The sequence below is a fragment of the Lemur catta genome, chromosome 6 (assembly GCF_020740605.2).
Source record: "Lemur catta isolate mLemCat1 chromosome 6, mLemCat1.pri, whole genome shotgun sequence".
NCBI classification, from domain to species: Eukaryota; Metazoa; Chordata; class Mammalia; order Primates; family Lemuridae; genus Lemur; species Lemur catta.
In genome coordinates, this window is record NC_059133.1 from 3,949,041 (window position 1) to 4,092,503 (window position 143,463).

Consider the following 143,463-nt stretch of genomic DNA (forward strand, 5'->3'; position numbering starts at 1 on the left):
GTAATAAGTAACTGCCTGTTTATCTCGTGGGGTCATTGCAAGGACCTAATAATGTCATGTTGGCAAGTCTTTGTCTACAACGCAGCAGGTAAGTGCCAGAAGTGATTAAGGGTAGGATTTAGGGATAAGAGGGTAGAGACAAGGAAATTCAGGTCTAGGATCATACCCTCAAGTCACTGAATATCTGATCCTGCAAATTTATTTTGCACATACTGTGCAACTATGTAGGCTGAAGAACCATGAAGTTTGAGATGTTACTCAACTAAAACTGACTGAGGAGGCTGGGGGTGACACAGATACTATAGGGGAGAATCTCTAAGTTATTTGGCAGAGAGCTAATCCTCTGAGTCCCCTCCCCCATGATTCTGAACATGAGAACTTGATTCCAGAATAAAGAAGCATATGCAGTGACTTTTTTTTTCTTCCTAGTTATTTTGCAGCACTATTTTAAATGAATAGACTATTTTTAGAGCAGTTTTAGCTTTGCAGAAAAATTGAGGAGAAAGTACGGAGCGTTCCCATACGCTCCCTTCCCGCGCACACCCGGTTTCCCCACTATCAACGTCTCCTGTCAGCGTGCTCCATTTGCTACAACTGGTGAGTCCATAGTTTGCATTAGGGCTCGCTCTTGGTGCTATGCACGCTTGTGGGTTTTGACAACATGTAAAGACAAGGATCCAACATTACAGTGTAAGGCGGCCCAGAGATTTTAGGGCAGTTTTGCCTTTTCCAAAATGTCATATACTTGGAATCATACTGTATGTAGACTTTTTAGATTGGTTTTCACTATGCAACATACATTTAAGGTTCTTCCTGTTTTCTTGTGGCTTGATAGCGCTTTTCTTTTTATAACTGATTAACATTCCATTGTCTAGAGGTACTATAGTTCTTCAGTCCCCAACCCCCAGGCTGCAGACTGGTACCAGTCTGTGGCCTGTTAGGGACTGGGCTACAGAGCTCCTCCTCCCTGTCCCTGGCCCAATCCGCGCCCATGGAAAAATTGTCTTCCGTGAAACTTGGCAGGGGGGGCGGGGGTGGGTGTGCACAGCAGGAGGTGAGTGGTGGGGCAGGTGAGCAAGGCTTTGTCTGTATTTATAGCCATTCCATTGAGCTCCACTCCCCTGCCCCCCCCCCGCCCACTGCCCCGTGGAAAAACTCTTCCATGAAACCAGTCCCTGGTGCCAAAAAGGTTGGGGACTGCTGTGAGCTGTTTATCAATTCACCTATTGAAGAATATCTTGTTTGATTCCAAGTTTGGGCAATTATGAATAAAGTCGCTATAGAAATCCATGTGCAGGTTATTGTGCAGACATGTCATGTAAATTCAAATGACTTTTGAATACTATTATTTTAACTTTTCTGCACTGTTTTGTTTTAGATGTGTCTTTTGTAAGCAGCATTTAACTAGAATTTTTAAAGCCAGTCTGTAGAGACATGGGTGATGAAGCAAATACAGCAAAATATTAATTGCAGGATCTAGAGTGTATGAGTATGTACTGTACAATCCTTTCAGCTCTTCTATATTTTTGAAATTTTTCATTATAAAATGTAGGGGGGGAAAGTTTAAAAACCAAACAAAAATAAAAACCCTCTGGAGTGTGCGTAAAATCATAGCAGGTCACTCAGAAGGGAGTAATGATGAAGGCCCCACACCTGGCCTTGGCTCTGCCTTCCAGCTGGGGGTAAATCACTTAGCCTCTTTCATCCTGTTTTCTCCCGGCAGGATGGGGATCACACCCAGTAGTGTCGGGGTGTTGCAAGCCCCCCCGGGTAGTTCAATAACAGTTCCTTTTCCTGCCTGGAGAACCACAGGGAACGGGCTGTGCCGGTGGTCACCAGCAGAGGGTGCACTTAAAGCAGCAAGCATCCAAAGTTTTCAAGCCCGGCCTGCCTTTAGGAATATTTTTTATAGCGATGTAAAATTCAGAGCTAAAGCAAGCCTCTCCACGTTGGGCTATGATTCCAGGCATATAAACATATTGCTGATGGCTGCAGTGGCCTCCTGGCGTTGTCTCCCTCCTGGCCTATGCCCATGGGCTCCACGTATGATCCCCACCTCCAGCTCCTCGGCAAGGATCTACTTCTCTAGCTGCATCTCCCATCAGACTTTGGGAGACCCTGGCACAGGGCCTGGCCCCACATCCAGGACTTGAAGACTGCTGAATGTTCCCTGAATGAACTGACATTACTTCCCTCCTCCTCAAAAGCCGGAGGATTAGTGATCTGTACTGGCTGTCAATCATCTCTCACTGGTGTGCTTCCCAAAGCCTGGCTCGCTCAGCCTGGGCACAAATGGGATTATCTTGGGAGGCAATGGAACTGGGTGCCTCTCTGCATGCACTCCTGTTGTGGGTTGAATTGTGTCCCCCCAAAAGTTAAGTTGTAGTCCTAACCCCTAGTATCTCAGAACCTTATTTGGAAATACGGTCATTGTAGATGTAATTAGTTAACATAAGTTAATTAGAGTGGGCCCTAATTCAATACGACCCATGTCCTTATAAAAAGGGGAAATTTGGACACAGACATGCACAGATCAGGGTGATGAAGCTATATGCCAGGGAACACCAGAGACCCTCTGCAAACCACAAGGAGCTGCAGGCGAGTCCTGGAGCAGATCCTCTCTCACAGCCTCAGAAGGAACCAACCCTGCTGCCACCTTGATCTCGGACTTCTGGCCTCCAGAACTGTGAGGAACTACAAATGTCTGTTGTTTAAGACACTCAGTTTGTAGTATTTTGTTACAGCAGCCCTGAAAAATGAATCCTCCCCTAACCCCTTTCCCTAAAGTGAGTGTTCTTGCCACCGTCACTATGGGAATAGGCAGCTCCTGCTCCGGGAATGGGGGGGCGGGTGGAAGGCCAGCTGAGAGTCCCAGGGCCCCGGACTCTGCCTAGTCCTACTGGGTGCAATCCGAGTGGTGAGGTCCCTCATTTTTCTAGTGATAAGATAAGGATAAACTCCTGCTCTACAGAGGCGTGATGAAGTGAGTTCAACGAGAGCATCTGCACGAGAGGCCTAGTGAGAGCCCGGCACATAGTAGGTGCTAATACATCCACCTTCCTGCTCTCCCCTCCATGACTTAAGCTCACAATCCATATTTCAGCTGCAGCACCTGAGACAGCTTGCCCACATCCCCCCCATCCCACACCAGCCTGAGGGCAGCAGCATTACTTCATTAACTCTGGGTTTGAACCATGTCCCCAGTTTGATCATTTGTTCAAAGACTTTGCCATTCCGGAAGCCTGTGTGGGCCAGGATCCAGAGCAGGCAGGAAAGTCTGTCTTCAAAGCCCGCCTCTCTTTGCAGCCCCCAGGTGACCTGAGCCCCCGTGGCTGCTGGGCCCATCTTTCTGAAACATTGCACACCTAGCCTGTCTCTGCCTGGCTGGTAGCTCTCCCTGAGCTCCCCTTTGCCCCTGGCCTCCTCATCCAGCCCTGCCTGCTTCTCAAGCTTTGGCCAGAGGCTCCTGCCCTCCACTTGCCTCCCAGGCCCTCTACATGTGGACCATAGCAGATCATGTTCTGGTCACTTCTCTCTTGTATACCCCAGTGCCTTTTCTTATACCTGCCAGTGAGTCCAGCCCCAATTTATCCACCTGGGAAAACCCTACTATTTCTCAGGCTCCAGCTAAACATCAGCCAGTGAGCACAGGAAGAACCAGAGTTGAGTTTAGATGGAGGGGGAAGGTGAGCTAAGCTGCTTGCATTGGAGTATCTGGTTCTATCTCAGCCAACGATAAAGTGCCAAGAACTGCCGTCACTAGTCCTGGGTACATGGCCCCTCAAGAAACCCATGTGGAGAAGGAAGGGGTAACTGGGCAGGACCCAGTCATTCCTGGGCCTTAGAGCTAGAGACCCCTACTATTGCTATACTTACTCTCCACTCTCATTGCAGAATGCCTCCCCTCCCCTCCTGTCTGGCAAATTCCAAGTTACTCAAGGCTGTGGTAGACAGTTGTCCCCTAATATGTATTCTTCCATTTTTTTATACCATTATGGAATGATTACCTTGAATGGTCACATGGTGAGCCAGCTAAGTTTCCCAGCCTCCATTCAACTAGGTGTGATCACATGACTAAATTCTGGCCTATAGGATATAAGCAGAGGTGAAATGTACAATTTCTATGCCATGTCCTTAAAGAGGAGAAGTAGCATGCCACCCACCACCCCCTCCTTTTCCCCCTTCTTCCTGGCCAGAGTGTGGCATGATGGTGGGAGCTGGCACCTTGGACCACAGGATGGGAGCTGTGTGTGGGGACGGGGAGGGCAGAGCAACAAGCTGGAGGGAACCTGGGTGACCGTATCAGCTTGGACTTTTATGAGAGCAAGAAATAAACCTCCACTTTATCGAAGCCACTGCTGTTTTGGGTCTCTGTTACCATGAGCCATTCCAGTGAAGTGGCTGAGAGCCAGACTCCCTGGGTTCAACCCCAAGCTCTGCCACTTCCTAGCAGTGTGATCTTGTCAAGTCATTTAATGTGTCTACAGCTCAGGTTCTTCAACTAGGAAACGTAAGTGGTAAAAACACCCACCACCAGCTGTCGTGAGGATCAAATTAGTTAATTCTACACGAAGTGTTAGAAACGATGCCTTGCACATAGTTAACACATGTAAGCAGTAGCTGTTACAGCAGTTGAACCTCGAGTTTAAGTAAATACACAAGACCACCTCAAATACCATCTCTCTCTAGAATGTTCCTGAACAAGCCCATGTCTGCTCCTTCCCTGTACCCACAGCACCCAGAGCTGCACTTGAGACTTCTGCTGAGCTGAGGTGAACAGAAACTAATGTGCCTTACAGAAACACAAGGGAGAGCTTTGGTAAATGTTTTGTCCACAGTAGACAATTCAAGTTGAAGGGTACTTCTGGACCAAGGAGTATACGTTTTTAAAAAATAAATGTGACTCTTTAAGGTTGCTGTACTTTATACATAAATGAGGGGAATGAGGATTTTTTTTCATTATCGACTTGTTGTATTAAATTGTGTGAAAAAATCTCCTGTGGGTTGATTTGTACAGACTTCATTCATGTATTTTTTCCTGATAAAACAAAAGGAGAAAAAAAAAGATTAGTAAATATGTGTACTTTGAAAACACTCTACTTTTTTTTTTTTAAAAAAGCCCACAAACTTTTTATTAGTGTATTATCCCCAAGATACATAGCAACTCTAATGAGCTCAAAAAAAAGATCCACCTCAACTGCTTCTCAGCAGTGAGGGTCATTTGACGATCACACTGCAGTCAGAATAGGGACTGGCACCACTGAAACTTGGGGATATCGTAAAATTAAATCTCCACGGGTATGACTGTAAAGATGCTTTGCTCATTCCATTTGATTAGTCAGAGCATCTCTTAATCCTCATTTTAAGCCCCCAGCACGGGAGGCTGAGGCAGTAGGATCGCTTAAGCCCAGGAGTCTGAGGTTGCTGTGAGCTAGGCTGATGCCACGGCACTCACTCTAGCCCGGGCAACAAAGTGAGACTCTGTCTCAAAAAAAAAAAAAAAAAAAAAAAAAAAAAGCCCCCAGCAGAGGTGAGGACAACAGATGGGCTCACCAGTAATCAGACCTCTGATTGGAGAAGATACCCCTGGGTCCCTTCTGAGTTCAAGCCAAGAGCTTGAGAAATAGAGAAGTAAATACTGTGGTTTTCAGTTGCAAGCTCCCCCATTTATCCACATTTCTTGTAGCTGGAACTCTGAACTACTCTAGGGGTCCTGTCTGTAATCCAGAGACTCAGGCTTGTTCTGGGCAGCGCTGGAGCCCCTTCCTCCGGACAGCCCTCTCTGCAGTGGTCTCAGCCTGAAGCCTCCCCCCAGAAGGCTTCCCCTTCCCGACTCCCCCAGGCCAACTGCCCCAGTGACTCAGAGCCCTTCCCTAGGGCTTCTGGTGCTCTCCATGAGCACACCCCGCTTGCGCAGCAGTGACCTGTGGGTCTGTCAACCCGTGTCTGAACCCCGGTGCCCAGGTGAGGACCGTCCCGGGAAGGGTGGCGTCTGCTCCCCAACCTTGACCCCACAGCCCCAGCTCCCCCGCCCGGCCGCCCACAAGGCACTCACTGCAAGCACTGCTCCCTGGCCAGGCTGAGGTTGCTGCTATCCAGAGCCCTGCGCAGGTCTCGCTGCTGGCGCTGCTGCTGCCGCTCAAACAGCAGGGTGGCGCGGGCCCCCTGGATCCGCCGCCGGTCCCAGTCCATGTCTCGCTGGTACTCTTCCTCCTGGAGCCTCTGGAGGGAAGAAAGGTGACTTGCCTTTCCCGAGCCAAAGACCCCCACCTCTCATTTTACAGATGGGGAAACTGAGGCTCAGAGACCAATGTCATGCAGGAAGCCCTCATTCCATGTGGTCCAGCTGTTCCCCACCCTCAGAGCAGTGGGCCATCCTCTTACTTCTGAAGAGACAGCGGGGGCTCAATTCCAACAGTGGCCCCAGCCCCAGGTACCCATGTGCAGGCCTGAGCCCTGGGTCTTCCCTCCTTGGACCCTCAGGAGGGCTCCCTCACTTGGGCAGCAGTCAGATCCCAGCTCCACGGGCACTGCGTGCTGCTCCACCGGGCTGAACTAGAACTTGCTGATACCACATCCCCAACCAGTGACAATAAGGTCACAATCCTGGGGGGAGGGACAGCCTGGCCCCTGAATTTCTGCATTTCAGCTCATTCCTCACTGCCCTCCAGGTGGCTTTACGAAAACCATGGAGCCCTAGAAGAGGAAACTGGACTAGACCAGAGGGAGGGAGTCGTGCCCACCCCCCCATGACCCCATGTGGATTACTTTATCAGTGCCCCTTCTCCCTAACGGGCAAAAAGCAGCAAGCTTGGTGGGTCAGGGGTGAAGATAAGTCCCCTCTGCCCGCTTCCTGGGGTTTTAGGGCAGAGCCTGCTCCCACCAGATGAGCAGGGGTAGAGCATCCACTGGCCCCACAGGCCTGGGTCAGCCCCTACCCAGGACTGAAAGGCAGGCTGGTGCCCAGCTGTGCCACCTGTGAGGCAGGTCACCTGGCTCCTGTTGAACCTCAGCGCCCCCACCTGTAAAGTGAGGCTGCTCGCAGGGCCTTGGGTCATCACACAAGCTGCTTGGTCATGAATACGGAATGACACAGGACACGCTCCCAGGGACTAAGAGCAAAGCAGACAGCCCAGTACTCTCTGCATGACCTCAGTGTTCCCACCTACCTCCACACACAGAAAAGGAGGTGGGAAGGGAAGAAAGGACACTGAAGGGCATGGCAGGGCAGTTATTTTTGAGGGGGAGATGTGTTGTTTTTCCTTTTGTGCTTTTGTCTTCTTAATTTCCTACAAAGATTGAAAACTAGACAAAAATGCTGCTTTCAGCATGGATGGCTGACCTTTTATGCCAGATAGCTCGGGCTGAACTGAGGAGTGAAGGACAGAGCCGCCCCTGTACCCGGATTCCAGCCTCAGCTCTTTCCACCTCGGGCTCCTTCTGGGTCCCACACCCCCTGGCTTCCTGGGCCCGAGCTCCCCTGTACTCTGCTGGCAATGAGGGCTGTTTCCTCTCCCACCCTCTGGCCAGGTGAGCAGGAGGGCCTGCTGTCCCACCTGCTCCTCACGCCCCGGCCCAGGCCACTGCCAGTTTCCCTCCTCCTCCCTGTACCCGCCAGCATGGAAGCTCACGCTGACTGTAGCACCCAGTACCCCAACCTGGCAGTCACTGAACATTCTTTGCAGGTTTGAAAACCTCTCCAAATCTCTCCTGCCAGGATTCCCAGTGATTTCGGCACACAGGAGGCCCTCTCCTGTCCCTGGCTCCTCAGCTGTCCCGCATCCTCTCCAAAGACAGAGTCCCGACTTTTCATCTTTTCACCCCCAGGAACCCTTTAGTGGCTCTGGAACCTGAGAATTCCCCTGGGGGCTTGCTAAACCACAGACTGCAGGCCCCACCCAGCCGATGCTGCTGGTCCGGAGATCCCCCCTTTGGGACCATCCACCCTCACCTGTCATCACCAATAATTCCACCCCTCTCTAGTCTCACCCCAAGTGCCACCACTCTGACCTGCCTGTTCTGCTCTCTCTAGGACCCTGATTCCAATGATTTTGCCACCCCTCTGACCACCCACTCTTCCTCCCTCCCTGTGTCCTCAGCCTAGCATCCATGGCAAGTTGTCCCTGCCTGACACCCTCAGCGACCTGAGCCTCTCACTTGGTCAGACGTGCCAGGCAAGCCCTGACCTCGATCAATCCCAACTCTCCCCTTCCAGCTGAGCGTGGCCATGGAACACCCCTGATGGCGCCTACTAGGGTCACTTCAAAGTTATGACCATGAGCCCCAGTAGGCCCTTGGCACTGTCCAGTCATCCTGCCCCCTTCCCCTGGGCTGTTCCCATTCCAGCTCTCTGAGATGACCATTTAGCACTTGGTTCTCTGTCCTAAATCTGCAGACCTGACCCCACTTAGAAGCAGACCTTGCTTCCTGTTTCACCAGGAAACAGGGGCTCCAGAGGAGAAGCTCCACAAGCTCCCACCTGCCGCCTCTTCCTGTGACTGTGCTCATGCCTCCCCTCGCTCAACCTGTGGCCTCAGATTGTGGCTCTGAGCTCCTGTCCACACCAAGCCCTCAGTTAGGCTCCAGTTCCTTGCTCTCCTGCCACCCCAGGGACGTGGCTCCAGCAAGCCTCTCCTCCGCCATCAATTTCCACTGACTGAGAAGTATGCTGTTACTTCTACAGCCAAGCATGAACAAGAGCTTTTCCTTGGCCCCACCTCCCCCAGCAGCTACCCCCCATTTCTCTGCACCCCGTACAGCAGACACCAAGGAAGTGTCGTCTGCATTTGCCACCTGCTCTTCTTTCCTGCCTGCTCTCTGTCGAGCCTGTCAGACAGGCTGTCAGCCCCATGGCTGACAGGGCCCCTGCTGACCGCCCTGGTGCTGGATCCAGTGTTCGGCCTGCAGCCTGGCAGCGGTGTTTGACCCAGGGGTTTCCCTCTCTTTCCTTCCCAAACCCTTCCCCTCACTGGGCCTCCAGGACACCACAGCTTGTGTCTGCCCCCTGCTCCGTCTTAGCCCCTTTGCTCTTTATGGATGGGTGGGTGGCGCAGGACTCAGTCCTCAGATCGCTCCACTCTGTCTACACTCACTCTCTGCTTGATCTCACTCAGGCTCACTGCTTTAAATCCTCTCTGTGGGTGACGACCCCCACATTTATGCCTCCCTCCTAGACCTTGCTCTGACCCAGGGAACATCCAGCTGCCTAACGGGCTTACTTGGAGATTGTGATGGAAAATACTACTTGTCTCCCAGTAGCCATTTTTCCTTCATCCTTAACAAAACAATCACCGGCACTTCACTGCCTGGAATAAGCACCACATTTCCCAGCTGTCTTTACAGTTGGGGGTAACCATGTGACTAAGTGTTGTCCAGTGAAATGGAAGTGGAAGTCTCCTTAGAGTGCTCTCCCCAGTCCTCCTTCCTGGTCGCTGGCACATGTATGTGATGGCTGGCACTCAAGCAGCCAGTGTGCACTAAGAGGTGCAAGCCAGGTGCCAAGGATGGCAGGACATTAGTCAATGATCACAGAGCTGCCAGGCCGGCCCTAGACTTTTTTCTTAAAGATTCAGTCTACATGCAAGAGATGAAGTTGTATAATATTTTGTTTAAGATGCTGTTATTTGTGGTTTTGTACCATGTTCAGGCAAACTTAATCCTAACAGATACAGATATCTAATGGACATTGCACACTTAACTTATCTAAAATTGTACTGTGCTTACATCCTCTACCAAACTGCCACTATCTGCCCCATCTTTGTGAATGCCAATCCCATCCTTATAGTTGCTCATACCAAAAGGCCTGGAGTCATCCTTCCCACTTCTGTTTCTTTCATATACCACACCCGACCTTTTAACCAATCCTGTCTGCTCTACTTTCAAAATAGATCCAGAATCTGATCACTCCTCAGCACCTTGCTGCCCGCACTGTGGCCCCAGCCTGCAGTCTCTTACCTCAACCACTACAACAGGCCCCGGAGATCTCTCTCCCTCCCCCCTTCCCCCACCCCCCAGAGTCTACCCTTGACACAGTGGGATCCTGTTAAATCTAAGTCAGACCTCATCATTTCTCTGTCCAAAGGCCTCCTGAGTTCCCATCTCAGTCACAGAAAAACCAAGGCCTTCCCCAGGGGCCTGCCAGGACCTGCCCCTGAACCTCCCTTGGCTCCTGCCCTCCCCTCCCTCTGCTCCAGCCCAGGGCCTTCTCTGAACAGGCACGCATGGCCCTGCCTCAAGGCCTTTGCCTTGCAGTTCACCCGTCTGGTCTGGTCGTCCTTTCCCCAGACATCTGCACGGCTGGCTCCCTCCCCTCTTCAGGTCTTTGCTTCAAGGTCACCTCTCAGCTCCCGACCACCCTCCTCATGCCCAGCACTCTCCATCCCCTTTACCCAGTCTTCCAGCCCTTCTTACTCAGCACCCCTCACCCGAGGCCACACCTAGGATATGTGATTATTAATATCTGACTCTTGTCATCTGCTCCCCACTGGAATGAAAACTCCTTGAGGGCCGCTCCTAGGGCAGAGTACAACAGCTGCTGTAACTAGATCTGTGCCTGGAAGGCAGGGGCAGCACAGAGGCCGGGTCTCTGGGTTCTGTTAGGAGGGGCGGGACAGGCACCAGCTTCTCCTGGACTTGCTGTTTCTGAACCAGGCGGATCTGCTCAAGCTGCTCCTGGGTCATTCCCTTCCAGCGGTCGGGGACCACACGGTGGGGCCCGAAGGAGCTGGCTGCCTGCTGTGGGTTCTCGGAGAGCAGGTCCCCGTGCAGGAGGCTGGAGATCTCAGCCAGGTTGTCCTCCTGTTCTTGCTTTTTTTCTTGGTTTTTCCTTTCCGCTGACTCCATGGCCTAAGCAGGGGAACACATTAAGGAAGATACTCTGAGTGACTCCAGGGGATTCTGGAGAAAATCTGCAGCTAATTTCACTGGGGCCCTTGGGGGAAGGATGTGCTAAAGGCAGCCGGAGACTGGGGGTGGGGTTAGACTTGTCAAGCACGGATGTAGGAGTATTCTTGGACCCCTGGCTGCCTGAGCACTGCAGGGTGGGGGGCCAGGCTGAGGGGATCACTACCTGTTGAGTGTGTGCATAAGAGCCTGGGTCTTTGTCCCAACGTGCCAAAGCAGGGAGCTGCTTCCCTGGGCTAGTGACTCTGGGTGTCTTGTTTTGCCCTTTGGTCCTTGCCATCGCTGGCAGTTTGCCCTCCTCATTCCTCCCCCTGCGGTTGAAAAGCAACATTCTCTTGTCTCCAGTCCAGCCTCTCCAGGATTTTTGATTGCATACCCTCATTAGTAGAACATTTTCGAGCTTGTGCCTCCAATATATATAGTTCACAATGTGGTACGACTATACCATATATAGAACATGTGCTTTACCAATTACACACAAACACAGGAATCAAAAGTGATGAGGCTAAACATAAATGTGTTGCAAAGATCTAATGTTTTCTTCTGTGGATCATCTTGCACGGCCAGCCTTCCTTGGAGACTACAGTTCTAGGTGACAAGCTAATCTGATAAACGAATCCAGGCCAAGCCCCTGCCCACCCAGGAAATATAGTTGCATTTGGAAAAAAAAACCTTGAGGGGTGGGGTATAATTTCCAAAAGGAATAGAGAACTTAAGGCAACTTTAGCATCAGGTTGGAGGGGAAGAGACTGTGTTGGAGGAAGTGGGCCAGAGTTTAGAGACAGGAGGCAGCTGTTGGGGGACACCAAAGTCTGAGCTAAGCAGCAGCAACAGCATCATCATCATCGTCATCATCACTACTCCCATTAATGAGTGGCTGTGTACCTCTTCTTGGCAAAGAGGAACTTGGAGTGGTGGTAAAGAACTGCAACCAGTGTCAGGCATCAGAGCAGTGCTGGGGGTATCAGTCTAGGTAGATGTTACTGTCCTCATGTTACAGAAGAAGAAACTGAGGTTTAGAAAGGTGAGGTGACCTCCCCAGCTTGCGTGGCTCCTAGATTCAGAACTAAGGATGGGGACTGGGTCTTATCATCTCGTAACTGGGCAGCTCCTGTTGGGCTCTGTCAGGGTTAGTGGTGTGTCGAGTGAGCAGGCTGAGACTGGGATCCCAGGGAGCCCCACGACACTGCCGTGTGCCTGTCCTCCCCTCCAGACACTGAGCTGGGGGTACATATACCTGGTTCTTGTTGAATTCTTTCACAGCTGCACAAACTGCCTTTTTGGTAGCACTTTCCAGCTTCTGTAGGTGCCTGGCTGTTTCATCAAACTGCAGCCTTGTCTCTGTGTAGAGGTCCTCTGAAAGGAGGCAAGATGCAATCAGACCGACTTGCCCACCAGGAGCGCCTTCCCCGGCGAGCAGAGCCCCCTGCGGTGTGGTTGCTCTGCCTTCACCTCTCACCATGTCCTCAGCCAGGAGAACAAGGGCAGGAACGATGACCACAGGACCTGCCTCCCAAGGGTACAGGGAGCCTTGGATAAGCAAATTCAAGCTCCTAGATGGGTGCCTGGCACTCAGTGAGTGCTGGCGGTCAGTAGTGTGGGTTGGTGATGTCTGCTGTGGTCCCAGGATGGGCTGAGGTGCGCTCCTTGCTATCCCTGTTCTGTCAGGAGGCAGCTACAGCCTTATAGCGGGCAAGGAATGGGGAAGCCCAGAAAAAGGAGCTGTGAAAACCAGACAGACCTCCACGGAAGAAGGGATGCCAGGTAACAGATATTTGTAGTGTGGCAATAGGACTTTGCCAGCCCAATAGGGGAAGATAGAGGAGGAGGAGTCGGAGTCATTAAAGTGGAAGGTCCAAACAGCAAAATGTAAAGATCTGGAGTCAAACAGAGCTGGTTCACATTCCCAGCCCAGACATGTCCTAGCTCTGTTAACCTCAACTATTACTTAACCTCTCTGAGCCTCCATGTCCTTATGGAGGCAGGACAACACCTGCTTGGCAGGGTTGTTACATTTTTAAAAAAGGCATTGATGAGAAGTTTCTTCATTCCCAGGGAAAGAAGAGCTATGAGGAAAAAAATGAAAGAAAAAAAATAAAGAAGATAAAAAAAGGGAAAACAAAAAGAGGGGGGGAGAAGAAAAAAGGAAGTTTCTTTATTGATATTTGTGCCCTGTGGGTCTCCTCATTACCTCCAAAAACAAAGACAAAACTCTTTAGCCTACAATTTCTGGCCTCTGTGTGCCATCAGCTTCACCTCTCATCCTTCATTTGTTCATTCATTCATTCAACAAACAGCCATGAGCCACCCACTTTGCTGGGAATGCAGTACATAATGGTGAATAAAACATAAAAGGTTTTTTGCCTTCCTGGAACTTGCTGTCTAGATGAGATAACAGGAAACACATGAACCCCAAAATAAATGTGTTAATCCAAACTGTGATAGTGTCATAGAAGAAAGGATGGGAGACTGAGAGAGAAAATGCTGGGGACACCTGACTTAGGTAGTTGGGGGGAAGAGCAGGATGTTCCTGCACTTGCACTGACTTTGACATGTATATCGGCCACTAAGAGCAATTAGAAGGATTTGTGAGTCTGGATTCAGGGAAGAGGACAGGCTGGACATATACACTTGGGAAATGATGGCCTGCAGGTGGTATTTAAAGCCTGAGACTAGATGAGATCACCCAGGGATGAGTTTAACTGAGAGAGGAGAGCCCAGAGAGCACTGGTACACAACATCTAGAAGTTCAGAAGATGGGGAGAAACCAACAAACGACTGGGCAGGAAGAGAACCAGCATGAGAGTGGTGTCCTGGAAGACAAATCACATGAGTATTTCAAGGAGGAAGAGGTGATCAACTGTCTCATGTTGCTGATAGGTCCAGATGGAGATCAAAAACTGACCTTGGAGGGGGCTGGGGAGGTTGGCCAGGGTGGTTCCAGTGGAGGGAGGAGGGCAGAAGCCTGGTAGGGGTGGTTTAGAGAGAATGGGAGATGATGATTTGGGGAGATGTCACTCATGGAGAGTAGAGTGGGAGAAGAGGAGGCTGGGAGGAGGATGAGCTGATCAAGGAGACTGCAAATTAGCAAGCAGAGAGGAGGAGCTCAAGGGGACAGAGTGCCTTGCTCTGTCTCAGCTCCCTGTTTTGTCTTTATCGCATCCCGTCACTCGCTGATATGCCCCCTGAGAGCAGGGATGTTGTGGTCTTTACTGCTGTGTCTTCCTGGCACAGGAGGTGGGCAGGAGGCTCAAATGCTGCTGAGAGTACGTGCGGGAAGAACTGGTAGAGCAGAATACCAACAGCTTTAGTGAAAGTAGGGTTGATTGGGTCTTCTGCAGGTCCCTCACAGAGAGAGGCCGTTTCATGCCTCAGAGCCTTTGCCCAAGAGGTTCCCTGGGGAGTCCTGGTGAGGATGTGTGACCACCATGCCTGTGACTACGCCCCCAGAGCACGCTGCAGGAACTTCTACCACAGCATGCAGGAGAGTCGGAGGGGCCTACATATTTCCCATTCATCTTCCCAGCAGACTGTGAACACACTGAGGGCAGGGACCCATTCACGGTTACCTCTGTGCTCCAGCACCCAGCTCGGGCCCTGACACAGACACATGTTCAGAAAGTGTTTCCTGAATGACTGACATGGGACTGGAGGTGTTTCCCTCTTGGGGTGCAGGCTCTGACTTCTTTCCCCATATGGCCAAAGCAGCATCTGGCTAGGCACATTAGGACTTAAAAACAAATCTATAAAAATTAGAGGTTGGTTTGCTGAAGAGAGCATTGAGACCAATTTGACTCTTTGTTTCATTACCTGCACATTTTTGGACAGCACGGGCATTCCTCCATTCCCTTTGTTGTTGAAAGGACCACTCTCTGTTTTGCTCCTCTTGGAATTTCTTCCTCTCATAGAAGTTTAAATCTTCTCCCATGAATTTCTGCATTCCTGATACTGTATTCCGAATATCATTATCTGACTGTCGGGCTGGAATATCTTTCTTAAGGGCTAGGGGGTCAGACAGATCAAATTCACGGCGAGTTTCTGGCTTCTGAAAGTTCTGTCGGAAATCATTGATAGCTCTACAGAGATTTTTCTTATCTTTCCTTTCCCGGTCTTCTAACATGACCATGATTTTGTCATTATGCCTCATTTCAGCAGCTGGAAGAGACATAAGCTTAAGATTCAGACAAAAAAATAAACTTGAATCCACTTTAAAAACTAATTTTTAGTGATTGTAAGAGTCATACAAATCTCCAGAAAAGTCACATAACCATTAAAGGGTCAGTATCCAGAATATACAAAGAGTGCCTACAAATTCATTAAAAAAACCCAACCAAAAAATGGGCAAAGGATAGGAGTAGGCAAATCACTGTAAACAAAACTGAATGATCAATAACTTGTGAAAGGGTGATCAACCTTACAAGATGGGAAACATTCAATGAATTTGAGGCAAAATATTTACAATGCTAACCATAGCACATACTAGTAAGGATGTGGAGAAACAAGATCTCTCACTTACTGCTTGTGGGAACATAACTAGGTACGCTTACAAGAAAGCAATTTGGAAATGTCCCGTAAAACTGAAAACATGCCTACCTGTGACCCACCAGCTTCACCTGTAGGCCACTCTCACATGTATGCTAGGGACATAATGCAGGGACAGTCATCTTGGCAGTGTTTGCAAGGATAAAAAAACTGGGAAAAAAATCTAAACCACCATCATTAAGGGAATGGGTAAAGAAATTATGGTTAATTCATATAACAAAATGCCATAAAACAATTAAAATGAATATTCTCTATATGTAGATCACTAATTAATTTCAAAAATAAAACTGAATGAAAAACATATGTTGCAAAAGGATCTATTCAATAGGATTTTTGTTGTGACAAGGGGTCTGTTCAGTGTCTGTGGCGAATGTAACTTGCTCTCACTCTGTAAACCTATCTTTCTCTCCTCAGTGAACCTTGTTTCATGGTTACCTTGCTTTTGGTGTCTGTCATTCTTCAGCCAAGATCCCACCAAGAACTGAGAACAGACAAGATTACTGACCCCTAGCCCTGACACTTTAACTTCTGTGACTCTTTTCCATGAAGTTTGTTTGCTTCCAAACTTTCTGGCCTTCCTTATCAGTCTTCTTCCATTTCTTAAATATTGGAGAGCCTCAGTGTTTCTCCCTGAACTTTCCGTGTTTTTTTTTTTTTTTTTTTTTTTGAGACAGAGTCTTGCTCTGTTGCCTGGGCTAGAGTACCATGGCGGCAGCCTAGCTCACAGCAACCTCAAACTCCTGGGCTCAAGCAGTCCTTCTGCCTCAGCCTCCCATGTAGCTGGGACTACAGGCATGCACCACCATGCTTGGCTAATTTTTTCTATATATTTTTAGTTGTCCAGCTAATTTCTTTCTATTTTTAGTAGAGACGGGGTCTCATTCTTGCTCAGGCTGGTTTTTGGTCTTGAACTCCTGACCTTGAGCAATCCTCCTGCCACAGCCTCCCAGAGTGCTAGGATTACAGGTGTGAGCCACAACACCTGGACTGAACTTTCTCTTTTCACACTTATTCTTAGCCTTTTTTTGGCATCATGGAACTCCTGGAGAATGTGATAAAATTCAGGAATCTTCTGAGGGGAGGGCATGTTGCATATAATTTTAGGATTACATGGACATCCTGAAATAACTAGTAGACCCCCTGGGGGTCCTTACTCTTCAGGTTAAGAACCACTTTTCCATGGCTTTAATTACCGTCTATGGTGCTTGATGACTCTCAAATCTTTTCTGTTTAGCCTGGATCTCTCTCTTGATCTCCAGACCCACATATCCAACTGCTTACTGTATTCCTTCACCTGAATGTCAAACAGGAACCTCAAACTCATCATGTCCCCACTGAGCTCATCTCTCCCCCTCCTCCCAATAGTCTTGCATCCTATGGTTTCCATTTTGGTGAGTGACATGATCATCCAACCAATTGCCCAACTTATAAAGAAATAAAGGCATCAATCCAGACCAAGAAAAAAAAAAAGGATCTATTCAATAGGATACCATTTATGCAAGTTTTAAAAACACACAAAAATAATTTGTTGTTATGGATACATATGTAAATAGTATAAGTATAAAATGTTTGGGAATGATAAATACTCCTGAGGAGGAAGGAAAAGAAAAACTATGAGGTAAGGGAGAGCTTTAGCTATACATATAACACAATTCTCAAAAAGCACTATTAAGGTATCTGAATCCAGTTTGGCAACATGTTAACATCTATAATAGTCTGGTGGTAGGTACATTATGTGTCTGTCACATCGCTTTTGTAAGTTTGAATTACTTTATAACTAAAAATAAAAAAGGTAAAAATTTTGGAAAATACAAAACAGTACAAAGGAGAAAATAAACTTCACTCATAATTCTATCACTCCACTATCACCACTGCTAACATTTTGATGTATTTCCTTTCTTCTTCTAAGCATATTTTAGAAACTTAATTGATAGCCTATTATATTTATAATTTTGTATCCTTTTTTTTTTCTATTTTAAAAATCTTTATGGTGCTTTAAAAAACTGAAATCAACAGTTATTGAAATTGTTGGACATGATAGGGGAAATAAATTCTATCTTGAAATTTTGATATAAGACCTAGAATACCATTATTTGAATCATGTCTGTCTCTTCAAGGGTGTGAGCTTGGGCATGATTGTCATCTGGTGTAAACAGCTGTCCTCCAAGCAGGCCTTGAACTTTTTTGGGGGGGACCGGGGAGAGAGAGAGAGAGAGAGAGAGAGAGAGTGTGTGTGTGTGTGTGTGTGTGTGTGTGTGTGTGTTTAAGGCTTTTCCTATCCAGTTTTTTAAGAAAACAGAGAAAAACATACATGTATCCTAAAAATATATTTCCTGCCATCTACATTAGAATTCACTACCTGTTTTTCTTTTAAGAGAAAAAGAATTAGCGCATTAAGTTAATCGAGCACAAGAAATTTTAAAAGGAGGAAGAGCGTGAAAATGATCATTTTTTACATAAAGACAGGAGTCTAAAGGCACACAGCCCTATACCAACAGATAAGCATTCAGGAAATACTCACCAAAGGTTTCATGTCTAGCTTTTTCAGTTGCTTCTTTTATCTTCTGGTCATGAACCTGAAGATTCCAGGCTTCTATGTCTCCCTGGGAATGTGAAACCAGGGGAGAAGGGTTAGAGCCAGATAATTTTGTTCAATAGATAACAATCTACTTACCGTTTTGGATTTGCTCCACTGTAAAAGGGTTGTCTTAGGTACATATATATCAGGACTTTCATACGTGGACGCTTTTGTTTATACTCTTTGGCTCTCAACTTTACCCTGCCTTTCCTCCCCCTTTCTCTTAGTTAACAAATACTCATCCTCAAAATATTCCTTAGGCATCACCTCCTCTGGGAGGCCTTCTCTGATTCTCTCCCCCAGCCCTCAGCCCCAGTCTGTGCTCATGTGGCACCCCAGTGCTCCCCTCACTCACAGCACTGATTCCACTGCATTTTAATACTATTTTAATATAATGTGCATTTTAATGTAACTTTAATATTTTAATGTCTGCCTCCTCCACTGGGCCATGAGGTCTGTAAGGTCAGGGGCTGCCTTATTTCTCATCTCGACCTGGCTCAGGCTTGGCACAAAATAGCAATTCCACGGGCACTTGTCAAATGAATGAACAGGAAAGAACTCCTGGTAATGCAGAAAATCTGGTGCAGAGGGAGGAGAACCACAATCTAATCTCTGTTTCCCCACTAACTCCAGACAAGCTGCCCTCCTCTCTGGGCCCCCATGTGCCCATCTGTCAAGTGAGAGGGCACCTCGTTTGGCCTGTTAAGGTCTCTCCCACCTTGGGCAAAGTCAATACGCCGAACTGTTCCTTCCCCGACCCCCACGCCCTCACCCTGGCGAGCTCGTAGCTGTGCGTGGGTCAAAAGTTCGCCTCCTCGCTCCCCGCCGCCCGCCTCCGCCCCTCCACACTCGCTCCCGCCCCTTCGCGTTCGGACCCTGGGCCTCACTCACCCCAATGATCCGGTTCCTGGCGTTGAAGACCCGTTCCTGCCTGCACAGCTCCGCGTGTCTCCTTTTGGCCAGTCTGGCGGCCCGCTTCAGGTCCTCGGGCAGCGCCACCTCCATGGCTCTGGGAACCGACGGGAAATTCTACGGGGTTTTCAGAACATGCAAGATAAGAAGAAAAGACAACAGAAAAAAAGCAGGCTGTGTCCTAGAAGAGGCTGGCTCCCTCGGAGGTTGGGCGGGTGGGACAGGCGTCTGCACCGCGGCTTTCGGTCGGGCTTTGCCGGCGCCGCCACAGCTGCAGAGATCCTGCCACCTCGGAAACGCCAACAACTCCCGTTGCCAAGGAACCGCGCCGCGCTCGCCGCGGGCTCGCTCTTGTCTCGCGAGACTTGGCGAGGCCCTTCCCGCGCTTTTTCTCGCCGGCGTGTGAGGACGCTGCTGAGGCGCCGAAGGCGCAGCCATGGGCCGCTTGGAGCTGCTGTTCGTGGAGAACTTCAAGTCGTGGCGGGGCCGCCAGGTCATCGGCCCCTTCAGGAGGTTCACCTGCATCATCGGCCCCAACGGTTCTGGTAACTGGGCACCTCGGGGCGAGACCGGAAAGCCTCCACCCGCCGCGGGCGGCCGGGGCGGCACTTTGCCTGAGGGGACGTGAGGGGGACCACGCGGCCTGGACTGCGGGCGGCTGCTGCGGGTGCCAGCCCGGCCTTCTCGTGTCCCGGGCCGGGACCCCGGCCCTCGCCCCGCACCCCACGTCGGACCCCCGGCCCTCGCCCCGCACCCCACGTCGGACCCCCGGCCCTCGGCCCGCACCCCACGTCGGACCCCCGGCCCTCGCCCCAAACCCCACGTCGGACCCCCCGGCCCTCGCCCCGCACCCCACGGCGGACCCCCGGCCCTCGCCCCGCACCCCACGTCGGACCCCCGGCCCTCGCCCCGCACCCCACGGCGGACCCCCGGCCCTCGGCCCGCACCCCACGTCGGACCCCCGGCCCTCGCCCCAAACCCCACGTCGGACCCCCGGCCCTCGCCCCGCACCCCACGTCGGACCCCCGGCCCTCGCCCCGCACCCCACGTCGGACCCCCGGCCCTCGCCCCGCACCCCACGTCGGACCCAGCCCTCGCCCCGCACCCCACGTCGGACCCAGCCCTCGCCCCGGCCCTCGCCCCCACCCCTGGGTGCCCACCGTCGTCCTCCACCCGGGCCTTCTGTCCCGGGCCTGCACCCCGGCCCTCGGCCCGCACCCCACCTCAGCCCCAGCCCAGCTTCTGCGCTGGGCCGTCTCCCTGCCCTCGCTCCTCCTGCTCTGGGGGCTTCCTCCATGGCTCCGAGCCCTCGTCGCTCCTCTCCGTCCCCTCCGCTTCTCAAGATTAGCGGAAGTCGTTGGTTCTGAGGAGCCTGGACAGCATTTGGATCCAGGGAAGCTTTGACCCAGGAATATAGCGATAATGGCCCTGTTTATTGAGCTTTACTGAGTTCCTGGCACCACTCTTTTTGTTTAACCCTAATGGACGGGTACCCCCCCCCTTTTATAGTCGAGGAAACGGAGGCCCAGAGAGGCCAGGTGACTTGCCGAGGTCACCCAGGGCGTGGGGGCCTGGACTCGAGGCCGGCCTGGCGGGCGCGCTCCACGCCGGCTGGCACCTCGCGAGGAGCAGGGCCCCGCAGGCGGGTAGGGCCCGGGGCGGCACTTACCTCCCGGCCTCTTCTGGTTCTCTCAGCTCAGACACCCTTTCTTAGCTCCGAAACCAGATTCGAGCTGAAAGTTAACTGGTGCCTCAGTAAACTAATTTATTTGACAGATAAGAATAGAACAGTTAAATGTATGCTGTTCTGGCACAGCAAGTCTGGAGTATATTTATTGTGATGTGAAATTTTTGTTGCCTTATAAAAGTAGCTGCTGTTTCATATTTTCTTTTGCATTTAGTACATGTAAAAGAATACCTGAGCTTAGAAAAATTGACATATGTGAAGGTTTCCTTGCCTTTTGTGTGTAATGTATTTTCTGATTCACACTTCACCAAAAAGACATTGAAAAGATGATGAAATACTCTTGCATTCTTACCCTAACTAACCTTCTTCACTCGTTTATCAGGAGGTCACTGGGCCCATCATTAGTCAATTTTCACCTTTTAACTTATGATTATGTGAAGGGTTGCTCAATTATATTTTATAAATCCAATAGTGGGATGCTTAGAATGAGTATCTACACAAAGTCTTGAACTTCAGTCAGCCTAAACTACATGCCCGTTACCATTCAAATCAGGTTAAATTGATGTTTGAACGTTTTTAAACTAGTGCCAAATGTGTAAAAAATAATCTTATTCTTTTTCTTAATTTAAAAATACGTATTGTGGGCCAGGTGCAGGGGTTCAGCCTGTAATCCTAGCACTCTGGGAGGCCAAGGTGGGAGGATTGCTTGCAGTCAGGAGTTTGAGACCAGCCTGAGCAAGAGTGAGACTCTGTGTCTCTACTAAAAATAGAAAAATTAGGTGGGCATTATGGCACATACCTGTAGTCCCAGCTACTTGGGAGGCTGAGGCAGGAGGATCACTTGAGACTAGGAGTTTAAGGTTGCTGTGAGCTACGATGGCGCCACTGCACTCACTCTACCTGGGGTGACAGAGTGAGACCTTGTCTCAAAAAAAAAAAATTGTGATTTAAAATGTATCTTAAAGTTTGTCTCAGAAGGAACACTATACAAACAAACATAACTTAAGGTTATTGTGAAAATACCTTTACAAATTCCTCTTGCCCCTCCCTGGGTCCACATGCCCTGGAAGCTCCACACCCCTCTTGAGAATGATTGGTCACCTAGAAACTATGCCTGTAGCATTAATTATTTAAGCTTTGCCTTATATACCATCTCTCCATAACAAAAATTTCTGGCTTGTTACTGGATTTTGTTTAGGATTTTGTTTAGGCTGTTCACATTTTCTTTGTTATGTGAAGTTCCAAACTCAATACTTATCCATGACTAATTTAATGGGTGATATTTCATTTATATTCTTTTCAACTCTTGTTAGTAGACCTTTTTTTAATCTCACAGAATTACTGGCACATTCAAATAGATTTTGTTAAGCCAATTGATCATTTCCTGTTAAATACTATAATTTAGTTGTTTTTTTTGTTTGTTTGTTTTGTTTTGTTTTTGTTTAAATCTCACTGCAGCCTCAGACTCCTGGGCTAAGGCAATCCTCCTGCCTCAGCCTCTCGAGTAGCTGGGACTAGAGGCATGTGCCACTATACCCAGAAAATTTAAAAAAAAAATTTTTTTTTTTTTTTTTTAGATATGGGATCTCACTGTGTTGCCCAGGTTGGTCTAAAATTCCTGGCCTCAAGCAATCCTCCTGCCTCAGCCTCCCAAAGTGCTGGAATTACAAGCATGAGCCACAATGCCCGGCCTAGTCATTCTTTTTTATAATAATTTCCTATTGTCACCACCTGCCAAAACTTTACATGTTCTCATTTGTTTGTTTTTAGTAGATCTAATTTTGTTTTTTGTTGGTAGAGGAAAAATTTCAGTTTTAATCTTAGCTGTCATGTTTTCTATTGTTAAATTCAGCAAATAGTTGTTCCATATATAGTGCTATGAACAGAATAAGATACACAGAATAAGATAGCTTCTGTTCCAGAGGTACAGGGAGTGTAAGAAAATAACACACTAATTGAAATAGAAGGCCAAATAACACTTTATGAAACTTAAAACAATGAAAATAAAACATGATTTGTGGAGGTATGACTGGAAGAGGTATAGATCAGGAAAGGTTTTCTAAAGGAGATGGCTACTAGCTACCAGAGTACGTGGCTACTCTGGGCTTAAAGAGTAGAATTTTTTTCCAGGGATTTGTGGAAGTCTATTTACGGGACAACTAACAGTCCAAATTAGCCAGAATGTAGAGCATATCTAGGGAAGCAGTGGGCTGTAAGGCTGGCGAGTTTGTATTTAACTTTCTGGGGAAAAAAAAGACTTTGAAAGATTTTTAGTAGGGAAGCGTGCCTGAGTCTAAGGCCATCCTCTCCACTTGTACTTTGGATCTTGTCCTCTCCTCGAGTCTTTGCTTTTGTTAACTATCATCTTTCTCTTTTGAATTACCACTTTCTCCCTTATTGGATAATTTTCATTGGCATAAATACATGCCTTATGAACAGTAATTTTTAAAAAATATTACAACTTGTGAAAAAGGAGTATAGTGTGATGTTAATTGTAGAATTTAGTGATAAATATGTGAGTGTTTACTATAAAATTCTTTCAACTTTTCTGTATGTTTGAAAATTTTATGATAAAATGCTTGTGGGGAAAAAAATCCCTTGAACCTCATTGTCTCCTCAGGCTGTTAGCTCATTTTTCTTATCAGTAGTACAGCTATACTTGTTGAAACAGTTGTCTATAGTTCCTTTCTCTTCTCAGCTCTCTTGACTCAGTTCTAAACCCCAAACTCCACTGAAATAGTGCTTATTAAGGTCACCGACAGCCTAATTTTATAAAAGTCAGTGGTCAATTCTGTGTCCTTATCCTGTATGGCCTTTTAGTAGCATTTTATTCACTTAAAAACAATTGAGGCCCACTATTTACCATGTGCTGTTCTAGGTAGTTTGGGATTCATCAGTGAAAAAAACATAAAAATCCCTGTCCTAACTGAGCTTATGTTCACGTGCAAGGAGACAGACAACAAACTAAATATGAAAAGTATATAGAATATTTGGTCTGGCGCGGTGGCTCACGCCTGTAATCCTAGCACTCTGGGAGGCCGAGGAAGGAGGATGGCTCGAGGTCAGGAGTTTGAGACCAGCCTGAGCGAGAGCGAGACCCCATCTCTACTAAACATAGAAAGAAATTAGCTGGACAACTAAAAATATATAGAAAAAATTAGCCGGGCATGGTGGCACATGCCTGTAGTCCCAGCTACTCGGGAGGCTGAGGCAGGAGGATCACATGAGCCCAGGAGTTTGAGGTTGCTATAAGCTAGGCTGATGCCACGGCAGTCACTCTAGCCCGGGCAACAAAGTGAGACTCTGTCTCAAAAAAAAAAAAGAAAGAAAGAAAAGTATATAGAATATTAGAAAGTAATAAGTTTTTTCCTAATGTTTAATTATTATGGGTACATAATAGTTGTATGTCTTTATAGGGTACATGTGATGTTGTGATACAGGCATACAATGTAAATTAATCAAATCAGGGTAATTGGGGTATCCATCACCTTACACATTTAACATTTCTTTGTGTAGGAACATTCCAGTTCCACTCTTTTAGTTATTTTAAAGTATACCCTAAATTATTGTTGATTATATTGATACTTTGTTGTAAGAAAGTAGTAAGTTTTAAGGAGAAAAATAGAAACCAGGAAGGGAAATAAGAAATACCGGGGGTGTTAAAGAAGTTGGTCAAGGAAAAGGTGGCAAGGTAGATCACGTTTCATCTCTCCCTCTTTGAAACACTTTGCTCTCTGGATTTTCTTGATTCTATATTCTTTTTCTCACTTCACTAGCCACCCCTCAATTATAGGCTGTTTCTCCCTCAGATCTCCTGTGTTAGAGTGCCCCCAGGAATATGTCCTCTGTCTTTTTTCTGTGTTCTTTCCCCAGATAATGTTATCCAGTCCCACAGTTTCAAATACCACCTTTATGCTGGTGAATTTCAAAATTATATCTCCAGTGCAGTCCATTCTTCTGTGCACCAGATTAATATCCAGCTGTGTAGATTGTCATTTCTAATAGACATCTAAAACTTAACAGTAAAAAAAAGAAGAAAAAAAAAAGGTTATTGATTTCCTGTCCCCTTCCCTTCTCTAAAAAATAAACCTTTTCTTCCTAGATACCATTTACTCATTGACTCAAACCAGAAGCCTAAGAGTAATTCCTATTTCCTATTCTTAACTTATATACCCCACTACCCTCATCCAGTTGTCTATAAATCCTATGAGTCTACCTCTGGAATATATCCTGAGTCTAAGTGCTTTTTGCCATTTTCCACTGCTGTAACGTAGTTGAAGCAGTGAGATCTCTCATTTTGATTATTGCCATAACCTCCTAACTGGTATCTCTGCTTCCATTCTTATCTTTTTCTAATCTTTTCTCACAGCAGCCAGAGTGAGTGTTAAAAAAAAATGTAAATCTGTAAGTCAAAGCACTCCCCAGTTTAAAACTCTCCAGTGGCTTCTCCTTGCACTTAGGATAAAAATCCATATTTCTTACCATGATCCACAAAGCTGTTTATGATCTGGTCCCCTGTATATTTCTCTCCTCTAGTATTCTCTTCCTCCACATTTACTATGTTTGGGTCAGTCAGTATTGCTTTTTCTTACCTTCCTCACATAGGCCAAACTCATTTCCATTTCAGAGTCATCATAGAATGCTTTTCTTTCAGGGTTTCCTGTTGCTACTGTCTTGATGAATTCTCCTTCATCCTTGATAAATAATCCCAATCACAGTCAATACATTATGAATCATGTCATTTCTACCTCCTTAATAACCCTGTCCTCCCTATTCCCACTGCTACCATTTTATTTCAGACTCATTTTTTCTTGGATCGATGCACTAACCTTTTAGCTGAATTCCCAACCTCCAGTTTTACCCTGCTTTAAATCTGTGTGTCATTCCTACCAGAATAATCTTTATTTGTTTCTGCAAAAAAGAAGTTGCATTTTATTTTCTTGATAGACGAGGAAAAGACATTTGACAAAATTCAATATCCATTTCTGTCAGTGGGGTTTTCTTTGAATGGTATGATTTTCAAGTGATTTTTTTTTCCTGTATTTTCTCAATTCTCTGCATTGAATGTTTTACTCTTTTCTAATCAGGAGAAATGTTATTTAAAAAAAATTTTAGATAATCCATAATATTAATAGCTGCTGAATTTTTTAAAAAATAATATTTTATTATAAAAGCATTAATATAGCATTGTAAAAATTAGGAATAAAATGAGAATAAAAATGAAAACACATTCCCACAATTCAGAGATTATTCCTCTAATACCTTGGGGTGTATCCATACAGATTTTTTTCTACACAAACTTTTTTTTTTTTTTTTTTTTTTTTGAGACAGAGTCTCACTCTGTTGCCTGGGCTAGAGTGCTGTGGCGTCAGCCTAGCTCACAGCAATCTCAAACTCCTGGGCTCAAGCAATCCTACTGCCTCAGCCTCCCAAGTAGCTGGGACTACAGGCATGCGCCACCATGCCCGGCTAATTTTTTCTATATATTTTTAGTTGTCCAGCTAATTTCTTTCTACTTTTAGTAGACATGGGGTCTCGCTCTTGCTCAGGCTGGTCTCGAATTCCTGAGCTCAAATGATCCTCCCACCTCGGCCTCCCAGAGTGCTAGGATTACAGGCATGAGCCACCACACCCAGCTTATGCAAACTTTTTAAAAATGAAAGCGACATCATACTATACCTACTGTTTTCTAACTTACCAGGCAAACTTTTTCAGTAAATGTTCATTTCATCTGCTGCACAGCTCAAATTCATATTTCCTCAACTGACTTCAAAATGTTCTCTGACCAAACCATTTGCCAACTCAGAACCACATAGTGCATGTGATTGTTACATCCCCTTAAATCTCTTAGTTTAGACCTGGCACAGTGGTTCATGCCTGTAATCCCAACACTTTGGGAGAATAAGGTGGGAGGATCACTTGAGGCCAGGAGTTCAAGATTATCCTGGGCAACATAGCAAGACCCCATCTCTACAAAAAATAGTAATAGAAAAATTAGCCAGGAGTGGTGGTGTGTGCCTGTAGTCCCGGTTGCTTGGGAGACTGAGGTAGGAGGATTGCTTAGGCCTAGGAGTTTGAGGTTACAATGAGCTGTGATTGTGCCACTGCACTCCAGCCTGTCTCTTAAAAAAATAAATAAATAAATAACCTCTTAGTTTAACACTTTTTATTTGTAACACTGACTTGAAAAAATTAGAAACATTTCCTACAGAATGTTTAGATTTGTCTGATTGCTTCCTTATGGTCATTTGGTTTGTTCTTCTACTCCCTCTATTTTTGTCAACTGGATGCTATATGTAAAGAGCTGATAGATTCAAATTAAACATTTTTGGCTAGACTCCATCACAGGTGATAATTGTGTACTTCACATTGCATTATATCACTTAATATGTGGTTGTTTTACCATTAGTGATGCTAAGATTGACCTCTAGTTTAGGATGGTGACAGTGAGCTCACCATTGTATGGTTAATTTTTTCCTCTTCTAACTAGAAAGTCCCGTGTTACTTTGGCGTTATACAGATGTTCTGTATTGACCATTTACCTGATGGTTTTAATACCAATGGTCTTGCTTGAATCAGCATTTCATTTAGGTTTGCAAAATCAGATTTTTCTAATTCTGTCAGGGTTTGTACATTCAATGGATGGTAATCCCCTGTAAAAAAGAGCTTTCCTTTGTTAATTAGGTTTTTTTTTTGTTTGTTTTTTTGTTTTTTGCTTAACCTAGAATACAGTTGACACTAGAAAAACAGGATAAATGCTTCCTTCTTTTCTTGTAATTAATATTTTCAAAGAAAAGAGTTTTAATAGCTGCCTCAAATGGTGAAAATTAGTTTTTTCTTTTTTTGTTGTTAGTATTGTTACGGACTCCTGGATTTCCATTGATACAGTATGTTTTAACCCACCAAAATCATTCTTTTTGATGCTCAGATTGTCATAATTTCAGTCACTGGGAGCTCCTTCAAGTTGCCTCCTGTGTCCTTTGGTCATGACCTCATTAATATTGTCTAGCTTCCTTGCTTTCTGACATATGATGTCCTAGTTCCCAGGCTCATCTTCCGTGTTCCCTGTCTCAGACTTGGAATTAGCTAGGTCTCCAAAGACTTCTGGTTCCTTTTGGTAGGAAAAGTAATAGAGATCACCATCTGGGAAATAGAGATAATCATTACATTTGGTAACATTAGTTCTGGACCATTTCACTGGAAAGGGCTAGAAGCTACATGAAGTACTTTTTTAGATTTTTTTTTTTTTTTGACACAGGGTCTCACTCTGTTGTCCTGGGTAGGGTGCAGTGGTGTCATAGCTTACTACAACCTCAAACACCTGGGCTTAAGTGACCCTCCTGCCTTGGCTTCCTGAATAGGTGAGACTACAGGTCTGTGCCACCATGCCTAGCTAATTTTTCTATTTTTTGTAGAGACTGGGTCTCACTATGTTGCTCAGGCTGGTTTCAAACTCCTGGTCTCAAGCAATCCTCCAGCCTTGGCCTCCCAAAGTGCTAGGATTAGAGGCATGAGCTACTGTGCCCAGCCTGTTCTTTTTTTAATTAACAGCTTTATTGAGATATAATTTATATTAAAAATACATCCTTTTAAAGTGCACAATTCATTGGTTTTTAGTATATTCACAAAGTTGTGCAACCATCATCATCATCTAATTCCAGAACATTTCCGTCACCCCAGAAGAAACCTTGTATCCATTAACAATCACTCATTATCTCCCTTCTACCTAGCTCCTGGCAACTACTAATCTATTTTCTATCTCTATGGATTTGCCTATTCTGGACATTTCATATAAATGGATTCAGTCAATATGGCCTTTTGTGTCTGGCTCCTTTCACTTGGCATAATGTTTTCAAGGTTCATCCATGTTGTAGCTTGCATTAGTACTTATTTACTTTCTATTGCCAAATAATATTCCACTGTATAGGTATACCACATTTTGTTTATCCATTCATCAGTTTATAGGCATTTGGGTTGTTGCCACTTTGTAGTCTGTTATGCTGCCTAAATATTTGTATATGAATTTTTGTGTGGACATATGTTTACATTTCTCTTGGGTGTATATACCTGGAGTGGAATTGTTGGATCATATGGTAACTCTACGTTTAACATTTTGAGGAACTTCCAAACTGTTTTCTAAAGTGGCTGCACCATTTTACATTCCCACTGGCAATGAATAAGGGTTCCAATTTTTCCACATCCTTACCAGTACTTGTTACTGTCTTGTCTTTTTAATTTTAGCCATCCTAGTCAATGTGAAGTGATTTTGATTTGCATTTCCCTAATAATTAATGATTTTGAGCATCTTTTTATGTTACAGTAATTTTTTAAACTACCAATACCAATAATATAAACCATAAAACTACTAAAGGAAATTTGAAATTTCTGTGTACTACTTTTTGGTCCTTAGAATGCATCCCACTAAGAATACGCAGAATTCTATGATCTGAAGTCCCTTGAAATAAATCATTTCTCAATATGACTATGGTACCAATTTAATATTCAGTTAAGTTCACTTGTTTCTGTTGTTTTCATATATGGAATTTTTAAAATTTAGCTTGTAAAAAAAATTGGTAATGCATGTACATATTTCAAAAATTTAAACTCTATATAGAAAATTGTACACAGAAAAACCTTGCCTCTACCTCTGCTCCCTGTAGCACTAAGGATCCTAGCAGGAAACAGGTGGCACTCTGAAATTAGGACAATTTGAGGAAGGTTTCTTTACAAAGGGGCTAATTATAAAGGTAGGGGAGAGCTGTAGAGGAATTACAAGGAATAGAGGAATCTGGCCCAGGGGTGGTGGCTCACGCCTGTAATCCTAGTACTCTGGGAGGCCAAGACGGGAGGATCCCTTGAGGTCAGGAGTTGGAGACCACCAGCCTGAACAAGACTGAGACCCTGTCTCTACTAAAAGTAGGAAAAAAAATTAGCCAGGCAACTAAAAATAGAAAAAATTAGCCAGGCATGGTGGCTCGTGCCTATAGTCCTAGGTATTTGGGAGGCTGAGGCAGGAAGATTGCTTGAGCCCAGGAATTTGAGGTTGCTGTGAGCTAGGCTGACACCATGGCACTCTAGCCTGGGCAACAGAGAGAGACTCTGTCTCAAAAAAAAAAAAATAGAGGAATCAGCCGTGGAGTTATCACCACCCGGAGGCCCAGAGAGGAAAGAACCCAGAAGGAATTTTGAAAGGGCGATAATCTTCCATCAAAGGGCACAGCCAGCCAGAGGCCACCTCACAGGGAGACAAGTGGGAAATAAATACCCAGACCTCACTCTTTTCCCTTTCTCCAACGTCCTGCCAGGGCTTTGTGTGCATTTTATCTTAAAACTTATGGTATATTTTAATTTCCTGCTTTTAGTGGAAAGAGCATAGGTTTTGGAATCAGACATATCACTCCAAGACACATGAGTTTTTGACTTTGAGCCTCTGCTTCTTTTATTTGAAAATGCAAATTAAAAACTTATCTCATAGGATTGTTTTAAAGACAAAATAACAGATGCAGGGTGTCTAGCACAAAATGGGGTTCAATAAAAGTTGAGCACATTCCCCACTGTGAGCACCTTGGAGGAATCAGGAGACAAAATTACAACAAATATAGTTTAAAGATCTAATTTATTTTTATTTACAATTCTAGAGTCAGGCAACACCTCATTCTATAAAATAGAATGAGTGTTCCACTGGGCAGTACAGACTGGTTGGTTTTTATAAGGTGGGAACAAGGAAACAACAATAAAAGTGGATTGGTTAACATCATGTTACTATAGGTTACTTTTCTCATAAAGGTTACAGAGGTGGAGACTTCCTTATTAGGCTGACTCAGGTAGACTGGGTTCTTTTCTAATTAGTTGCTGTGAATCTCCTGTTTTCAGGAAAAACTGGTCTGTTTGGGGATTTACCTGCTTCCTTACGGTTTGAGTTTGATTATGTGGCACTTAGCATGAGTGACTCCATTTGGTTTGGTCTGGTCTGCTGGGGTTTAGTGATAAAGGCTAGTCCAAACTATTGCCTCCCATAAATTTTGTCTAACGAGGTAAAATCCTACATCTTATTTGTCCTTTTTGTCCCAGTGCTTAGTAAAGTGCCTGATAAATAAGTGTTCAGAAAGTGTTTGTAGAATGAATGAATGAATTTGCGGGGAGAAGAGATTGAAGTTTGAAAAGTAAGGAAGACTTGAGCCAGTAGCGGGATGATAAAGGAGAGCAATGAGAGAGATCTGTAGAGTTCAATCAAAAGGGACTTTGAAAATGATAGTTTAATTTTTATATCTTTAAATACTTAGTCCATGTTTAGCAAGTGATGATAGCCTAAAAGATGACTCTTCTGGAATCATTATTTTCCAAATTATTGTTTTAAATTATTTACAGCAGAGGTCCCCAGTCTGACCATTACAAAACTTGGTTCGTTCATTCTTTCATTTTTTTTCGGCAGGTGGTTGTTAAACTAACACTAGCTGGCAGGTAGGCATTTAGTAAGTGTTTCTTGACCATACTGTTTGAAGTTGCCTCTCCTAGTTACTCTGTTTCATTACCCAGTTTATCTTCTCATGATACTTATTACGATATGTAGTTGTCTTTTTTATTATCTGACACTCTTGATAAAATAATAACCTTAGGCAGAGACAATATTAATTGAACGAATGAGTTTGGTGGAAAAGTATTTATTTTAGGCAGATTTTAAGTAAGGATTGACCAAAAAGACATTCTATTTAGCTGTTAGTTAATAATTACTTCAATTACTGAATTGAATTACTTAATAACTTAATTCAATGAATGTTTATTTTGTCCTATATGCACTGTCTTACAATAGCCTTCAATGTGTGGATTATCAATTAACCCAGAAAAGCCACATTTCATACCTATTAGTTAACTGAGACTCAGCTAAATAAATTTGCAGCATCTTAACCATTTTTGGTTCTTTTTAGAAAGATCCTAAGCCATATTATTATAGTGGCTGACAGTATTCATTTTTCTTTGTTGATTTTACTTTCCCCATAAAATTTAAATTATTAATACTTGTAGATGTGGGGGAAGGGATGTGAAAAAGGAAAAAAAAATTAAATGGAAATGGTAGTAGCTACATTGACACTGCACGTTGGAAATTGTCTTAGAGCAAATTATGGGCTCATGGTTGGATAACAAATTTACCACTGGGGTTGGGAATCCACACTGCTACCCCTAGGTTCAATGATTTGCTGGAAGGACTCACAGGACTCAGCATATAGTTGTATTCAAGACTATTATACAGTAAAAAGATAAAAAGCAAACCTCAGCAAAGGAAAAAGGCACCTGGGGTGAAGTCTTAGGAAACCCGGCACAGGATTCTAAGAGTCTTTCCCCATTGGAGTCACACAGTGTTTAAATTCCTCCAGCAACCAGACTGCAAGTGTGAAATATTGCCTACCAAGAAATCTTACTAAAGACTCAGTGCCTAGGGTTTTGTTTTTGTTTTTAACTGGGAGATGGTCACATAGGTACCCTCTGCCTATCATGTACCAAAATTCTGGAACCCTGGAAAGAAAGCATGTGTTCAGCATAAATCGTATTGTTTAGATAGTTTAGGCCCAGTGAACCATTCTTACCAAGGAGTGGTAGAAACCCTCCCCAAAATACAAATACAAACCCCAAGATGCCAGCCAACCTTGTAAACAGGCCTTTCAAAGAATAGGAATCTCAGGCCTGTTATATAATTTTTCTATAGCACAATCTCATACCAATTATAAATATTCTAGAAATTTTAGTCTAGCCCTTAGGAAGATCCTGGATTTTGTTAGTCTTTTTTGTTTGTTTGTTTGTTTTTATTTTTGAGTATGTGAAGGTTTGGTGCTGCAGTAATGCTTTAGGTGATGGTTTCCATATTTATAAAATGAAGGTAACTGAAATTCAGGGAAGTTAAATGATTTGCCATGGCGTGGTACCTAATAATTAATGAGAGAGAGCTGGCATTTAGGTTCATGTATTTAGATCCTTAAATTTAGACCTTTTAATGCTCTTCGATAGCTGCATAAAAGAAACAAGTAATCTACATTAAATTTCTCAGTCACATGCATTTTGAACATTGACAAAACAGGATTATTTAGACATGTGCATTGGCTATATTTCACTTCTATTGGTGGCCTGATTTCAGTTCTGGGCAAAGTGTTTTCTCATTAAGAATGGGTAATGCTTTATCTCTTTTCGTCACCAGGAAAATCCAATGTAATGGATGCACTTAGTTTTGTAATGGGAGAGAAAACAGTTAATTTAAGAGTGAAAAATATTCAAGAACTTATTCATGGTGCACATATTGGAAAACCTGTTTCTTCTTCTGCAAGTGTAAAAATTGTATACGTGGAAGAAAGTGGAGAAGAGAAAACATTTGCAAGGATTATCCGAGGTATTTTATTGTAGATAATTGCTTATGAGTCATTTGATTTTTCAAGAATTAAGATTGCCTATTTTTTTCTTTCTTTGAAGGGTGTGATTTATTATTCCATTGGCATAGTAAACTAGAGGTTCTTTTTTTTCTCTTGGATAGCAAATATCAGAACCAAGTAACAGAACCTGTTTAATTCTTCACTAAAACTCTTCCTTAAGCAGACATATTTGTTCAAATTCCCCTACTGTTAAATAACATTTTTATATCTGGACTCTTGGTTAAGATGAAGGAGGGAGCCTACCTTGAAGACAGAAAAATTATAGAAGTTCTTGAGGTTCTTCATGTTTATCAGATTTACTTAGTGATGAACTAATTGTATGCATATTTGGGGCTTGTGTAGACAGTTTTTTCTACCACCAGAAAGCAAATTGAGTGAAATGTCTGAATTTGTAATTTGTGATTTATTCATAAATTCCTTGTGTTTCCTGAATAAATGAGACCGAGAGTTGTTTATATGTATATTTCATCCTATGCTAGGATTTTACAGAGAGCCTTAGTGATAGGTGTTTTGTTTTTATTTTTTGTTATTGTTGTTGTCTTCATTCTGGTCCACTAGAACATTTCTAATGAGTAAATATTGTCTTACTAAACTCCCCCAAATTCAATGACAGATAATTTTAGAAATACTTATTATATACTTTTACTTTAATGTGTAATTTAAGTATTTCACCACTTTATCACTCAGATATGTTCATTGGCTAGTTTTTTCACTTACTTTGGATTTTTAACTCAAAAGTCTCCATCTCAGTAAGGATTCCCTCACCCACCCTATTTCAAATTGCAGTGCCAGCCAGGTGTGGTGGGAGGCTGAGGCAGTAGGATCGCTTAAGCCCAGGAGTTTGAGACTAGCCTGAACAACATAGCAAGACCCCATCTCTACAAAAATTTAAACAACTAAAAAAAATTAGCTGGGCATAATGGTGCATGTCTGTAGTCCTAACTACTTGGGAGGGTGAAGTGAGAGAATCACTTGAGCCCAGGAGTTTGAGGCTGCAGTGAGCTATGATCATGCCACTGTACTCTAGCCTGAGCAACAGAGTGAGACTCTATCTCTAAAAATAATAATAAAATAAATAAAATTGCAATGCCTGTCCCTCCTATATAGAAACTTCCATTTCTCCATCCTAGTTTGTCTTTATTCCTTAGCACTTACCACTTTCTAACATACTGTTTATTTTACTTGCATATCTCTCATTTTGTTGTCTTCCTGCCTGGGATATAATAAGCTCCTGAGATCAGAGACTTTTTGTCTCTTTTGTTCCCCGCTATAAAATAGTCCTTAGCATATTAATAGACACTCAATATTTGTTACTACACTTGATCTTAGGCAAGGAGCAATTACAGTCAATATTTGTTCACTGATTAAATGCATTTATTACCATGTATATTATTGCTAACTTGCCATTTCAATAAGAATAATAATTTTATATTTACTTATATATGACCAGTGTTCATATTTTCTATAACAATTTTTATTTTATTTTAGGGGGATGTTCAGAATTCCATTTTAATGATAACATTGTGAGTCGTTCTGCTTACACAGCAGAATTGGAAAAGATAGGCATAATCGTCAAAGCACGAAACTGTTTAGTTTTTCAGGTAAGTAGTTGTAGTCGTTTATTTGATTCATAGTTTTGAAAATACATCACTGTATTTTATATACTGGTGTGCTTTACTGTTTCTAAAAGGGAACCGTAGAGTCGATTTCAATGAAAAAACCCAAAGAAAGAACCCAGTTTTTTGAGGAAATCAGCACTTCAGGAGAGCTTATAGGAGAATATGAGGAGAAGAAAAGAAAGTTGCAGAAAGCTGAAGAGGATGCACAGTTTAATTTTAATAAGAAAAAAAATGTAGCAGCAGAGCGCAGACAAGCAAAATTAGAGAAGGAAGAGGTAAGGTGTCAAGAAGATGTAACTGTTAAGTGTTCAATATAAAACTTTCTGTTAGAATCACTAGGTATGGGCATGAAGTTACCAAGAAACTTTCTTTACTAATATAAGACAAAGCCCAATATTCATTAAAAGTAAACTTTTATATGTACGAATATTTATTGTATTTGAAAGTAAAACTAAAAATATAAAAAATATTTTTGGTGATCCACATAAAAATAGCAATAAACTCATTATATGTTGACATAAATAACATGTTTTTATGAAAAATAACTATATTTTTCAAAACAAATTAATTAGAAGAGAGACATTCTTTTACATTTTTATAATCTCCTTAATGTCTGGCTTAATAGAAGACAGACAGCTGGATCCTCATATGTTCTTCTGCATTAAATCCAATTTGTGCTATGGCCTAGCAGTTTTACCCACCATTGGCTTTTGCACCAGCAGTGCAAGTGTCAACACACTAAAAATGGCAAATAAAGTCTTAATATTACTATGAAAATAGTTATTTCCTTCAGGAACTCCCTAAAAGGGTCTTGAGGACCCTAAAGGAAGCCATAGCTGTACTACATGCAAAATTCTGTAGGATTTCTTAGTGCTCTTCATGATGCCTAGTATAGTAAGTACCTTATCTAAGGTTGATGATTGTTTGCATTTAGAATGATCTTTTTCAAATGCAAATCAGATCCTGTCTTTCCCTTGTATAAAACCTTCCAGTTCAGTGCTTCCCACTGCACTGAGAATCTAGTCTCTGATGTAGCCTACTGATCTTGCCTCTGTTTATCTCTTGAGCCTTAACTTCCTCTGCTTTGCTGCCATATTGACCTTTATTATTTATTGAACACACCAGATTTTTCTATTTCCTCTGCCTAGATAGCTGTATGCCTGATTTTTTTTTTTTTTTTTTTTTTTTGAGACAGGGTCTCACTTTGTTGCCCGGGCTAGAGTGAGTGCCGTGGCGTCAGCCTAGCTCACAGCAACCTCAAACTCCTGGGCTTAAGCGATCCTACTGCCTCAGCCTCCCGAGTAGCTGGGACTACAGGCATGCACCACCATGCCTGGCTAATTTTTTCTATGTAGATTTTAGTTGGCCAGATAATTTCTTTCTATTTTTTTAGTAGAGACGGGGTCTCACTCTTGCTCAGGCTGGTCTTGAACTCCTGACCTCAGGCAATCCACCCGCCTTGGCCTCCCAGAGTGCTAGGATTATAGGCGTGAGCCACCGCGCCCAGCCTGTATGCCTGATTTTTATGTAGTTCATACTCTCTTATTCAAGTTTTTTATAAAAAGCCATTTTCTCAGGCAGGCACTTGCTGTCCGTGCCCCCAATCTAAATTAGCATCCCCTCCCCTGTACTATCACATTATGCTATTTTGTTTCTTTTGTAGCATATATTGCTGTATGAAATTATCTTGTTTATTATTTGTTTGCTTGTTTATTCTCTGACTTCTTTTCCTCCCTCTTACCCCCATTAGAATAACTGGAGTATAAGTTTTATAAGAGTTGAGATGACCTGTCTTGTTCTCCACTATATTCGCAGCACATAAATCAAGGCCTGGAATGTAGTACACACTCAATAAATATTTAAAAAATAAATGAAAGATAGATGTGTTCCTTATTGGTGATGTCTCTCTGTGTCTTCATATTTTTGAATGTGTGTACATGTCCTTGGTTTTGTTAGTGGAAAGGAGTGACATCAGTGAAAGTCAGACTACGATTCACAATGTACTGAAATAGCTTAACAGAATTACAGAATTTTTTTTTTTTTTTTTTTTTTTGAGACAGAGTTTCGCTCTGTTGCCCGGGCTAGAGTGAGTGCCGTGGCGTCAGCCTAGCTGCCCGGCTAATTTTTTCTATATATATTTTAGTTGAACAGCTAATTTGTTTCTATTTTTAGTAGAGACGGGGTCTCGCTCTTGCTCAGGCTGGTCTTGAACTCCCAACCTCGAACGATCCACCTGCCTCGGCCTCCCAGAGTGCTAGGATTACAGGCGTGAGCCACCGCGCCCGGCCTAGAATTACAGAATTTAAACATTATAAAGACAATTAGAATAATCCAGCCAGGCGCGGTGGCTCCTGCCTGTAATCCTAGCACTCTGGGAGACTGAGGCAGGAGGATCGCTTGAGGTCAAGAGTTTGAGACCAGTCTGAGCAAGAGCGAGACCCTGTCTCTACTAAAAATAGAAAAAATTACCTGGGCATCATGGTATGTGCCTGTGGTCCCAGCTACTCAGCAGGCGGAGGCAGGAGAATCACTTGAGCCCAGGAGTTTCAGGTTGCTGTGAGCTAGGCTGATGCCATGGCACTCTAGCCCAGGTGACAGAGCAAAACTCTGTCTCAAAAAAAAAAAAAAAAAAAGAATCCAACTTCCTAATTATATTTTACAACATCTTGGCAGATGGCTACCTGTTACTTGGAATACTTCCGATATAAATTAGGAGCTCTTCTCTCAAGGCAGCCTATTCCTTTATTTCTTTATCAATAGCACAAATGTTAAGGAAAGTTTTTTTCACATATAGTTCAGAACTGTAATAGTCCTGTTCTGTCAGTAGGAAAATTACTCTCTATAGCAGGACTTTTACCTGGAATCATTAAATTTTAAGTTTCTAGGGACCTTATATGTCACATAACACTCTTCCTTCAGTTTACAAATGAGGAAACTGATGAGAAATGTTAATGGATTTGCCAGACTCATGGGTCAAGATAAAAATGGGATTAGAACCCAGGTTATTGGGTGCCACTTCGTTCTTTACCATCATACCACTAAGTGCATGAACACAAAATCATTTACTGGTATATTGGCTTATTTTAAAAGTATATCCAGAAACCCTCTCCAAATAATGCTACTTTGGGCAAGAATACTGTTTCTTAATGATATAAATAAAAATTCATTAGAGATCATTTGTTGGTACAATAGTTGGTTTATGAAAGGCCAGCTTACATATACTCCCTTTTAGCTACTGTTGAATTGTACTGTTTTACAGGCAGAACATTACCAGAGTCTCCTTGAAGAACTGAAAACAAACAAGATACAACTGCAGCTTTTCCAACTATATCATAATGAGAAAAAAATTCGTTTTCTGAGCACCAAATTAGAACATTTGAATAGGGATTTGAGTATCACGAAAGAGTCTTTTTCTCATCATGAAAGCATAGTTAAAGCCAAGAAAAAGGAACATGGAATGCTAACTAGACAACAACAACAAACAGAAAAAGAATTAAAGTGAGTTTTTAAAAATAGGTATTAACAGTTGGGTTTTATGTAGATTGATAGAGAAAAATATAAGTGGCACTTTGAAAGTTGATTTTTAAAAATAAGCTTTTTATTTTGGAATACTTTTAGATATACAGAAAAATTACTATAAATATAGTATAGAGCATTCTCATATTTCCCACACTCAGTTTCTCCTATTATTAGTATCTTAAATTAGTATGATACATTTGTCAGAATTGGTAAACCAATATTGATATGATTAACTGAAGTCCATGCTTTATTCATATTTTCTTAGTTTTTGCCTAATGTCCTTTTTCTGATCCAGAATACCATGTTAAATTTTAGTTATCTGTCTCCTTAGGCTCCTTTAGGCTGTGACAGTTTCTCAGACTTCCCTTGTTTTAGATGAGCTTGACAGTTTTGAGGAGTATTGGTCTAGCTTTTTTGTAGCGTGTCCCTCATTTGGGATTTGTCTGATAGTTTTCTCATAATTAAACTGGGGTTATGGGTTTTGGGGGGTAAGACCATAGAAATAAAATGGTCTTATGGATTTATGGATATTTTACATTTGGAATTATAACCCAATACTACATTATTTATTTTGTTGCCTAGATTGTTCCAGCTGTGGCCATTGAGAACTCTGAGTTGGCTCTGTGTCTCTGAAATATTCCATTATTGTGATTTTTGGGAAATATTTCCTTTCCTTACTTTCTGGCACTACAAGATGCTCCAGGTTCATCTTACAGGAGCCAATCCTGGCACCAGACTGCCCCAGCTTATATAAGCCTGCCCCAGGCCTATAATTGGTCATTTCTCCAGGGAGCCCTGGTTCCTTTTATTGGAGAATGGTATTAGGAACCAACATCTGGGTGCTGGGTATGCTCATTGCTACTGGGGTGTCTTTGCTTCTAGACTTCTCAGCTGATAGAACTAGGAACTATATGTATGTATGTATACTAACTCTTACATATACACATACCTATAAATACTTCCATATGTAACCATCTATCTATATTAAGCTAAACATGAGTTTATACTGATGTCTCCCTACTCTAATCCTTTACCATATGAAAGAATTATTCTCCCCTCTCTTGCTTATCTATAACCTCCCATTTCAAGTGAGAAACCTGGCTTCCACCATCTGCCATCCATTTGCTGAATTGTTCAATTCCAGTAATCATGTTTAGCAGTATCAGAATTGTTAACCCATACCCCTGTGGGAAGCAACTTTATAACTAGAGTACAGTGCTTATATACAGTTCCTTTTGTTTTTAGTCTTACAGACTCCGCTCATTTCCAAAATTATTTAGGTCAGCACATTTTCCTCTCACCCCTTCAGTAAGGTTGCTTCATATATTTGTAATAAAGTTAGATTCTTTTGCTACATTCTACATTCCATCTATGATCTGTCAGCCTCCTAAGTGATTTTTAAAAATTTGCTTACATTAAGGTTCACTCTTGGCGCTGTAGAGTTCTGTAGGTTTTGACAAATTCATAGTGTCATGTATCCACCATTACAGTATCACACAGAGTAGTTTACATGTAAAAGATGCCCCTTTTCTTCATTTATTCAACCCTCCCCTCACTTGCCTAATCTTTGGCAACCACTAATCTGCTTACAGTCTCTGAAAGTTGGTTTATTTTTTATTGTGATTTGATCAAAAGAACTTCCTTTTATATATTAAAGAAATTAGTTTCCTTTAAAGCAAACTTTTTTTCCTTTTTAGATCTCTTGAAGCCCTTTTAAATCAGAAGAGGCCTCAGTACATCAAAGCCAAAGAAAACACTTCTTACCACCTCAAGAAATTAGATGTGGCCAAGAAATCAATAAAGGACAATGAAAAACAATGTTCTAAACAGGAAGATGACATAAGAGCCCTGGAGACAGAGCTGGTTGAGTTAGATGCAGCATGGAAAAGTTTTGAAAAGCAGATTGAGGAAGAGATCTTACGTAAAGGGCGAGACATTGAACTGGAAGCCAGTCAGGTGAAAAAGTCAACATGTGGGAAGTGTTTTGTTTCTGTTGTTTCAGCTTCTCCTTTTAATTAGAAAAAAATTTAAAGGATGACCTCTCTTTCTGATATTTTAAGAGATTATCCTTATAATGTAAATTATGGGGATTTAAATGTTTTAGCCTGTACACAGAATCTAAATATAGTCTTTAGATTACGCTATTTTTCCTTTAAGGTTAGATGGCATTATAACATTTATGAGTTAATTAAAGTCCCAGAAAATACTTCAGCAAGATTGCATGGTATTATTTTATAATAAAAGTTAGGCAATTAAGTTACTATTCTTAAGATAATTTTTTCCTCATATTATAAAAACTTAACAGATATGTGTGGCTTTGAAGAGACATGATAACTTAATTGACAGGGAAATTGAGTACTTAAGATGCTTTAAGGCCGGGCGCGGTGGCTCACGCCTGTAATCCTAGCACTCTGGGAGGCCGAGGCAGGTGGATCGCTCGAGGTCAGGAGTTCGAGACCAGCCTGAGCAAGAGTGAGACCCCGTCTCTACCAAAAAAATAGAAAGAAATGATTTGGACAGCTAAAAATCTATATAGAAAAAATTAGCCGGGCATGGTGGCACATGCCTGTAGTCCCAGCTACTCGGGAGGCTGAGGCAGTAGGATCACTTAAGCCCAGGAGTTTGAGGTTGCTGTGAGCTAGGCTGATGCCACGGCACTCACTCTAGCCTGGGCGACAAAGCGAGACTCTGTCTCAAAAAAAAAAAAAAAAAAAAAAAAGATGCTTTAAAATGTTTAGTGATGAATTAGTCTCCAACTTGTTATAAAGATTTAATTATAATAAATTAATACTAGATATTCAAGCATGTAATTTAGAGGTTTCAAACATTCTATCAACTAAATTTTTATCATTTATCTTTCATCAATTTTATGATATTCCTACATCACAATATATATACCAAAATAATTGTGACTATATAAGTAGAAAAATATATCATTTTCTCTGGATTTCCCATTTTTCTTAAGATTTTTGGACAGAGACCTCATTATATAGGTTTTTTTGAATACCTTGTTGCTCTATCTAAATAGTTTTTAAAAAGGAGCCTTTCATATTATATTTACATTATTTTGTGTGGAGAAGATGGCCAATTATGATTTAATTTATATAAAGCAAGATTTTGATAAGATTAATTATGTGCTAGTACAGAATATCATACAAATAATTTCCTCTTATGCTTCTCTAAGTGAGTTAGCAATGTTTCAATACTGTTTATACAGCTTGATCGTTATAAAGAACTTAAGGAACAAGTAAGAAAGAAAGTGGGTATAATGACTCAACAACTGGAAAAACTGCAGTGGGAGCAGAAGGCAGAGGAAGAAAGACTAGCATTTGAAAAGAGGAGGCATGGAGAAGTTCAGGTACCTCTGCTTGTGCGGTAATGAATTAGAATTATTCTCAGTGAAATTTTATTTTTTCCTTCAGAATTAATTTTTCTGGATATAAATATAATTTGATTTATATCAAATGTTAACAGTTTAAACATTTCTGGACTTTCTGTTGTGCTTAGTATTTTTTAGGTGTTCTTTTATCCTTAAAATAAGGATTGACAGTGCTTTACTGAAATGAATGCTTATGTATTCAGTAAGCATTTTCTGTGTGTCTATTAATATGTAGTTATAGGCATGGTCAGAAGATACAGTCTCTGTTCTTATGTGTATTTTAATCCAGAGGAGTTAGGAGAAGGATAGATAAAGGCAAAAAAAAAAAAGGTGTCATAATAGAGGTAAATGCAAAGTCATTTGAAAACATTAAGGACATACTACTGCCCAAGAAGAGCTAATTAGTCCACATCAGGAGTAACCATCAAGACAGCATTATGTTGTCCTGCCTCAAAGTCTTGTTCTTCACTTAATGTGTGTAAATCAACAAATAACTAAATTACTTAACTTCTCTGGGCCTTCATTTCTTCATTTGTGTGATGAGGATAGGTATGTCTACCTCATAGTGACGGGCAGATTAAGATGAAAGTGAGTGTGATAATATGCCAAGCATTTAGTCTCTCCCTCTTATGCCTCATGACCTTCTTTTCTAAAGACTGGGGATTTGGGCTATAAAATTATTATGGCATATTCAGCAATAATAAAAATTATTATTATGGAGTCTATGGGCCATCCTGAAAATGGGACCTTTATTTCTACTTTATGTCTCACGACAATACTATAGAGTTATATATTTGCACTAGTGTATGAATGAAGAAAATGAAATATGTCTCTAGAAATTGGTCTGACATTTTTCAGGAATAACAACAATAATGCTGTAATATAGTGTTTATTTGTATATACTGTGTACGAAGCACTGCTGTAAATTCAGTAATCCTCAACCTTATGAGGTTTTTTTTACAGGCGTACCTTGGAGATGTTATAGGTTCTGTTCCAGACCATCACAATAAAGCAAATATAAAAATAAAGCAAGTCATGTAAATTTTTTGGTTTCCCAGTGCATGTAAAGGTTATGTTTACACTATAGTGTAGTCTGTTAAATGTGCAATAGCATCAGGTCTAAAAAAATGTACGTACCTTAATTTAAAAATACTTGCTAAAAAAATGCTCATGATCATCTGAGCCTTCAGTGAGCCATAATCTTTTTTGCTAATGGAAGATCCTGCCTTGATGTTGATGGCTGCTGGCTGATGAGGGTGGTAGTTGCTGAAGGTTGGGGTGGTTGTGACAATTTCTTAAAATAAGACAACAGTGAAGTTTGCTGCTTGAGTGACTCTTCCTTTCACAAAAGATATCTCTGTAGCATGGGATACTTTTTGATAGCGTTTTACCCATAGTAGAATGTCTTTCAGAATTGGGGTCAGTCCTCCCAAACCGTATTGCTGCTTTATCAACTAAGTCTATGGAGCATTCTGCATTCTTTATTGTCATTTCAACAGTGTTGACAGCACTTTTACCACGGGTGGGTCCGATCTCAAGAAACAACTTTCTTTGATCATCTGTAAAAAGCAACTCTTCATCCATTAAAGTTTTATTATATTACAGCAATTCAGTCACCACTTCCAGTTCTAATTCTCTTGCTGTTTCCACCACATCTGCAGTGACTTCTTCCAGTGATATCTTGAACCCCTCAGAGTCATCCAAGAGTGTTGGAATCAACTTCTTCCAAACTCCAGTAAATATTGATATTCTGACCTCCTACCATGAATCACAAATGTTTTTGATGTCATCTAGAATGGTGAATTCTTTTCAGAAGGGTTTCAATTTGCTTTGCCCAGATCCATCTGAGGAATCACTGTCTATGGCAGCTATAGCCTTATGAAATATATTTCTTAAATGATAAGACTTGAAAGTTGAAATCACTTCTTGATCCATGTGCTGCAGAATGGATACTATGTTAGTAGGCATGCAAACAACATTTATCTCCTTGAACATCTCCATCAGAACTCTTAGGTTATCAGGTACATTGTCAATGAACAGTAATATTTTGAAATGAATCTTTTTTTCTGAGCAGTAAGTCTCAACAGTGTGCTTAAACTATTCTGCATTTGCTATAAACAGATGTGCTGTCATCCAGGCTTTGTTATTCCATTTATAGAGCACAGGCAGAGTAGATTTTACATCATTCTTAAGGGCCCTAGGATTTTCAGAATGGTAAATAAGCGTTGGCTTCAACTTAAAGTCACCAGCTGCTTTAGCTTCTAACAAGAGAATCAACCTATCTTTTGAAGCCTTGAAGCCAGGTATTCTCCTCTGTAGATGGCATTTTTCCCCCCAGTATAAGGCTGTTCCATCTACACTGAAAATCTGTTGTTCAGTGTAGCCGCTTTCATCTATGTTCTTATTGAATCTTCTGGATAACTTGCTGCAGTTTCTACATCACTTTTGCTGCTTTACCTTTTTTTTTTTTTTTTTTGAGATAGGGTCTCACTATGTTGCTCAGGCTGGTCTTGAACTGACTTCAAGTGATCTTCCCATCTTGGCCTTCTGAAGTGCTGGAATTAAAGGCTTGAGCTACCACACCTGGCCTTACCTTGCACTTTGATGCTATGGAGATGGCTTCCTCCCTTAACCCTCATGCACCAACCTCTGCCAGCTTCCACCTTTTCTTCTGCAGCTTTCTCACCTCTCTCATCCTTCATAGAATTGAAGAGAATTAGGGCAGGGCCCTAAGGGAATGTTGTGGCTGGTTTGATCATCTATCCAGACCACTAAAACTTCTTCCATATCGGCAATAAGGTTGTTTTGCTTTCTTATCATTTGTGTGTTCACTGGACTAGCACTTTTAATTTCCTTCAAGAACTTTTCTTTGTATTCACAAGTTGGCTAACTAGTGCAAAAACCTGGCTTTTGGCATGCCTTCCTCACTAAGCTTAATCATTTCTAGCTTTTGATTTAAAGTGAGAAACAGTCAACTCTTCTGAACACTTAGAGGCCATTATAGGGTCATTAACTGGCCTAATTTCAATATTGTTGTGTCTCAGGCAGTAGGGTGACCTGAGGAAAGAGAGAGTTGGGGGAACAGCTGGTCAGTGGAATAGTTAGAATTCATCCAACATCTGTTGATTTAAATTTTCTGCATTATCTGGGTGCGGTTCATGGTGCCCCAGAACAATTACAAAAGTAACATCAGTGATCACTGACCACAGCAGGCATAATAATAATGAAAAAGTTTGAAATATTACAAGAATTAACCAAAATGTGACACAGAGACACAAAGTGAGCACATGCTGTTGGAAAAATAGTGCTGGTGGACTTGCTGGATGCAGGGTTGCCACAAAGCTTCAATTTGTAAAAAATGCAGTATCTGTGAAGTGCAATAAAGTGATATGCAATGAAACAAGGTATGTCTGTATTATATCCTCATCCTGTTTTTGTCTTCTTGTCTACACTCACTGCCTTTGTGATCTACAGTCACATAGCTTTAAATACCATCTGCCAATGACTCCGAAATTTGTATCTCTGGCTCAGATCTTCTAATCTCCAACCTCATATATCCAGCTGCATTTTGGACGTTGAATAGACATCTCAAACTTAAGTCCCAAACTCAGCTTCTCATCTTCCCACCCAAATATGCTCCACACGTAGTCTTTTCCATCTCAGGTGATGACAGTTCAATCTTACTGGTTTCTCAGGCCAAAAAGGTAGAGTCCATCTGACTCTTAGGAAATTCTGTTGGCTTCGCCTTCAAAATGTACCAAGAATCTGATCACTTCTCTCCATTTCTTTTGCTTCCACCCTGATCCAAGTCACCATCTTTTTGGGGATTGAGATCAATGTCGTAGCCTACTAGGGCTTCTCTGCTTCTACTCTTGACTCCTCCACACTAGTCTCAGCACAGCAGCCAAAGTGATACTGTAAGTATCGAGATCAAATCATGAAACTTGCTCTTTTTTAAATCCTCCAGTGGCTCCCTATCACACATGAAGTTTAAGTCAGAGTCCTTAAAAGGCCTACATAGACCTACCTGATCTGCTATCCCCTCCTGCCACCATTTACCTCTCAAACCTTTGTCTTTTTTTTTTTTTTTTTTGAGGCAGAATCCTGCTCTGTCACCTTGGCTAGAGTGCCATGGCATCAGCCTAGCTCACAGCAACCTCAAACTCCTGGGCTCAAGCAATCCTTCTGCCTCAGCCTCCCAAGTAGCTGGGACTACAGGCATGCACCACCGTGACCAGCTAATTTTTTCTATATATTTTTAGTTGTCCAACTAATTTCTTTTTTTTATTTTTTAATAGAGACGGGGTCTTGCTCTTGCTCAGGCTGGTTTTGAACTCCTGAGCTCAAATGATCCGCCCACCTTGGCCTCCCAGAGTGCTAGGATTACAGGCATGAGCCACCCCGCCCGGCCTCAAACCTTGTCTTATCTTTAATTTTTTTATTCATTTTTGAGATGGAGTCTTGACGTGTTGCCCAGGCTGATCTTGAACTCCTGGCCTCAGGGGATCCTCCTGCCTCATCCTCCCAAAGTGCTGGGATACAGGCGTGAGCCACCATACCAGCTTGCTTAACCTCTTTTCCTATTCTTCTTGTTCTCTGTGGTCTGGCTGTAGTGGCCTCCTGGAATGTATCAGGCATGTTTCTGCCTGAGGGCCTTTACACTGGTTATTCCTCTGCCTGGAACACATTTTTCCTTCATTTCTTCCTTTCTAACTCCCTTACTTTCTGCAAATCTTTATTCAAATGTTGCCTTCTCCTGAGGCCTAGCCTGACTACCTCATTTAATATTGTATTAATAGTCCCCATACCACTTCTGCTCTCCTTTCCCTGGCTCTATTTTTCCCATAGCATTAATTTCCTGAGATACTATTTAATTTACTTACATTTTTCTACCTTCCCCCTTTAAAATGTAAACTCCATAAGAGCAGGGATATTTGTTTTGTTTACTGATGAATCCCAGGCAACCTAGAATAGTTCTTTATCCAGAGCAGATAATAAATATTTGTTGAATTAATGTATTTCATAGATTAGGGGATCAAAGCACAAGATGATTAAGTTAACTTGGTTTAGCTAGTACTATAAGTGGAAGAACTGTGATTTGATTCCAAACACCTCATCTCCAGAATGACTCTCCTTTAACCCTTATACTGTATTGTCTCATTTTAGTCATTTTGTGATTTGGCAGATGCAAATACAAACAAATATGAAAGGCATAGTATATGATAGTTGTGTGAGTAGAAGAGAAGGCATTTTGTGCAAGGAGAAAAACAAAAGGTAGTAACATAGCAGGAATTACTTTTAAAACATTTGTATAATTATATAATTTGTATCGTAAAATTATGCACTGATGTCTGAATATACACATTGCACATTTTTGCCTCTGTGCATGCTAATTTCTTTTTGGAATAACCTATTCATCTTTATATGTTAAATTCTGTAGTTACCCATACTACAAAGCCTTCCTTGGCCTTTCTTTGTTCCCTACTCCACCTCCAAAAAAGAGCCAAAAATTAATTGCTCCTCATATAACTACCCATTGTTCTTAATCTGTATCTGTCTAAGGGCTTTTGTCAAATTGCATAAAAATTATAATTCATTGGTACAGCTTAACTAGACTGGAAGCTTCTTAAAGACAGGATTCTAATGGTGTCCATTGTAACCTTGTACTTAGGAGATGTCAATTTGTGTTGGTTGAATTGCTGTTGTCTGTTGAATACAAAAAAGAAGAAATAACATGTCAGGGTAGAGAAAGATGGAGAAGACCTGCACCCAAGCTCAGTTTTTCACAAGACTGATGACTCCCTACATAGACAAAAGAGTGTGTAACTTTACATAGGTCCCAAGATCTCTGGCACTGGGCAGTGGTTAGTTTTCCCAACAACTAGCATGATTAGCCAGCATCTCAAATCCAGAATGAGAATGGCCTGATACCAAGGTATTCTGATTATCTCATATCTCACAAGTGTCCAGTGGAGCACCCAGGCCCTGGCATACCTCCCTGTGGGATGGTGAACAGAAAGGGGACCCATGCCTTCTCTGATTGACCCTGGCCTTTTACATTTTCTCCAGTAAAATCTATTCTTCAGCCTAAGCCATATCTGAAATTTGGTCCAAACCATTACGTAGTGACCCCTAAGAGACCCATCTGGTGTATGAAAGTAATAACCATGATGGGACCCACCTGACATGACACAGGCTCTGGGACTGGCCAGAGTAAAGGCACAGAGGCAGGTGTTCCCAGGTAACTGAACTTGGTGCTTCTCCTTAACTGATTTTGTTTCTTCCTCTCTGAATGAAATTCTTAAGTGAGATAATAGAATTTAAATACGGGAACTCTAATTTCAACATGTGAGTTCCTTCAGAAAAGGAATTGTGTTTTACTCATTTTTGTAATTCTGGCATCTAGCATAGTAGATGTTTGTTCAGTGAACTTGTATGATAAGTGAGTAAAACAGGATATTGTCGTGGAATATGTTCACACTTTTCCACTTGAAAACTGTGGTATTTATTTTTCCTGGTGCTGTACACTGAAAAAGAATTATCTTTTTAGTTTCATACACACCTGTTTTTGGATCATTTAGTAATGGAGTAAGACAGATTAATTTTGCTGTACTGCACAGGATGAATTAGATAAGGGAAACGTTAAAGACATGAAACCAGTTGGAGACTACTATAGTGTTTGGATTTAATGATAAAGTGAATAGAGCAAGACTCTGAAGTCTTGCCCCCACAAGCCTATTAGTTGCCCTATAGGTTCCTATATTATTGTAACACTAACCTACTCTACTGTAATTGCTTATTTAATTGTCTTTCCCATAAGACACAGTCCTTGAGAGCAGGGATTCTCTCCTATTTACTATTATATCTTTAGTTCCTACCACATGATAGCTAGTGAATAAATATTTATTGAATGAATTAGTTTAAGGGGCAGATAAGAACTGTATAGATAATTGAAAATAATCCCCTTGGAGTTTTAAGCTACCAGAATGAAATCACAAGAAATTAAATATCTATTTAATAGCAAATGGTGGAGTCTGGATTTGAACCCTGATCTATATAACTTCAAAACTCTATGCCAGACTGCCTTTTGAAAATTAAAATTTGATCTCATAGATATTTTCATATAGTTATATTTGATATATTTCAAGTTTATGACAGTTTATGGTACTATAGTAAGTTCTAGGCATGTAATTTTGTTGGTTTGGAATTGCTGTAATTGATTTTAGGTTTCATTTTCTCTTTTAGGGAAATCTAAAACAAATAAAAGAACAAATAGAAGATCATAAAAAACGAATAGAGAAGTTGGAGGAGTATACAAAGATGTGCATGTATGTAGACTAAAAAAATTCCTTGCAGCTTTCTTATATCTCAGAGGTCTGGTATATTTCTGTACATCATATGAATGTTCCCACTATGTTATAATGTTCCCTATCCATTGTGTTTCATTTCATTGGAGAGTGCTAAAGATTATACTTAACTGAATATTAAATATTTAAAATTTGAAAATATTAATGTGTAACAGTGGTGAAATTTAAATTACTTCTGGTATTGATATTTTATAATAAAACTAATGAGTTATGTCATGAAAACTAATATAACTTAAGTATTCTACCACTAAGGATTTCTTTTTAATTGGCATTTCCTTATTATTAAATTAAGCTCATGATGATTGCTCTGGTTATGGTGATGTATCCTTTTTCAGTATTTAGAAGTGTATATGTTTCAAATCAACAAAAGAATGATCAAAATCTCTTTTGCCCATGTTTGGTGTTAGGTTTATTGTATTATATTTTTTATTCTTTAAAAATCCATAAAGCACTATTCCATTACTCTGCAGTGCCAGACCAAGATTTGTTATATCTGGAATTCCTATATTTTGGTTTTTCTTTTTTGCTGTATAATTTGTTGTTATTATGTAGGGATTGCTTGAAAGAGAAAAAACAGCAAGAAGAAACCCTAGTGGATGAAATTGAAAAAACAAAATCAAGAATGTCTGAAGTTAATGAAGAATTGAATCTTATTGGAAGTGAATTGCAGAATGCTGGAATTGATACCCATGAGGGAAAACGTCAGCAAAAGAGAGCAGAGGTTCTGGAACACCTTAAAAGACTGTACCCAAATTCTGTGGTAATTAGACTGAATAATTAATTAAAACAAAAAAGCAAAGCATTCCTGTTTAGTGAAAACAGTATCTTCTTATTTGGGATCAGAAATATTACCAATATTAGGAAGAAAAATTATTTCAGAAATTTTAAAATTTTATGTTTCTAATTTATTTGTATTTAAAATATAGCAGTAAGGCCCAGTGCAGTGGCTCAGCCTGTAATCCTAGCAGTCTGAGAGGCCAAGGCGGGAAGATCCCTTGGAGTTCAAGGTGGGAGGTCAGGAGTTCAAGACCAGCCTGAGCAAGAGTGAGACCCCGTCTCTACCTAAAATACAAAAAATTAGCTGGGTATGGTGGCACACACCTGTAGTCTCAGCTACTCAGGAGGCTGAGGCAGGAGGATCGCTTGAGCCTAGGAGTTTGAGGTTGCAGTGAGATGTGATGACACCAAGGCACTAGCCTGGGCAACAGAGTGAGACTCTGTCTCAAAAAAAAAAACAACAACAGAACAAAAACAACTCAGAAGAGAGAGAAGAACCCAGATACTCAAAGCACATTCTCAAAAAGCTTTAGCTAAGTTCTCGCTTGCCCCTGCTGTCCAGGCTCTTAGGTGATAGGAAAGTGGATAGAATAGGAAATACTTACTCCATCAACTGCTGCTCAGAGGAGATAACCATCTCAGTTCTATGGGCGAGAGAATCAAGAAAAGGTTATCCATCAGAGCAAATAAAAAGTTTGAACAGAGCTGCCCACATTAAACAAAGTAAAAAGAATCACTATGGCAGCTATAGGTACATACAATAATAAAGAGAAAACATTTAGAAGTCAAAGAATCCAATCTAGGTTACAGAACAAAATTCTTCATAAGTAAGTGTTTTGTGTTTGGACAATTGAACAAGAGCTTGGATTTATAAAACAAGATTCAAATATGAGGTAAAACAATAAAATGAAAAGGGAAATGTAGAGCTAAGAAAAATCAAGAACAAACATTACTGAATAATTAATTAGCATATAATTAATAAATAACAGACTAAGACATTTAATAAATTAGAAGTAGCAAAAAATACTAATAAATAAATTAGAAATACCAAGAAATGGGTTATATAACAGAAAATCAAATTATTGACCCAGAAGAAAGGCTTGAGATAATCACAAGTGAATGAAGGAGGAAGAGACAGAGATTTAAATAGAGCAAAGATAAATATAAAAGACAAATAAGGAAATATTACTGAGGTAGAACCCAGCAAATAGAAAAAAGAGTCCAAAGATATAAAATTAAATCTTCAGATATTCTAGGGAATCACTGATACAGGATGGTTGACATTCAGACATTTTCTAGTAAAGTTTTTTTTAACTTCAGTCTACTTCTTGACCATTCTTCAGATCTCAGCTCAAGTAACATTGGCCTGACTTCCTTTCTTAGGCCAAACTGGTCCCTGTTATGTACTCTGAGAGCACTCTGTACTTTGTCACAGTGTATCGCTCTATTTTGTACATACGTGTGATTACTGATTGTTTGTTTTTCTTCCTTAGTAGACTGAAAATTCTGTGAGGTCAGAGAGTATCTGTTTTGTTCAGTAATGTTTATCCAAGTGTCTAGCACATGGTAGATACCTGCACACAGTAGGTGCCTTATAGATTCTTGTTTAATAGATAAGGGAATTGAGGAATATTATTTAATTATTATAGTTTTGTAAAATATTTTAATACTTTGGTAAGGCTAGTCCATCTTCATTACTCTTTTCTTAAATGAAGTGTGACAGCTAAATGGACATTTCGTAATGAAACTTAGTCTATTTGAATGAGACTCTATTAAATTATGTATATAATTTTATTAAATTAGTTTTTGTCTATTCTACTTTGTTACATTAGAAAACAATGAATTATATGTTTCTCACTAATGTATTTGTTTTTCTTTCCTTTTTTGAAACATGCTAAGTTTGGAAGACTACTTGACCTGTGTCATCCTATTCATAAGAAATACCAGCTGGCTGTTACTAAGCTTTTTGGCCGGTACATGGTTGCCATTGTTGTAGCCTCTGAAAAGGTAGCAAAAGATTGTATTCGATTTCTGAAGGAGGAAAGAGCTGAACCTGAGACATTCCTTGCTCTGGATTACCTTGATGTAAGAAATTTGTAACGTTTGGTATTTAGTAACGATAAAATCTTGTCTGCTAAAATATGTCTTTATTGCCTAAAACTATGGCAGTGATTGAAAAAAGTCATAGCGTGGATGCCATTAGCCAGTCATTCAAATCACTGGTATTAAATGTATTGGCAGGCAAAGAAAAATATCAAGTGACTTCTGTCTTTCCTGATATCATATTATTTCTTCTAATTTGGCCATAATTCTAACTTGGTAACTTTGATGCCATGTTCTGGCAGTGTAACCACTCTACCTTCTAGCCAGCAATATATTTTGTTCTATAGCAAAGTATAGGAGATGAATAAGATGTATGGTCTGTTGGTGAAATGTCAACTCAGTCTTGATTGTAAATATTTGATCCAATGTGTTAGCTGTTGGTGGAGGAGGCTAAATTTTGAGCTTTGAGGTATGTATTCAGACATCTTAGAATATCTCAAGTCTAAATTCCTGAAGCAGGAACTCTGTCATATCATATCATGATTGAAATCCTTCAGTGATTTTTTTTTTTTTTTGAGACAGAGTCTCACTCTGTTGTCAGGCTAGAATCAGTGCCGTGGTGTCAGCCTAGCTCACAGCAACCTCAAACTCCTGGGCTCAAGCGATCCTTCTGCCTCAGCCTCCCGAGTAGCTGGGACTACAGGCATGCACCACCATGCCTGGCTAATTTTTTCTATATATTTTTAGTTGTCCAGCTAATTTCTTTCTATTTTTAGTAGAGACGAGGTCTTGCTGGTCTCGAACTCCTGAGCTCAAACAATCCGCCCTGTTCGGCCTCCCAGAGTGCTAGGATTACAGGCGTGAGCCACCGCGCCTGGCCATTCAGTGATTTTTAGTTATCTACTAAAGCAGTGGTCCCAGACAATTTTTCCATGGGTAGAGGCAGAGCTCAGGTGGTGATGTGAGCAATGGGGAACAGCTGTATGTACAGATGAAGCTTCACTTGCTCATCAGCTGCTCGCTCACCTTCTGCTGTGTGGCCCGGTTCCTAACAGGCCATGGACTGGTACAGGTCTGCAGCCCCAGGGTTGGTGACTGCAGTACTAAAGAAGATGTTCTGTTTGGTCCAGCAGTTAAGACCCTGAATTGTAGGCATTATGCATAGTGGTTAAGAGCACATGCTTTAGAGTTGACAGCCCTGAGTTTGAATCTCAGCCCTACTTCTAATTAGCTTTCACTAATTTGTTCTTAATTTTTCTGAGCTTCAGTTTCTTCATCTGTGAAATTGAGGAATTAGTCCTTACCTTATTGGATTTTATTGTAAGGAATCATTACATGTAAAGTACCTGGCACAGTGCCTGCAAAGAGGAGGAGCTTAGCAAATGCTAGCTGGTGTTACTAATGGTCCAAACCTACCTTTTTTACTTCTACCCTTTTGCTTATACCTTCTGTCCACTAAAACTTCTTGCCATAATTCATCTGCCTATTAAAATCCTGTTTTACTCATTCCTTACTTGAGACTTTTTTCAAGGCAAATTTTTTTTTTAAAAGATCTTAGGTGGAAGTATATCAAATATAGAGGGAATACTACTCCTTCTGAATGCCCAAATCCTTAATAGTAAGTAACTACTTTATATTGTTTCCGTATACTCAGTTTATATAAATTTATATTCCCAAGTATATATGTACATATTTTGGTGCTATATAAGGTTTTGCTTTGTTTCCTTTTACAAAGTGAAGATCTTACTTGCTGGTTTTCAGCAATACATTGCAGATATACTTTTTTGATCTATTTATAGACCCAACCTAAAAGTCATGTCTAAGAAAGTCTAAAAGCTTTCCTGATCATTTAAGCATAAAGTGGTTTCTTAAGTTCCATAGTGTTGGGCTGCTCTTTTGACACATATCTTTTGACATGTATTTTCCACTAGATTTCATGATTTTGAAAACATGGAGCACTTCTCACGGTTTTGTCTCAACTAGTTAGTGACAGAATTAAATCTGAAAATTATATCTTCTGACTTTTGAAGTTTTTGGGTTTTTAAAAAAATATTACATGATCCAATGGTGGGATAGAGTTCATTATGCTCTTGTCAAACTTTTATTATATATGAGTACATATTGTTAATCTTTTGCTGCCAGGACTATATATGTTTTGTGAGAAAGAATGTAGTGAACACTTGGTTTTTATTTTAGTGTATCTATATTAAGTATTTTTTGAACCTTTTAGATCAAGCCAATCAATGAAAGACTGAGGGAGATTAAAGGGTGTAAAATGGTGATTGATGTCATAAAGACTCAGTTTCCTCAGCTGAAGAAAGTGATTCAGTTTGTTTGTGGAAATGGCCTTGTTTGTGAGACTGTGGAAGAAGCAAGGCATATTGCATTCGGTGGACCTGAAAGACGGAAAGTAAGAAAAGAGACTTTGATTGTACTTTTGGATAAATTGAAGCAGTATTTGTAAGACTAACATATCACATATACATATTGACACACAAATTTTTATAGGCTTTTTATTTGTCCTCTTTTATAAGGAAAACCAACACAGAACCTAAGGTGGTTATGGCTGTGGTAGTTTATATAATATTCAGTTGAGTTTTTAAAAAATTAACTTCTGTAGCATTTTCGAACATCATAAATTATATTTGGGAAATTAGATTTGTAGTAATAATATCCTAAAGCAGTTAATTTTTTATTTTATATGGAACCCTGGATATAATATATGTCTTTGAATACTAGGAAGGATTTTAGATACTTACATTCTGGGTTAATTCTTCCATAGCTTAATGGATATACTAACTCTCCTACTAACTCCTTTTATATCAAGGTTTAACACATTTGAATTTATAGAAAGCACCACTGAAGTGAGAGTACTTAATATTAGTCTCTCAAGGGAATAATTTTGGTTTTAAAAATAAATAGTTTTACTCTCAGTTGAGAGTTTATATTTAGTTGAGCTATGTTAAACTCCTCAAATTATCTGACATAGTTTTTTTTTAAACTACATTTGTGATGAAGCATAACAGAGTGCTTAAGGGCATAAGTTATGAAGTAAAACCAGTGATGTTGCTTTAGTAATTATGTGACTTTAGGCAAGTTTCTAAACCTCTAATTTTAGTTTTCTCATCTAAAATTGAGGAAATAATAGTACCTATTTCATAGGGTTATGAGGATTGAATTAAGTAGTAACATGCAGAATTGCTGAGTCCAGCTCAGCACAGGGAACTCAAAACCAAGTGGCTCCTGCAGAAATGAAGACAAAGTAGCCAATTATCAGGACAAGTGGTCATGGGGGACTCGATGCTTCTAAGACCAAAGAGTCCCATCCTTGGTGCACACATTGCTTTTATTGGTACAACTCAAGAGGGAATGAGGGAACTCAAGGGCAGGAAACAGATTGCCGTTTACTCCCCAGTCTCTATATTTTGAGAATGCTCTGTTCAAAGAACATTCCCAGACCTCCTACATGACTGCAGGCACTGGAGACATGACTGTTTACTTCAGCTTCTCAGGCTGCTGACCAGATGGCTTTCCGTCAGGTCAGACTTGGCTTTCCTTCATCCATACCCGTTCAGCATCAAGGAAACAGCCAGCTCACAGTTCCTGCTCCTACACAGAATGCCTAGCAAATGGCTCTCAAAAAGTGGTTGTCATTTTATTATTTACCAGTGAACTAACACATTTAGTCTGGTATGTGCAGAATCGCGCATTATCACAGAGCAAGCTATTCTTATGAGACATAAGGATTTCCAGAGTTAAATTTATTGACTTACCAAACATGATTAACTTTTCATACATTTTGGTGCTTCTGTCAGTAATAATCTTAATACAATCACTGTCATTGATTTCAACATACTAAATTTAGGCAGATATAATAAGTGAACTATTAAGGTATATTTCTTATTTTCCTACCTAATTAACTATACTGAAATTGACTTTTGTTTTACTTTTTAAAAAATTTTTGGTAGAAATGGGGTCCTGCTTGGTTGCTCAGGCTGGTCTCAAACTTGTGGCCTCAAGCCATCCTCCTGCCTCAGTCTCCCACAGTGCAGGGATTTTAGATGTGAGCCACTGTGCCTGGCCTGCAATTGACTTTTGTATAATTGTAAAATTGATTTAGGATTTATATAGTCAATTTAAAGAAGTCACATGAAGATAAAACTTAATTCTGTTTATGGTTTCTATCTTGTTCACGGTAACATACTTTACCTCTTTAGGTTGTATATTCTTAACCATATGTCAAAATTTCGATCAGCTTTGTCTTATCTGTATCTTGACTATATCTCAGGGACATTTAAAGAATTTTCTTGGCCGAGCATGGTGGCTCACTCCTGTAATCCTAGCACGCTGGGAAGCTGAGGAGGGTGGATCGCTTGAGGTCAGGAGTTCAAGACCAGCCTGAGTAAGAGTGAGACCCTGTCTCTACTAAAAATAGAAAGAAGTTATCTGGCCAACTAAAAAGATATATATAGAAAAAAATTATCTGGGCATGGTGGCGCATGCCTGTAGTCCCAGCTATTTGGGAGGCTGAGGCAGGAGGATCGCTTGAGTCCAGGAGTTTGAGGTTGCTGTGAGCAAGGCTGTTGCCCGGGCAACAGAATGAGACTCCGTCAAAAAAAAAAAAAAAGAATTTTCTCTCTCTGGCCAGGTGCGGTGGCTCACGCCTGTAGTTGTAGCTCTCTGGGAGCCTGAGGCAGGAGGATCACTTGAGGTCAGGAGTTCAAGACCAGCCTGAACAAGAGCGAGACTCCATCTCTGCTAAAAATAGAAAAAATTAGCCGGGCGTGGTGGCGCATACCTGTAGTCCCAGCTACTTGGGAGGCTGAAGCAGGAGGATCACTTGAACCCAGGAGTTTGAGGGTGCTGTGAGCTAGGCTGACGCCATGACACTCTAGCCCGGGCAACAGAGCAAGACTGTGTCTCAGAAAAAAAAAAAGAAAGAATTTTCTCTGTGTTTTAAATTGGGTAAAACAATTGGATGGATGTTACATTTTCACAGAACAGGAATTCATTTTCTTTGCCATTGCTGCTGGTATCAGGTAAAGATCTGGTCATCTTCCAGAGAGCCACTCCAGACCTACTGAGCAAACTCATTGCCACACTAACAGCTGGGAGGAAAGAGATCCCTCCAGGGCTTTCCAAAAATAATGAGGTTGTTTGTGTCCCTTGAGGAGTAATCCAGGTCCTAAGGATGGTAGCTCAATATTATAGAAGGAGTCTAGGCTCTTGCTATAATGACTGTGGAGCCACCATACAGACCCTGGAATGCCTACCCCTGGAATTCCATTTTGTGAAAGAGAAGTAAACTTAGTTTTCTGTTAAATGAACTAATTTATTCTAACTAGTACCTCAGAGAAGATAGGGTAACAGCCTTTACCTCCTCAGGAAGCCTTCCATGGACTTACAGGCAGGGTTGGAACCCCTGAGTTTAATGCCTCCAGGTTACTCTGATTATGTTTCTACTATCTTTTCATCACTTCATTTTATAATGATATGTTTATATATTTTTCCCTACTAGCATGATTCCCTGAGGGTCAGTATCATTTCACTCATTCTAGTCCGTAGTGTAGAATGTCTCAAACACAGCCGTCATGCAGTCTTGAATGAAGGAATGAATAAAACTCCTATTTGTTGGCTTTTTAAATGTGTCATCTCACATTACATGGTTTTAGTCCTTCACAGGTGGTCTCTTGCTTTGTTTCTAATTAATTAGAAACATTTGAAAAACATTGAGAATTGATTTCATTTATTTCCTAAAGCATATGCTCACAGGACTATAAACTTGAGGCTATTTTATACCTTGACTCCATTTAAATTTTTTTCTTGGTCCCTTTTTCATATCTGTTCTGGAGAATGTGATATTTTTGGTAATGTAAAGTTATAAGGCCATTTCATAATATGCCATTGACATGTAAGTTAGATTCTTCGAAATACATATTAAATATTTCTATTCTTAGTTTTTGGTTCTCAATAATTGTATATGTTTGGAACTAGTATACAACTTATTTTGAACCTTTGTGATTGTTGCTAATCTGTTGCCTAGAAGTGCTTCGGGCCTTAGTAAAGTGGGTTTTATATTTGTGGTTTGTTTATTCGTTGATGTCCCCTCATAAACTAGGTATTTTATTAGTAAAGTTTGGTAAGTGGTGTATTTCATCTACAAATTCTCAGCTGTAAAAATTGCCACATTACGTTCTGATTTTTTATCTTTGTGTATATTTCTCTAAGGTAATATATTTTTATTTTACAGACAGTAGCTCTTGATGGAACATTATTTTTAAAATCTGGGGTGATCTCTGGAGGGTCAAGTGACTTAAAATACAAGGCTAGATGCTGGGATGAGAAAGAGTTAAAGAATCTAAGAGATAGAAGAAGTCAGCTAATCCAAGAGCTAAAGGTAAATCTATGACATAAAAGTTATAAAATACTAAGTAGAATAATTGTGTGGGGTTTTTTGGTAATAAAAGTGCCATGTGTGTAGTTAAAAAAATTCAAATAATGCAGAATGGAATAAAGTTAAAAAATAAAAATCCTTTTCTTCCCCTTCCTTACATCTCAGTGGTATTTGCTAAACAGTTTGATAGACAGCTTCTAGAAATTTTCTTTGTATAAGCAAGTATATGTATTATTTTTCCTATTTTCTTTGTTTATAATAGACTTTGGCTATAAATAGTATTTGCAACACGCTTTTTCATTCAATATCATAACATGACCTGTTTTCATTTTAGCATATAAAAAGTTACTTTTAATGAATCCTGCTTGCCTAGTAATAGAATTTATTTATTTAACCAGTCTCCTATTGAAGGACGTTTTTTTTCTGCTGTTACAAATGGTGCAGCATTAAATGTTCTTTAGAGAGGGAGAATAACATAGTGCCTAAGAGTATAAATTCTGTTGCCAAGCTGCCTGGGTTTGAATCCTGGCTCTGCGACTTACTAGTAGTATGACCTTGGGCAAATTACCTAACACCTTTATAGCTTAGTTTCCCCATCTGTAAAATGGGGATAATAAAGGCACCTTCCTTTTATGATTATAAGGATTAAATCAAATAATACAGATAAAATACTTAAAGCAATTTCTGGCATATGAAGAAATATATAAATGTTTGTTGTCTTATTATACATTTGTTTGTTATAAATATATCTCTAAGATGAATTCACCTGAAGTAGAATTTCTGGGTCTAACAATATGTGTATTTAAAATGTTGATAGATATTGCTAAATTCTCATCAAAAGAAAACCTGTAGTAGAGTGTACATATCCCTAGATTGCAAGACTGGATATTAGCAAATATATTAATCTTTGCCAGTCTTATTGGTAAAAAAGTGTAACCCAATTGTTTGATATGCATTTCTTAAATTATAACTAAGGTTGAGCATTTCCTCATGTATTTATTGGTTCTTTGTAATTAGTAACCTGGCAGACCAAGTAGAAAAAGCATCTCAATGAGAAGAACAAAATTACAAAGATAAATCATGAGGAAAATAGAGACTTAGCAGATAGACTCAGGAGACTCATGAGAGAATAATAAATTCTTGGAAGGAGGAGAAGGAACACAAAAGTGGAAAAAATCAAATAAAAAAGAAGAAAATTTCTAAGGATCAACCTTGGTTTACCAATTGAAAGGACACACATAGTTCTATGTAAGTTTGGTGAGAAAAGGCCCACAATAACATGAATCTTGTAGTTCCTAAACACCTAGGTCATAGAAGCAATGCTAAAACTACATCCCCCTTCAAGAAAAATTCTTTATAGGATTAAAAAAATTAAGCTTGTTTCAGGCTACAAAACTAGATGGGACTATAGAATAGCTACAGGGAAAAGGACTACAATCCAAGATACTATTTACCTTCTAGAAATCTGTATATAAGCAAATTCAGAGAGTATATCATTCATATACCCCATGTGACAAAATTAGAGAAAACACTTATAAACAGCACATAAATTAGAACAGACCTAATTATAATAAATGAATAGTGCTAAACTAACTCAGCAAAACTAAGGAATTGGAAATGGAGAGAGATGTAAATGTGTTCCAGTGGTCTCCTCTGTGAGGAGAGGAAATTAGAATATTCTATTCTAAAGATGATATCTTAGGGGACTGGGAGACAGAGATGGTATTATTGGCTGTTAAACTCCTCGGTTTTTGTCTTCTCCTGATCAAAGAATGAAAGCAAGAGATAGTTTTGAAGCAGCAAGCAGCAAAGTTTATTAAAGCGAGAGTTCATTCTTTTTTAATTTTATTATTTATTTATTTATTTGAGACAGAGTCTCACTCTGTTGCCCAGGCTAGAGTGAGTGCCGTGGCGTCAGCCTAGCTCACAGGAACCTCAAACTCCTGGGCTCAAGCGATCCTCTTGCCTCAGCCTCCCGAGTAGCTGGGACTACAGGCATGAGCCACCATGCCTGGCTAATTTTTTCTATATATATATTTTAGCTGTCCAGATCATTTCTTTCTATTTTTAGTAGAGATGGGGTCTTGCTCTTGCTCAGTCTGGTCTCAAACTCCTGAGCTCAAATGATCCGCCCGCCTAAGCCTCCCATAGTGCTGGGATTACAGGCGTGAGCCACCGTGCCCGGCTTGAGAGTTCATTCTTAAAGGGGTTAAGAGGTGGCACACGTCCAAGCGTACTGTGGCCCTGGGGTTTCTTTGGATTTCTAACCAGCAAGCAATAGTACACTTCAAAAGGGGTAGGGTAGGCATATGTCCCAGCTGACAGTGGCACTGGGGTCTCTTTGTCATCCCGTTTTCTCTTGTCTGAACTCTCCTTTGTGACGTCTCTTTTTCTTGACCAATGAGGAGGTTGTCGTCTTCCTGCCATTGGGCAGGGGGGAGTTTTTCACCTTACCATGGTTAGACCCAGATGTTTTGTTGTGTCCAAAGCCCACTGTGGCAGGGGGCAGAAGGGACTGTAATGTATAATGTGCCCTTTGTTGTTTCTGTTATGTTTCTTGTGATAGTTGTGGTTGCCCTTATCTTGTTACTGTTACAGTATGTTCTCTTACTCAGCATCGCATTTGTTTACATTGCTTGCTTTCGTGTATTTTCTCTGCTCACGTCTCACTTTTCCTATGCTAACATTCTGTGACACTTATGGCTACCCTAATCTTGCAGTGTCAAATATAATGTGACAAAAGAGAATGATGTAGGACTTCCCTTACTGGCCTGCAGAATACTGTGAAAAGCCATTGTAATCAAGTTGAGATAGCATCGGCATGGGAATGGACAAAGTAATGAAACAATAGGAATTCTAGAAATAGAGCCCACTATATTTGACAATTTAGTATTCAACAAAGATGATTTAGTTCAGTGGGAAAAGGACAGATTATTTAGTAAGTGGTATTGGCACATCTGGAGAAATTAATTTTGTGCTCCATCTATGACTTACATAAAAATAAATTCCAGATGGGTTAAGAACTTAAATGTACTGTAAAATAATTTTTGAATGAAGATAAAAGCTATTGTATACATTCTTAAAAGAAGTTTTAAATGAAGATCATAGGTTCTGTCCTAAAGAACTCTTTCACAAGTTGACATGAAAAAGACATGATAGAAATACCTGGGCAAAGGATAGGATCAGACAATTCACTAAGAGAAGAAATCCATATGGCTAGTAAACATTAGGAAATGCTCAATATAGAATATAGTATTTGAGGGAATACAAATTAAGATTACTTTATGCCTATCAATAAGACTTGGAAAAATATATAATGTTTATTGCTGGTAGAGATGTAAGGAAAAGAGTACTCATACATTATTTATAGAAATGTGAATTGTTATAGTTTTTGGGAAACAATATCAGCTACTAAAATAAAAATATGAACTCCTTTGACCCATCATTCTCAACCCTGGGGAGTCTATGGCATGGAAACAAAAACAATAGTACCTGAGAGTACACGTGCGGGTATGCTGTTGTAGCGTTGTTTGTGGTGGCAAAAACCTGAAAACAAAGTGAATGGCCATCATTAAGAGAATAGTTGAATAATTTTCATACAAACTCTGGGATAATATGCAACCATTAATAGGATTATTTTAGAGCTTTATTGACTGACTTCTGTGAGTGACCAAATGAGAAAAGCAAGATGCAGAAAAGCATGTTCCATGTGACTTAAATTTGTGTAAAAGCCCTGATAAAGCCAGTAGACATAGGTGAATATATATACACATATATTTGTATATCATAAGGACTTGGAGAAAAACAAAATATAGGGAGTTAATTTAGTTGAATAATAAGGTAACCAAAGGAAGAAAAGAATGGAGGAGGCAAGCAAAAAGACAAGGATGTACTGAAAGCAAGGCAGTGTGTATTGTATGATCCCATGTATGCCAATAATTCAAGTTGGGTGGAACACACCCTCTTCATTCTTCATTTTTGTTGCCAATTCTTTTGTTAGTGGTTAGTTTTCTGAAGAAGCTGTATTGCATCTTGGTTACTCCAGATGGCTACTGTACTTAATTGCTTGGTCTCCTGTCAGAAGAAGGGGAAGTAAATGGGTGTGGTTGTATGTAAAAACCAGTGAATTATTGCATATAAAAACACTTTGAAAAGTGAAAGAAAAACAAATTTTAAAAAAGTGAAAGTGCTTTTCTATTATAAAATATTCTCATATGTTTCTTTCTTTCTAGGATTTAATGAAGACACTCCGCAAGGAAACAGATTTGAAACAAATACAGACTCTAGTACAAGGAACTAATACACGACTCAAATATTCTCAAAGTGAACTAGACATGATTAAAAAGAAGCACCTTGCTGCTTTTTACCGGGTAATAAAGACTTACGTAAAACTCGATGGCAGTTAGAAACAGAATGTATTAACAGAATTTTAGGAATTACATTTGGATAGCACCATGTAATCTTTAGATACTTTACCCCATGATTGAGATTATATTCTAGTCCTTTAATTATTTTTGTGGTATTTAATCTTGTTATCCAGCTGAATTAATCTTATCTCATGGATTCCTCTTTTATTCTAAAAGACACCTATCACGTTTTTGACTTTACTATATAAAGTTAAATAAGCCATAATTAAAAAGAAAATTTTCTTTTGTTATTAGGAACAATCTCAGCTACAAAGTGAACTACTAAATATTGAGTCTCAATGTACTATGTTGAATGAAGGAATCAAAGAACGACAACAAAGAATTGAAGAATTTCAAAAAAAGATAGATAAGGTCATGAATGTTACATTTATTACTAAATGGCATATATAATTCTAGACCAGATACCAGATTTAGGGCTTCTTGAATATGTACTAAAGCAAAGGAGGTTGATGGGTAATAGTGCCCTATCAGAAACAACACATAAGCTACGTTTTATTGGTTTGCCAAATTAATTTTCTTATGTCTTTGGAGACTCACTATTGCCAGTCTCAAGAGACAGTGACCTGTGAACACTGTCTTTACAACCTCTCCTTGCCTGTTGTAAAAATTACAGCTTCTTTCTTTTCTCCCACTTCCCTTAACATCAGGAGAAAAAAAACTGTCATTCAAATTATCTTTTAAGGTTAGTTAGTCAGTAGTTATCTTTTTTTAACATCTCTTACATTTGGCTCTAGGACAATAAAGATGTGGTCATCTAGCCTCGGCTTATAAAGTGAGAGAAACTTCTGATTTAATTCATTCTAACATTGGGTATCTCTAATCCTTAGAAAGTTATTTGCTACACCACTACTTTATTAATTTCACCCATTGCTTTCATTGCATAATTTGAAAGCACATTCATGTTGCTCCTTAATTATATGTTTTCCAGGTTAAATATCCCTAATTTCTTTAATCACTTCATATTATTATGGATTTAAGACCAGCTCTGGTACCCATTCTCTGGATGCTCTGTTGTTTATTAACAGACATTATAGTATTATTCACATATAAAGAGTCTTTATTTATTTAGAATGTTGTATTTTGGTGTGTCTAAAGTAAATGCAATCCTTCCAGTTTTATATTAAACATTTCATAAAGCCAAAACACTTAATAAGGCCAGGGAAGGTAGATGGGCATAGTATATGGAGTTAAAAGAAGAGAAAGCATTGGCTCCCCAAAATACAGTAGTGCCTGGTGGGATTAGTTTTTGGCATAATCCAGGAAAATCTTGAAGGGAAAAACTTATATTTAAGCATTGTCTATATATTTCTTTAAATTACTTGTTAAACTAGTTGTTTTAAAATAACTTAAAAGGTAGAAGATGATATTTTCCAACACTTCTGTGAAGAAATTGGCGTGGAAAATATTCGTGAATTTGAGAACAAGCATGTTAAACAGCAACAAGAAATTGATCAAAAAAGGTATTTTTATTAAAAGATGTTGGTAAGCAGCTTATATATATATACAAGTAACTATTATTCCATAATTTAGTATACCTAAGGTAGTTTTTATTTCAGTTTATCAAGAAATAGCTAGTAAAAATTTATATTCTCATGAAGAGATCTAGTTTTTATTTTATAATTTTTTAAAGAGAGAAAATACAAATATGCAAAAGAGAATAGTGGCATAATTATATACACACTGGTTATTGAAAGAATAAGATACTAATTTGTTTAGTTGTCTGTAAATAGCTATATATATGAATAAAATTAATAATTTTCAAGAAATAATGTATGACCAAAAATTACCCCAAACAAGATAGAAAAATCTAAGGAGGCCAGTTACCATAGGAAAAGAAAATAAAAAAGCTTCCTATACACTTCATTCCCAAATATGCCAGGCACATATAGTTTCACAGGTGAATCATCCCAGCAAACTTTAAAGATGGCAGGTAATTTCACTGTCTAATGTTTAAACAAGTGTTCAACATTTAAACTGTTTCAGAGTGCAGAAGAGAAAGAAGAAATGAATCTTTTTCTAAAAATGAACATAATATTGATGCTGAAATCCAAAAAGATACACAATAAGAAACTATAAATAAAGCCCACCTTTAAGTAACCAAATAAAAAAAGGTTAAATACAAACCAGCAGTACGACAACAAAATAATATACCATTATCTAGTGGGCCTTACATAAGAAATATAATGATAGTTCAGTATCAGGAAATCTGTTGCTGTAATTTACCATATTAATGGTCAAAGGAGAAAATCATATGATCAACTCTAAAGATGATGAAGAAGGCACTTGACAAAATTTAACATCCATTCTTGATTGAAAATACTTAAAATGTCAATAGTTAGATACCTTTGATATGAGAAAATACATCTCATTGGAAATCAGCATTGTGCTTTCATGGAGTAACACGAAGTGTTCTAGTAATGTTAGAAACAAGAGAAGAATATTCATTATCACTACTGTTATCTAACATTCTTCCTAGAGATACTAATCAATAGAGTTAGACAAGAAAAAATATTAAGACTTGAGAGTGATGCCACCAAAATGACAGAGTAGAAGCAATCTGGCTTTAGTTTTCCCCACAGAATACCAAAAACAAATATATAGTGCTGAGATTATCACCAGCAATATCCCAGAACTCAAATACAAGGATGAGACAGTTCCTGGGGCCATAGAGAAGTGAAAAATCTTCTCACAAATGGTAAGAAAATCAAGTTTTTATATCTATGATGCCCTTTCCCCAATAGGCCAAGCACCAAGTGTGTGGGAAATTTTCCCAACTCACAGTTACTACACTGGAAGGATTGAGATCGAGGGGGATCCCACCTCCTTGGGTTCCCAAGCAGGAGACCTGTCCTTGCCTCAACCCACAGGAAGCAATCAGTGCCTGAAGGGAGAAAGATTCCTGAGGACAGCCAAAGCGGGGAGGCAGGACTAGCATCCTCAGACCAGGAAACTTCACTGTGTATCACAGCCAGAGGAGGTGCCAAATCAGAGTGGCTGGCTGTTCAGCAGCATCACATTGTAGGAGATTGGTTCCACAGGTCCCCTGGGCACAAACTCCTAGCCAGCCTTCCTGCATTGCCAGGATATCCCCCTTAGGGCCCTTCTCCATCTAGGACTGGCAATGCTCCTGTTTGCTAGAGCTGAACAAAACTGGGCTTAAGGCACCATGTAGTGCCTAAAAGGAGGCAGTGACTCAAAAAAATACATATATATTCAGCAGGTATATTGCAAAGAAATCTCTAAGGAATCCTACCCAATAAAAATAAGCCAGACAGAAGTGACTGGAATAAACAGTCCTTCAATGTGAAAACACAAATGTACATCCACAAGAACCAATAGCAAATAGGGAAACGGCCTTGTCAAACAGAGCAAAGACCAAATTTAATGAGATGGTGATAGGTGAGCTGATCAAAAATTCAAAATAGCAGTTTTAAGGAAACTCAGTGATCTCCAAACTAGTACAGAAAAACAATGCAGAAATTTGTCAGAGAAGTTTAACAAAGAGATTGAAATAATAAAAAAAAAAATCCAGCAAATCCCGAAACTGAGAAATATTATTTGTTGAACTGAAAAATTCATCAGAGGCTCTCAACAGCAGAATGGATCAAGCAGAGGAAAGAATCAATGAGCTTAAAGACAGGCTGTTGAAACTACTTAGAGGAGAAAAAAAAAGAATGAAATGTGCCTACAAGATATAGAAAAGTATCACAAAAGAGAATTGTTGGTGTTCAAGAGGGAGCTGAGCAAAAGCAATGGTTAGAAAGCTTTTTGAAAGGAATAATAACAGAAAACTTTCAAAACTTGAGAAAGACATAAATTTCCAGGTACAGGAAGGCCAGAGATCGCCAAATATATTAAACCCAAATAAAACTACCCCAAGACATGTAACAATCGGACTCACAAAGTTAATAAATACAGTAAAAATGAAAAGCAACAAATTGAAGCATACTACAAGAGAAAACCACTGAGCCACAAAGGAAGACAGGAAGAAAGGAAGAGAAGACATGCAAAATAACCAGAAAATAAGTAACAAAGTGGCAACAGTACGTCCTTACCTATCAGTGGTAACATTGAATGTAAATGGATTAAACTCTCCAATTAAAAGGCTGGGCATGGTGGCTCATGCCTGTAATCCTAGTACTTTGGGAGGCTGAAGTGGGAGGATTGTTTGAGGCCAGGAGTTCCAAAACCAGCTAGGGCAACATAGTGAGACCATCTATACAAAAAATAAGAAAAATTAGCCAATTGTGTTGGCACATTCCTATAGTCCCCAGCTACTCAGGAGGCTGAGGCAGGAGGATTGCTTCAGCCCAGGAGTTTGAAGCTGCAGTGAGCTATGATGATGCCATTGCACTCTAGCCTGGGCAACAGAGAAAGATGTGTCTCAAAAAAACAAAACAAAACAAGGATGGAAAGTGGCTGAATGGATAAAGAAATAAAACCCAACCTTATGCTGCCTATAAGAAACCCACTTCATCTATAAATACACACATTGATTGACTGAAAGAGAAGGGATGGGCCGGGCGTGGTGGCTCACGACTATAATCCTAGCACTCTGGGAGGCCGAGGCAGGTGGATCGTTTGAGCTCAGGAGTTCGAGACCAGCTTGAGCAAGAGGGAGACCTCATCTCTACTAAAAATAAAAATAAATTAGCTGGACAACTAAAAATATATGTAGAAAAAATTAGCCGGGTATGGTGGCGCATGCCTTGTAGTCCCAGCTACTCGGGAGCCTGAGGCAGTAGGATTGCTTGGGCCCAGGAGTTTGAGGTTGCTGTGACCTAGGCTGACACCACGGCACTGTAGCCTGGGCAACAGAGTGAGACTGTCTCAAAAAAAAAAAGAAGGAATGGAAAAAGATGTTCTATACTAATGAAATCCAAAAAAAGAGCAGGAGTAGCTATACATATATCAGATAAAATAGACTACAAAGACTGTAAAAAGAAACAGAGGTCACTATATGATGATAAAGGGGTCAGTCCAGCAATAGAATATGTTATAAATATCTATGCACCCAACATAGGAGCACGCAAGTATGTAAAGCAAACATTCATAAATCTAAAAGAACAGCTAGACTGCAATACCAAATAGTAGAGGACTTCAACACTCCACTCTCAGTAACAAACGTATCTAACAGAAAATCAACAAAGCATTGGAGTTAAACTACATGCTAGACCAAATGGGCCTAACATTTACAGGACATTTCACCCAAGTGCTACAGAATACCTATTCTCATCAGCACATGGAACATTCTCTAGAATAGATAATATGTTAGGCATCAACTTCTTTGAATTCAACAAATTCAAAAAAGTTGAAATCATATCAAGTTATTTGTTCTGACCACAATGAAATAAAACTAGAAATCAATAACAAGAGGAACCTTAGAAACTACGCACACACACGTGAAAATTAAACATGCTCCCAAACAATCAATGGGTCAATGAAGAAATCAAGAAGGAAATTAAAATTTCTTGAATCAATGAAAATAAAAATACAATATACCAAAATCTACAGAATACAGAAAAAGTAGGGCTAAGGGAAATTTATAGCAATAAATATCTACATCCAAAAAGTAGAGTCTGGGCATGGTGGCTTATGCCTGTAATCCAGCACTTTGAGAGGCTGAGGTGGGAGGATCACTTGAGGCCACAAGTTCAAGACCAGCCTGGGCAACATAGCAAGACTCCATCTCTATGAAAAATTTAAAAATTAGCCAGGCATGGTAGTATGCACCTGTAGTCCCAGCTACTGAGGAGGCTGAGGTGGGAGGATCGCTTGAGCCCAGGAGTTCAAGGTGGCAGTGGGCTATGATACCACTGCACTCTAGCCCAGGCAACAAAGGGAGACCTTCTCTCCAAAAAAGAAAAAAAGGACAGGCAACAAAAGCAAAAATAGAGAAGTGGGTTTGCATCAAGCTAAAAACCTTCTGTACAGCAAAGGAAACAATTAACAAATTGAAGAGACAACCCACAGAATTGAAGAAAATATTTTCAAACTATCCTTCTGTCAAGAGATTAATAACTTGAATATATAAGGAACTCAGGGAGAGGGCAGGAGAGGATAGGAGAAAACCTACCTAACGGGTACAATGAACACTGTCTGGGTGATGGGCACATTTACAAACCCTGTCTCAAGCATAACACAATTGGTACATGTAACCAAAAACATTTGTACCCCCCGTAATATTTTGAAATAATTTTTTAAAAAGGAACTCTAGCAAAAAAATCAAATTTTAATAATAGGTGAAAGATCTGAACAGACATTTCTCAACAGAAGACATACAAATGGCCAACAGGTATATGAAAAAGTGCCCAGTGTCACTAATCATCAGAGAAATGTAAATCAAAACTACAATGAGCTATCTCACCTCAGTTAAAGTGGCTTTTATCAAAATGGGAATAATAACAGATGCTGGCAAAGATGTGGAGAAAGGGGAACCCTCATACTCTGCTGTTGGGAATGTAAAGTAGTGCAGCAACTATGGAAAACAGCATGGAGGTTCCTCAAAAAACCAAAAACTACTATATGATCTAGGGATTCCACTACCAGATATGTATCTAGAAGAAAGGAACTGAACATATACAAGAGATATCTGCACTCCCATGGTTTTTGCAGCACTATTCACAATAGCCAAAATATGGATGCTCATTGGTACACATCAGTGGATGAATGGATAAAGAAATGTAATACATATACACACACACACAAGTGAATATTATTCGGCCGTAAAAACAAAATTAAATCCTGTCATTTGGAGCAACATGGATGGAACTGGAGGTTATTATGTTAAATAAGCCAAGCACAGAAACACAAATATTGTATGTTCTCATTCATATGTGGGAGCTAAGAAAGTGAATCTTGTTATGATAGAGAGTAAATTGGTGGTTTGCTAGAGGTCAAGAAGAGTAGAGGGGAGCAGAGGGGAAGAGAGGTTGATTAATGGATAAGTCCTAGTGTTAGATAAATCAGTAGAGCAACTAGTAAACAATAATCTTTTGTACATTTCAAAGTAGCTAGTAGAGAATAATTTGAATGTTTCCAGCACAAAGAAAAGATGAATGTTTAGGGTGATGCATATATATCCTAATTGCTCTGATTTGATTATTACATACTACATGAATGTTTCAAAATATCACGTGTACCCCCAAAATATGTACATCTATTATGTATCAATTTAAAAAAAGAAATGCAGTGATGTCCTCCAGTCTGAGGGGAGGCTGGGCCCTGGGGTCCCCAGTGCTTTGCCCCTCTAACTATCTGCCTGACTGGGGTGATGGACAAACAGATGACCACAGGAAGGAGAATGAAAAAAATTTGGAAAGGAGATAAATTTATCACTATTTGCAGGTTTTATGATTTATATCTAGAAAATTCTAGAGAACAAATGAAAAACTGTTAGAAACAAAAGAGAATTTAGTAATGTGGCTGGATGCAAATAGTAATATGAAAATGTTTTAAATTAAAAAATTAATTTAAAAATTAATAGCTTTTCTATATACAAACTACCAATGAGACAGTATACTGGGAGAAAATATCCCAATTATATTGAGGGGGAAGGTAAAATACCTAGACTAATAATTAGAAATAAACTTAACAATTGTGAAAGCAATGTAAAGAAGCCTTTAAACAAGAATAGAGGATACAAATAGAAATTGAACAAAAGGGAAAGGCATACTTGTTCTTTTTTAGGAAAACTCAATATTATAAAGAAGTTGGTTCTTCCTAAATTAATCTATAATTTAAATACATGTGTGGACAAGATTTTTTTTTTAACTAGATAAACTGATTCTAGAGTTCACATGCAGACCTACTCAAGAAAAGTCCGAAAAAAGTAATGAGAAGAGACTAGAGTTCCCAGATTTCAAAAATAGTGTAAACCTTAAGGTAGTGGCCCATAAATAGAGTCCAGAAATGTACTCAGGTCTGTAAGGAGAAATTTGATTATTTCATGTAGCAGAGAAAAGATATGCTTTTCAATAAATCATACTGGGATACATGTGGTAGCAACCTGGAAAAAACCTACTTTGATCCCTTTCTCATTCCTTAGACTCAAAATAATTCTAGCTGAAACAAATATTTTAATATAAAAAATGAAGGCTGGACACAATGGCTTACAACTGTAATCCTAGCACTCTGGGTGTCTGAGACAGGAGGATCATTTGAGCTCAGGAGTTCAAGACCAGCCTGAGCAAGAGTGAGACCCCATCTCTCCTAAAAATAGAAAAACTTAGCCAGTTGTGGTGGTGAGTGCCTGTAGTCCCCACTACTCGGAAGACTGAGGCAGGAGGACCTCTTGAGCCCTGAAGTTTGCAGTTGAGGTGAGCCAACATGATGCCACTGCACTCTAGCTGGGGTGACAGAGCGAGACTTTGTCTCAAAAAAGAAAAATAAAGACATGAAAATACTGGAATAAGTCATAAGATAATTATTTTTAAAATCTCAGATTAGGGAAGTCCTTTCAGTATGACATAAATCCTAGAAGCCATAAAAGAAAAGACTGACAAACTGCGAATGCATAGAAAATTTTAAAAAATTATATAGAAAGCATCAGTAAGAAAACCAAAAGACAAATGACTCTCTGGGGGAAAATGAACATACATATATAAATTTAGGAATGGGAAGAGTGGCTGCTTCTGGGAGGCTGTGAGAATGGGAAGGAGACATTTTACTTATTGCATATTCTTATACCCTTTGAATTTTAAGTAATAGGTACTTCTTGGAAAAAATAGAGAAAACTCCCCAGTGTCCAGAAATAAAAACTATCAACCTTTTGACTCACTTTTTTCATTTCATTCTCTATAATTCTTTTATACTCCATTCATTCAGCACATATTTACCAGATGCCCCTGTGAACCGGGCATCATTCTATGCCCTGAGGATATAGCAATAGAAAGAAAGATCAAGCCCCTACCTATTCTAGGTCCTTTCTATTTCCAGGTACATTTCAGGATCAGCTTTTTAATTGCTATTTTTAAAAAACTGCTAGGATTTTGATTGCAATTGCATTGAATTTATAGATCAATTTGGGAATAAGTGACATCAACACTACTGATCGATGAGCACCCTATCTCTATTTATTTAGATTGTCCTTAATTTCTCTCATTAATGGTTTTTAGCTTCAGCATACAGATTTGTGCATATTTTGTTATACTTATTCTTGAGTACTTCTTATCTTTATGCTATTGTAAGTGGAATTGTTAAATTTCAATTTAAAATGTTTTTTTGGTAGTATACTGAAATAAAATTGGTTTTTATAAACTGACCTTGTATCCTGAAACCTTGCTAAACTTATTAGTTCTGGTAGCTCTTTTGGGAATTCCTTAGGATTCTTTACCCAGATAATCATATTGTCAGTGAATAAAAAGTTTTATTTCTTCCTTTTCAATTAATATATTTTTACCTCTTTTTCTTGCTTTATTGAACTAGGTAGGACTCCAATACAGTGTTGAATAATAATGGCAAAAGCAAATATCTTGCCTTATTTCCAGTCTTAGGGGCAAAGCAGTCAGTCTTTCATGGCTAAGTATGCTATTAATTTTAGGGTGCCGTTTATCAGGTTGAGGAAGTTTCCTTCTATTCATACTTTACAGAAACTTTTTATCATGACTGAATATTCAGTTTTGCCAAATACTTTTTCTGTTATCTATTGAGATAATTGTATGATTGGGATTTATTTTTAGTTTATTAATATAGTAAATACATGTAGTAGTAATTTACACTGATTGATTTTAGAATGTTAAACTATGTTGCATACCTAGGATGAACCCAACTTGGTAATGATGTGTTATCCTTTTCATATATTTTTGGATTTGATTTATTAAAATTTTATTAAAGACTTTTACATCTATATTCATGAGGGTAATGATCTATAGTTTTCTTTTCTTGTAATGTCTTTATTACATTTTGGTATCAGGGTAATGCCAGATCCATAAAATGAGCTGGAATTGTCTCTCTTCTTTCTTGAGGGGTTTGTGTAGAATTGGCATTGTTGCTTCCCGAAATGTTTGGTAAAATTTGCCAATGAAGCCATCTGGGCCACCCACCTTTCTTTCGGGAAGGTTTTTAACTACAAGTTAAGTTTCCTTAAGAGATATAAGGCTATTCAAGGGTATCTTTTTTCTTTTTACTTTGGTAGTTTGTGTCTTTTAAAGAATTGGTGTTTTTTCTGAGATGTCAAACTTACTAGCATAACGTTATTCATAATTTTCTCTTTATCCTTTTTAAGGCTTGTAGGATCTGTACTGATACACTTTCATTCCTAATATTGGTGATTTGTCTTATTTCTTTCCTCCTTGATGTCTAGCTAGAAGTATCTCAATTTTATTGATCCTTCCTAACACCAGCTCTTGGTTTTATTGATTTTCTCTATGATTTTCTGTTTCCGTGTTATTGATTTCTGTTGTTTGTTATTTCTTTCCTTCTACTTATTTAGGTTTAATTTACTCTTCTTTTTCTAGCTTTCTTAAGATGAAAGTTTGCAGTATATATTTTAGACTTCTCTTTCCAATACAAGTATTTCAAACTATTTATTTCCCTGTAAATACTGTTTAAGCTGCATCCCTCAATTTTTGGTATGTTATATTTGCATTTTTATTCCATTCAAAATATTTTCTAATATCCCTTGTGATTTTTTTCAGACTCAGGAGCTGATTAGAAGTGTGCTATTTAATTTACCAGATATTGGCAGGAAAAGGGTGTTTCAGATATCTTTCTGTTACTGATTTTTAATTTAATTCTATTGTTGTAAGGAATATATTCTACATTATCTCAGTCTTTTCAAACTGCTTAAGGCATTTTTTTATGGCCTAGCATGTAGTCTGTCTTAGTGAATGTTCCATGCACACTTGAAATGAATGTGGATTCTACTGTTGGATGGAGAGTTCTCTAAGTGGCAGTTAGACCAGGTTGGTTGGTGTTACTCAAGTCTTCCATGTACTTACTGATTTTCTGTCTAGTTGCTCTAGCAGTCACTAAGAGAAGAGTGTTGGAAATTTCCAAGTACACTTTTGGATTTGTCAATTTCTTCATTGAGTTCTGTCAGATTTTACTTAATGTATTTTCAAACCTTGTTATTAGGTGCATACATATTTGAAATCATTATATCTTTAGATGAATTAATCCCTTTATCATCATAAAATGCCCCCCTTTTTGACTCTGTCATATTCCTTCTGAAGTCAATTTTGAACTTACATAGACTTTCTCTCTAAAGAGTTCTATCTATCACAGTGTTTATTGAGGTTCTTATAAGAATCCAACTAGAATTATAATCAAGATTGTATTGGATTGCTGGGCATGGTGGCTCATGCCTATAATCCTAGCACTCTGGGAGGCCAAGGAGGGTAGATTGTTTGAGCTCAGGAGTTCGAGACCAGCCTGAGCAAGAGCAAGACCCCATCTCTACTAAAAAAATAGAAAGAAATTAGCTGGATGACTAAAAATATATAGAAAAAATTAGCTGGGCATGGTGGTGCATGCCTGTAGTCCCAGTTACTCCGGAGGCTGAGGCAGGAGGATCGCTTGAGCCCAGGAGTTTGAGGTTGCTGTGAGCTAGGCTGACGCCATGGCACTCTAGCCTGGGCAACAGAGCAAGACTCTGTCTCAAAAATAAATAAATAAATAAAGATTGTATTGGATTGATAGATTTATTTGGGGAGAAGTAATATCTTCAAAATATTGTCAACCCATCTAAGAACACAGAATGTCTCTCCATTTATTCTAATCAACTATATCCTTTATTAGAATTTTAAAGTTTTTTTCTGTAGAGATCTATGTGTTCTTATTAATGCCTAGATATTTTATAGGTTTTTTTTCTTGTCAGTAGTATCTATTTTTATGGTATTTTTCTAGTTGGTGTCTACTGGTGTAAAAAAATGGTCTCAAATTTTAGATTGATCTAACATCTGATAACTTTGCTAAATCCTCTTATTACTTCTAGTAGCTTACCCATTGTGTATTCTAGGTATTAAATTTGAGATGTCTGTGACATCCAATTGGAGGTGTAAAATGGGTAGTTGAATATACAAGTTAGGGGTTCAAGGGAGAGGTCTAGGCTGGAGATAACAAATTTTGGGATTATGGTATACAAATGGTACTTAAAATCATGTGATTGTGTGGTGTAAGAGCACCAAGGGAAAGAATGTGGATAGAAAAGAGAAGTGATCCCACAAGATGATAGCAAGTTGAGGAGATGAGAAAGAAACATTAAAGAAGCAGCCAGTGAGGGGAGAGGAAAGCCAGAGTAATGTGGTGTCCTAGAGCCAAGAGAAGAAGTGTTTCACTCATACACAGTCTGTATGTCTGCCTCCTGCAGCAGAAATAAATCCCCTCTGGTTCTTAACTTCTCCTACAGGCAGTGTGGTCAGAGGTTAAGAGCAGGGATTCTGTTGCCCCCCTCTCTGAGTGTGTCATGCCTGGCTCTACTACATCTAAGTCGGTGGGCTTGGGCAAGTTACTTAACTCTCTGTGCCTTGGTCTCATCTGTTAAGGATAATGGTATTACTGACCTCATAGAGTTTAACAATTTAAGTGAGTTAATTCATGTAAAAGTTTTTATAACAGTGTCAGCCATATAGTAACCTCTTATTAAATATTATTTTTTATTATTATGGTTGTTTTTGTATCAGCAGTATCTATCACAATATCTGATACAGTTAGTGCTTAAAAATATTTCTTGAACAAATGATTTTGTTAGCAAGGTATGTGAGGGAGAGAGGTTAGAAAGGATGAGCTACAGTTGATATTGGAATTCTTTATGAGGAGTTTATGAAGCTGGCAAAGTAGCAAAGTGCATCAGGAAGGAACATGTTCTTAAATTCCCATATATGGTGTTTATATATGAATAGCTATTTGAAAGGACTAATAAGAAAAATGCATAAACTTAAAGAAAAAATAGGGGAGGAACCCTACAGATTATAAAAGATCTAAGAAGCATATCACCCATATGCAATATGTAGATCCTGATTCTATCAACCAGTTATTTTTTTAATGTAATGAGGAAATGTGGCAGTGATAGCAATGTGATATTAAGGAATTACCATTTTTTAGCTATAATAGTTCATGGTTTTGAATTAAAGGTCACTTCACTTTTAGAGATACATACAAAAATATTTACAGATGAAATTACAGGATGTCTGGAATTTGGTTCAAATAATCCAGTGCTGGGGAGGGGCAATGAGTGGGGTTATAGATGAAATGAGAATGACCATGAATTGATAATTATTAAAGTTGAGTGAGAGCTACATGGGGGTTCATTATAGTATTCTACTTTTATATTTGTTTGAAATTTCCCATAAGAAAACAAATTTTTTTTAAAAGCACTCTGTTTACCACTTGTTATGCTTGACTTTATTATACTAGATTAGAATTTGAAAAACAAAAAACTCGTCTTAATGTTCAACTTGAGTATAGTCGCAATCAGCTGAAGAAGAAATTAAGTAAGATCAACACGTTAAAAGAAACTATCCAGAAAGGTAGCGAAGACATTGATAACCTAAAGAAGGTAATTAGTAATGGGTGGCTGAAGTGCCTCTTCATTGAAATTGACTTCCTTCATTGAATAAACCTGTGTTGAGCTCCTGACGGGTCCTGACGGTGATAGAAGGGGTGGGGGCAGATTTAAGAAATAAAGTAAAATCAGCAGAGCTTTGTGAATTACTGAATGTTGAAGTGTGAGGGAGGGCAAGAGAGGGGTGCCACGGATGACTCTGGGTTCTAACTTGGGTGATTGGTGGATGGGAGCAGCAAGTTGAGGAGGGAAAATTCTGGACCTGTGGAGTTTAAGTTGCCTATGTGTTGTCTAGATAGCAATTTCCAGCAGGCAGTTAAAAAGTATGTAGATACTAGGAGAAGTCTAGGCTGGAGATTTAGATCCAGGAGTTGCTGGTTTATGGGATTAAATTGAAACCATATGAGAATGGTTGCAACTCCCTGGCAGGGAGGCAAGCAGTGAAGAGGAGCAGAGCAGCGATGGGACTCTGGAAGGTGGTCAGTCAGCTTAGGAGGAGAGCCAGAAGAGGTGGTATCCTAGAAACCCCGGAGTTTCAGGAAAAAGGAAGTAATGAAAGCTGTCAAAAAGGTAAAGTCTAGAAAATGTCTGATATTGCCAATTAGAGCTCATAAGAGCAAGAACACTTTCACTGGACAATGGGAATAGAAGTCAGATGGCAGTGAGCTGAGGAATTAATCCAAAATGAAGGACAAAGGTAGATAGTGATCACCAGTTTCTAAAAAGTGTAGAATGAGAGTGGGCCACAATCTATGACGGAGGTTCAAGGTTCAAGCAGCACACAGGATGAGATGTTTTCTCTTGGAATGACTGGTTTGGTTTTATTCATTATAAAATAATCTATTGACCTTATTAATATAAAAGATGGTAAATCTACAATACAAACTCTCTCTGTTCAGGCTGAAGAAAACTGTCTTCAAATTGTGGATGAACTTATGGCGAAGCAGCAGCAGCTTAAGGACATATTTGTCACTCAGAATTCCAACACTGAGAAAGTTCAAACTCAAATTGAAGAGGAACGAAAAAAACTTTTGGCTGTTGATAGGTAATCAAGAATTCATCAGTTTGAAAGACCTAGTCAGAGTTTTAAACATGTATATTATTAATTTGAAATTCATTATATGAAGTTATATTTGAATATGTATTGCTCTTGGTCCCACATCATACCTTTTAAACATCCTAATTTGAAGGAAAACCAAGAGAGGTGGTTAGCTGTTTAGAGCAAATAGTTCTTTTCAGTAGATGAAAACATGAGTCTGTATAGTGAGTACCTTACTTACCTTAATCCCCTTTGATACTGGTATCTTCCTGTTGTACAGAAATTCCCTCTAGTCTGTTTGTGCAACATAGCATAGAAGGTAAGGGGGTAGAAACTGGAGCCACACTGCTTGGTTTCATATCCCAGCTCTGCTACTTACACAGCATACCTTAATTTCCTCATCAGTAATGGAAATAGTAATAGTGTGTACCAACAGAATAGTTGTAAGGATTAAATGAGTTACTATTCATATGGCACTTAGAACAGTACCTGGCACAAGATAAGCATGTGTTTTTGCCAGATTATGATGAGGACACTTTGAATCAGCTGGTGTATACCAAAATAATGCCTGCTTTCTTGTCAAGCATCATGATTTACACAATTGTAAATGATCAGATGAAATGAGCACTTTGTTTTTGCTCAGCCTCTTGGCATTTCACAATTTTCCTCACTGTCCAAAAATCATCAGTGTTTCAAGATATAGCCAGAAAGTTCTTTATCTAAGATTTTTGAGTGGAATTTTTTTTAGTCTTGTATTTAGAGAGCCTCTTTTCCCCCTTCATATTCTTGAAAACCATATAGTTCTTAATTTCTTCTTCTTTTTTTTGGAGGAGTCGTCTTTCTAGATGTGCTTTAAAATTCCACATAATTTCCATTGGTAAAACTCCAAGGCCTCATCTTGAGGTAGAAGGCATTACATTACTGGTGGTGGCAGTAAAGAAACTTTAGATTATTAGGTGTGTAATGACTTTCCTGGCAAGACATTTCTCTTGCTAAGAGACTTTCTCTTGGTTTGAGGTTCTAAAATATAGAGCTTATATCTGAGGGATAAATGCAGCTTGAAAAATTGTACAGATTTAAAAATAAACTAGGAAAGTACTATGTCTTTGCTAGTCCTGATTAAAGCAGTAATAATGTTTATTAGTAAAAAATGCTCCCTTAGATTAACTAATTACATTCATGGTCTTTCTCAGGACTGTTAATTAAATTACAAGCATCAATAAGAGACCTCTAGAATTTATAGCATTCACAAGAAAAAATAATTCTTTTTTCATGAGTTTATAACATACATTTTTCTTCCTTAGTGCAATGTTATATAACGAATAAAATCATTTTATCATATCTGTGTATTTACAGGGAAGTGGGAAAGTTGCAAAAAGAAGTTTTAATCATTCTGACATCTCTTGAACAGAAACGATTAGAGAAGCATAACTTGCTACTTGATTGCAAAGTTCAAGACATTGAAATAATTCTTTTGTTGGGGTCACTGGATGACATCATTGAAGTAGAGGTATTCTAGCAGATTAAAAAATATGTGCAGCTATGTGGAACTTAATGCAATGCCCTTTGCTTATTCTTCCTCTTGTCTTGAAAGACATCTCCTAGTAGGGAAAAAGGACAAAATGACTGTCATCCCAGAGAACTAGGCATGTCATTCAATTCTCTTCTTGTTAATCCACATTTCTTGAGGTTCACAGAATGAACCAGTGTTTCTTACCTATATGTTAGATACCCAAGAGAAATCAGAGAATTAAAGGTGTTGGAGTGGCCAGGCGGGGGCCTCATGCCTGTAATCCTAGCACTTTGGGAGGCTGAGGTGGGAGGATTGCTTGAGATCAGGAGTTTAAGGTTGCTATGAGCTAGGCTGATGCCGCAGCACTCTAGCCCAGGTGACAAAGCAAGACTCTGTCTCAAAAAAAAAGAAAAAAAGCTGTTGGAGTTAAGAACATTTTTTGCACAATGAACCACAGGCAGTATGCAAGTCACCTGCCAGCAGGAGCAGTTCCCTGTACTCTCATAACATTTTGCATAATGTGTGGAGGGATCTTGCTCTGCACCTTCGCCAACTGTGTTGAGGTAGTTCTCAGAAGAAACACTCCCTACTGAGTATCTCCAGGTGGTGAGAGTGTGGGGCGAGGTAAGAATGGACACCCAAGAAGTCACAAGACAAAACCAAGGCCTAAAACTAATGGTTGACATTCCTTGTTGGCCTTCTTTCTTTCTTTTTCACCACACTTGTATTATACGGTACAGTTTAGATTGGTTGGAAGTACAGTTGTCCTTTGGTATCCATGGGAATTGGTTCCAGGACTTTGTGGATACCAAAATTCTCGGATGCTTAAGTCCTCACATCAAATGGCATAGTTTTGGCATATAACCTATGCACATCCTCCCACCTACAGGCATACCTTGTTTTATTGTGCTTCACCTTATTGCACTTCACAGATAGTTTATTTTTTACAAATTGAAGGTTTGTGGCAACACTTTGTCGAGAAAGTCTGTTAGTATAAATTTTCTAACAGCATATGCTCTTTTCTGTGTCCGTTTCACATTTTGGTAATTCTCACAATATTTCAAACTTTTTTATTATTATTATATCTGTTACAGTGATCTGTGATCAGTGATCTTTGATGTTACTACTGTAGTTGTTTTGGGGCAGCACATACCATGTCCATATCAGACAGCAGATTTAATCGATAAATGTTATATATGTTCACATATTTTTCAGATGGGAACTGAAGCAGAAAGTACCCAGGCAACAATTGATATCTATGAAAAAGAAGAAGCCATTGAAGTAGACTACAGCTCTCTAAGAGAGGATTTGAAGGTAATCAAAAGATTTCTGTTATGACTAACTCACAGTAATATTGACTATTTAAATACTGCAGAATCATTTTTACATGATAGAGTGTAAATTTTTAAAGTAGATTTCCTAATGGTTTTTGAAGAAATATACAAAGGAAAAACTTCTGACACCAAATATGTGGGTCCCTTCCACACCAAGCAGTTCTCTAATTATTTGAACACCAACTGGGTATCCTACAATTCACTTCAATTCTGACACTGTCTACCTGAAGTTAGCATCAGACCCCACAAGTTGAGGGCTCAGTCCCACAGACTGCCCGATCTTTAGATGCCAATAACAAGTCCAGGCCTCCTGTACTTCTGGCAAACTGGCTATAAATCAGCAGTTCCTTCTTGGATTTGATAATTTGCTAGAATGTCTCACAGAACTCAGGGGAATGCTTTATTTACATTCACCCGTTTATTATAATGGATATAACTCATCGAACAGCCAAATGGAAAAGATGCATAGGACCAGGTATGGAGAAGGGTTCATGGCCTCTCTCATACCCTCTCCAGGCATACCACTCTCCCAGTATCCCTGTATGGTCACCAACCCAGACGCTCTTCAAACCCCATTGTTTAGGGATTTTTATGAAGGCTTCTTCACAAAGCCATGAGTGATTGAATCATGGGCCATTGGTGATTGAAACTCAGATCGTCAGCCTCTCTAAGGTGGGTGCTGAAAGTTCCAGCCCTCTAATCACATGGTTTGTCCCTCTGGTGACCAGTCCCCATCTATTAAGAGCTCATTAGCATAAATGCAGGTATGATTTAAAGGGGCTTATTATGAATAACAAAGGATGTTCCTCCCACCCCTACCACTCAGGAAGTTCCAAAAGTTTTAGGAGCTCTGTGCCAGGAACAGGGACAAAAACCAAATATAAATTTATTACTATATCACAGTATCACAAAATAGCAGTAAATAGGTTGCTTTTTAAAGAGTTTATATCAGCATTTCTAACTTCTTTTTGTAGAGCACTAGTACCATGAAATGTCTAGCCAAAGAAGTGACAACCCAAATTAAGTGAGGCAAAGATCTCAATCAGTGGAGGTTTATTAAGCCAAAGTTTGAAGACGTGCCTGAGGAACCATCTGTGACCTGTGCTCTCTGAAAAGAGATTTGAGAACTCAGTTTTTAAAAGGATAGGGCATACAGAAAGAAAAAAAGGAGGAGGGGGGTGGGCAGTGAGACAAATGGTTACATTCTTGTGAGACATTAGTGTCCAGGAAATCTACATTTTACCTAAGATAAGGTGTATGCTTGAAGAGAAAAAGAGAGTGAAGGATGCATCAATTGTGCAGATGTCCCTGGGTGGAGGGAAGAGTGATTGATCTTCTCTTATCTCTGTTCAGCACCTGGGAAGATAAACTTGTAATCAACATTTGTATGGAATAGAACAGACTTTAGTTTTAGGAGTTAGACTTAGCTTGCAGGCTTTAAGTTATAATTTGCATGACCTTGTTTATGAGAGGCCAGCAAGAAGTTTCCTTAGGAATGATCTCTGGGGGCAGCCCTTGTAGATGCCTGAGGCCTTTTACCTTTCTGTGGGGATCTGGCTAATGCACAATGTTAGTAGCAGCTGTTCATGTGGAAGCGGTGTTACATGACTCAGCCTCCTGGCTTGACCTTCCCTTGTGCATAAAGAGTTGGGGGTGGGCCTGAGATTTTTATTTTCCTTTACAGAAGAAAAGTTTCTGTGGTCATCTAGTTTCTGAGAAAGTCTATTTCTTTCTGTCTTGGAGATTCACAGTGAATGTTAAAGTCTTTGAGAAGTCCTACAATAAACGAAAGTAACCAACTACTCCAGCACCCTGGATTTGCCCTGTCAGTGTCCCGATGCAGTAACCTTACCAGGCACCCTCTCCCAGAGTACTGTAGGCGATATTGTGCCAAACCCTTCACAGCTGCAGAACACAGACCTCAAATACAACTGTAATTTAATTCAGTTTAATTTATTTTGGTCCCTTTAATTGAGCAGCTCTGGCTCTATTTCTCAGTTATCCCTGTTGCCATTCATTTCCCTGTGTGTTGGCTTCATGGAAGCTGCTTCTCTCCTGAGGGCAGAATGACTGCAGCCATTCTTGGCTTTCCAGCCACGGAGAGGCTGCCTTTTATATGGTGCTGTTCTAAAGTTGAAGAAAGGTTTTTCCTGCAAAGCCCCAGCAATTGTCCCCTCATCATAGTGGCCTGAATGGGGTCACATGCTCATCATTCCTGAACCAATCTCTGCTGGGGAAGGAGGATGGTGGATTTAGCCTTAGACCAAGCAGGCCCACCCCTAAGTGCATGGGATCCATAGGAAGAATTGGATCTGCCTGGTCTAACGCACATGCTGTGTTATTATAGAGAGTTGAAAATGGAGAATGGAGGCTGAGCAGCAATATCCATTGTAAGGTTTTTTTGGATTGGCTGGCGCCAGAGAAAGAAGGACAAGCAGAGTTGAAAGGGATAAGTAAAGAGGCTTTATTGGAGCGCTCCCGGGTGAGGGTAATGAGTCCCAAGAGAGGGACCCGGGAGAGGTTCTCAGGTCCCGGGGGAGAGGGGCCTGAGAAGTCGCACTGCCCAGAAGTCTTGTGTGGGCTTATATATGTTTTAGAGCTGGGGGATGGGGGTCTTTCGGGTCCGTTATGGTTTTAGGGTGGGTATTGAGAACTAGGAGGGGCTGGTGGTATGTATGGATTTCAGGAAGCGAGACCCTTAGCAGGGTAATCCATCCAGGTGTGGCTATTCTTTAACTTAGCTGGGCCTTGCAGGCATTGTTTTCGGCAGGTCTCGTGGGCTGCTTCTTTTTTTCATTAGGGAGGGGAGAGGTGCCCGCCACCAGCCTTACATCCACTGTATATTGTAATTTCTTACGTTGTTAATATACGTTGTTAGATTTGTTGGACCCTGGTTGTATTTATGGCATCTTTTGGCAATCAGAAATCTTTTCTGTAGTCTATTTAGTGCTTTCCCCTTTCCCTTTGTATTTAGAAAGTCCTTTCCCACCTCATTACCAACTAAATATTTATAAATATTCTTTCCTGTTTATGGTTTTGTTTTCATTTACCTGTATAATTCATCTGAAATGTATTTTAGTATATGGGATGAGGTAAGAATCTATTTTTAAAAAGGCACCCAGGTTAACCAGTTTACTCAACAGCATTTTTAAAATCTCCTCCCAGTGACTTAAAATGTCGCTTTTATCCTATATTAATTAGCCCCCCTCTGGGAGGTAAAAAAAAAAAATTTCCTGGAAGAGCATGCCTACAACACATTTTCTCTTCCCTCCTCACTTGAGTTAGTTCTGTTCATCATTCAGGTTTCAGGCTCAGTGTTACCCCCTCTAGCTGGACTGGATGCCCTCCCTCTGCCCCATAGTACCTATGCTTGCCCTATTAGAGGTCTTTCCACCCCATTGTAAAAGCCAGTTTATATTTCTGACTTCCTTGTGAGCTCTTTAAAGGCAAAGACTAAATAGTTTCCATCATTGAATCTTCAGTGTAATACATAGTAGATGATCAGTATTTTTTAATGTGCCAGTGAATTAAGGTGATGTATGAACTGTTGCTTTTTAGCCAGATTAGGACTTAAGGAGTTAAAACATGTTCCGGGAGAGCAGCATCTACAACACTGGAGCCATGAAAGAGTACAGGCAACTTAGGAAGCTACAAATATTACAGCATCACTGTACCTCCAGGCTCAGTGAGGGCTTCAGGGAGGGAAGGAGTGGATGGAGAGGGAGCCACTGGGTTCCTGATGTTGAAAGGCCCTGTGTGTATGCCTTACCTTAGCAGTTTGGATGTAATGGCATGCCAATCAGTGTTGTTCTTTGCCAATAATAGGCTCTACAATCTGATAAAGAAATTGAGGCCCACCTTAGGCTCCTACTGCAGCAAATAGCATCCCAGGAAGATGTTCTGTTGAAGACAGCAGCCCCAAACCTGCGAGCACTGGAGAACTTAAAGACTGTCAAAGACAAGTTCCAAGAATCTACAGATGGTGAAATTGTTTAGTTGTTAACAAGATTATATTCATGGGTGTTTTGATTTTTTAAACACTTGACAATAGTCCCTCCTGGATTGTGCCTTTTCAAATTATATATCTTTTCCTCTGTTGTCTTATATTAACATGTACTTTTAATACTACATCACTAATTGCTCCCATTTTGAAAAGTGTTCTGCTTTAATTTAAAACATTTATTGGCTGAGCCTGGTGTCTCACACCTGTAACCCCAGAACTTTGGGAGGCTGAGGTGGGAGGATTGCTTGAGCCCAGGAGTTTGAGACCAGCCAGAGCAACATAGTGAGACCTTGTCCCTACAAAATACTTTTAAAAATTAGCCAGGTGTGACACACACCTATAATGGCAGCTACTAGGGAGACTGAGGTGGGAGGATCGCCTGAGATCATGAGTTTCAGGTTGCTGTGAGCTGTGATCACACCGCTACACTCCAGCCTGGGCAATAGAGTGAAATCCTGTCCTAAAAACAAAACAATAAAACAAGTTTATTGGTTATTTTAGAACGTATGTATATTTTCATACCAGAAAAATAGGCATACTAAATATTCTGTCAGAACTTATCATTATTATTTAGAAATTAGCCCTATTAGAAAAGGGGGCTCATCAATCCTCAGAACCATGCTCTTGGAGCTAAATTAATAGTTGAGGTATTCTGAAGGTAGATTTACTCAAGACAATCAAACTCAAAATCCAGTTTTGAAAATATTTCATGCTTTAAAGTTTGCATAAAAGAACTCCCTTAATGGTCTCCAAAATAAAGAATATTGATTCTCTTTTAGCTTTTGAGGCCAGCAGAAGAGAAGCCAGAATGTGTAGGCAAGAGTTTGAACAGGTGAAAAAAAGGAGATATGATCTTTTCAGCCAGTGTTTTGAGCACATCTCAGTCTCAATTGATCAGATCTACAAGAAGCTCTGCAGGAACAACAGTGCCCAAGTATGTATTTTTTCACCCCCAAATGCTAGCGGGAATTTTCTGTTATTGGTGGTGTGGCTTTTTTTTCCAGGTGGGAAATAAATAACCACAGCCACATTATTTAAGTGACTCACTTATGGGGCAAAGTCAGATGAAGGTTGGTTATCTAATGACCTGTGTTCTAGATCCCTTTCACTCTGCACTGGCCAGCCTGGACAAGTCTAAACCTCTCCAGGCCTGTTCCTTCATCTGAAAGTCAGTGGCTTAATTCATTTGGTTCCCAAGTTCTCTCCAGTTCTGAAACCCTGCTGTCTGGTGCTAATTTGGTTTTATAGAACCGTGGGCCTTTATGGTGAAGGAGGGACAGTGTAGGGGATGTTGGGAAGATGATTGATCTGTGAAGTTGGCCAGAGTAACAAAGGAGAGAGAAAGAACTAAAGGCAGGATTCAAATCCAGATGTGATAGTCCCTTTGCTATAATCACCCCCTTCCATTATCAGTATCCATAATTTCAGTAAAGTAAGACTGAAATAAACCCATTAACTCCTTGAGAATAAGGATTCATCCCTGTATCTATAGTACCTGGCCCATGATAGGTTCTCAGTAAATGTTTGATGAACAGACCAGTGAGTGAATTGAATGAAGACTGTTTTTTAAGACTGTGGTATGTGTTGCCAAGGTTTGAATGGCAGTCTGGTGAAAAGGCCTGATTCTCAGGTATGTTAGAATGTTTTCCTCCACCCTCTACCCAGACAACCCTATCATCTGTGCTTACATGTAGAACTAAATACATTATTTATAGGCATTGGTATTTTTCCATCAAAACTGAAGAAAACCTAACCAATAGACTATTTTGCAGTTAAACTCTGCTGCAACCCTAAGTTGAAATTTACTGCTTGCTTTTCTGATATTGCTAAATAAATGTGTTTCAGGCATTTCTTAGTCCAGAGAACCCTGAAGAACCTTACTTGGAAGGAATTAGCTATAACTGTGTGGCCCCAGGCAAACGGTTTATGCCAATGGACAATTTGTCAGGGGGAGAAAAGTGTGTGGCGGCCTTGGCCCTCCTGTTTGCTGTGCACAGGTAAGGTCGCAGCACGCTCCTCAGTGTGTATCAGGGCAGAAGCCAAGTGGACCTTCCTACAGATCTACCTGCTGTTTGTCTTTATTAACATTTAGCAAATGTGATATAAAACTATTTTCTTCAGCTAATTCATTTATGTTTTAGGCCTACAACAATTTAGACAGCAAATTTAAGAGAGAGTTCAATTTTTGACAGATTTTTATTCAATTTCTATTATCAATGGCTACTAATATTCCAGATTTATAGAAAAGAATGAAAAAAATTTGGAATTTCCAGATATGATATTGCCAAAAAACAAAAGCAACAAACCAAAAATACCCCAACTTGTATATTATTTTCCTGATTCATATTCAGAGATCTGCTGTTTAGTAAAGAATGTTAAGCAAAGTATTTCTTCTAAAAAAATAATTAACCTCCTTATTTCCACTGCTGATGGTGGCACTGTTTCTTTGTAAAATCAAGAAACAAAAAATTAACTAAAGTCAATTAACAATATAAGTCAATTAACATTTACAGCATTAGATGAAGATCTAAGGTATAGATGATACTGCCTGTTTCTATGACCAGGAATGTAAACATACAAGAGCTTGACAATTGTTTTTTCCTGGTCTCCACAAGGAAAAGGAATAGGCCACCACAGGAAAGGAAAAGAGACCATATGGCGAGGGGACTCTGGGAAAGCAGCAGGCTGCTCTGAACAAGTAATCAGAGCAGAACAGGATGGCCACTAGGTGGCACCCCTTCCATTTATTCAACAGATACCTGCTGAATACTTACTGTGTGCCAGGTGCTGTTGCAGGCACTGGGGAGATAGCTGTGGACAAAACAAAATAACTACCTCAAAGATCCTTAAGTTGAGGAACACAAATAATAAATAAGATAAATCAGTAAACTAATTCTCTAATATAGAGGATAAAACAAAAAAAAGCAGAGGATGGAGATAGTAAGTGGCAAGGAAGGGTCTGCAGTACTAAAGAGAGTCATCAGGGAAGGCCTATTTGAGCAAAGATTTGAAGGAATTAGGGGAGCAAGTCATGTGGATAGCTAAGGGAAGAATATTCTTAAACACAAGGAACAGCAGTGCAAAGGCCCTGAGGCCAGAGTGAGCTTGGCATGTATGGAGAATAGACCATGTAGCAGCGGCAGGCACAGGGCTAGGACACTGTTGTAACAATCAAGGTGAATGATGGTGAGCAGAAGGAATTTGAGCAATTTGCTAACAGAGAGATTGTGAGGTTTGAAGAAGGAGGTGGGGATGACTCCATGGGTTTTGGCCTAATAAAGTAGACTGGTAAGAGCTGCCATTAAGTGAGATGGAGAAGACCACAGAGGGAATAGGTTTGAAGGGGCAGGTGAGGAGTTTGGTTTTACGTGAGTTTGAGATGTATATTAGACACCCACATGAAATTGTTGAGTAAGCAGTTAGACATTTGAGGCAAGAGTTCAGGAGAGAGGTCAGAACTATTGATGGATGTTCAGAGATAGAAATATTGATACAAGTATGGGAAGTATGGGAGCCACCAATATTTGGATGATATTTAAAACTTGAGACCAGATGCATTCACCAAGGAACCTAAGTAGATATAATACAGCTCTGCACTTAGCCCTGAGGGCACTGCATTGTTGAAGAGTTGGAGAGATGGAGTTACCAGAAGAGGCCAGGTGCAGTGGCTCAACACCTATAATCCTGGCACTCAGGGAGGCCGAGGCGGGAGGATCACTTGAAGTCAGGAGTTTGAGACCAGCCTCTACAAGAGTGAGACCCCGTCTCTACTAAAAAATAGAAAGAAATTAGCCAGGCAATTAAAATGGAAAAAATTAGCTGGGAATGGTAGCACATGCCTATAGTCCCAGCTACTCAGGAGGCCGAGGTAGGAGGATCACTTGAGCCCAGGAGTTTGAGGTTGCTGTTAGCTAGGCTGACACCACAGCACTCTAGCTTGGAGCACTCTAGCCCAGGCGACAGAGTGAGACTCTTGTCTCAAAAAAAAAAAAAAACCAGAAGCAACTCAGAAGGAGCCGTGGGTGCAAGGGAAGTAGACCGTATCACCCCACAAGTCACAAAGTAGTGCTTCAAGGAGAAGGAAGTGACCAACCCCAAATACTCCTTACGTAGGTCACATAGGCTACACACTGATAACTGAGCACTGGATTTAAGAACATGGAGGTCATTTATTACAGACAAAAATACCCGAAAGAATGTGTTTTATTCATTCCAAATACTGTTAATCCTTTTGTCTAAGTCTTTGTAAAACAAATAGAAAATTGTAACTTACTTGATTATAATTTTTTTTCTAGTTTTCGGCCTGCGCCATTCTTTGTTTTAGATGAAGTGGATGCAGCCCTGGACAATACTAACATTGGCAAAGTAAGTTTCTTTCTGCTTTTAATTTTCAATAGAATGTTTACAATTCAAGGATCATGTTGCAGTCAGAGGCAGTTTTATCCTGAACAAACAGGGTTGTCAGACAAGCAATGAAAATTGCTGATTAAAAATCAATACTTTTGCTGGGTGTGGTGGCTCACGCCTGTAATCCTAGCCCTCTGGGAGGCCGAGGCGGGTGGATTGCTCAAGGTCAGGAGTTCAAGACCAGCCTGAGCAAGAGTGAGACCCCGTCTCTACTAAAAATAGAAACAAATTAGCTGTTCAACTAAAATATATATAGAAAAAATTAGCCGGGCATGGTGGCGCATGCCTGTAGTCCCAGCTGCTGGGGAGGCTGAGGCAGTAGGATCGCTTAAGCCCAGGAGTTTGAGGTTGCTGTGAGCTAGGCTGACGCCACGCCACTCACTCTAGCCCGGGCAACAAAGTGAGACTCTGTCTCAAAAAAAAAAAAAAAAATCAATACTTTTAAAATCTAAGCTAAATATCTAACAAGAAGATGATTTAGGGTAGTTTTCATTCAAGGTTTAGAGGACCCTCAAGAGTTGATGGGCAGTCAACACAGTGAGTCAGATGAGGGTCACTGCATTACCAACAGCATTACTACTGGCATAACTTGCTTCTCCCCAAATCTAGATACTCGGAATTAGAGGGTTGCTAATAGCAGGCCTTGTGGCAAATAGGTCTGTTTGGTCTTATGGATCAAATTAATTTCCAATAAAGTCTAAAAATTACATCTCTAAATAAAATTCAAAAGGAATTAAAGCATAAATTCTACCTTCCCAATTTTATCAAAATGTATCCAATTACTGTACTTGTACATGATGCTATTTTCAGTCTTTGAGGCAATGAAAGAACTAAGGAAACAGTTTCACTCTTGAGAGTTAAATCTTAGTCCTGAAAGATCAGTGAGTGGGTAAATATACAGAGCCCAGCCCTCAGCTCACACGGCTTGACTGTAACTAGATTGGATTTTGAAAGTAAGAATGGGGTCAGCCATGGAACATGAACCAAGGACAGAGGCAGACTGCCCGGGGGAGGGGTAGTTCTGGTACCACGGTCCTACTGCCATTTTTTGAGATGGATGAATCAGACTCTCCTGGTTCTGATTCCAGGACCATCCATCTTCCAGAAGTGACTGAGCTTTGCATTTATGGCTGCTCTGGTCATGCTGACAGATGTATCTCTCATTACTTATTTGTAAATCGGCATTCTGGTTTATATCTTGTGAGGCTGGTTAATGAGCCCACCCTGAGAGATGTTTTCAGTCTTACGGTGCTGCCCAGCAGGTTCTGCACCTCTGAAGCTGCCCTCCCTGATTTCTCGGAGTCTCAGGTGACATGCCTGAGTCAGGGGACATAGAGTAGCTACAGCCTGAGGGTACCTTCTAATGGCATCAGTGTAGTCTTTCAGCATTTCCCAAGTTGTATTCATCTAACCCAAATCTAAGGCCATTTTTAAGGTGGCACGGGATACACAAGAATATCCTATGAACTCCATACTCCCAAAACAGTCTGCCAGAGAGTTACAGTAACTGGAGGAAGAAAACGCAGAAGCAAAAGAACATCTTGATTTCTCTCTTGAATACCAGCCAGTCTGCATCAGGTGACTGGATTCGTGACCTGACTCGTTTGGGAGAAATCTCACCTTAGGAGGTTAATTTTCACACTTTGTTTCCCAGATCTTGTGGGGAGGAAATCTTTGTGGAGACATCTTTTCTCAGTTGCATTTAAGTTAGCTGTATCTTCTAGATGTGATACCTGAAATTAGGTGTTTGCATTGGTGGCATCTCCAGGTACTAGGTCTTATGTCAGGATTCCTATTAGTACCCATCCTATGTATTAAAACCTCTTAATTTCTGTTATCCTTCTGAGATTTATGTTCCTGACACTATTGTTGAATTGATGTGAGCAACTACGAAGTAGTCTCCACTCCCTTCTGTGATCAGGGTGCCCAACATTTATAATGGGCAACTCTCTGCGCGAAGTGCATGCCATACAGCTTTGCATCCCATCTCCTTCTCCTGTGACTCTCCTTAGACCAGACCTTTCTTCAGTCCTGCGTCACAGTGGCTAATAACATTACCTCTAATGCTGGAGTTCCTTCTGCAAATTCAGCCTCTCAGCCATGGGCGCTTCCTTCCTTTCTCGTCATTCACCTTGGCTAGTGACCCATTCCTCAACTGAAGCTGCCATTCCTGCTTCCAAAGCTTGTGCCCTTAGTATCTTGTGTGCAGTTGGGACCAATACACATGGAGAAGGTCCACTCCAGGCCCTCAGAGAGATCTAGGAGTTGGTAAGTATCTTGTGAGACTTGATAGTTTGAGTCTGAGTTCTTTCATTCTCAAGTTCTGAGAAGTTTGTTCACAAAGACTCATTTCTATTGAGTCTATTTTGCTTATTCTCATTTCCTTGGAATTGAGCTTTCTGAAGGATCCCAGAGTTCACCGCTACCCCGGTGACTTAATTATGGATTATGCAACATACCTAACTGCCTCATCTTTCCCATCTTCAGGCTTTGAGCTGGCAAAATAGGAAGTTGGAAACTTAAATACCAGCCCTTCTTCACCCTCAAAAAATATCTTGAGTGGTAGTTTTTGTTTTGTTATAAAGGCTGAGTGCATAGTCACATGATGGTATCTTAAGGTGAAGCTTTATTCTTTAAAATGTTCTTAAAAGTTTAATCATAGATTTAACAAAGCTCTTTTAGAATCTAAGCTATTTCCATTTCTGCAGTTGTGGTGAATTTATTGAATTACCAGAAAGGCAAGTAAGTCCTAGTCACCTAAAATGGGCAAACTCAAGAGACAATGCAAAATCACTGTCCCCAGAGCCCAAACAAGGCCTTTTCTTGCTATGAAATGTGTTTATTTCCTCCCAGGTGTCAAGTTACATCAAAGAGCAGACCCAAGAACAGTTTCAGATGATAATCATTTCCCTAAAAGAAGAGTTCTATTCCAAAGCTGATGCACTCATAGGCATCTACCCAGAGGTAAAGATAAATTCAGAGGGGGAGGGGAGTGGCCACTGTAAACTCCCCTTTAGCACCACGTCTTCCTTTTATAATTAAAAATTCCAAATGGAGTCTGAGGCTTAAATGATTTTTTAATCAAATAAGATTTAAAAGTAACTACTCGGATATTTTCCTATGATAGTACATAGAGATTTAAGATGATATATTTTCAGTGAAAGAAGCAAATGGAAAGGTACAGAACAGTGTATTCGTTTCATTTTGTAAAATAGTATGTATTAACTGACACAGAGTAAACTGTTAATATTGTATTTCATGTTTCTGTAATGTTTGAATGTTTTAAACAAAAAATAAATGCACTGTAGTAGAACAAGGAACCATTTATCTTCCAAAAATATCAGAGGAAAAAACAAAGAAATTTGCTAGAAGTTTCAAGTTGTATATAGTAAATTTTAGAATTTGAACACACCTTTAGGCCACTCAAAAATACTTACCTGAGCTAATGGAGTGGAGGAACTAATTCAAGTCATCAGTTTTTGGATAGTTTTTACTTCCTGAGGTTTCCTTTAAGCAAAAATAAAAATTTATCTTCCTGCGCCTACAGAGTGTTAGGGGACCACCTGGAAACATGCTGCAAGAGAAAGGGAAATTCTACCAGATAATACAGAAAAAAACCTGATATAAATGCAGATAATTGATACCTTTTGGGTATAACAAGGTTCCTTTTTAATGCAAATCCAGACTCAATAATGGCCCTTATTTTACTTTAATACTTTTTCCCTAATTAGGGCAACTGAATTTTTTCACTGTCTTCTCTCCATTTCAGCAAGATGAGTGCATGTTCAGCCGAGTTTTGACTCTAGATCTTTCTCCGTATCCAGACACTGAAGGCCGAGAAAGCAGCAAGAGCCATCGAGAGTCCTCTTAGGAACTGGTGTGCCCTCAGCAGCCAGCAGCCCTGTAGTGGTCAGGTGCATTACTGTTCGTTCAGTCCCCCTAACATCCCAATAGCTCCAATGTGACAGGACCAGCCACTGTGCCCTTTAAGGAAAATCACAGTTGTTTTAGCCAAAGAGACTATATAGCTCACTTCAGTTAAGGAGTATTCAGGCCCCATTCCAGTAATCTTCACTCTGGTCTTGCCTCGCACCTTTAAGTACTCTTTAAGGAAAACTGTTTTTTAAATGTACTAGTTATAGGGTGGTTAGTAAGTCGTTGAACCTGGCTTTTAAGGAAATCGTTTCAGACAAACTTTATGTTAATATTGAAAATGTCAATAAAAATATTCTAATTTCAAATGTCTCCAGTGTACCATTTTAGAAGCCAAAAAAGTTTTAATGGTGCAATTGAATTATGCCTGCTTCAATGCAATCTAAATTTTTCTGAGTATAATTTCTGTTAAGGAAATATTGAAGAATACAAGCTTTGTCAAGTAACAGCTGACTTCTCCACTTAAATACGTATGTGTAGGAAAGAAAGTTGCACACTTTTCAATAGTACTTCATTTCCATTTCAAAATGGAACAAGACAATTCTGGGGTGATCTTCTCTTTAAGATTGCTTTGGTGAAACCAAACTGTTCATCACAAAAAAGAAAGAAAAAGATGGCTTTGGGCCCAAGTGCTAACCAAGGGGCAGCCTCCTGAAGTAATGGAGTCAGTTTTGAACAGCTCATTGTTGCATTAACAACAGAATCCACTCTGTGCTTAAATTAAGTCTCAGAAAGACTTGGTTCTTGCTCTGAAGCAGCTTCCGGTACCGAGATCGAGCTGATCTCTGAACTGTAGAGCGCAGAAGCCTGTCTCTTGTCCTCCTTCTCTGTCCCGTTTTATAGAATTGGCTCCACCACCTAATCACCTGCTGCTGTCTCTGCCTTGAAATGCCTCAGCTTTAACAATGAAATGTTCCTTTAAATGCTACATGAACTCTGTTTCCCTTATCTTTTGCCTGGGCTGTTCTCATTTTTTCCATAACTGACTCAGATTGTCAGCGATCCTACCTAGTACAGTCATTTCTGTTCTGATGCGACATGTCCACATTCCTAAAAACCACCATGCAATGCAAAAGCATAAAAGCAATAAAAATCACAATGCTACAGAAATAGAGTTGGGGTACTGCACTCAAAATAGGTACAACCTAATAAAAATCACTGATTTTAGATACATTAAATGGTTAAGAAATACACAAATACTAAAATTAATATGGCACTTTATCTTGAAAAAGCCCTAAAGTCCATTTGTGGAAGTGGGTGTCAGAAGGGGTGGAGGAAGGAGGGTTGTCCGAAACACTCACACCTGCTGTGGGAGGGCGTGGCTCCTCGTGACCCAGTGGGTAGGCGACTGCAGGCTGAGCAGGCGTGAGTTTGCTGTGTTCGTCTGCAGCTCCGCGCAGCTGGGTGCAGTTTACCGCATTGCCTTAGTGCCAGGATCAGCAAACTTCTTGAAGGGCCACAGTAAATATTTCAGGCTTTGGTGAGGCAGTAAGGAGGCTCTTAAGTAGGTACTTGTATAACTATTGTAAAATATAACAACTACACTAGCTTAAGAAAGTGAACCAATAGGCCATACTTTGTCTTCCTCTGACCTAGTATCACTGGCAAAATTATATAAACAAACGCATTATGCTCAAGGTGTTTCTAATATATCACGCACACTGGAATAAACTTGCATTTTAAAACAAGCATGCAACAGAACTGACTAGATGTATACATTCATCACAGCAAGATTGCCTCAGATCCTTCAGCATGGCATTCAAAACTCTTTGCATGATGGGCTCTGACTTTCCCAGTTGATTCCACAGAACCCTCTACACTCATAATTTTTCTATACCCTGTGGCCAACTTTCAGATATCCATCCCTGATTACACTTTATAAACGTGTCTTTAAAAAAACAATTTATAATGTTGGCTTTTTTTCTTAAGGCTAGTCAAGTGAAACAGTGGGATAAAATGTTTGCTATTTAAAAAATTTAAACACATTCAAGTAATCATTTACTTGATTTCACAACTGGGTAGCAACTCCAGCTAAAAATTCGCATTAAATACATTATGGGAAGCCTCGTGATAACTAAAGAAACCTTGAGCACACAGGGTTAAAGTTAACATTTTATTTATGACCAGAGTGGCATAAAAATTTGTTTTCCATGCTTCAAAAAGGAAAAAAAAAAAGTCTGCAGCAGGTCTCTGGCTTCTCACTCCCTACACACCCCAACCTTATGTTTCTTATTAACAACTTCTCTGCACCTGTGGCAGCTGCAGTGCCATCAATAGTGAGTGTCACAGGGCTTGGCAAGAAATGTCACATCAAAATGAGCAGCCTCAAGTTGAAACCAAGCAGGGCTTGTTGTTTCCAAAGACAACCCTTCATTCATTTTAAGACCTCACTGTACCAGCATGAGAGCCCCTGCCGCAGTCACAATCAGAGAAGCCCCAGGCGCCAGCAGTGCAGCCAGGTGGCTGTTCCCACCTGGGTAAACCCTGGGATCAGTGGACGTGGTGCAAAGCCCGTCACAGGGTCTGTCTGACTCACTATGTGCAAACCCCCTTAATATGGGCAATGGGAAGAGATTTTTAAGAGATCAGCACAGAAAGTCTGGACCTTACCCCAGAGAATAAAGGCTTGGAAAGCTTGGAATTTATAATCTAAAGTTTAAAACTTGGTCTTGTGCCTTGTTTTTTCATTATCTTGTACTTTTTCTCATCAGTCACAAAGTGGACTTGCACGACATTCATCTGTGCTTTTGAAAAGGCCCGTAGACCTTCCATTTCTTTGGAATAGAAGTTACTAAAATGACATAATTCCAAAGAAGCCCTTTTGATCTCGTTCTTTTAAAAAAACACCGTTTTCACTAGTGGATTCAGTGTGGATTCGGAGTAGCCGTATGTTCTTCACTACTTAATATGTAACAAACATACCTTTAAAATGTTTTCTACAGTTAACAGATGTTCCCACATAAAAATTATAAAATGTATCTAGTTCTTATTTTCTCTTTGGCAACTACTGTTGCTTGTACAGTCTTTACTCTCCCCCTTTTATAGTAGGAAAAATACCACCTTGTCGCAAGAAAGCGGGAATACCAGGTCCATCCCTTCCCAGTGGTTCTGGTCCCTGAGGTAGCTGTCCGTCAGTCCTTAGAAAGCACACCTGCAGTGTGTAGGTGTCACCTCCTGCGCACTCAAACACCTACAGGGGGGACTCCCGCCCTGCCTCGAGGGCCACACAGCCACATGGCTCTCTGAGGGTGTGTGACGGCTTAGAGTGGAGCCCCGTGTGGAGTTCCCTGTACATTCCTTGTCGTCTGCGCACGGCACTGCGGTTACAGAGGCTGGTTTACTGGCTTTAAGGATTTCAAGACCCTCCAGCATCATCTGTTCAAATAAAAGACAGGAACGGCAAAATATTAAAATTCAGCTTAAAAAGTTATTTGTAACTGATTTCTATTTCAGAAACTACAATTACTCTTATATGCTAAACACTTCAAAGACCCCTCCATAATGGAAACAGTAGACGCTGTCTAGAAATGGCTTGTGAAGTTATAAATACCATCAGGGAACCAAGTAAATTACGACATTTGGTTCGCAAAGATGTGTGGAAACCTCAGCCCATAAACAGGATGCTGTTTTCATTCTTAGTGGACAGAGGGGGTAATGTGAACAAACGCGCAGCGGGAGCCTGCTGGAAACGCGGAGATGAAGGCTCAGAGTGTGCGTGACGGGACTGCCGAGCAGAGGGACCTGTCGGCTCCAGGCTGCAGGTGTGGCCAGCAGGACTGCAGACATGAGCCTTATCCTCTCCTACACACATGCACACAGGCCAAGCCTTCTGCACAACCAAGACCAGAGGCTTTTCCCTGACTACACATGACCTCCTAGAGAAGGCAGGGCTGCCACTGCAGGTGACGGCACCTGAGAGCTTTGCTCTCACGGGCATCGAAGGGGACACCTGCCCACCGCTCTATGGCAAAGTCTGCCAGGCAACAGGCCCTCCACCCGATACGCCAGCACCGTTCAGAGGCAGGCCACCGGGGGATAAAACCTGTGTACGCGGCCAGGCGCGGTGGTTCACGCCTACAATCCCAGCACCTTGGGAGGCTGAGGTAGGAAGATCGCCTGAGGCCAGGAGTTCAAGACTAGCCTGAGCAACACAGCAAGATACCCCTCTCTATACAATCAGCAGGGCATGGTGGCTCACACCTGTAGTCCCAGCTACCTGGGAAGCTGAGGCAGGATCGCTTGAGCCTGGGAGTTTGAGGTTGCTGTGAGCTATGATGATGCCACCACATTACAGCCTGGGCAACAGAGCAAGACCCTTATCTCAGGAAACACAAAAGAATTTTATCCAAAACACTATCAAACTTGAATTCTCCCTCTAAAAATGCACATGTCCCCCAAGCAAACTAAAGTTATACAAAATCTGAACGAGAGGACGGGGAGTCCCTCAGCTGCTCTCCCAAAAGGACCCACTCACTCTCACCTCCATCCCCGACACTGCAGCCCCTGGCTCCTCTCGCCACCAGTCGTAACTTGGGCAACAACTCACTTTGCAGGTAACCATTTAAAAACTATCTTATTTTATTTGACTAAGTTTTATTTGCATTCATTATGAATCTTTGTTATCTACAACAGATTACTTCAACAGTGCATGTTTCTTGCAGCATTGAAGGAAAACGTAGGATCACAGGACGGCTCAAACATGCCCACTGAGAAATTAATTTACATGTTAAATGAATAGGTAATTGTCAGGTTAAATGCTTCCTAGTTCTCACAAATTTTTGGTGGCTTACTATATGGATATTTAAGAGCGTTTTACTGATGTTTTCTTATATAAAGTAATAAAATGTCACTCTGGGAGGCCGAGCCAGGAGGATTGCTTGAGGTCAGGAGTTGGAGACCAGCCTGAGCAAGAGCGAGACCCCATCTCTACTAAAAATAGAAAGAAATTATCTGGACAACTAAAAATATATAGAAAAATTTAGCCGGGCATGATGGCGCATGCCTGTAATCCCAGCTACTCAGGAGGCTGAGGCAGAAGGATTGCTTGAGCCCAGGAGTTTGAGGTTGCTGTGAGCTAGGCTGACACCACGGCACTCACTCTAGCCCGGGCAACAGAGCGAGACTCTGTCTCAAAAAAAAAAAAAAGTAATAAAATAAAAACTCTTGTTATCTGAAAATCATCTATCCTAACATTTTCAGGAATGGAGTAGAGTCAGAGGACCAAGGAAGCCTCTGGTGTCTCCAGAGATTTGAAAAGCTATCACAGTCACAGACAAGGGAGAAAGAAGAATCTAAAACCTCCTCAAAAAAATAAAAAGCAACACAAATGTCTTAAGGTCTCAATATGAAGCAATCACAACTGGAAGAATGGAATGTAAGGAAAAATCCACACTTGACCTTGACGTTGAGAACACATCCTGCAACTGGCCAGGAGTCCCAGCAGCGGGCCCGTTAACCTCACACGCAAGTTGGCTCACCAGGAGAGAATACTGACACAGTTTTAATAAAGGAAGTGCTTTTGTTTTCCAACTTTTAGAATCAACTTATTGACAGACTGGAGGTCTCACTTCCTTTCTGTCCTGCAACCACGGTGACTGACACTGACAACATGAAGCTGGCAGGCTCGGTGAGAGGGTGAGGAGGGCCCATCGCAGCCAGGCTGCACGTCGGGAGGGCAGGTTTCAGTACCGTACTTAAAGTGCAGAGTGAGGAACAGTACACAGGCCTATCAAGACCTGGGAGGTGGCGGATGAGGAAAGGACAAAGGCCGCATGAGTAAGCTAGGTCACCTTTCCTAGTGCCAACAGACATGGCCTATTTAAGTAGCTTAAAGAAATATTTCCATAGTTTAAATAAATCTTAGTCAGTGATAGAGGTGGGGGAAAAAAAAAAAAAACCAAATGACTTAAAGTGGTTTCCTCGAGACTAAGGTGGCATAAATCAGGCTAGTGGTCACCTTTGCGTCACACTGGGTGCTGGGGAATGACGGGAGAGTGGCAAAGGGGCTCCCGACAACGTTCTGTTTCCCGAACTGGGTGTCAGTAGATGGATGTTTTCACTTTGTGAAAATCCACTGAGCTGACCTCCTCTTTGTACACTTTCTCGGTGTATTTTTCTTCAATAACATGCTTACTTAAATCAACACAAGTTTTCACAGGGAGTACCTCTGGGCAGTTGGAAGCGAGAGGCCAGGTTCCCTTCCAGCCTCTCTGACTCTGACTCACCGTGTGCCCCCTCCGCCCGCCCGGGCATCAGCGCGCAGCCCCGTGCCCACGACGCTGCCCACAGGGAAGGAACGCAATCCCCGTACCTGATTGTCTGAGCTTTTTTGAAACTTCAATTCCATTCTCTTCTAACTTCCTCTTTGCACAGTCCTGACATGCATTACCTGAAAGATGAAAACTTAGTAAAAAGCTTATTCATGCTAGAATCCACCTTCCAAGGACCAATTTATAAACTTGATCTTACTGAAGCCTTGGCCAAGTAATCCCTGCCACATGCCACAGATCGTCTGGGTCAAGTTAACGTTTCTTTCAAAAGGAAACAATGGTTCCAGGAGTCACATTTCAGCATAAAGCAACTGTAATAAGTATGTCCTTTCACGTGGAAACAGGGTGGAAACGGAAAGCTGAGACCAGCGGTTTTAACTCCTGCACCGAACGAACCTCATCCACCACCGACCGGAAGTGAGGCCAGCAGTCCCCACCCCACATGCGTTTTCCTGTCCGTAACAGGCCGGGCCCAACACAGCTGCATGCCAGGCCTCTGCCCGCCGACCAGAACCCCTCTTGGCCCACGGACTGAGAAAGTGGAGACATCTGGGGCCCAGTTCACAAACAAGGAAGCTGACTGAGTCCTGTTTATTTATAAACAGGCAGAATTGAGCCCAACAAGATGACCGTTCACATTTCAAATGAGTTTTAAACAGAAAATTTTGTATGAAAGCTCAGATCCTTGTAATTAAAATTTCAGAAGGGATAGGTCATTCCAAGTTCCTACACTTTGCACCAAATGGCGTAACACAAACACAACTTTGTTCCGATTCCCTTGTAACTCTTGGTTCTAGGACGGGAAGCTACTGCCGGGGCCAGAGGGCCCACGTTTGAGACGCTGTGCTTCCCAGCCGAAGGCTGATTTTTGGTCCCTTCATTGTGGCAGGGGCTGCAAAGGCGTGGCTGTCATCCTCAGTGGCTGTTTAGATACAGGCCAATTATTTAAGGTGAGAAACATACTTCTATGACTTTACAACTAGTGCCTGGAAGAGAGTGGGATCTGTAGGCTTTACCCAGTAACGTGGTGCTGTCCACTCGATCGGCATCTGAGGAAGAAAGAACAGCAGTCAGCAGGACTGAGACCTCGGTGCTCCTCCTCCTCAGGCCGCTCTGAGGCAGGGCAGCTCCAGACCCCCCGGGCGACTCCCTGCTCTCCTCGGCCACCTCCCAGGGCTGGCAGATGTGAGGACTCAGGGGACGACTGCGAGAGGCACCTGGAGCCGGCTGGCCCCAGGGAGCGATGGCTGCCCTTGCTGGCGTCAGTGGGCCTCCTCTCCCGGCAGGACAGGCACTCCCTGAATCCAAGGACAAACGTGCTTCATGACACAGACAGATTAAAAGTCTGAATGACCTTTCAGTCCTTGGGCATTTTGTCGAGTCCACTCAGCTGCCAAGGCCTGGAAGAGGGGCCTCAGCGGGGACGGGAAGCCGCTCAGCGACAGACTCCAGGAGTCTGAGCACACGCAGGGCGTATGTCAGGCCCAGGTCTCCTGGGGAGTCGTGGGTGTGGAGGAATGAGAGGGGTCAGGGGCAGAGACGAGGGGAGCCCCCTGCCTCCCTGCAGAGCCAGGCACAGGAGCCGGTGCCAGGCCGCACTGAGTGGTGCACTTGGCTCTGCTGCCGGGCAAGGACCCTGCCCCCGCTTCGAACGTCTGAGCAATAACTAGGCAAGTCGTTCACCTCTGTGAGCTTATCTCATCATCTATAAAATCAAATAAAGTCAACAATGTAAAAGTTGTAGCAGCATGTGACACCTAGCAGCTTGGCAAGAAACTGACTACTGCCCTAATTGTTTTTATTCATGGAAATCCAACTTAAATTGGCCCATTTTGCTAATTATTAGCAATTCTGAAAAGAAAGTGCCAGTGGCTAAAAAGCAACAGCAACCTGGCTGTTGGATTACCTGCGCAGTCTCCAGCCTTCCCGTTCACAGCTGGTCACAACCAGCACCTTGGTGGCGAACCTACTCTGCTGTGTGGGTGTCGCCTGGGCTTCCTGCTCCCACCGTGCAAGACCAGCACGGACCCTCCCAGCTTGCTCTCATCGGCGTTTCACAACACCCAACGCAAAGCCACTCCCTCCCTTGTGTCGACAGGACCAAGTTTAGGGACTCTCCATTATCCTGGTCCTTCCTGACAGATGGACAATTCCCAGAAGGGCCGAGGAGTATTACTAGACAGTGCTGCGCTCAGCAGAATAGGGAAAATAGGTTATTTGAAAAAAAAAAAAGTCTTCATAAAAACCATTTGTGTTTTTGAAGTTTTAACTTTCAAAGTATTGTGACAGGATAAAGGTATGAGGTAGCTACATTTTTCAGGGGTTACACATCCCAACCGATAAAGCCAGCCCAGTAGTTTTCTTTGTTGGTCAAGATATCCTGAAACATGACTAAATGTGTCTCACAGTAACATGTGCACAGCTGTAAACTTTCAAAGTTACTTTAAACTTTATGTACAGACTGTCACTCTCACACCAGTCATCCCAATCTTCTAATTTTAAATTATCCAGAGGCATTTTTTTTAAATAGCTGGAAGACTGGTGAATTTTATGGTATATGAATTATAGCATCAAAAAAAAAAGGAAAACCACCGGAAGCAGCCTGTGAGTTTTGTACTTTCGTACTGGAGAAGCGCAGTACCTGGACTTCGCTGTTTGCAGATCTGAGTGGCAAGTTCTTGCACGTATCCCGGAAAATAGTCAAAACAGTCCCCATAGGATACGACTTTGATTCCGTGTAAAAGCATATCCGCTTGATGCTTAAAGAAATGGTCTTCGTCTTCCTTGAGCACAACCATGTAGTGCTCTAAATCCACCTTGTTCGGCACCGAGTAAAGGAAGAGAGCTTGGAATATCTGATCTCGAAGGGTCTCTCCGCAGCCCATGAACAGGAAGGACTTCGTGCGGTACAGGTTCTGGAGCACTTCCTGAGAGAAAGCCAGCGAGGAAATCAGGACGCTTGCTGGAGAGACAGCAAGAGCTCATGACTAGCCATCAAGTCACATGCGTGTGCTGCGCCGTCACGGCTCCCCAACGGGCCTTCCCCGGGGCCACACTGGGGACACAGTGCGGACACTGTGTACTCTCCACGTGGCACTCAGGTCACCCCAAAGCAGGGATCTGTGGCAACAAAGGCCAAAGCTGGGCTGAGCCCACCTCTCGGCAAGGACAGGGCACCTGTCCCTACCTGAGCCAAGACAACTGGCCTGTGCCCAGAGTCAGTGACCAGGTGAGCAGACCTCACAGTAAGGACAGTGACCCCTACTCACCAGCACAGCCAACTGGCTGAAATCTTCTGCAATCATGTTCAATTTTAAATTACTAAAACATATTGATAAAATAAGGACATCAGCATTTGTCCAGTTCAGAATCATGTACACGAAATGAATGTCTGTCTTGATGGATCGTCTATGGGAACTGTTCCGGGGTGGAGGGGCAGTCAGGAGAATAGGGCTGTTGGGAATGAGGGCAAGAGAGCTGGGGAGGGAACCCAGTAACGGTGACCGAGGGGGTGGGCACAGGGAAAGCAAAGATTGTGTGGGGTCACTCAGGCACCAGTTCAGATATCCAGCATCTTAGAGAGGGTCAGTAACAGCCGAGGCGCTTCTTAAAACCAACTGTGCAACTGAAAAGCTTCTGCCCACTCACTCGTCCTGCTGACATCTCGCCCCAGCGTTACACAGGCCGGGGAGTGAGCACTGAGGGACAGAGCACCTGACCCCAAGCGCACCAGTGACTCCACAGAGACATGAGTTTCTAAGAGCGCTAACAGAAGCATTTGGAAAGTGCTGGGCAGCACAGCTTTTCCACACTTCACTCTGTCTAGGGCACCAAGAAACCTTCACAGAGAACGAAGTTTTAAAACTAAAGAGAAGAGGGAATTTCAGACAGGAAGATGCCTGGATGAACACGAACATTCGAAACTGCACAAGGCCCTACAATGTCATGCTGAAAAGTCTCGCTGTGTCCCTGGGCTAGAGAGAACCACTGAATGTCTGGGGCTGGCATGGAGAGGGTGAGATCAGATCTACGCTTTTGAAGGAATCATGAGGCTGAACACGATGGCTCACGCCTGTAATGCTAGTGGTTTGGGAGGCCGAGGCGGGAGGATCGCTTGAGCCCAGGAGTGTGAGGCTGCAGTGGGCCACGATGACGCCACGGCACTCCAGCCTGGGCAACAGAGCGAGACCTTGTCTCAAAAAAAAAAAAAAAAAAAAAAACCATAGCCTTCCTCCGACAAAGGTTCACTGAGCACCCACTCAGCGCACAGCTGTGCCCGGCTCTAGAGACACTGGGAGCACAGAGGATGTGTCCCGCCCTCAGCAGCGTGCAGAGCCCCAACCCAGACGACAGGAATGCCCAGAGCCTGGGAAACCACCCAGACTGCAGCCAAATGGCCAGTGGCCACCACAAATTCCCCAGGGGATGCAGACAATGCCTAATTGGGACGGACCGTACCATTACTTCCGCGTCTTGAGTGACATCTTTATATCCTGACGGATCCAATACCATCCCACAGGGGTCTGTGTACAAGCCATGAATATGAAGAACTCCGTATCTGATGTGTCCTCTTGCCCACTGGAGGACCTGTCAAAAATCAAGTCAAGTCAAAGGAAAAAAACCCTGTTATTTCAAACAGATAAAATAAAATATTCAAATCAGAGTCATAGTTTTTCAAACTTACTGTGGAAGAAGAGATGTTTCAATTTGTAACTACACCTTTAATACATAAGAGAAGCCAGCCAAAGAATCTGCTTGCCTGAATGTGTTACTGCAGAGATTTTTAAAAGCTGGCAATAGTTAAAGCCATCTTATGAGCCTTAAGGACACTGAAGTCATTAAGGTTCCTGAAAATGGCTATAATAAATTTTAATGATGGGAAGCATTTTCTTAAGACATAGCTAATTATTAAAGCTTCACTATGATCAGTGCTAAGAACTTAGTGAGATTTCTAAATGTTAATAAGAAATTGCATGGAATATCTTTAAAGAAAAAAATACAAGAAACTCAGCTGTTAGCACTAGTTATTCCTATCATATTATATAATAAAGAACTTCCTTTCAGCCTGAGCAAGAGCAAGACTCCGTCTCTACTTAAAAATAGAAAGAAATTAGCTGGACAACTAAAAACATATAGAAAAAATTAGCCAGGCGCACATGCCTATAGTCCCAGCTACTTTGGAGGCTGAGGCAGAAGGATCGCTTGAGCCCAGGAGTTTGAGGTTGCTGTGAGCTAGGCTGACGCTACGACACTCTAGCCCGGGCAACGGAGTGAGACTCTGTCTCAAAAAAAAAAAAAAAAAAAAACTTCCTTAAAGACAGTTATATAGAAACTACCTTCAACATCTGTGATTACAGCAAATTGTTAAGAGTTATTACTTCAGAGGAGTGGTGGGGACTTTCACTTCTAAGTTATATGCTATTTTTTACTTACTGCTTTGCTTCTTATGTATTATATTTATACTCAGAAAAAATATATCTGGGAAAAAGTGATTTTCTTTTATTTTTTTGGCTGAGTCTTCCTCTGATGCCCGGGCTAGAGTGCAGTGGCATCAGCCTAGCTCACAGCAACCTCAAGTGATCCTCCTGCCTCAGCCTCCCAGAGTGCTAGGATCCCAGCCTGAGCCACTGTGCCCGGCCTGTCTGCTGGACTCAAGGTCTCACCCTGTCGCCCAGGCCGGAGGCAGTGGCATGATCACAGCTCACTGTAACCTCAAACTTCTGCACTCAGGCAGTCCTCCTGCCTGGCCACCATCAGTCTTTAAAATATCCACACCCTTTGACCCTGAAACTCTTCTAGGAATTGATCCTGAAGAATAAGCAGGGATAGAAAAGTATAAAGATTTTCATTGCAGCATTATTTATAACTGTAAAAATATGTTAACAAAAACAGAGGAAGGGTAACAATTATAATTTATTATAATCCTATTGCCATTTAAAATCACCCTTTTAAAAACAGCTTAATGACAGGAAAATGCTCACAGTACATAATAATAAGAAAAAATTAGGATTAAAAACTTTGCATATATTACAATCCCAATTGGTTAAAGAAAAATTCATAGTGATACGACTGTGGGTGATTTTACTTTTCTTTTTTTCTTTACTGCCCGTATTTCCTACAATGACTGAAATGAACAAACACGGATGAGAAACGCTCGCAGCCCTACAGGACAGAACACAGGAAGGAGCGAGAGCAGAGCCTTGAGCAGGGCACACCCCGAGGAAGGGCCTGGCAGCCTTGTAGACCGGCGTCTTGTCTTCCCGTGGGGCACAGCACCCATGAGCTGCCAGTTCATGACCTTCCATGATTACTAATTCAGGACTGTGAAAGTGAAAGCTGCTTCTAACCGCAGCAGGGCCAACTCGCAGAGCCTTTTCCTCATACCCGCCACCCGCCCTGCGCCCCGGCCCGCACCTTGGTCTTATCCTTCAAGTCCAGAGACTCCATGGGCTTGTTCTGCTGCTGGCCGAAGAGCTCCAGCAGGTTGTCGTAGTTGGTGGTCAGCACCATGGTGCCCCTGGCCATCAGGCTGAGGATCGACTGCAGCACCAGCGGGTTCTGGATGTGCTGCTCCAGGTTGTCAAAAACCTCCATCAGGCAGTCCTGGAAGAAGTTGGGCTTGGTGTCACCGGTGCGCTGTGGAAAGGTGGAGCGAGAATTACACAACATCAGCTCTCAACGCTCAGGTGGCGTCCTCAGTGCTAGAGATACAGAAGAAAGAATGAAAAAGAAAACAAGAAAGAAAACCCAGGCTTCACAGGATTTATTAAAACTCTAGAGGAGGGCACAGGTAATGTACAAATGCGTACCAGGCGGACAGTGACAGATGCGGCAGTAAAGTAGGGCAGAGAAAGGGGACAGGCCCAGGGCACCAGGAAGGCCTCTCTGACTCGGGGACTTGCGCAGAGGCCGGAAGGAGCGCGGGCCTGTGGAGAGCGCTGAGCCGGGCAGGGCAGATGCACAGGCGCCGAGGTGCCCACGGGTCAGCGGGAGTAAGGGGAAGTGGCAGCCGCGCGGTCAGAGAGGCGACCTGACCAGATCACGTGGGGGCCTAGAAGACCACGGTAAAGACTCTGGCTTTCCTTCAGGGAAGGCTGCCAAGTCCCAGTTTTCTCTCCTTTGGTGGCATATGAAATGGTGTGTTTTCATGGCATCTTAAATTAGGTGAGTGTTCCACAAACTGCAGAGAGCCCAACAGGGCCAGGACTGAGACACGGCCTCTGGACGCAGCTCCAGTGGTCACCGGTGGGCTCGGTAAGAGCCGCCTCAGTGGAGCGATGGGGGCAAACGCCTGGCGGGGGGTTGCAGAGAAGAAAGGAAGTAGCTACAGCAGATACAACTGCCAAAGAGCTTTGCTGTGGGAGGGGCCAGAGAAATGGAGGTGGGAGCCGGGAAGACAGGGGCCGAGGGGTTTCACGCACTCCCGGTGAGACCACCCCTCGCCCAGCCTCTGCCCAGCACTCGGCCTCACCGTCATCCTGCCTGGGTGGCTGGCCACCAGAACTCATCCCCGTGCCCTCTGTCCCTGTTTATGTCGGTCATCATCGTCACAAGAAGCCCGGGACTCACACATTCCTGTCACCCCCACAGCTCTGAGCACTCTTTCTTCCAACAGTCTCCCATTCCAGAAACCCTCCCACTGCTCCCAGGGGGTCTGCCATCAGCAACCCCCCACGTAACCACCCTCTTCCGGGAATGCCCACCTTTCTCCCTCAACCGGAACCGGAGCCCGCCCAGGTGGGGGCGCTCCTCCTCCACACTCCTCGGGCTGGTGAAGGTGGGGGCTTGGTCCCGCTCTGTCGAGTCTCCCCAGCTGTACTTGTATCATACTCCATGGTGACTCACGTGTCTACTTAGATGATCCTTTCTGTACCATGCCTCTGAATTCCCCTCACTATCCTCCAGTGATCCTGTCCCGTCTCAACCACCAGCACCTATGGCTACATCCCAGACTTCATGTTACCAAGAGCTGGATCCTTTCCAGAACCTCTGGCCCAAGCCCCTCTGTCCCATCTCTAGCACCTCAGCTCCCAGGGACACCAAGCCCATCGAGGCCTGTGAGCCACCGGCCCCACTACCACTGACCACAATCACTCGTTCCTCTGATGTCCTGCCTTCTCCCGTTGAGCAGCTGAGCGTCCATAACTGATCATTCGACTGCTCCCCTGCATACCCCTCCCTCGTCCCTCGCCTTTCTCTGGCATTGTTGGAATCCCCTGATAAAACCAACTCTCTGCTTCCCCTGTGCCTGCTCCTAAACTGCTCAACACAGCAGGGAAACACAACCATGCTGACTGGCCTCGCTGTAACTCTTTCTGACGGAGGCTTTCAAAAATGTGCAAAAGTAAAGAGAAGAGTTCAATGACTTCCAAATACTCATCTCCTAGTCTAAACAGTTGGCCCTCAAGCCAGCTGTCCTCTCTTTAAATGAATGACAATGAGGACCCTCCGTGTTGCCCAGCGACCCCACTGCCCTCTTCCCCTCTTCTTCCTGTGATAGGAGTCGGCAAACTCAGTCGATGAACGGCCAGAGAGCAAACATGTTAGGCCTCGTGGGCCACAGCGTCTCTGCTGCAACAAAGCGTGCCGGCAGCCAGACAGCGCGTGAGTGAACGGCCGCGCTGTGCGCCAGGACTTCATGACACAAACAGGCAGCAGGCCAGGCGTGGGCTGGGCCATAACGTGCCAACCGCTGCCCTATGATGAGAATTGTCCCTTACTAATAGGACACCTATGTTTGCCACAGTCACCTATCTAAAAACATTTCGCAGACTGGCAAAGCTAGGTGCAGCCCTGTGTAAAACTCTGGCCAATGAGATGAAAACAGAAACATCTACATGACTTCCCCGGCAGCCCTCACAGGCACGAGCCCGCCAGCTGGAGCGCCAGGTCACTCAACGCACCTGACTTAGAGTGCGGGCTGGAAGCTGCCTGTTGAGAATGGCCCATCAGCCAAAGAGGGGCCAGTCGCCAGGACTGCCCAGCACCGTGTTCTCCCTGGGCCAGCCCCGGCTGCTACGGGAGAATTACAACCATGACCACATCGAAGCCACACAGTTTTGGGTCTGTTTTTACACAGCCTAAGCTTTCCTACCCTCCCCGATGACTAGTTCGCTCTTTCCTGCTTTCTCCTGTGAGTCCGAACCGCCCACTTTTGCTCCCTGTCCTGCCTCTCGCATGGTGACTACGCTTCTTCATGAAAAGAAACCGGCCACGAGCCTCTCCCACACTGTCGCACCTCCCAAGCATCTGGGCCCAGACACCACAGCTGACTTCGCCCTGCACCAGACCCCACCGGCGCGAGGGCATCGCTCAGGAGCCGCCTCCTGCCCAACCAGTTGCTTTTCCTCTCCGCCAGATCGCCTCCGCCTGCAAAGAAGCTGTCACCTCTCCTTATCGTAAAACATCTTCTAGGAACCACCTGTCATCTGAAGAGATGTGGCTGGCCTGCTTAAACCAAAACATACCTCAAGTATTATCCTGGACAGAGCTGGAACCCATTCTACTAAGTATCCAAGAATGGAAAAACGAGCACCGCGTGTACTCACCACCAAATTGGTATTAACTGATCGATACTTAAGTGCAGACATAGTAATAACACTCATCGGGTGTGGGGCAGATGGGTGTAGGGCGCACCGTGCACTGTCTGGGGATGGACACGCTTGAAGCTCTGACTCGGGTGGGGAGCAAGGGCAATATACATAACCTAAACACTTGTACCCCTCTAATATGCTGAAATAAAAAAAAATTTTTTTTTAAATAAAATAAATTGCTGTTGTAAAAAAATAAATAAATAAAACAGACCTAAAGGATGCCTCTTTACCTAACGACTGCAAAACCACTAAGTCCACACCCAGTGCAGCATGACAATACCCCCGAGGCAATCTACGTAGTCAGGTCCATTTAATGTGGGCTCCGCTAGGAGGCCACACTGTACCTGGCGTCACTCTGACTAAAAAGATGACATCCTGATGGCCTGGAAGATGTGTGGCCCGTCAGCCCGACTGTGCCGAGAAATGAGCACGACACAAGCTCACAGCAGCTTAACATCAGGTTCACAGTCACCCAACCTACCCAGAACCAGAAATTGTCCCCGTGAAACCAGAAGTATTTGTCTCACACTTACAGGTGACATCTTCCGGATCAGATCATGGGCAACAACCAGCAGGTCCCGGTCCTTCGTCACCTTCCTCCGAAACTCAGCGATGTCCCCAGGGTGAAGCACCTCCAGCTGCTCTGCAGCCTCAATGACAGCCTCGATGCAGCTTCTCCACGAGCAAAGGGCGGGGATTCCTGGGGCCACTGCTGCGCTGACACCCGTCCCGATGACCAAGAGCAGTTCTTGAGGCTGTTTCCGGATGAGGCTTTTTAAAAACTTTCTACTTAAAAACAGGGGAGAGAGAGAATAAAAGTCAATACATAAGTATCACAACACGAAGTCTGGAAATTTCTGTGAAGTTGAGGCCTTGTACCATACACACATACACACTTTGTCGCCTCTTTACTGGAAGATAGAGCCTATGCATCATTCTTCTTTGTATATTGATTTTACATGTTCTACCCTCATTCCTCAAAGGATTTGGGACAGCGATGTCTCACTGATCTTGAGTTGCCCACACTGTTAAACACACGTTTAAGTGATATATATTTGTGAACAAAAAGCTCAGCAATTTTAATTCCTTTGAAGCTGTAAATAGCTTGTAAATCCAAACTATGATGACAAAAGGATCCCTGCTTGCAGTGACAGATAAGAAAACTCCTGCCAAAATTCTGGTTTTCTGCACCTACCACCACCAACCCATTCTATAGTAAGAATCTCCTTATAATGGCTCATTGCACAATAGGCATAACCTGCCGTCCATTTGTAGTCAAAGAATTCTTTCCTGCGAAGCATGACACTTTTTTTTTTCTTTTTCTTTGTAGTACAGATAGGGGCTCACCGTTGCTCAGGCTGGTATTGAACTCCTGAGCTCAAGCTATCCTCCCGCCTCAGCCTCCCAGAGAGCTAAGATTAAAGGCGTGAGCCACCGTGCCCAGCTGACACTTCTAAATCTTAGATGTGGGCTGAGTGTGGTGGCTCATGCCTGTAATCCTAGCACTCTGGGAGGCCGAGGTGGGAGGGTCGCTTAGCCCAAGAGTTTGAGACCAGCCTGAGCAACAGCGAAATCCCATCTCTACTAAAAATAGAAAGAGTTAGCCAGGCATGGTGGCACACACCTGTAGTCCCAGCTACTCGGGAGGCTGAGGCAGGAGGATCGCTTGAGCCCAGGAGTTTGAGGTTGCTGTGAGTTAGGCTGATGCCATGGCACTCTAGCCCAGGTGACAGAGCGAGACTCCGTCTCGAGAAAGAGAAAGAGTATGGGAAAGGGAAAGAGAAAGAAAAAATAAATCTTAGACATGACCCCTCTAATTACTTGTTTCTTGGTTTGGAGCCCAGACTATGACTGCTTCCTTGGGCAGAAAACTGCCCTTTGGAATGTTCCTTATGTTGAAGCAAAGGGTGGTAAATGGCCCTTGAAATTCCCTCCCGACTCAGTGTTTTTACTTCACTTTCACCTTTGTGGGTACTAAATAACACGCACACAGACTCACGATAGATGCTATATGAAGTCAATAAACCCGCATGAAGGTACAGTTGACTTCACTTACCTTGATTTTTGTTCACTTCTATTTGCTGTCTTTTCTACTGAATCCATCTGTGAATCCTAAAGAGAAAAATTAGTCAGAAGTGATTTCTATTTCCCAAATAAAATTTCGTTTATTAGTATCCTGGAAGAGCGTCAAGGATGGAATTAAAATTGAAGGTCTTAGATCTTTATTTAAATTAGAATACCCGAAAAATGCCATACATGAATAGCATACGTCCAGAGTATTTCCTATGCCACCATTCCTAATCTCGTGTGGCTTACCAGGCCAGTCAGATTCTCGTTGCTCTATAAGCGACAGAAAAGGAAGGAAAACTAACATGCACAGCACAGATGGTCCAGTGGGCTCCATGCTGGGGGCTGCCACGCTGTCTCTCGTCTGACAACATTCTGGAAGGGCTTCTAGTTGACACGAATGCAAATGACTGACTTATCACAGAATTGAGAAAACGTCAAGCGGCGTAACAAAGTAAAGCCAGGTAAAGCCAGGACGTGGTTTCCAGAGGAAGTAACGAGCTCCCCAGGGTGCTGAGTGCTGGGTCTGGGGTGGAGCAGGGCCCTTCCACCACCAGCACCACCTCTGAGGTGCCAGTCCTCCCCTTGCCGTAAGGAAATCCACCCTCAAGAAATCATCCAGGTAAAAAGTCAATTCTTCCCTTACAGAAAAACAGGACTAAAACCATCTAGGTCTCTATCACCAACCTATCTCCACAGTCTACGATTTTCCCAAAATCACATTTTTCCCCACTTCTAGAACTAATAGTTACTGTAGACAAGTAACTGTAGACAAGGAAAAATACAGAAAAATAAACTTTAAACAGCCTATAATCCTCCTGCCTATGAGCAATAATTGGTAACATTCATGTATTTCCCTCTAGACTTTTTAAAATTTTTCCATTATTTGAGAACATAGTTCATATCCTAATTTTCCATAATCATAATAAAAACATTTCCTTTATGTTATTAAAAACTATTCATAACTGTAAGTGTGATGCACATACATGGAATTCTATCTTACTGATCATCCTTGTGCAAGACGTTAGTATAGTGACACTCTAACAACCAGCTCGGTGCACAAAGCTTATTTGTTGTGAAATGCTTTATTTAGGAAAAATTTCCGAGAATTGCTAAGTTAAAGCATATGAGCACTGTAAAATATCTTGGCACACACTGCCAAACTGCTTTCCAGAAAAGTGGTCAGCAGAACACACAGACGCCCACTTTCTCACATCCTAACCAGCACTGACTGAAAACCACTGATTCCGTACGTGTCATTTTATCCCCCTCAATTAGAATCAGGTCACCAAAAATAATTTTCTAGGGTAAGGCAACAGGCCTAACCAGTCTATAAGCATCATGAGACTGGAGAGCTAAATGGGATCCTAGGGTCATCCCCTGAAAATGCACACAACAGTGTAAGTGCACACACACATTTTCCCCCAGGGAAAGGTGTTCAGAGCCTCCCTCAAACCCCCAAAGATGTCCATGACCATTCTCTAAATGCTAAGAAACCACAGTCGACAGGCAGAGAAAACGAGGCTCCCAGATGCCTGCAGCCTGCCGAGGGGAAAGGCTGACAGAACTAGAGCTGGGCTCAGCCCCAACCCGCACCTTCCTTCCCACCTACCCGCACAAGGTTCCTTCCCACCTTCCCATGGAGTCACTAGCAGTGTCAAAGATCAATGGTTTTTTCTTTTTTTGAGACTGAGTCTCACTGTTTTGCCTGAGCTAGAGTAAAATGGCATGATCACAGCTCACTGCAGCCTCAAACTCCTGGGCTCCAGTGATCCTGCAGTCTCACTTCCCAAAGAGCTGGCACTACAGGCTTGAGCCACTATGCCCACCCAGTTTTTGTTGTTTTTTAACCTATAGATGTTTTCTAAGAAAATTAACAAATATTGAAATATATAATTCCTCTACCATATAATATAAGCCCAGCCCCTGGCCCTGAGATTTCAATGACTGACTAAACTGTTCACCAATCCTTTGTGTTATCAACTATCAAAATATGGATTCTCACTAACTGGCCAAGTTTCGAAGGCTCAGGAATCTCTCACATGAAATGCTCTGGAAGTTCAACTGCTGAGTCAAACAGCTCAGGCTCTGACCTGTCCCCGAGGCTGCCCCAGGCTTCCCTTCCTCAGCTCCTGCAGGGCAAACTCGAGGAGCCCTTCCTGTTCAATCCCACTGGAAAAGTTATATAAGGCGTTCATCAGCTGACTAATCCAACTGCTCCCCCAGTCCTGCCCCCCAACATAAACCACATCGCTTCAAAATAGTTACCCCTTCTGCCTGTGGGAAGGAATCATTTATGTCTGCCTTCTTAAGTCTCTCAACCAGTGATTTAGGAAACCACATGCTCAAAATTGTTACCATGGTAAAGAACTTTAAAAATCTATACCTAGTTCTTTAAATTATTGTTCAACTGCTTTTGATATTCCAAATACATATGATTAAAGTTACAAATTCAAAACCTAAATATTATGTTTACACATCTGCAAAAACGTATCAACAAACTAAACTTCTGCCGGCGTACTGAATTCCAAAATTAAGTGATTTCCAAGTTTCCCAAAAGAACAAGTTATCACCATTCATAACACTTACAGAAAAAGTGAGAGCTTGTGCTCTCTGGCGGTTTGTTGCTGGTTTAGGTGCTCAAAACCTCTTTCTCAGCCTGAACTTAAAGGTACAGGGCTGGCTCCTCGGACAGTTCTTCAAACGACGGCACAGGTTCCACCCTCACCTGGCAGATGTGCCTCCAGACTTTAATACTGATGTGTCCCTTTAAGGATCAAAGGAGCCAACACGGAAGTACCCAATTATATCAAAACTCAACCCAGTAACCCTGCAAGGATGAACTGCATAGTTGCCCATATTTAGACAGTTACAGCTCATTATCCCACTACATGTTTAAAGGCATTACCTCACTTCCTGTTTTTCAGCAGCCTAAACATCAGAGCTAAACCTCACAATAACTTAGAAATTACCCCAAATCTCTCCCTTGTTTTTAAACCAAGGTCCAAGTAGATTTCCAAAGCAATCAATACCTGATGCTAGAAGTCTCCGCAGCACTGCAAGCCTCTTGTGTTCTGCTCCCAATCTCAAACACCATTCTTCTAACCCAGTCAGATTCCGAACAACAGTAACAAACCCTTTAGAGGCCTTTTAGACGCTGCATCTTTTGGTTTCCTTGGTGATTATGCCGTCATCACGGTTTGCAGGCCCAAAGCCAAATCATTGTAGCAACTCTTTTTTTTCAAAGACCTATCAGCATTTTTTGAAAGCAAAATCAGGCCCCAATGCAGATTCTTATAAGTTCCTGTCTTCTTTTATCCAAATCCATTAATAAAAGTCTTACCAGGATGTTTTCTGCTTAGAACATGAGATGATGAGTATTTTATGAAATCAGCTAGAGCGGCTAGAGACTTGCTCTTTGAATCTCCAGCATCCAGCATTAAATAAATGTTCATCGAATTGATAACACTTTTGGGGGTTTTTTTGTTTGTTTTTCTCAGTAGAGATGGGGTCTCGCTATGTTGCCCAGGCTAGTTTCAAACTCCTGGTCATTAAATAAAGTTCATCAAACTGAGTCCAGTGCAAAATATAATAAACTACAAAATGCAAACTTGTTATCTACAGCCAGCAAAACAAAGGCCGCCCAGCCCTAAGCCCATTATGGTAGAATGTTAATGACCCACCCCCAGCCCCCATCACGTCTCCTGGTATCGCCACTTTGTAGAGCCCTTTCACACACAGACTCTGGGCTTAATCATGTAATTTTCTGGCCATCAGGATATCAACAAATGGGATGCAGGTACAAGTTTGCTAAGCCCTTTGACAATGGGGCCTGTCCTCTTGGAACTCTTGCAAAGCCTCGGCCCAGCCTCCGGAGAGGACAAGCACTGCACAATGAGCAGCCAGGCACCACGCATCCCACACGGGAGCAAGGCTGCCTCGGACCACTCAGCGCCAGTGGGGCAACCAGACGACTGCAACGGCTCAAGTGATCCTGGAGAGCTCAGCCCTGGCACCGAGCTCCAGAACTGGCTGTTGCTGTCATCCGAAACCCTGGTTACCACTGCTGTTCTCCACTGCCACGAAGAGAGGTGGGAGGGGGAGAACACCAAAGTGCCAAGAAAAACGGAGTGGATCGATGCATGAAAGAACAGCCATGAAGTTCTGAGGGGAAAGGTGAAACGTGTCAAGAGCAGTAATTATTAAAAGTGGCATAACAAAAAACTTGAATTAAATTGCCTTCCATTACAAGCTACACTTTCACTTAACAAGTACAGGCCATGAATTAGAAGTGTCAAGTGGGATCCTCAAAAATATTCTTCAAAAAATCTCTTAATTTCTATAACTAGGTTATCATATGGGCTTTGAGTGGTACAAAAAAGCAAGATGAGAGCTCCAAGTTGCACAGCACCTGATTGCAATGAAGGAAGAGGGACACACAGTGGACACATCCTCAAGTATATCCTTTTTACACAGCCCGAAGGGTAGGGGATATTACATTTATTCAGCAAAGTTTCCAAATGTTGACCTTTAACTCACCTGTAGTCAATCCACAGTCATGGAAAACAATGACCCCAGAATTTGCAAAGAAAGTCAGACAAGGTTGCTGTGACTACAAAAGTTATTTATGTAAAGCCCTTAGAACAAGGCCTGGCAACACAGCAGGCCATTACTATCGATATTACTAGTACCACCGCTGCCACTGTTCCAAAAGCCACCACACAATAAATGTGCTACTGACAGAAGACAGGAATCTTGGAAATCCTACTATTAAGTTTAATCCACGCAACCAGAGTGGATCCTAAGGACTGGAATGTCCTCAGAGGAGGCCAGAATCTATCAACTGCGTTCTGACTACACCAAGGCAGGTGTGGAAGCCCAGGGAGGCTTCGAGCAAGCCCCTTCTAGCATGACCCCCCAGCCCTCAAGCACATTACAGATGAGGGCACACAGCTGTCAAAGCATGATGACACTGGTCATTATCATCATCCTTTCTCTTTCCTTTGATTTGATTCCCACAAACTTCCTTGTTCACAGCAATCTGATTTCCCAGGCAGACTTGGGGGATGGGGAAGAGCCTGGCGCAGAAACCACCCAGCAACAAGAGCACATTCTCAAGTGCATCTGGCGGCCGTATTTCTAACCACAAAGGAATCACCTGGGGTCTGGTTGATAGACATATTTCCAGTGAGTTTGATCAGCTTGACTAGGTTCACCTGAATGGGAAACAAGGCACAAATGGACAAAAAAATAAGCCTTCAGAACCACAAAGGAAAGGCTTAACCTTGAAACTGGAAGAACTCCACCCTAAGTGGCACTGGGGTCCAGGTGGAGAGAACCAGGTGGAGTCATGGAAAAGGCAGGAGACTCTCTAAACCTCAGTTTCCCAATCTGTCAAATGGGAATTTCACCACCCACAGCACTGGATGGATTGCTGCAAAGACTTTAGAGGGAGACAAATATCTGAAAGGTACTCAACAAACTGTAAAATGTTTATCTATTACCATAAGCTGCCTGGGCATCGGCACCACTTTTCCAAGGCAGTCACAAGCTACATATCGATTTAACCACAGTTCCAACAAAGCTTAATTTTAGCCATTATTACTAGCAAGGGATCTTCAGAATGAAACTGTTTTCTTCAATTTACAGAAAATACAAACCATTAATGTGAACACATGCTACTTAACCAATCACTTTTTATTCAGTTGAGATAAACTACGACGGAAAAATGTCTTATTTTGTAATGATCAAAATAAGTTAGTTGGCTTCTTGAAACCAATGCCTCCAAACAAGCTGCTTGGGTTTATATACCCAAACCAAGAAAACAGCAAAATCCACCAGGAATAAAACAGTGAAAGGTCACAGTTTATTTAGTTCAAAAGGCAATATTAAGTACTGCCAATTTTTGAGTCCTTATTAAACTCAAGGGAAAATGCTAAGCATTTTACATGCATTATCTCTTTAATCTTCTCAACAACCCCGTGAAGTGACCACTCCTATCACCTCCAGCTGGCCAACCCCAACACCAAACCCTTTCTCACAACATCAGTGCAGCCTGGAATGGCAAACAACTATACCTGATATTTCACTAGGAATTCTGTCACCCACTAAAGCATTCACTGTTTTACAGTTTGTCCATCAGATGTGACACGTCACATAACTCAAGTGTTCTACTTAACGATAAGCCAGTAATGGTAAAACACACCAAAATGAAGGCCAAAGAAAGGCACACTAAACCACCAGCATTTATCCATCCCAAGAGGATACAAAAGACATGTTCTAGAAAATAAACCTCCAATGAAACTTAAAATTACAGAATTTTAGAGCTGGAGGGATCTTAAAGGTTATGTAATACTACACACCCTAATTTTTCAGAACTGAAAATTGAGACTGAGTGGCAGCAACTTGGTCAATGGCCCCCAAGGAGTTAGGGACAAGCTATAAACTCACTCCTGACTCATGTCCTACACTCTTTCCACTATCCTGGGCACTACCTGGTCTACTATGACCCCCAAATTTTACCTTAGGCTCTCATTTCTACCTCTTAACCACCAAATCTTTATCAATAAAGCACACAGTTTGGTTGATCTACAGTTTCACTTGCCCTTTAATCCATTCACTCCCCAGAAATGCTAAGAGAAACGGCTGCCATTAGGAAGATACAGGAGGCAGCAGGAAGAAGCCTCAGGCAAAACAGCCAGCTCACAGCAGTTTTCTCTGGTGTCTCGGCTAGCTTATCACACAACTGTCCCAGTTAACTTCAGCAGGGAACAGATAAGGAGGACTAAAGGGGAGGAAGGGACAATCCCTCCACTCTAGAGGACTACTCACTCCAGGCTCCTTGGAGGAAGGAAGCAGGATGTAGAAGAGCCACACAGTCAAATTAATGCCTGGGCAAGCTACTTACTCTTTCTGAGTCTCTGTTTAATTTACTTTATCCATTAAAAAAGGAATAATATTAATACCGTATACCTCCTATGGTAATTGGAAGCATTAAATGGGATAATATTTCAAAGAACAAAGCCTGAACAGTGTGCTTCCCACTACACCCTAGGTGTGTGATGGGGTCTCCTTCCTAGACTAAAAATAAAACTAATTAAATAAAAAATAAAACAACTCTCCTGTCACACTGGTCGTATTTTCAGTGTTCAACAGCCACATGTGGTTAGTATACTGGACAGCACACACAGAACATTTTCATTACCACAGAAAGTTCTATTGTACAAACCTATCCTAGAGTCTTCCTCTCCCTCCTCGAAGTCCAGACTTCAACAAACAGAAGTCCTGTAGAATTTTCTTCCTAAATTGCTGTCTAATCCACAGCCTCTGTAATTGCCTTAAAGCTCTCACTTGTCTGACACTGAAAGCCATCTGCTTCTAGTTCCAGCCCTCTAGTCCCACACTGTCTCCAGAGGGCATTTCTTTTTTTTTTTTTTTCTTTTTTTTTTGAGACAGAGTCTCACTCTGTTGCCCAAGCTAGAGTGCCGTGGCGTCAGCCTAGCTCACAGCAACCTTAAACTCCTGGGTTCAGCAATCCTCCTGCCTCAGCCTTCCGAGTAGCTGGGACTACAGGCATGCGCCACCATGCCCGGCTAATTTTTTCTATATATTTTTTAGTTGTCCAGCTAATTTTTCTATTTTTTAGTAGAGACGAGGGTCTCTCTCTTGCTCAGGCTGGTCTCGAACTCCTGAGCTCAAACGATCCACCCGCCTCCGCAGCCTCGCAGAGTGCTAGGATTGCAGGCGTGAGCCACCTCGCTGGGCCAAGAGGGGCATTTCCGACGCATGTGAACTTGTCTCTTCTTCAACAGCTTTCCACTATTGTGAAAGATATATTTAGTCTTCAATCCCCCCCTCCCTCCTGTCACACAACTCCTAAAATCCTGGGAATCTCCAGAGTGGTATCTTTTTCTTTGCTAATGTGTTTACAGCCCCTAGGCAGCCTCAGGATGGTGACTGGCCACCAGAAAGACCCAGGCAGGATTAGAAGGCTGGGACTTTCAGCCCCACCCTTTGAGGGGGCGAGGGTGTTAAGGCTAAATTGATCACTAATGGTCAGTGCTTTAACCAATCATGCCTGTGTAATGAAGTCTCCATAAAAGAACCAAGAGGACAGGGTTCGGAGAGCTTCCAGACAGCTGAACACCAGGAGGTTCCTGGAGGGTGACCCGCCAGGGGAGGGCAAGGAAGCCCCTCGCCCCTTCCTTCCCTTCACCTGCCCTAGGCATCTCTTCATTGGTATCATCTGTAACGTGGTTCATAATAAACCAGTAAACTTGTTGCCCTGAGTTCTGTGAGCTGCTCTAGCAAATTAATCAACCCTGAGGAGGGGGCTGTGGGAACGCCTGGGCTTACCCCTGGGTGCCCCGACTTACAGCTGGGCGGTCAGAAGTTCCGGAGGCCTCCACTTGTGACTGGTGTCTGAAGGGGGAGTGGTCTTGGAGACTGAGCCCCCAACTTGTAGGGTCTGACACTGTCTCCGGCAGCGTCCAAACTGAACTGGAGGACACCCAGTTGGCGTCCACTACAGAACTGCTTGCTTGCTGCTGGGGAGAAACCCCTCCCCGCTTTGGTCCCAGAAGTCTACAGACTGTTGCTGCTGAGTGAGAGGACAGGGGAAAAGCACACAAGCATTGTCTTCCACACTCGCACATTCCTTCAGGCCCCCAGCCCAGCCTGATCTTCGCCCCTCTCGGAGACTCGGCCTGTCCTCCACCTGCCCCACTACGCTCCGTGTGGACGTTAGACACACAATCACCCTGATGAAGCTCTCCCAGGGGTGGAGAACCTGCAGCCTTGGGGACACATGTAGCCTTCTGGATCCTTGAGTTCGGCCTTTTGACTGAATCCAAATTTTACAGAACAAATCCCTTTATTAAAAGGATCTGTTCTGTGAAGATGGGATTTGGTCAAGGGGCCCCACTTGGGATGTGGAGGGCCACATGTGGCCTTCAGGCCACAGGTTTCACACCCCTGCCAAAGGCGACACAAGCCCCATGGCAAAAGGACAAAACGTCACGGAAAATGTACCCATGTCGATCCCCAGGCTCAGACAGGAAAGAGATGGAACACCAGTCTTCTGTGCCTGGGCCTTCACAAGCTTAGCTATGCTCCAGGAGGCCTCAGTCCCCACTGCCATCACCTTGGTCCAGGTCACCCCCATCTCTCACAGGGTCTCACTTCCTCCAAACAAGTCTCCCCACCACAGCCAGACTGATTGTTCAAAAGCACACGCACGAACCACCTCTCCTCTCCTCAAGTCCTGAGATGGCCTCCCAGTCCCTTAGGGTGCCAAATCGTCCACCTGGCTGCAGAAGCTGGCTTGCTCCAGTCCCGACTCAGCCGCAGGCCTTCTTTCTTGCCCCTCCAGAAACCCTGCACTATGCAAAACTCCCAGGTCCTTCCATTCTGGTCTCTACCGGGAATACTTCCTCACTCCTCCCTGCCGACCAAGTCCTACCTCCCTTCAGGGCAGCTGGACATTTCTCAGGGGAATGGCAGAAGTAGTCATTTGAGAAAGGGCCAAGGGCACAGTAAGCCTCGGAGCAAAGCTGGGTTCTCTTCGCTTAAGACTCCCTCCCACACCACCCTTGGAACGTTTTTCACCAAAGGAGACAAAACATCTCCAGCCATCCCCCGGATGAAGCGCTGCTCCAGCCAGAGCAGCCACAAGTCTCGGATTCCAGAACTGGTGTGCTTTGGCACGCCTCTCTGCCTTTTCATATGCTGTCTGTCCCCTTTGCCTGGAATGACCCTAACAAACTTCTCCGCAACTTCAACCTTCGAGAATCAGCTCACCTGTTACCTATCACCTCCTCCATCCTCCGCCCAAGAAGCCCTCCTTAACAGTTACCCCTTCCCAAGAATCCCACCTGGTCTCAGCTAGCCTACCACCAGGTAAAAACAACTACTTTTCTAATTGATCCTCCTAACTAGGCCCTGACAGCAGTCTCTTTCTCCAGTGCCAATCCTGGAACCTAGCAGGCGTTCAAAAAAATGTCAGTTCCATGAATGAAAAAATTAAGACACAGAGACAACCTGAAAGCATCCTGATGTGCCCTAACCCCTCACTCCTTACTTCTGTCTCCCTCCACCACATCAGATCACCTGTCCTCTAGACTGTCCAATGAGGCCGTGAGTCTCACCAGAGCATTAAAAGTTAAACACTGTCCCTGCTTTGGCCTCAATGCACTAGTAAACACAAAGGCACATGCATGCACTGAGATCACACCCCTCGTCTGGTTATAAAGTGGTCCTCAAACGATCTGTTACGTGCATCTGCTTCTTTTAAATTATCCTTAAGAATTCACAAACCCTGGGAATACTTCCACGGATGCCCCGCAGGTCCACGGGCCTCGAGTTCTAGAAACTCAGCCCCGAGATCAGTGCAGAGAGGGAGCTAAAGGGTCTGGGCTCCTCAGGGTGGGTGGCAGAGGCAGAAGGGGAGGCTGAGGGCGGTGCGATGGGGCCCCAGGATCTCGGTGGGGCTAAGGATACACGCACCGAGAGCTTCACGCAGGGAAGGTGGGGAGGCTTGGGACGGAGGGTCCTGAGGGAATCTTTAAGGTTTCTGGAACCAAGAGTTCTCAGGGGTCTCAACGGCCTACAGCGGCCGAGTCCAGGGTACATCTTTTAGAGCTTGGGGGTTCGAGGGTCTCGAAGGTTATCGAGGCCCAGAGGCGGCCGAGAACTCCCAGAGCGTCTGGGGGGCCAGGGCTCCCGGAGCGGCCGGGCGGGTCCTGAGGGGGTCTCGGGTCCCGAGGGAATGTTGAGAGGTGTGGGAGGAACCAAGGTGTGTCGGGGTCCTGAGGCGGCCCCCCGCGGCGGACCACGAGGGTCTCGGGGTCCCCAGGGGCTCTCGATGCAGGTCTGCCCCGACCCGCCCCCTCACCTGCGGCGCGGGCGAGACGCTGGTCCGAGATTCCGCCGCCTCCTCCTCAGCGGTCGACGACGTCGCGGGGTCTCGGCGGCCGCGCGCCCCTCACGCTGGGCGGAGCCGGAGGGGACGGGCCTCGGAGAGGGGACTGCGCGCGCACCCGGGACGGGAGCCGGAGCCGGAGCCGGAGCCCGAGCAGACGCCGCACCGCCTCCAGCCGCCGCTCCACGTTAGCCGGCCGCGGCGCCGCCGCAATGCCGTTCCCCGCGCGTCCACCCTCGCCGTGCGAAGGTTCCGCCCAGAAACCAACGGCCCCGGCGGCCGGGGGACCCGCCCCGGGAGGAAGGCGGAGCCACGGCTCGCGCCCCGCCCCGCGCCGGCCCCGCCCACAGGGGCCCCGCCCCCCGCAGTCTGCGGCGCAGGCGCAGTCGAGGGCACGGAAGGCTGCCGGGCCTCAGCAGCTGCTTGCGATCCTCAATCTGTCGTAGGCTGTCGCCGGCTCTCAGTTTACTGACCTGCGGATCCGGGCGGGCGCACGCTGCGGGACGTGGCTAGCATTTGGTGCGGTTGGAAGCGCCGCTCTGCAGCTGCGGCCTGCGCCACACTCGCGCAGTCTCCATCCTCAGCCCCAGGGAGCCCGGACCTGGGGCGGGTCTCAGTCCCCAAACTGTCCCCTCCCCAGCCCGGCTCTCTTTGCTTCCAGAGAGCGCGTCGCTCTCTGAAATTACGTACACTTGTGACTGTCTCTCTCCTTTCCCGTGAGAACCGGCACCTTGAACGTCCTGTCCCCCTCGAGGTCCCCCCGTTCCCCCGCATCAGGAAACACTCTCCCTCGGAGGCTGAGTGGGACCAGCTCAGGTTCCCATCCGGTGAGGAGGCCCTGTGACTCCTGCGTCTGTAGAACGGGGGCGATCCCAGCACCCCCTCTGAGGGTGTTGAGAGGACCCGGTGAAGCCATGCGTGGGCGGGCAGCGGGACGAGTGTCCGCTGGTGATCTTACTACGTGGGTGGTCCCTCCGCCCCTTTCTCTGCCCTTGGAAGTCTTTCCCTTCTCCAAACACGACCCAGTCGAATCAAAGGCCACTTCCTCTTCCCAGCCTCCCCCGCCCTGCCCAAGCCAGAGTTAATTATTACTTCCTCTCCCCTTAGCGCCCTTTTTTCTGCGTGATTTTAAAGTTGACTGTTAACATCTCCCCCCACCCCAGCTCACAAGGAAGCACGCATTTTGTGACAGAAGCTGGTCTTGTGAGTTTCAGCAGCTTGTGAAACTGTGGGGGCAGTGACTTGGGGGGTGGAGAAGGCAGTCGCTGAGCTCCTCTGTGGAGCCCTGCCTGGGCTCTGGGCACGTGTTCCTTTATTTAGTCCCGCAACACCCCTATGAGGAAGACGTCTTCGTTTCGCTGTTATTCCAGTTTCATAGAAGGGGAAGCTGAGGCCTAGAGAGGTCCTCCAGGCTGTTCCACGCCCCAGTCCACACATTTAACCCCTGCATGCAGCTCCCCATCCCCTGGATGTGCGATTTGAATGCAATGCATTTCAGTTCATGAGCACCTGCTCTTGTGCTGAGTGCTAGGACCCTGCACCTGTGGGAGACAGGGCCCCTGCCCTCAAGGGGTCCCCCAGGCCTCAGCAAGGACCTTGACAAATGGGAGCCTATGGGCTAGGTGCTGCAGAGGCCAGACCCACCCCCAAGGTGCAGGGGCCCCAGGTGGGGCGTCCTCTAAGGCCAAGGGCAGGGAGCCGGAGTAGTCACAACCTCCAGCCAAGTTCAGCTCATTCGAGGCACAGGCCAGAGTCTCATCCCCTCCACCCAAAACTCAGCTAAGCAACCTTGCAAAGACAAGAACAGCCCCAGGGACACCTTAGGAACGAGGGACTCCCCTTTCCCCCTATACCCAAGAGAGACCCAGCTTCTATCAGGTTGTGAAAAATTACTGAGAGACACTGCCCCCAGCCACCTTGACCAGTCTACTAGGTAAGTGGATGGACCTGGCAGGTTGGCAAGTGGCTGGTGTGTGTAGGTGTGTGGCGTGTCATTGGGCAGTGCAAGGTGTTTGTGTCCTAGCCTTCGTGCGGCCAGTGTGAGCACGTCTCATGCAGCATGTGTCAAACAAATGAGTGAATACGTGCGTGCGTGAAACAACAAGTCTTGTTCCCCAGAGCCCAGGGACCAGACCTGATCATCTCTGTAGCAAAGGTGCCCTTGGGGGCCTGCAGCAGGGCTGAGCAGTGAGGGATTAGCACATTTGGAATGCACATACTGCTTATTGAGCACCTACTATGTGCCAGGTGTGATTCTCTAAACTTCCCAGGCACGTTTCTTCACGCTCACTGCTACCCTATGCGGTAGGTATTATGAATCCTCTTTAACAGACTGAAAAACAGTCTCAGAGGACTTAAAGTAACCGGTCCAAGTTGCTTGGAATTGCTGCCGGGGGCTGTCTGGCCCCTAGAAGGGGCTTTGCACTGTTAGAAAGGAGAGAGTTGACAGATTCACAGGTGAGTGCCTGGTAGGACCCTAGGCACTATGTGACAATCCTTCCAGCCTAGAGAGGAAATTGTTGCTTTATTGCACGGAAAGACCCACATTGTATATAAATGCCCTGCACTGGTGTATAGGCCAGACATGCACATATCATGTGCCCTTGGACCACACCCCACAGAGCTAACACGCACCGTACACTGTAGACCCTCACACGGCGTGTGCCGTTACACATACATGCTATAAACATGCTAATGGAAAAGGAACTAATTAAGCCTTTTGGAGCCTCCACCCATGCCCATATCAATTTCCTACAGAAACTCCTCTGCTGCTCCTGCCTCTGGGCAGGCTGGCAGGAAGAACTGTGATGCCAGGGCTGGGGAGCAGTTGGAGGAAGCTGTAACCTCAAACTCCTGGCCTCAAGCGATCCTCCCACCTTGGCCTCCCAAAGTGCTGAGATTATGGGTATGAGCCACTGTGCCCAGCTGCATGTTCAGTTTTAAGGAGGAAGGCTGGCACCTTGGAAATTCTCTCTGGCCCTCATTCTCCACCATCAGCTCTGCCCACCCGCCAGACCTCACCAGTGCCTCAGCTCAGGCCTCCTTTCCAGTGGTCTGGAAGCTGGCACCAGGTTGCTCTGAGGTCCCCACTCACCAACCTATGTCCCCTACCCTTGCAGCCATGGTATGGCCAGGAGGACTGGCAGGGCACTGCACAAACAACCAAATATGCACTAAGCCCTCACTGTGCCGGGGCTAAGGACACCTGCCCTCATGGCTCTGACAGCGCAGTCAACTGGGAAACCGACAACAGACCCAGGTGTCAGGGCATGATGAGGCTATGAGGAAAGAGGAAGTTGTGCAAGGGACAGATGCTGCTACAAAATTAACAGGGCAAGACACAGAATGGAAAAAATTTGTAAAACATGTCTGACCAAGGACCTAATTTGGAATATGTAAAGAACTCACAGTTCAATAATAAGGTGAATAACCCAATAAAAAAACTGGGTAAAAGATTTGAACACATGCTTCTCCAAAGATATATGGATAGCAAATAGGCACAGATGCTCAATGTTATTATTCATTAGGGACATGCAACTCAAAACCACAGTGAGATGCCACTACACACCACTAGAATGACCAAGAGTGAAAAGATGTGACCATACCAAGAGCTGGCAAGGATGTGGAGGAACTGGACTTCTCACCCACTATAGACAGGAATGTAAAGTGGTATAACCACTGCACACCTATCAAAATGGCTAGAATAAAAATAGTGACAACACCAAATGCCATTGAGGATGCACAAAAACTGGATCACCCATACATTGCTAGAGGGAATGTAAAATTGTGCAGCCACTCTGGAAAATAGTTTGGCCATTTCTCTTAAAACTGAACATGCAGCTGGGCACAGTGGCTCATACCCATAATCTCAGCACTTTGGGAGGCCAAGGTGGGAGGATCGCTTGAGGCCAGGAGTTTGAGGTTACAGTGAGCTATAATCACATCACTGCACTCCAGCCTGGGTGACAGAGCAAGACCCTGTCTCTATTAAAAAAATAAAAAATAAAGAGTAAATATGAATTTAACTGTATAACCCAGCAAGTATTCTCTTGGGTATTCATTTCAGAGAAATGAAAACTGTGTTCATATAAAAACTTGTACACAAATGTTCATAGCAGCTGTGTTCCTAATAGCCCAAAACGAGAAACAACCCAAATGTCTTTCAGTGGGTGAGTGGTTCAACAAATGCCGGTAGATTTATACAATATACCACTCAGCAATACAAAGGAATGCAGTACTGATACATGAAATAGCTTGAATGAATCTCAAGGAAATTATGCTGCAGGAAGAAAAAAATAATCAATAAAGGTTACATATTATATGATTCCATTTATATAACAGGTGGGTTTTTGTTTTTCTTTTTTTTGAGATGGAGAACAGATCAATGATTGCCAGGGTTAGGGACTGTGTAGCAGGAGGGGGCCTTGTGGAGCTGGAACAGTTCTGTATCTTGATTGTGGAGGTGGTGACTCAAAGCTACATGCATGATAAAATTGCACAGAATTACACATACACACACACACAAACACATGCATGCACACACAAATGAGTGCCTGCAAAGCTGGTGAAATCTGAATAAGCTCTGTGTATTGTACCAATATGAATGTCCCAGTTTTGATACAATTATGCTGTAGTTACACAAGAGCGGAGGCTGGGTGAAGGTGCGTGGAACCTCCCAATACACTGCTTTTTCCAGCTTTCTGTGAATCTGTAATTATTTCAGAATAAAAAGTATTATTTTAAATGGTACAAACACTTTGGAAAACAGCTTGGCAGTTTCTTAAAAATTAATCATACAGCCACCATATGACCAGACATTCCACCCACAAGAAGTGAGAGCAGATGTCCATGGAGAGACCTGAGCATGAATGTTCATAGCAGCTTTATTTGTAATAGCCCCAAGCTGGAAACAAAACAGGTCAATGATGGATCACCAAGCTGTATAATGTTCATACAGTGGAATACTTCTCGGCAAGAAAAGGGGGCAAAATGTTGATGCCTGCGACAACATGATGAATCTCAAAATATTTATGCTGAAAGAAGCCAGACAAAAAAGAGAACATACTGTGTGGTTACATTTATATAAAACTGTAGAAAATGCAAACTAATCTTTAGAGACAGAATGCAGCTCAGATTACCAAGGGGCATGAGGAAAGTTTTGAGGAAGATGGATATGTTATCTCCATTGCAGTGGTGGATTCATGGGTGTCAAAACTCATCAAATGTATATTTTTGTTTGTTTTAGAGACAAGGTCTCCCTCTGTCACCCAGGCTGGAGTGCAGTGCCCTGATGATAGCTCACTGTCACCTTGAATTCCTGGGCTCAAACCATCTTCCTGCCTCAGCTTCCAAGGAGCTGGGACTACAGATGCACCACCATGCTCAGCTGGTTTTATTTTTATTTGTAGAGACAGGGTCTCGCTATATTGCCCAGGCTGGTCTCGAACTCCTGGCCTCAAGCAACCCTCCTGCCTTGGCCTCCCAAAATGTTGGGATCAAAATGTATGTTTTAAATAGGTGCATCTTACTGTACGTCAATAAAATGGAAAAACCAAGCTGGGTGAGGTGAGAGTGTGGTGAGGAACAGGTGCTATTTCAGACAGGGTGTTGATCCTGTCCAGGATTCTGCTCTGACAGCTCCTCTGTGATTGCTGTTCTTCCAGCCAGATAGGTAGCTCCCAGGTATCCTAAGCCTGGGGCTCAGGGCTCTGTTGGATGGAATTGAATGACGTACCTTTGACTGGTCTAATCTCAGAAGAAATCACCTACCTATTTGGGAGCAGCCTTCCCCATCTGCCCCTCCTTGCAAAGAAGAGATCAGGGGAGCCCAGCCCTCCTTGCCCCAGTTCTCACAGCAAGCCTAGGGTGAGTAGCTACTCAGTGAGCCATGACTGGGGCAGTGGGCAAGGTGACACAGCATCCAGTCGAGGTGGGAATCTCAGCTGTGAAGGCCCTGCCCTGCCAGCCATGGCAGAGGAATCCTTCAGACTTGGAGAAGTGAGCTAATAAAATTGTTTCTGCGGGTGTTTATAATTAGCAGTTTCTGCAAAGCCCGAGAAGGCCAGCCCAGAAGCCATAAGCTAAGCCACCAGCCTGGGCTGTTCTGCGCAGGAGAGCGGACTGGGAGAGCCAGGTGGAAGGTGGCAAAGGCTCGTTCTACCACGCTGATTCCAAACTCCCCTCTCTCCCCTGGAACTGCCCGGGAGGCGCCTGGGAGCCTCATTCTGCAAGGACCGGTCAAAGGAGGAGGTGTGTCAGTCTGCAGGAGTGCAGGGGCGGGTGGCGGGTAGAGTAGCGCTGTCACTGCCTCCGTGATGGGGATGTTCTGGTGCCCAGGAAAGGAACAAATGCCAGAAGACAGGGCTGGGGCCCCAGAGGGACTTTCCAGTGAGTTTGCCCCTTGCCTCCTTGGCTGTCCCTCTGTCCCTGCCCAGATGCTAACGGGGCCGTGTCCATCGCCTTCTCTGTCCCCCCCAGCCCTTGTCCTTTCATGATCTCAGCCAGATCCAGGGCTGTGACCTGACTACCAAGGCAAAGCTAACGGATGCAGCTGGTCTTTTAAAAACAAAACCCAAAAACAGTGTCCTTATTAGACGCAGACAGCAAAAGAAAGATCAAAGATACCGGCTCCCTGTATCCGCATCCTTGTCTCATGGGATAACGCTGAAATAAAAGGGGCCAGACCCACGGCATGAGCAGCGGGACACCCCGAGGCTGAGCTCTCCCTGCAGCTGTGCCCCAAGGGGAGGGTGAGGCAGGAGCCTCAGACCTAGCCCAAGCCCAGGGCCAAGAGAAACTGTCTCATGGCAGGCTCCCGGGAGGATGGCAGGCTCCCGCGGGGATGGGAGACGAGGGACAGGGCCTTGTGGCAGCTACTCACAAACCTGTGTTCTGGGAGGATTGCGGCGTGTTCTGCCAAGACTCAGATCAGCTGCGGGGAACCCAGCCTACGTGGCTCTGTGGAGCGACAGGGCACCCTGCCCCTCCGATATCTCCAACACTGCTGTCTGCAGCCCCTTCCTCCCCCTGAGCTCCAGGACCCGGATACCCCATTGCCCACTACTCACCTATACCCATGCTCATGTTTAACTCCCCCCAAATTCTCGATTTCCTCCAACTCAAACCACTGGTCCCCACTTTGGCTGAGGGCCCCGCCACACACAGCAGCCCTGGCCCCGAACCCAGAAGTCAGGCCGACTCCCCTCTCCCTCGTCTCCCACAGCCAATCCGTCAGCAAGTTCTTCGGTGTCCTCATCAGAATTCCCCCCACCCCCCAGGCTGACTTGGTGCCCCGCAGCTCTGCCCACCATGGTGTTTGTGTTGCCATGGGTCACGTTTGACCCACTCAGTCCTTGTCGTCCTGCTGGACTGGGAGCTCACTGAGGGCCCAGCTCTTCCCTATAGTCCAGCTTCAGGGTCCTCAGGGAAAGTCATGGAGGAACCCAGCATGCACGGCTTGGAAACAAATCCTTTCCACCAGCCCATTTTACAGATGCAGAGATGGAGAGTTGGGGGCAGGGCTCAAGCAACTCACATGTTTGCACTCAGCTCTCACCACTGTGGCCTTGACTGAAAATCAGTCCCCTGCCCTCACCCTCTAGAAAAATAATCCAAGCCCTCAATATGATATCAACTCATTCATCCATTCACCTCCTCAGTCATTCATTCTACAAACTGCTCTTAAACTCGAAATCTCGGGAAGATTTTATTAAGGGTTTTCCTGCAGTTGGCAACACACCCGGTTTCACCGTCCATCAGGGCGTGAACAGGCCAGCGGGGAAGAGGCTGCCGCCGGGGGTGGTGCTCAGCTCAGTCCTGGAGCTTGCTGGAATACACCTCAGCCCTGTCCAGGGGCGGCCCCCGGTTCACGGACGTGTAGGAAGGCTCTGAGGTCCCCAGCGACTTGGGGACAGCCTCCTGAGTGATCTGGGAGTCGTGCGTCGTTTCCCCCGTCCGAACTCCCCATGTCCCTGGCCAGCGGGATGCAGAGAGCCAGGATTAGGCGGCGGGGCAAACCCAAACCCCTAGAGGTGGTTGTGGCCTTAAGACTTAGACATTGCTTTCACAGACGTTGCCTTAGGCATTCATTCAATCCCAATCTTTCTGGGCACTCACCCTGGCCAGGCCCTGGGAATAAAGAAAATGTCACCCTCTTGAAACTCTGTGAACAGTTTATAGGTCTCACTGTGAGCTGGACAATTTGAGGCCATTGTCCTATGTCCCCAAAGAGCCAAGATTGTAGGGGGGGACAGACCACAACAGACAATGACCACACAGAATGGACAGGCACAGCCGGGAGCCGCAGGAAGGCTTCCTGGAAGAGGAGGCAGCTCGGCTGGTCCTAAAGGAGAAGTGTCGAGGGCAGAGGGAGGCGCCTGGGTGAGGTCAGCAGGTGTGAGGCAGGCAGGGCTGAGGAGCGCCTGGGGCAGCAGTGGGAAGGTCGGCGCAGCTGCAGCCAGATCAGGGTGGAGATGTTAGGAGGGACAAAGGGCAGAGCAGGCTGAATTCGGAGCACAGGGCCTCGGGTGCCAATCAGGGCGCTGCCCAAAGAAAGGCAAGGACATAACCTGTCCTGACTGCTCCCAGGTCCAGCCAGGTAGAGTCTTTTGGTAGCTAACGTCATCTATTATTTGTGTTTTATTGACTTAAATGTCAGAAGTCAACCTGATTTCCAAGTTCACAGCCCCCTCCCCGACTCCATTCCCCACCCGCCCCACCTATCTTTCCCCGCCTGGCTGGTTTCCACGTATCCACTTAATTGTACCTACTCCCAGCAACTCTTCTGTCTGCCCCTCCCACCCCTCCACCTGTCCCCATCTTCAAAGCCCCCTGGGGCCGCCTCCCTCCCACGGAGGGGCACACACCACGAGACACTGATCCTTCCTTCTGGGAGCCCGCCCTGGTGCTCCAGGCGGGAGCTGCCCTGCTGTCTGGTTTCCGAAGGCACCTATGGGTCCTCCCAAGTATTAGTGGAGTGTGTCTTCCCCTGGGCAGCCCGGCGAGCCCTGCTACGCCCACAGGAGACCTCAAGCCCTAATCTCAAGCAGACACAAACCAGAGGTGTTAGTGGAGTCAGGAGACCTGCATTCCAGTCCCAGCTCTGGGTTCTGGTCCCAGGTTGTGTGACCTTGGGCCACCCTTTCCCCCTCTGGGCCTCAGTTCCCCTATCTGTACTGCAAGTGAGTGAATTATAATGACAACAAAAGCAAATACTTGTTAGTTCCTGGGCACTTCCCTGAGGACTTCACAGAGATCATTCCTCTTAACCTTCACAACTCCAGGCGGCCAATAATATTTATTGCCTGCATTTTGCAGATGGGGAGTGAGGAATAAGAGGATAGCACGCCTCGCCCAAGGCTGCACAACTCTGGTGTCAGAGCTAAGATCAGAGTTGGCTGCCACCAGCAAGGCCCAAGTGCTGAGCCCCTCTCCCCAGCTCCACGACTTGACCTTGAAGGCCCTGCAGCCTTGAGATCTCGGGACTGTGCTCCCCTTTCACCAGACCCCGCGCCCCAGGGTGGAAGGTGGCTCCCTTGCCTTCCTGGAGCCTGTCCCTGGGTCCGGCCCTCATGGCTGGTGGGTACTCACATGAGGCTGAGGATGATGGCGCCAGCAAAGCCCAGGAGCAGGAAGAAGGGCAGGGAGCCCAGGATGGAGGTGATGACGATCATGCCTCCGCTCCTTCGGCCCGGCCAGGTGTCGATCACTGAGTGCGGGGTGACTGCAGCAGACCAAAGCCCAGTTACTCCCCAGGTGCCCGGAGCCACCCGCAACCTTCTCCCAGGGAAGAGGCGTGTCCCCCTGCCCAGGCTATCAGGAATCCAGGGATGAGCCTGGGACCCGGTTCAGTGACTCTCTCCTCCCAAGTTTTAGGCACAATTACCTTGTTTGTCCTAATCCCGATTCCCAACTTTCTTGTGTTTCTGGCCTCTTCCTCTTTTAACTGCCTTTTTGCATATTTTTATTTTTATTTCATTTTTTTGAAGACAGAGTCTCGCTTTGTTGCCCGGGCTAGAGTGCCGTGGCATCAGCCTAGCTCACAGCAACCTCAAACTCCTGGGCTCAAGCAATCCTCCTGCCTCAGCCTCCCGAGTAGCTGGGACTACAGGCATGCACCACCATGCCAGGCTAATTTTTTCTATACATTTTTAGTTGTCCGGCTAATTTCTTTCTCTTTTTAGTAGAGACGCGGGTCTTGCTCTTGCTCAGGCTGGTCTCGAACTCCTGACCTTGAGCAATCCTCCCACCTCAGCCTCCCAGAGTGCTAGAATTACAGGCGTGAGCCACCTCGCCTGGCCTCCATATTTTTAAATTATAAATGGACTCAAGTCTGCTGGTGAGATGGGTGGGAAACAGTCTAAACAAGTAAAACAAAGACAAAGCACAGGGCCCTGATCTAACAGGGCCAGGGGCACTGTGGCTCTCACTCTTCTGGGGCTGGCGTTGCCCTTCTGGAGCTACGCGAACAATTTATAGGTCCTGCTACAGCCGTCCCAGGCAGGTCTCCCAAGTCCGCATCCTGCAGATCTCTCATTGCACTCAGGGACACTGAGCCCCTGTCTAGGGACATGCAGAATCCAGGCTGAAGCCCTGCTGCCTGGGCCCAGATGCATGTTGTCACTAGACTGGCCCTTAGGTCCTCCCACAAGAGAGCTGGGCCTGGTGCTTCTGCCTGGGTTCCGCAAAGGAAGCCTGCCGGGGAGCCCCAGCAAGAACTCTTCTCCCAGCTTCTCAGATGAGGAAACTAAGGATTCGAGGGGCTCACACGGGAGTGAGGGTCAGAGGCTGGGCTTGGAGGAAGGACCCTCAGTCCCAAGGGTCCCAGGGCTGTTTCAGCAGCACCACGATTCCTGGGAATGCCACGGGAGGGGTGGGCATTCCCAGGGAGTGAGGGAGTGAGGATGGGAGGAGTCCCCCCGCCATACCCTGTCACACTCACGCTGACGCACGCCCCATGCCACACGCTCACTCTCACATGCACTCACACACTCACACACTGCCCTACCCGACCCACCAGCGTGCGACCTATCGGAAGCCGCAGGTAAAATGCTCAGCTCTGTGCCGGCCCATCCGACCAGGCAGTCTTGGGGGCCAAGCTGTGGTGGGAGGGGAGTCCTAAGTTAGGGTCTTACACAGTCAAAATTCCAAGTCCCTCACGTGGCCCCTGACATTCAGTAGACACGATTCTGTGTGCCTAAACCTCGGATCTCTGCTGAGAACCTCAGATGGTGTCCAGGAAGGGACAGGCAGGCCCCCAGCGGCTCGGGCGCCCTCCCAGCCCTTCCGTGGTCAGGAAAACCATCCAGGTGCTACGGAGAAGGGGTGGGGGTGGGGGTGTGTGGTTCTCCTGCTGCCTCCTCTGTCTTAGTCTCAGGCCTCTGCAACCATCTCACATGGTCATAGAGGTTCAAGCTATGTGCCCCTTGAGGCCACACACCAGAGGGCTGGAAAGGCCGCCCGCTGGCTTTGACTTCAGCTACACCCGCTGCCCGGCCCAAACCCCACCAAGTCCTCCACCCTGATCTGTTTCAACACCTGGCCCTCAAGGACTGAAGCGAGGAAGGAGGAAGTTCCATGTTAAACACTTGAAGGTGCCTTTTACTCATCACCCCAGCAGGCTGCCCGAGCCTGGGGAGGCATTCCTGCCATTCCCATGGTCCCGCCTGGCCCTTGAGGGTCCCTGCAGCCCCCCACCACTTACGCCACTTGGTGCGGATGGGGTCCGACCAGAGGGTCTGGTCCTGTACCAAGCCAGTGGTCATATTGACGAGGACATACTTGAACCTGGAAGGAGACGGAGCGAGCGTGATTCCATCCTTCCTGGGAGCCCCAGCCACAGGGAGGTGGGAGGTGTCAGAGGGCCTGGTGGGGGGCACAGCAGGGGACCTTCCAGGAGATGGAAAGGTAGACAGCCACTGGGTGGGCTCTGGGCAACAGGACGGTGCTGCATCTTGGCCACACATGACTCCCCGGGCCCTTCCCCAGTTTAGAGGCCACCTCCTCCGTGAAGCCCTCCAGAGTCAGCGCCCCTGTTCTAGCTGCTCCCTGTAGGAGGCCCCTCTGTTTCCTGTAGCAGATTTGCTGAGTGTTAAAGCATTTGACCTCCTGGCATTTCTGCTTTCCACTGCTCCAAGCCTGGTCCTTGGCATCTCGAAGGGAACTTTAAAAAAAAACCTGGAATAATATTCATCACCAAGCTTGCTGCCCTTGGACAAGAGCTACATTTTAAGTGCAGAAATCCCCAACCAAGTGTTACTAATCACAAAAGAAGATGGAGCAATACAGTACAAAACATCCACAGCCTGCCTGAGGTCTCATACATCGTCAGTTTAAAGTGATGGATGTTCTGAGGACTGAGAAGTTTACAGCTGCAGTTTAACACTTAAAAAATAATTACAACTCTTAATCTCTTTTATTTTTTATTTATTTATTTATTTATTTTTTTGAGACAGAGTGTCACTTTGTTGCCCGGGCTAGAGTGAGTGCCGTGGCGTTAGCCTAGCTCACAGCAACCTCAAACTCCTGGGCTTAAGTAATCCTACTGCCTCAGCCTCCCGAGTAGCTGGGACTACAGGCATGCGCCACCATACCCGGCTAATTTTTTTTTTCTATATATATTTTAGTTGGCCAGATAATTTATTTCTATTTTTAGTAGAGACGGGGTCTCACTCTTGCTCAGGCTGGTCTTGAACTCCTGACCTCGAGCGATCCACCCGCCTCGGCCTCCCAGAGTGCTAGGATTACAGGCGTGAGCCACCACACCCGGCCCTTAATCTCTTTTAAAAGAGTGTTTTGCTTAATCCTGTACTTCTCTCTATTTCAAGGTGAGAATTCCAGAGGTGGGGCTGTCCCCAAGGCAGGGTGGGCTTGTAGATGAAGTCAGAGAGGGCTGCCTCTTAGGTCCAGGAGGAGGGAGAGCTTTTGCCATGTTAAAAACAAGGTCAGAAGTAAGGGGTTGGGGAGGGAGCCGGGACCTTGTCCTGCCTGGTGGCTGAGACCCAGGGAAGGGTGAGCCCTCTGAGAGCATGGCAGGCGGGCGATGTTTGGGGCCCCAAAAGGGTCCAGGAAGCTGCAGAGACCCCACCCTAGGTATCTCCATGGTAACCGGAGCAGGTGTATCTCAAGGCTTTGGCACCAGGCACTCTGAGCCCTGTGCTTGTACAGAGAAGACGCTCCGGAAAAAATGTGTGGGAATCAATCCGGGACGTGCTGGGGTGGGGTGGGCAGCAGAAGGGCTGGAAGGAGGAAGGACAGAGCCGAGGATGAGGCTGTGGGTGGAAAGGCCTTGGGCGGGCTCTAGCTCATGCTGGGCCACAGCTTTCTCTAGGCAACCTTCCGTCTCTGGACCACACTTTCCCTCCCTGTAGATGGGAAGGCTCCCTGTAAATGGTGACCTCCACACACGAGATGGGCTCGGACCAGACGCATCCTCTGTGGGGCCCAGTGCAAAGTGAAAACGTGGGTTCCTCACAGTCGCACGCCCAGGAAGCCGCCCAGCCTGGGACCTGGGAAAGTCCCAGCACTTGAGCTCTCGAGACGCGTGGCTGCTCCCGCTTCGCCCCCACTGCCTCTTCCCCAGTCTCTCCTGCGGCCGCTCACACCCACCTGTACTCCGTGGCCGCCGACAGGGGTGGGTTGCAAAGGCCCTGGAAGTTAGGGTCCCACAGGCAGGTGGAGTTGGCACCCACCCTGACCAGGTATGCATTCAGGATCTGCGAGGCCTGGGACACGTCCCCAATGGCATCCAGGCTGGGCAGGTCACTGCAGGGGCTGAGGTCAAAGGCCGCAGCTTTGTAGGGGCCTGTCCTCCCGCCCTCTGTTTGCTGGAACGTGGTGCTCAGTGGGTTCTTGGTGCCATCCTGCACAGAGGCATTCCTGGAGCTGGCTGCAAAGGTAGTGCCAGGAGTGAGGTTTCTGGCTACTCCAGCGTCACTCACTCAGTCATTCATCAAACACCCCTGAGCATCCTCTCTGCCCCAGCTCTGTGCTGGGCACTGGGGTCACAGACACTGGGCAAGCTCAGTCTCTCAGTCTCTGTTCTCCCAGCACAGTGGGGGACATGGACAGGGATCACCTCCCTTGCTTCAGGCGCTACATCTGGCTCTCCCACTGCCACATTCCTGTAATCCCCTAGCCCAAGGGACATGTGTGCCCTCATTGCTGAAAGCCCTGGATTCTCTCTTCTGCAAAACGGGAAAGGAGGGTCATATGGTGCAGGGGAAATAACATGGAGAAGGATGGACCTATGTCGGTTCCCTGGTCTCTGCCTTACTAGATAGGTGATTTTGGACAACTCACTCCACCTCTCTGGACTCAACTTCTCTTCTGTGAAGTGGGAAAGGACTATCCCCCAGTGCCCACAGATTGGGCACAGGTAGGTGGTCACTAAACGTTTGCTGAAAGAATAAAATAATGCCCCTGAATGAGCAGTCGTAAACAACTGGTTGCTAGAAAAGTAAACGTCGTCACTGGGCTCCTTCTCTCGGGAGCCCAGTATCCCCACCAGTGAAGGGGTCAAGGGCTGGGCTGTGCAAGCAGGTCTGAGCAGGTCCGAATGCTTGCCTTTGTCTCACAAACACTGAGCTTGAACCACCCTGGGAAGCCTCAGGAAGGACTTGGGCTTGAGGACCAGAGAGCTGAGGGTTCACCCTCAAGCTCTGGAGCTCCAGTGAATATCCACCGCTCCGAGCCTAGGTTCCCTGCCCTGTAACGGGCGTTGGTAATAGCTGCCGTGTGGGCTGGGTGCACATATGAGCTCTAAGGTGTGCACAGCACCTGATATGATGTAGGTGCTCTGTGATTGGTGCTGTCATTATTTCCCCACTTGACTGGATACCCTTCTAGGGTAAAGACAGGGCTGTGGCCACAGCACCCAGTCCAAGGCTGGCCCAGAGTGGATGCCAGAGCATGTTGGTAAAGAGAATGGGATAGTTTAATTAGACTACTACAAGGACGGAACATCCGTCTACCTTCCTCCTCCCTGTGGACAGGTCAAAGCCCCTTTTGGAGCAGCCAGAGGGAAGCGGGGCCCTTACCTGAGTCGACCAGGACGTAGAGGTAGATCTCACAGGGGCCAGCGAGGGCCTCTGAGCTGTCAAACATGCAGAGAGGCTTTTCCAAGGCCACGGTGGTGAGTGTGGGGTTGTTGGTGGCAAAGGTCACGCTGGCCAGTTGGGGCTGGAGATTCACAGCTGGAGGAGGCAATGAGGACAGGAGCTGCTCCTGGCAGAACTGCCCATGCCCATGGGCACCCTCTGCCCCCCATCTGCATGCAGTTACTGAGCACCTGCTGTGAGCCAGGCTCTGGGCTTCACCCTCCCCCAGGGCCACCTCGTGAACTTGTCTCAGACACAGGCAGTGCCCCTGCCCCCCACCTGATCATCCTGGCCAGAAACCGGACAGTCGGGTCAAACCGCTGCCCTCTGCCCCTGCAGACATTCAGTCGCCAAGAACCCCGTTGCCCCTGCTAAGCGTTTCTCCACCCACTGGCCCAGCCCCCCTCTATCCCACCCTCTTCACCTGGACCCTAGTAACAGGCCCTCTCTGCTCTCCCACATGCAAATCTGTCCATGTCACTCCCCTGCTGGGGCCCTTCCATAGCCCTCACTGCCCTCTGACAGTCCAGCCTCTATGGAAAGGCAGCAAGGTCCCGAAGTTCTGGGCTTTGCCTTGGTTGGGTTTCCAGCCCCGCTCCTCCGCAGGCTCCAGGGCACCGATGGAGGGGCAGTTCCCAGGAGAGGCCATGCTGCCTCCCACCTCCATGGACTTGCCCACGCTGGTCCTCACCGGAATGTCCCTCCGTCTCCCCCAGTTCGAACATTACCGTGAGTCTGGGTCTGGTCCCTTCTCTGCTGTCCCGCAGACCCCTTTGTGTTGGTCTCTCGCAACACCCACCGCAGGGCTGTAGCCAACCGTGAGCCCGCAGAGTCCCACCAGAGGAAGCTCATTACTGTTGGCTATTACTACTATTAATAATAATATCTGGGTCCCTGCGCCAGGAATCAGGGTTCAGGTGGTGCACGCCCCAGGACACAGCTGCCTGCTCTCCCTAGGCACAGCCCCCTCCTCCCTTCTCCTCCTACCCGAGCCAAACCGCAGGCAGCCGAGGGCCAGCAGCGCCCAGAGCGGAGGCATGGCCCGGGAGGAGCCGCAGGAGCGCGGGGTCCAGCGGGCGAGCGGACACCTGGCCTCTCTCGCCTGCACCTGCCGGCCCTGGGCGCTCCTCGGCCCCACCCCCGCCCGCGCCGGCCAATCCGCGGCCTCCTCGCTGGCTATTTGCATACGGCCCCGCCCCGGGCTGCCCTGAGCCGCACGGTGCCGCTGGGCGCAAATCCGACCTGGCGGGACCTTCCCAAGCCCTCCCCAAAGAGCCTACTGTGTGTTGAGGCCAGCGTGGCGCTTTCACGGCGTCTCCCACCTAATGGGATGTTGGGGGCAAGCCACCCTCTCTTGGAGCCTCAGTTTCCAAACTGTAAAATGAGGACACCGGTTCGCACAACTATTTATGGAGCCCCTACTATGTGCCAGACATTGGGTTCTTGGGAAATGAAACGGGGTAACCAGTAAAAGTGCTATCGTGGGAAAACAAAGTCCCGGGCCTGGGAGCTGTTGGAAGACCTCCGGTGTGACCCTTTGGGTTCACGGGTGCAAGGCCAAGGCCCAGGAAGGCCGGGCAGGGCAGGGACTCACCAGGTCATACGTGGGCTCCCTGGAAACAGCGAGACTGGTGGAACCCAGGAGTCCTGCTGCCCAGCCCAGGGCTGCTTCAAAAGGGATGGAACAGGGTTTCAGCGCCTGCCTCCTGAGGGGGCCTTTGAAAATAGGAATCGGGCTCCTCACCTGGACTAGAGGGTTCCTTCCAGCCTCAGGAATCTGTGCACTCCTCCCAGTGCACCTTAAATAAATTTTACATTGAAGAAATAAAATTAAGTCAACAAGGATGGGGAAAAACCAAAATTGAAAACCAAGAGAAACTAATGAATCTGTGTATGGTACTGATGACATAACCCCATCGGCAGAAAAAGAAAAGAAAAAGCGTGCAGCTGAGTAACTGGAACTAGGCTTTCTGGCTGCGCCCCCTTGGTGGAGGATACCCCAAGGACAAAGAGACCTGCAATAGAGTCCTGGACCTCACTAGTGGGGTTATTGGCAGTAGGGAGGGAGAGCGGTTCTGGAGGGACTCCCCTAGGATTGGTGTTGCCAAGACCCAGGTTCTCCCTATAGGATGAGGGAGAGATTTGGAATGAAGGAAGAAAAACTCCGTGGTTTTGTTGTTGTTGTAGTAGTTTGAGACAGTCTCACTCTGTCACCCGGGCTAAAGTGCAGTGGTGAGACCATAGCTCACTGCTGCCTCTAATTCCTGGGCTCAAGCAACCCTCCCTCCTCAGCCTCCCGAGAAGCTGGGACTACAGGCACGTGCCACCACACCCAGCTAATTTTAAAATTTTTTGTCTTGCTATGTTGCCCAGGCTGGTCTCGGATTCCTGGCCTCAAGCAACCCTCCACCTTGGCCTCCCAAAGTGGTGGGATTACAGGAATGTGCCACTGCATCTGGAGTTTTTTTTTTTTTTTTAATTAGTTATGAAAAAAAAAACCAACATTCCACCTCTGTCTACTGAAAGGGCCTGGAAGCAGTAACAGCCCAGTTGCAAAGAGCACGGAACCACCCTGAGATGCTGAACACCAGCCTCCAAAGGCGCCAGGCCCTGGGAGAGATGGCTGACTCCAGAGCTGGGACAGGGAACGTCCAGAGGAGCCTGACATATTGTACGTCTTACTGTGCTGGAACGTGAAGAGGGGCTTGGAGGATGGTGGGAACATGTCGGAGGAGCTGGCACGGAACAGCTTGCAGTGGCTCCCCGTGGCTACATCTGGGAACATTGGAGTACCAAAAAAATAATGGAAGTATCAGCCCCTTGGGAAAAATACAAATCCATGAGTCAATATTGATACTTTTAGAGATGTTTTCAAAGAGAGGAAAGGACAATTCTTTATAAAAGAAGACCACCAACTAATAAATATCGAAGTAATTACAAAGTAAAAGTCACCATTTGACAAGTACCATGGTAATCACTGATGCATGAAAGAATCATCTCAGTGGATGCTAATGCCGTAGGGTGGGAGACTTTTAGGGAACAAGGTGTGCAGAAATGTGACGACACCAACTTAACCAAATGATAAAACTGAATGTCCCCGGTAACGGGACAAGCTGACCTCCTGTGTTTCCTGGTGTCATGGCATGGAGAAGGGCTCACTGTCATCTCTGCAGTGTCCTGCCCAAAACGTTTGACCTGAATCTAATCAACAGGACACAAGATCGAAATTGAGGGACTTTCTGCAGACCAGCTGGCCCAGTGCTCTGAAAGTGTCCATGTCGTGAAAGACAAAAGCAAAAATGAAACCAAGCAAAAGGCTGAGAACTGGTGTATAATAGAGTGAAGGACACAAAGGAGATGGAACAATTAACTCCACTGAGTGACTTTTCATTAATCCTTGGATAAAAAGAAGCAACCTGTAACAAACACTATTGTAGCTAGTTTGACAATGAGGGAAAGTTGAATTATGGAGTGTGTATTAGATAATAATATTGATTCGATGTTAAATTTCTTGGTCACGTAAAAGGAATGCATGCTGGAATAATGTGGGTGAAGTGTCACAGTTTCTGAGACTAACAAATATCTGGGATGACAAAAAAGAGAAAGCAAATGTAGCCTCGTGTTAGCAGTTGGTAGATAAATACAGGTATTCATTGTACTGTTCTTGGAATGTTTCTGCAGGTTTGAAATTTTTCACTGCAAAATCATTGGGGGGAAAAGATTCTGTGCGCTGCCACAAATGCACTGCTGCCTTCTCTGGGCCTCAGCTTTCACTCTGTAAAATGGGGAGGCAGTTTGATGGCCTCTCAGCTCTGCCACGCAGAGAGCAGGTGATCAGATCTTTATCTTCAGCACACAAAAAATGCCCCAGAGATAAAGAACTTCTGACCAGGGGTGGGGTTTTAGTCCAAGAATTTTTATAGACTGACATTTCTTGTCCAACGATTGCTGGTGAACCTGGAGTTTATCAGAGGCGAGCAGGGGTGATGTCGAAGGCTCGGCCCAGAATCCCTCGTGAGAGAGACTAGGCTCAGGAACCTGTTGTTTTCTCCAAGATGCTGTGGTTTCTTTAAAAAAAAAAAAAAAAAAAAACACTAAAATTCCTCTCATCTCTTGCTTTACCCAAATATGGAGAGCACATTCAGGGGAAAATGTTAAAACAATAATCTGTAAAGGCCCAAAAATGTTTGCACAAAAGAAAAAAAACTTTGGATTTCTAAACAAGTCTCCACTTCAAAGACCGCTGACTTTGGTTTGGCACATCCCGAAGAGGGGGAAGTGCGGGAGAAATGAGTCACTGTGGCGGATTCGCTTGGGAGAGACCAATGCTTGTGTCCTGGAGGGGAAACAGGTGAGAGGCCTAACACCTGCCAATGTCCCTGCTGCTCCACGTGGTCGTTCCAAAAAGGTTTTTGCAAAATTTTTTTTTAATTTCCCCTTTTTGGTCAGGCGACTTCCGGAGTGCTGACAGCTTCAGTCCGTTTATATATGTGGATCCATCGGACTGTCCTCCTGAACCCTGGCCTGGCAGACGTGCTCCACGGGAGGCTGAGAAGCAGGAAGTTCCGTGACATGAAAGGTTAACAAAGCCCAGCCCTTCACAGGCCTCCTCTGAATTTGAAACATGAGGAGTTCGCCGGCTGGAAATGCTTGACCCAGAAACGTGCCTGCAGGGGCCAGAGAGGCCTGATGGAGTCAGTTTCCACACTCCTTCCTTAGAAGTCGGAGAAGCAGCCGGAAATGCCCGCTGCCGCGAGCACCTGCTTCGGTGCTGCTGAACATCTGTTCCAGATGTCCTGGAAGCCAAGCTTTTCAACGCTTTGAGAGCCAGTCACTTTGAAACAACACGAAACGAAACTGAATGCAAGTGAAGAATCCCACGTCCCCACCCGGGCGCTCACCCATCTGCACCTGCTCTGTGACAGCGATGCTACGTCACTCCAAGCGGCCCCACCTCTCCTCTCCCAAGCTCCAGACCCACATTTCCAGCCGCCTGTGCTGCAGAACGTGCCCTCCTTGGTGGCCCTGGAGGGGCTCCCTCAGCCCGGCTCTGATTCTCGCTGGGCCAGTCCTGACTCTCTCCAAAGCCTCGTTATTTTTCAGTAAAATGGGGATAGGCAAGAGGGCCCCTTGCAGAGGGGAGGCATGAAGTGTGCCATGGTGTGGACATGCTCTGTGGCTGGAGTGCCGGCAGCGTCTGGGCGCCCCTCAGTCCTCAGGCCGTCACCCTCTGCCCCGGGCCCTGCCGGGCGTGTCCTGGCTCCTCCTCCCTCTCAGGCCTCCCTCACACAATCCAAACTTTCTCAACACATATTAGTTGGGTGCCTACTATGTGCTGGGCATGCAGGTCTCCCCGGTGACTCTGGAATCTGTCTCTTCCTTTTCAGTCCTGCCACCATGGCCTGGCACATTGTATCGATGTCCTGGGGAAGCTGTCATAGATACCCTGGGCTGGGCGGCTCAGACAGCAGACACCTCTGTTCTCACGGTTCCAGAGGCCACAAGTCCAAGGTCAAGGTGTCAGCAGGGTTGGTTTCTCCGATGGCCTCTCTCCTGGGAGCATAGATGCCGTCGTCTCCCTCTGTCAGCACGTGGCTTTCCCTCTGTGTTTGTATCTGTTGGATTGGGGTCCGCCCCAACGACCTCATTTCACCTTAATTACCTCTTTAAAGGCCCTGTCTCCAAATATAATCACATTCTGACATTCTAGGGGTTCGGACTTCAACAGGTGAATTTTGGGGGACACAATTCAGCCTTAACACACACATTTGGCTCTCTCGTGTCTTCATGCCTGGACTAATAACGTAATAATAACTATGGCCCCCACGCGTCGGGGACTGTGCTGGGCGTTTCACACACATTTGCACATCCAGTTTGGGAGGCAGGTAGTGTTAGTACCTCCATTTTACAGATGCAGTAACTGAGGCTCAAAGGGGTTGAGTAACTGCCCGCTAGAATGTAAGCTCCATGTGGGCAGGAGCTGTCCCTGAGCCCAGCACCAGCACAGGGCCTGGCACTGCTGTGATGGACAGGTAGACGTCCCAGTGTCCTCCAGGTAGGGAGTAGGGAGTGGGGACATGGGTTTTAAACCCAGGCCATGGGGCCCCAGCATCCACACCCGAGACCTGCCTCCTACTGGGCCCCCTTGTTCGTGTGTCACCTCTCCAGTGCATCTCCACCCAGAAGTCAGAGTGACATTTCTAAACCACAGACCTGGTTGTCACTTCCCTCATGTAAAGCCCTTTAGGGCCTCTGACTGTCCTCAGGATAGAGCCCACGCTTTTTAGCCTTGTCTCCAAGGCCCTGCATGGCCAGTCAGCTCCTGCCAACCTCTCCACCGCCCTTCTCCCCTCTCCCCTCAGCCCCTGGCACCAGCCCCGCTGAACACTGACATGTCCCCAAGCTCACTGGGCTCTCTCGTGCCCTTTGGTGGCATTGAGGATGAGGGCTTTTTTGGTGCCCCCCAATGTTGATATCAACAATCAAAGCCCTCATCCCTTTTTGCACATGCTGTATCCACTGCCTGGGATGCCCATGCTCCATGCTCCACCATGGAAGTGCCCGGTCCTCCAAGGCCCAGCCCAAATCCCTCCTCCTCCAGGAAGCCTTCCAGTACGCGACCTGTGTGGCTCTGATGACATCATGCCGGTGGCATGTCTCTTCCCTCAAACCCCAGAACAAGAGCCCCCCCCCAGGGCCGTGACAGGGTCTTCTCCATTACAGTGACCCCTGTGCCTGCACGGAGCACATGCTTATCAATGTTTGATGAATGAATGTATGAACAAATTTTTAAATTAATATGAGTAGAGGAGAAGAGGCTCTTTCAAAGTGCCAAATTCACCTTGATCACACCAGACAGATAGACTGGGAGGAGCAGTAGCGCGGCCTGGCGCAGGCTGGCACCAGGGCGGGTGGGAGGAGTGTGCACCCTGCGGACGTATCCAAGGCTGAGCCAACAGGACTGTGCTGATGGGTTGGACGTGGGGCGAGAGTGGAGAGGAATCAGGATGACCCCAAGCTCTGGCCTAGGGCCAGAAGGACGGCGTTGGGGAACTCTCAACAGAGATGAGCCAGGGAAGAGCAGGTGTGGACAGGAGTGAATCAGGACTTGGTTAGACCTTCTCATCCCCTTTTCACAGCGGGGGATCTGGAGCCCAGGAGGGGGAGGGCTGGGCCAGGCTACCTCTGCTCAGCACAGCCTCAGACCCCAGCGTCCTCTGCTCCTG

At 43.8% G+C, this 143,463-nt stretch overlaps 4 protein-coding genes and 1 non-coding gene across 8 annotated transcripts; 2 read left to right on the forward strand and 3 right to left on the reverse strand.

Moving 5' to 3' along the window:
• Nucleotides 1–4,906: 4,906 nt before the first annotated feature.
• RIBC2 (RIB43A domain with coiled-coils 2) lies at nt 4,907–19,220 on the reverse strand. The gene is made up of 7 exons (XM_045552796.1): nt 18,914–19,220; nt 17,966–18,047; nt 14,713–15,057; nt 12,140–12,258; nt 10,618–10,845; nt 6,056–6,222; nt 4,907–5,038 (listed from the first exon to the last, which is right to left on the reverse strand). Exons 1-7 carry the CDS (start codon nt 19,025–19,027, stop codon nt 4,960–4,962), a joined length of 1,134 nt encoding a protein of 377 aa, XP_045408752.1. The 5' UTR covers nt 19,028–19,220; the 3' UTR covers nt 4,907–4,959.
• A 150-nt stretch (nt 19,221–19,370) lies between these two features.
• On the forward strand, nt 19,371–92,397 carry SMC1B (structural maintenance of chromosomes 1B). 2 transcript variants are annotated; one of them, XM_045552798.1, is made up of 25 exons: nt 19,371–19,479; nt 32,809–32,997; nt 34,526–34,638; nt 34,728–34,931; nt 37,916–38,154; nt 39,873–40,131; nt 41,393–41,533; nt 48,800–48,882; nt 49,474–49,681; nt 51,598–51,783; nt 53,972–54,151; nt 57,992–58,138; nt 62,368–62,505; nt 62,797–62,913; nt 63,916–64,022; nt 75,919–76,060; nt 76,966–77,111; nt 78,462–78,615; nt 79,834–79,932; nt 83,778–83,934; nt 84,735–84,889; nt 85,801–85,952; nt 88,251–88,320; nt 91,216–91,326; nt 92,132–92,397. In XM_045552798.1, the coding sequence occupies exons 1-25, from the start codon at nt 19,371–19,373 to the stop codon at nt 92,231–92,233; spliced, it is 3,708 nt and encodes a 1,235-aa protein (XP_045408754.1). In that variant the 3' UTR covers nt 92,234–92,397. The 2 variants fall into 2 exon arrangements, with proteins under 2 accessions (XP_045408754.1, XP_045408755.1); XM_045552799.1 differs by lacking the exons at nt 85,801–85,952; nt 88,251–88,320.
• FAM118A (family with sequence similarity 118 member A) lies at nt 91,433–121,360 on the reverse strand. Of its 3 annotated transcripts, none has more exons than XM_045552801.1 (9): nt 121,116–121,360; nt 110,214–110,269; nt 108,691–108,943; nt 104,979–105,200; nt 103,023–103,151; nt 101,206–101,491; nt 99,581–99,613; nt 98,606–98,683; nt 91,433–95,670 (listed from the first exon to the last, which is right to left on the reverse strand). In XM_045552801.1, the coding sequence occupies exons 2-9, from the start codon at nt 110,258–110,260 to the stop codon at nt 95,651–95,653; spliced, it is 1,068 nt and encodes a 355-aa protein (XP_045408757.1). In that variant the 5' UTR covers nt 110,261–110,269; nt 121,116–121,360; the 3' UTR covers nt 91,433–95,650. The 3 variants fall into 3 exon arrangements, with proteins under 3 accessions (XP_045408757.1, XP_045408756.1, XP_045408758.1); XM_045552800.1 differs by having other exon boundaries at nt 108,691–108,946; XM_045552802.1 differs by lacking the exons at nt 110,214–110,269; nt 121,116–121,360 and adding an exon at nt 109,782–109,792.
• Nucleotides 103,300–103,429, forward strand: LOC123640927. Its single transcript, XR_006736155.1, has one exon. It is a non-coding gene; the product is annotated as a small nucleolar RNA SNORA33 (small nucleolar RNA).
• Nucleotides 121,361–128,850: 7,490 nt separating the features above from the next.
• UPK3A (uroplakin 3A) lies at nt 128,851–137,314 on the reverse strand. Its single transcript, XM_045554877.1, is given in 7 exon segments — nt 128,851–129,092; nt 129,094–129,112; nt 130,731–130,863; nt 132,844–132,926; nt 134,748–135,027; nt 136,178–136,333; nt 137,225–137,314. Coding segments are annotated over 7 exon segments (864 nt in total). The 5' UTR covers nt 137,277–137,314; the 3' UTR covers nt 128,851–128,951.
• Between the last annotated feature and the right edge of the window lie 6,149 nt (nt 137,315–143,463).

Coding starts and splice junctions, on each gene's coding strand:
- RIBC2 (XM_045552796.1), bottom strand. CDS start 19,027: ATGGAGGTGGCGCTGCCCGAGGACCTGAAGCGGGCCGCCAGACTGGCC. Junction 18,048..18,913: donor CCAGGAACCGGATCATTGGG/GTGAGTGAGGCC, acceptor TCACATTCCCAG/GGAGACATAGAAGCCTGGAA. Junction 15,058..17,965: donor AGCTAGACATGAAACCTTTG/GTGAGTATTTCC, acceptor TGTCTCTTCCAG/CTGCTGAAATGAGGCATAAT.
- SMC1B (XM_045552798.1), top strand. CDS start 19,371: ATGGGCCGCTTGGAGCTGCTGTTCGTGGAGAACTTCAAGTCGTGGCGG. Junction 49,682..51,597: donor GACTGTACCCAAATTCTGTG/GTAATTAGACTG, acceptor AAACATGCTAAG/TTTGGAAGACTACTTGACCT. Junction 91,327..92,131: donor TCATAGGCATCTACCCAGAG/GTAAAGATAAAT, acceptor TCTCCATTTCAG/CAAGATGAGTGCATGTTCAG.
- FAM118A (XM_045552800.1), bottom strand. CDS start 110,260: ATGGATTCAGTAGAAAAGACAGCAAATAGAAGTGAACAAAAATCAAG. Junction 101,492..103,022: donor CTCAAGACGCGGAAGTAATG/GTACGGTCCGTC, acceptor GCTTTCTCTCAG/GAAGTGCTCCAGAACCTGTA. Junction 95,671..98,605: donor AAAAAAGCTCAGACAATCAG/GTACGGGGATTG, acceptor TTATTTGAACAG/ATGATGCTGGAGGGTCTTGA.